The sequence below is a fragment of the Lytechinus pictus genome, chromosome 5, assembly GCF_037042905.1.
Source record: "Lytechinus pictus isolate F3 Inbred chromosome 5, Lp3.0, whole genome shotgun sequence".
In the NCBI taxonomy this organism is placed as follows: Eukaryota; Metazoa; Echinodermata; class Echinoidea; order Temnopleuroida; family Toxopneustidae; genus Lytechinus; species Lytechinus pictus.
In genome coordinates, this window is record NC_087249.1 from 44,750,227 (window position 1) to 44,856,333 (window position 106,107).

The following is a 106,107-nucleotide window of genomic DNA, read 5'->3' on the forward strand; positions in this document are numbered from 1 at the left end:
ACTCTTCAGTACTGAAGCATTATTACCCTGGCTTTATGTACATGTATCAGGCATGATATTCCCCTCTGAAAAAAAATCTGAAAAATAGCCAAGGGTCGCTAAGTCACCGACGAAGTCCGAGGCGCCCAAGTCGGGGTTACCAGCTCTTGCGTAGTAAAGAAATCGAAAGTCATTTTTCATGGTGAGTTTGCATGATAGTTTTAACATTTGACTTTAAAAAGCAGTAAAAAACAGCATGAGAATGTTCTTGGGCAAAGGATTTCATGTAAAAAAAAAAAGTTAAAGAATTTTCATTACAATTCAAATATTTTTTTAATTGTATAAAAAATCAGAATTCTTATTTTAGTCAGGAGAATATCATGCCTGATGTACATGTATGCACTGTAAAGTTGTGGCTTTGCAAACGAATGAAATTTCAAGCCAAAAGACTTCCTGATGTTTTATGGTTCAAAACTGATTCTTTATAAACATCACATTCAATGAATGATGACATTTAATAAATCTGTTATTCTTCCATGGATTTTGGCCAAATATTCACTCCTTTCTTCTTTCATCAAACCAATGTGATGTCAAGTTACAGTGATGGGTGTGAACTATTAAAATAAGGAACATAAACACAAATATTGGGGATAAAACAGTATGTGAACACATATCCACATTATCAAAAAGTAAAAAGTGAATTATAGATCCACCCTATTCATATTGCATCAGGAGGGTCTGAAGAAGGGGGAGGGACTACTGGCTAACCCCCCCCCCCCCCCAAAAAAAAGGGATTGGTATAAATTACATGTGTCTGTCACTGTTCTAGTTCATTAAATGCATACTAATGCCTGAAACTTTTTAATGGTGTGGATGGTATGAAATAAAACATTTTTAAAAATTTATTTAGGGGAGGGCTGTATGTTGACTGGGTGCCGAATCAAAACAAAAATACCTGCATAATTTTTCCTTAGATATCAAGCCACTCAGGTTACTTGGTACATTACAAACACAAATAGCTTTCTGATAATAATAAGGTATATTTACCCAGGGTATAGCCACTTCAGTTCCGAAAACTGTTCTCTTAGCGGGCCCTGCTATTATTACCCAGCTAAGCTAGGCTACCTATTCGGTGCACACAGCTCTTTTGAGGAATCACTTTCTGCCGGTACCCGTTTACCTCACCTGGGTCGAGTGCAGCACACTGTGGATGAATTCCTTGCTGAAGGAAATTACGCCATGGCTGGGATTTGAACCCACGACGCTCTGTTTCAAAGTCCGGAGACTAATCCACTGGGCCACAACGCTCCATTCAATATCAAATATTCTTATATCAAACAAATTTAATTTGTAAGATACAGTATAAGTATAAAGGGTGCAAAAGCTCCTTTTTCATTTAAAAAAAAAACAGAACTGAGAGGGCACTACTGTCTACTGTATAAAACATGTAGATACATGTACATGTATCTACTCCTATCAACGAATTCAAAATTCAAATGAATCAATGGCTGATAAAAAAGGGCTATTAAAGTCTACACCTCTACGTGTACTACTGTATTTAATTGAAATGTTAGGGTGTGTTTATGCTTTCATTGCGTAGACAGAATCAGCGTTTTCGAATGTCGTTTCAGAACGCCGATCGCAAACGTCGATCTGGAGGTGCTGTGTTTGCTATTTTTCAGAGGCGAAATCGCGATCTGCAACTGGCTTCGCATCGTAATTTTTGTTGAGCCGCAATCACACATGCAAATTTATGTTGGTCATTATTTAGAACCAGGGAGTTGAGAGATAATTCTGTGAAGGTAACTCCCAGTTAGAACCATGCGACTGTATTTCCCCACAGATTTTCACCTCACTAGAAGCATGTACCCAAGGCTCGACAATACCGGTGGCCCGGGGCCACCAGAAATTCACCTCGGGCAACCATTATTGAAAAAATGACAAGTTTTGGTGGCCCGAATCGGGCAACCAATAATTTTTAAAGTAGCGCAATTTTTCTCCCGATTTTGCACGCATTTATCAACTTTCTACAGTTCAAATTGCAAGCCAATTCGTCATGCGCCCTTTTTGTTAATCTACACACAAAGATTGCATACTGTAGTCATGACAGTATGTAGGCCTACCGCTATAGCATACAGTAACTATTATCCAGCCGGCCGAGCTGGCCGTCTGGCATGAGCTTTGCATGCCTGAAACCACTGCAGCTAGCTGTGCGCTAGCAGACTATTCAGACTTAGGGAGCTGCGATACGAAATGTTGCTGCTAAGAAATCTTCCACAGAACTTAGAAAATCTACATGTACGTCAAAGTCACATTTTACACCAATGAAATGCCCTTCTACAGTCCACATTACTCAAATCTGGTGTAACCTGTTTATTTGCAAGCATTAAAAAGAAGAATTATGACCTCTCTTTTGACTCAAAAAGACCGATTTCCAAATGCATTATTACACATATAACACATACCGGTAGGTGAGTACATCACAGTCCCACGTGTGCATTTGTATGTATGTTGATACTTGGTTTCTTTCGAAGCCGTGTCTTTTCTAGCCAAAAATAAACGGACAGTTTCTTTCTTTCTTGTTTATAAATGACTTCTTAAACCACTCTTGAGGAAGTAAATACTTTGGGAAGGCATTTCATTGATATGAAATGTGAATTTTTCCAGCATTTTGGCAAATATAGGGAAGGACTTTTCTCACACTGTTTTTTCCAGATATAACTTTTGCCGTTTTCTGATTTTTTTTTTCATTTTTGTTATAGTGGTTAAACCATTTATACCCTTCCCATTGAATATGCCTGATTAAAGAATATATTTTTACTGAAAATAATAGTAATAATAATTTTCTCAATTTTTATTAATTTTGTTTTATTCATTTTTCTTTCATTTCTTTTGTTTGTTTTTTTCTCTAAATTTTTTTTTTCCCCTGTTCTTTGTTTTTTCTTTCTCCATTTCCTTTCTTTTGTTTTATTTCACTTATTAGGTGATCTGTCAATCGACAGATCAACTATTAATTTCGTACGAATTTTCTTTTTTATTTATTTATTATTTATTTTTATTTTCCACCCTTTTCTTGTTAGCACAAAATCTCCAAATCTACATCATCAATTATCTTCAGAATATCATCAGATATGGGGACTTATCATGTGATGTGTATAAGACAAGTTCAAGGTCAAAAGGTCATCATGACGTCATCTAGACGCCATTTTGTAAAATCACATTATAAATCATATCTTCATTATCAATTATCAAAAATTAACAATATTTACATCACATTGATTTCAGGTCAAGGGTCAACTGTCCATGTCATCAAAGGTCATGTAAAGGTCACGACGTGCGCGTACGCGCGCGTCAAAATTTTAAAATGCTCAAAATCACTTTTTGACCAAAGTAGAGTACGAATCAGGTCATTTTAAGCATTTCAAAAATTTGCGCGCGCGCACGGTTACGCGCGCGTTCTCGCGCGTAACGGCACTATACAACATAGTATCGGCATTTTTTAAAATATCAATGCATTGATTATATAATTCTGAGTAATTTGATACCTTGATCAACCTTCTACGACAAGTAATAACGGAATTAGCCTCCATCAAAGTTTACAGCACGCACGCGCGCGCGCACTTACCATAGACAATATATGTGCAAAAACATGCCTATACAAAACTCATTATAGCTCTTCAGGTAGTCCGTTGACCCCCAATTTTTTTTTCATATTCGAATAGAGTATGGACGGGAGATATGATTTGATGTCACATTTGACCCTTAATTTTATCATGACGTCATCAAAGTGGCGTCGAAATTACCACTTTGCTACCTATGAAGTCATCATAGTTATGCAAATTTGACACTAACTCCTCAAATATTGGCCAATTTTCGCTCAGTTTTCAATATATTGTAGCCGAGGACATACTCTTTTTAATTTGATGGCTATATTTTCTTTTAAAGGAATGAATCATCCTAAAAAATGGCAAGTTATAGAGGCATGTCATTTTCGTTCATTTTGTGTGCAATCTCTATGGGAAATGACTTTTTCTCAAAACTGGATTTTACATTCTTCTATTTCGCGAGCCATATCTCCATTTCTTTTTGTCGGTTTTCTCTGAGCTTGGAGTATGTTGTAGCTGAGATTGTAAGCTATCGCAAGTGTGGTCTCCATTTTCCAATCAGATGCCGAGATCATGCCCGTATTTCACTTGCAAAATTGGATTTGAGATCCTCTCAATTTGCTATGTGTAAAGTCTATGGGAAAAAGTGCTTATGTGTAAAAGTCTATGGGAAATAGTGTAGCTCAGTTGATAAGGCATCAACCTTACAATCCTAAGGTCGTGGGTTGGAACCTCGGGGTGAACATTTTTTTTTTTTTCTTTTTTTTTTCTTTTCAACATTTCACAAATGGTCCTTCATGACCATTACAAGGTATATAAGTTAAAACATTGCACAATAAAATAGTTTTAAAAATCCTTTTAATATAACATGTACATGTACCATGTGTATCATTTACACCTATTTTCCAAAGTTTCTCATTTCTTTCTTTTCAAGAGTATTCAACACGTTCTTTTCGTAAGAGAAGTTCAGTTTTCATCATGATGATCATATTGATCTCAATAAACATGCTGATTGTCTTCCTGATCATGAAATCAGAGACAGATCACCTAATTCGTCCTCATGACGAATTAAAATTCTAGTTTATTTTATTATTTTTGTTTTCTTTTTTAATGTTTGTTTCCCGCTTTTATGCATTGATCTAATTTTGCAGCATATTTTTCTGTGATTTTCTCCTGCTATAATATGCTGGAAAAGAGAAAATAAACTTGATTCGGGGCCTGCATAATCTACATGTAGGTTTTAGGATTAAAAAAAGAAGGGAAAAATCATTGTTTTGTACATCTACGTGTATCTGAGTTTGCTATTTGTTTACTTAACTATTATGAGTGTGTGTCTATATGGAGATTTTTAAAAAGTCCACACAACCTGGGAACAAAATAATTCATTTTTTCTCTTTCAATCATTTCATATTTACAATGATAGAACAATTTATATATTACCACAAATCAATTAGCAAAGTAAAATAACAGCAAACAAGATTTACATGAGATCATATACAAGATGTACAAAGTGAAAGTAATTTAGTGGTAGTGGCTGCAGAATTAATATTTCAGAAGTTTGTTTATTCATTTTTAATTAATATTTTTCTTTATATTTTTCGGCCACCAAAAAAAATTATTTGAATTCGGGCCACCACCAAAAAAAGTTAATGTGGAGTCTTGATGTACCAATGACGTCATTTAAACACGTTTACGATCGTGGTCCTGTTTCTTAAATTATACATCCCCAGAAAACCCTGATTCTGGTCAAATGACGTTTTGAAACACACCTTTTTGTAAGTTTACAATCAGCCTTCTGAAACTTCGTTTAAATGAAAAAAGAATGGATGCATCCGTGTTTTGGACTAATCACGTACAGTACTAAATGCTGATTCTGGCATGAAAAGTGGAAGAATAAACATGCCCTTTAATTAGATGATCATGGAGTAGGCTATAATATTTTTTGACCCTTTACCAAAGTCAATGCAGACAGATTTTCAAAACCAGTCAAGTGGAACACCTCTGGCAGTCTCGCCTGCATTACGCAATTCAATATAGCAGCAGTGCTGCCTCTGAAAACAGCTAATGAATAATTATTCATAAAATAAACACTAATATGATAATAAAATATGTCCATTCACCAAAAATGACATTTGACCTTAATCATGTGACCTAAGACGTGCAAAACAATAATTCATACTTGATTACCCTTATGTCGATGTTCCATGAGCTAGATCCATAAACTTTCTAAGTTATGATGCTAATTCAACATGAACTCCCAACACGGCCAGAGATCATTAACCTTTAAAAGACCTTTGATCTTGGCCATGTTCTTGAAATGCGCAAAGGGTATTCAGGGATACATTGCTGCTCTTATGTCCAAGTTTCATGAACTAGATCGATAAACTTTTAAAGTTATGATGACAATTCCTCAAATACCCCTAACATGGCTAAAGTTTGTTGACCCTTAGTGACCTTTGACCTTGGTCATGTGACCTGAAACTCGCACATGATATTTAGGGATACTTGATTGCTCTTATGTCCAAGTTTCATGAACAAAATCCATAAAATTTCAAAGTTATGATGACAATTCCTCAAATACCCCTCACATGGCTAAAGTTCGTTGAACCTAAGTGACCTTTGACCTTGGTCATGTGACCTGAAACTCGCATATGATATTCAGGGATACATGGTTGCTCTTATGTCCAATTTTCATAAACTAGATCTATAAACTAAGTTATGATGACAATTCATCAAAAAACCAACATGGCCAAAGTTCATTGACCCTAAGTGACCTTTGACCTTAATGATGTGACCTGAAACTCAGGCAGGATCTTCAGTGATACACAATTACCCTTATGTGTAAGTTTTATGAACTAGGTCCATATACTTTCGAAGTTATGACAACATTTCAAAAACTTAACCTTGGTTAAAATTTCGATATTGATTTCCCCCAACATGGTCGTTCATTGACCCTAAATGACCTTTGACCTTGGTCATGTGACCTGAAACTCAGACAGGTTGTTCAGTAATACTTGATTACCCTTATTATGTCCAAGTTTCATGAACTAGGTCCATATACTTTCTAAGTTATGATGACATTTCAAAAACTTAACCTTGGTTAAGAATTCAATATTGACGACGCCGCCGTCGCCTCAGCCGCCGCCGTCGGAAAAGCAGCGCCTGTAGTCTCGCTCTGCTATGCAGGCGAGACAAAAACAGCACAAGTTATGTACTTAATAGAAACAGGGAAGTTCCTTTAGTTTCATGTGTACATACCATGTACTGTACAGTACATTCTCTTCAAAGGGGAAGTGAAAGGCTGATGGTTTGAGGAAAATCCTTTAAAGATCAAGAAAGTTATAAGAATTTTTATTTTTGATTTGTAACGTCATACGAGGAGCTGCCCAAAAATGTTATGTGCATGTAATATAAAATGCACAAATTTCAATTCTTTTACTGTTTATGTTAACTACAAGTTTCTTCTTTCAGGAGTGGGTGTGAAATAATTGGTCTGTTGATTTTCTGAAGGTACGAAAAAACTCATTTTCAATTTTTTGAGTAAATGTCATTTCATTCATTTTTTTAAATTCATGCTAAATGGGAACATCACAAAAAAATCAAATTGATAAGTTTGTTAAAATCTTTGATGGATTTTCCTCAAACCTACAGTACACCAGTTCTTTTTAAGATTTTTCTGCCATTTTTTACAATCAACTTGTTGTCAAGGTGAACTTCCCCTTTAATTGCTTGATGTTATAAATAGAAAGAAATCAAACACATGTAAAACATAACCTTTAATTCCTCTTTATGCTGGCACCAGGATGAATTGAATAACACTTTGATATCATGTAGCCACATGTATACAGGCCTACATTTATACATACAGTGTACATGTACATGTAATGTACTGTACGTGCATACGTAGTTTGTTTATTTGCTTTCTGACATTGGGTCAGATGCATAAAGTACCAATTGCTTTTGCTAGGCATTTGCTTTATTCCGTATGCATAAAAATGAGCGTGCAAATGCTTAGGCTAGTACGGTCAAGCAATCACTATAAACCGTCTGCTAACTATTTGCTTGACAATTAAGCTGTTGTTAAAAAGCATATGCATAAAATGAACATTTCGCTTTATAAATTATGCGTTTTTAAAGCATTTGCTTGGGTTTTAACAAGCTTCTTCAAAGCAGCTTGAGCTTTTACTTGATCAGGGCATTTGCGTTAATATGGTCTGAGAGAAAACACCAAGGTGTACAGTAGTACAGTACCCTACATGTACATGTACATGTTTTCTTCATAGTACAAACCGAATGCCAACTATATGTAATTATAAACAAAAATTACCCTAAGGAAAAGATGTTACATCGGGAGAAGCAGTATTTTGCACAGCTTGCATTCGAGTCCCGCCTTTGCTCTGCGAGTCGTGCTCGCACCAGCTTGACATCGCTATTGTTCAAACTGCTAGCTATTGCTTTCTGAGAAAAGAATAGTGTTTTTAGCACAAGCAATGCATACGAAATAAAGCAATTGCTATTAAGGCATGATCATTTGCTTTGCTAGCAATTGCTTGTGCTTGAAGCAATTGCTAGCAAGCAATTCTTACTTTTATGCATCTAAAACAATTTCTAAAGATTACATGATCCGTCTTCTTAAAAATTAATACAATGGGATTTCACCTTCTTCTACACATGTATTGTAGACCTCCATGCATGTCCAAGTAAATAGCAATCCAGGTGCCCTGCTCGAACTTCACAACAGAGGGAGCTGGATATACATGTAAAGCCCGCCCCAGGCACTTTATGGAGCATTTAATAGAGACACCCACAGCAACAAGAAGATGAACAGCTCCCAGCTTCTGAACCACCATCAAGGATCAATCAACTTCAGGGTCAAAGTAGAAAGTTCCAAAGCTCACCAAACAAACCAAATCTCAGACAACAAGCACTGTGGTTTGCAGATTTGCAATGTTTACTGTGCTGGACAGTATTGTAGTTCAACAGCTTGGAGATCCTGGACTTTCTTTGAAAAATATGCCTACTTTCTACCTCGTGATCAGAGCTACATGTAATTCCAGAAGTGTTAGCTGGTAGGGGTTGTACACTGTATCACGATCATCACGATTCAAGAATATCAATTTGCTGGGATCAAAGCAGGATCTTGTAATAATAATAATACTGGCAAATAAAAAAGGTAAAGACTGCAACAAAGGAAGGAATATAATGAAAACCATCTTCCTGTTTGCTATTTTATTTAATGAAAAAGAAAATGGATTCAAGCAAATTCAGTAGAGCCTGTACACATTAGTATTACGTGCATCAATAATTTAAAACTACCTGTATTTCCAGGCCAACACAGTTCATCTCCACAAGATGAATTCAAAATAATTGCAGCTCACTTTAGTTTCTGTTTAATTTGTCTTCAATATTTGTTATGAAATATCATTGAATTGTCTGTGTTATTTTGAATATGTATTGTTTCTTTGATTGTATTTTGTTTTACTTCGTTGAACAGAAATTTAAGAAAAAAATCTAATCTAGCCTACTTCCTGTACAATGAACAGCATACACTGTATGCATAGAACACCCCAAAAGCAGAAAAAATGATAGTCAGATTTTCATTTTATTCAGCATAGACACATTTAAATATATAATACAATTTCATCATTGTAAAATTCTTTTTTTTTTGGGGGGGGTCTACACTCTACAGTATGGTTCATAAACAGTACCTTCAATAACATGAAGATTTTGAAGTTTCAATGTCAAAATCAAGTTTCTAAAAAAATGGCTGATTGATACAAAAGACATTGCAAATTGGCTAAGTAGAAGTGTCCAGGCACGACAAAAGCATGAGGGCTGGAAGTGAAAGGCAGTAACCCCCCCCCCCTGCAATAAAAGTGAGTGGACAATACATATTTTAGTCTCCCCCCCAAAAAAAAAACCCCAATAATAATAAATAATAACAATAATATTAATATTAAATAAATAAATAAAAAGGAAAGGCCGTAAGTTAAGCGCCCTTTTTGCCTATGGCCTAGATCCCCTGCGCTGTATTCAGTCGTGTGTCCCATTATTGATGACTGTTCTTTTAACAGCCTCCAATGCCCCCTAAAGTGAGCACTGCCTTCCATTTAAAGTCCCCTTTTTAATAACAAGTGGAGCGGCTATGGCAGCTCACCTGCATTACACATACTATAAAATAATTATTCAAAAAAACATTCATATAATGATACAAGTATGTTCATTGACCCTATTACAATTATATTTGACCTTGATCATGTGACCCAAAGACTTGTCAGTGATAATCCAGGTTTCATGAATTACATGTAGGTCTAGTTATGATGACATTTCAAAAACTTAACCTTAGTTTAAGATTTCAATATTGGCTCCCCCAACATGGTCTACATGTAAGTTCATTGACCCTAAATGACCTTTCATCTTGGTCACATGACCTGTAACTCAGGCAAGATGTTCAGTAATACTGGACTATTAACCTTATGTATAAGTTTCATGAACTAGGTCCATATACTTTCTAAGTTCTACTGTCATTTCAAAAACTTAACCTTCGGTTTAGATTTGATGTTGCGGCGCCTATACATGTAGGACTCACTCTGCTACATGTATGCTGGTGAGACAAAAATAGCCTTGCATATTGAATTCTTAATTAGAGCCCTGCAAATGCACAAGAGCATTAAACAGCAGGGTGCTACATAAGCACTTGCCCCATGCCCGGTGCAAGTAAAAGTTAGAGTCAGGATTTTGAAGTGTTTTGAAGTGAAGACCAAAACTACTTGCCCGAATTGGGAAAGCAAAATTCTTACCTGTAGTAGAATGACCAAAATTAGGGTCGATACGATTATGATATAATATTGACCCTAATTTTGGTCATGGCAGGCAAGATAACATCACTTTGGAAAAAGAAATGCAATAACAAGGTACAGTAGATTAGTTCATGTCAAAAGAGAGAAAAAGGTCAATGGTTTATAAAACAGCAAAACTTTATTTTGAAGAGGTAAAACTTTGTTTTCAAGGATTTTTTCGGGCAAGTGAAATAAGTTTTTGGGCAAGTATATTCCAACTATTTAAAAACTTACTTGCCCGACCGGGCAAACGCTTCTTAAAAGTTATGTAGCACCCTGAACAGTACTGTACATGTAGCTTTTATTCTGAGGGCTATCAAGGAAATACATACATGTAGCTCCATGCATGTAGTATGTAAAAAGGCAATCAAGCTCTTTATGTACAGCATACAGCTTCTGCAAGTACAGTACAGTGTACGTTTAGAAGGGGCAGTTGCCCCACAAATGTGTATAAAGAAAATACATATTTCATCTGTTTCATTTGTACCTCCTTAATGCACATACATGTACAGGTAGCAATACAATTACATGTACATGCAGAAAGCAGCAGAATGTAATTTATGTTTGTCAATCAGGAGCAGATCCAAGATTCTCTAATGTAGGGGGCAATTTTGGTGACTTATGTCATGTTATGTCAGGAAAAATTTGACAAGCCCCCCCCCCCCCCCCACCCCCCAAAAAAGGCCATCAGGTCCATATGCACGACATATTCCCCTAAGTTAGGGCCTAACAAATATTTATTTTGCCTCTCAAGGGGGGGGGGGGCATGGACAAGATGTGCCCATGCCTGGATTCGCCACTGATGTCAATTGTGGGCATACATGTACATGTATGTAGAAGTAAACAGCAAAGAATACACAATTGGCCAAGGTCTACATGTGTGTAGGCCTACATTTAAAGGAGAATGAAACTCTTGGAGCAAGTTAGCTTTTGTGAAAGCAGAAAAATCAAAGAATAAGATCAACAAAAGTTTGAGTAAAATAGGACTAGCAATAGAAGAGTTATGATCATTTGAATGTCTAGATCACTAATGCTATGGAGAACCTCCCATTGGCAATGCGACCAAGATCTATGATGTCACAGATGAACAACTCTCCCCTTTTGGACACTGAAAATATACCCCAAAACATCTCTTTTTGCTCATTCTAATCATATGACAAACGATTCATCAATGATATAATGTTGTGAAACCTCTGTACTTGTCCTCTCATAAAGAGAACACCTCATCTTGTGATAGACTCTATAAAAGTGAGAATATAAGTGAAATAAGTACTAAAGTAATGAGGGAGTTGTACGTGTGTGACATCACAGATCTTGGTCGCATTGCCAATTGGAGGATCTACATGGCATTAGTGATCTCAATATTCAAATGCTCATAACTTTCTTATTATTCATTCAATCTTCCTCAAACTTTCAACAATATGTTTCTTTGATTTTTCTCTTTGATATGGAGTCAGCTGGTTTCTAGGGTTTCATTCTCCTTTAATGATGTTCAGTGCCATACAGTACTACTTGTGCAGTACTTCACAGGTTATCAGGTGAATGCTTGGCAAATAATGCGGTAGGCCATTCATGGTGTACATGTTTACCTGGATTCGCAGTAGAATTTTAGTAACCCTTTTTATTCTTTGCTTCTACATGTACATGTGATTTGTGTGTGATGTGGTACATGTACATACAAGCATGTACATGTACAGTATGTGTACCTTCAATCAAAAAAATACAAACATTAACAATATGATAAAATATCAAAATATGCATTAAAACATGATGTACATGTACTGTACACCATATGGAATAAAATTCAATGAGCCTATTTCTACGACTTGAAGCAAATTGGGTTAGTCTCCAGACTTTTCTACGGAGGAGAGGGACGTGGGTTCAAAACTCAACCATGGCATAATATTCTTCAGCAAGAAATTGATCCACTGGGCTGCACTCAACCCAGGTGATGTAACATAAATGGGGACCTGACAGGATTGATTCTTTAGAATGATTGAGCGGCAATGTGCGCTGTTAAAGGCTTGCCAGGTTATAACATTTCAAGTAGGTGGTTACAAACCGCCTCAATCACAAAACCCTAGTTAAATTATGAGAACTTTTGCAAGCTCCAAAATATCTGACTTCTATTCCCACAATCACACCCCCCCCAAAAAAAAATAATAATAATAATGAAAATACCCTTCGGGATAAGTTCCCGAAGTTACGAGCATGCGCAGTATGGTCTGATAAGAAGCAAGGCATGAGATTCAAAATCATTACCTGGTATTTTCTGATCAGGGTAGATCAGGCCATCAGGGCAAATTTCCTGATCAGAAAATACCTGGAAATAATTACAAACTTTGAGGCAGTCTGAACCACCTAATAGGAAAAAAAGTTGGAATTGGAAGCACAGAGGGACGTTACAGAGCTGTCCATCACTATTATCATTAAATTATTTACTTAAAGCTACATGTACACTGTTTTAAAGTTTGAGTTCTGGTATAGAAATCAAATTTTGAACAATAGCTGGAATCAATTCTGAAGTGTTTATCATGCAAGAATTCATATAAAACAACAACAAAGTTCAACAACATGGCTTAAACAAAATAGTCATTTCATTACCACATGCTTTTCCTGGTGTAGCTACTGTGTAACACAGGAAACAACATGTTGGACCACACCATAAACAGGTCACAGGCATTTGTCCATAATGCTCATTATTCTATGAAATACATTTTCCTGAAAATTTGTCTGGCAAAGAATGACAGATATCATTTATTTCATTTATAGTTTTTATAATTCTCTGTAAAGTTTGTTCATTTCTATGATCATATTATTCTCTGCTTTACCAGTTCTAGAGTTAATCTTTAATGGCCTCTCTCAGTCTCTTGACCATTAACCCTAAATGTGTAATTGTACCTTGCGGTAATACAGGCTGGGATGGTAAATTGTCAATTCGTCTACTGCCAACTCGTCCACTCACCACATGGTCTACTTTCATTTCGTCTTTATGCCATTCTGTTCATCAACATTTTATCTAACAACCATTTGGTCCAATCATCACTTCGTCTAATCACCATTTTGTCTCTGACCATTTCGTCTCATAACCAGATGGTCTAATATCCATTTCATTTTCATTCATTTAGCACAATTTAACACTTGGTCCAATTAGACCAAATGGACAAAAATGGTATATTGACTAAATGGCCATTGGACCAACTGGTAATGATACAGAATGGCATTAGACTAAATGAAAGTAGACCATGTGGTGAGTGGACGAACTGATGGTAGACCAAATGATAGTAGATCATGAGTTGGCAATTGGACGAATTGGCAAGAAATAAACCGCTGGGATACCCTAACTGTATTGTGTATGTTCCCTTGACCCAAAATGTTGATCTGAGAAGAGAGGAATAAATAGGAAATGGTAGCAGGGTATAATGACAATGGCATGTAGTGACTAACTTAAGGACACTTCCCCACTTTCAGATGACTATTCATACCAAGCTACATGCACATTTTGTTGGTTTGGTTTTGGTTTTAGTTTAAGGAGTTTGTTAAGGAGGAATCATGAGGGGGATTTATGATGATTATCTAATCAGAATTATTCATTAACGTATCACAAATCAAAAACATGGCTGGAACAAACACCATAATGGATGCCTGTCCAGGCTGGAGTGATAATTTTAAGCAACAACAGAAAGGAATAGCAAAATGAATAAAATGTTGCTTGGAAGCACCCCCACACACGCACACAAACACACACACAATTCTACATGACTTGCATTGTAAACATACATGTATAGAAGCTCCATACTAAAAAAATCAGACAAAACAAAAATTGGGCAAAGTACAAAATACAGACTGGGAGACAACATAAAAAGTTCCAGCATTGTTGCTAGTGCAAAATATAATCTACATATTATTCATTGATCCCAAAAGTAAAGTATGAAACTATTGAAATGTCATTTTGATACAGACTTTATGATTTTTTTATTTTAAAAAAAGTACAGCTGTATACCAGGGGGCCGTTTCATAAAGCTGTTCATAAGTTAAGAGCGACTTTAAGAACGACTGGTATCCTTTATTGTGGTAAATGGTATATATCAATGACGATGGTTACGCGCGTAAGAAAGGTTCACCAGTCGTTCTTAAAGTCGCTCTTAACTTACGAGCAGCTTTATGAAACACCTTCTTCTCTATTAAGTACAGGCCACCGTCTGGCGTACTGATTGTACCCACCTGATTGTTGTTAGTTCCAGACAAGACAGCAATAAATATCAGAAACTTTGCAATCAATATTTCAGTAATCAATTGAAATTATAAGCCAATAACAAAGCATCAAAAATAAATCACATTTATTGTTATAAAATGCACACATTTTTAGAAAATCCAGAGCAAAAGATTAAATATCAAAACACAAATACACATTCCATTAAACTGGCAAACTATAAAATAGAAAATGAAATTATAAAAAAAAACAAATACTGATGATACTTACTGCACGATTAATCTTGTGTTCAGGAGGCGATTTGGTGAGATAGCCTTGATATAGTACTACTTGTGACGTCATGATGTACTGCTAAATTTCAAGGAGTTAACTTAAAGTTTAATCAAAATCCTCTTAAAATCAAAGATTAGTACTTTTGCAATTCAGTACTGTGTAAAGAGCAAAAAGTTGCCAAAATTATTCACATAATTGGGTGTAGAGCTGCATCATATGTCAATCAATGTCATGCGAACCAGTCCAGACTACATGGACTATCACTTTCTTTTTATGGCAATGCCCGGCCGTGGCATCACTCAGAAACTTGATCTTGAATGAAATATGTAAAAGTTATAGCCCCCAAAATACAGTTCTAATACTAATGCAGCAGTTGATCTATGGTATATTTCCTAGCATGTCGTAGGCCAATTTGGAGTCCGTGTTCTAATCCAATGGTAAACATGGCATTTTTATTACCGACAAGGTCTGATTATTAATCCACTGTGCACAACACATGCATCACGTTTGTATTGCAAGCTCGACCATGATAAAACACAACACCGGATCGTTCTCCGTCCACACCGCCTGAGCGCTGGGGATGCTGATGGCACGCTGTCATAACCTGCGAGGCGAAATCTCATAACAGGGCGTGAACTATGAATAAAAACAAACGCATTTTCTTTTCCTCGAATGAACCAATCCAGCTTTCCAGATGCCTCGTTATTTGCTTCAAAACAACATAACCCAAGGTAAAATCCGTTTTTATTTTTTAGGTATTAAGTCAGGAACAAACAGGTTCAAAATCTTCGACAAATTAGACGCGGGGGCATATCCCTCTCCGTGTGGCAGCCATACCAAGAAGATAAATATAACTGCAACGCCAGCTAGCTAGCGCGCGCGCTTAGTGGTATCATTTTTTTATTCTAGATATCAATGGAAGACAAATTATAAAAAAGGGGTCATCTTCATTCTGTTAAATTTTAGGACATTGAAACTTGATGTTAGCGTTTTGAAATATATATCATTTGAATAACACATGGACTACCCTATATGGAGCACTGCTGGTGTTCCAGGAGTGGCTAAAGTCTTGTTAAATGGCTTCATCCAGAACCGGGATCCAGAATTTATACCAATGTGTTATATACCAAAGAAGTTATACCCGGATGCCGCCATAATAATGTCAAGCAAAAGCGGAAGTAAACAAACCAATAATATTATTATAGTGTTGGTGTTTCATGCTGATCGATATTAAGTCAAAAAAATGTCAGAGCTTTTACACTAAAAACTGAAGACTCAGCATGCAAAATTTAAAAGTTAAAAACGAACTAAAAGTTGAGTAAAATTTAGAATAATAAGACTTCAAAGTTACATCTGACTCATATGATTAAATCTTATAGGCCTACATTGTACACCTATACCTGAGCAACATAAAGCAAGGAGCCTTGCGAAAAAAAGGAACAAAAATCCCGACAAAAATTGACAGGTAGGGGGGGTAGACAGGAATAACCGTCGTTTCTGGGGATTGAATTCAACAATTTCTGACATTTTACTGTAATCCCCATTCATATGTATTGGTGAGTGAGCCAACGCAGTTCAGCGGAACAACCAAAATACAGAGACTGAAGCTTTTTGTCTAGTATGGGGGTACAATACCAGGGTATGTTCAGGTAGGTGTTCTGGAGGGGATTTTTTTTAATCGATAAAAATCTCAGAGCAACATTGTAAAATTGCACAAGATATTTTTCAAGGGCCTTCTTCCTTCTTATTTTTTCACAGGGACCTGTCCACGGAGGATTATTCTATTGTTACTGGGGGTGCTGAGCATTGTCACAGCACCCCTAGTAACAATATCCTCCGTGGCCGGGCCGTGGCCAGGTCCATGTTTTTTTCAGTTTTTTTTTATTTTCTTCACGTTCTGTTTTATATTGCTTAATTGGAACAGAATACTAGTATTGTATATTTTGACTGTGTTTGCGGAGTTCAGTTCCGGGATTCAGTTATCACTTCAATTATCCAGTTGCAGCTTTGGTCACGCTTGTTCATTTGACTTTCAACCTATATCTCTCTTCCTTTCCTTTCCTATTTTGGCGACGGTCTTCATTATTCTCTTGTTCCGATCTATGTTATTCATCTCCATCCACTTATCTCTTGTTGGCAATTTCTATAGCCAACATGTCATCAAGTAAACTGAGCTGAAAATTTCATCAAAAGGCAAATAACGAAAGTTTTTTTTTAATTTAAAAGTTGAGCAATATGTTGTGAAATAAAGTTATATGCACATCGTCATGTATAGGTGGGCTGATGTCATATACACACTTTCCCTTTTTCTTATGTTATTACATGAAATCATAATTATTTTTTATTTCCTTATATATGTGTATGATATGTCTCCATTATATATAAAATCAAATTGCAAAAATGAATATATGCACTGTAGATCAGTTGTCAATTCGATCTTTTTAATATTCTTGGATAACAAAATTTGAATAAGAAATAAAATACAAAATAACTGGGTGGCCTATATCATATATGACATCATCAATTTGCTCACTGAAAATTCATGAATGCATGCAGATAAGATAAGATAAGATTGATTTTATTCAAAAGCCCCAAAAGTTACAAAACTGATTTGCATTGTTTCATTGAAATACAGCAAAAAATTTGTAAAATGTCGTATTTGCCATTCTCAATGATTCGATTGAATTTTCAGTGATTTTATCCATTTTATGCTCAGCCTGGAGTAGGCCTATCCTATATATTACCAAGACTCTCTGACTTTAAGTTGGCTTCTCCATGTTTTTTATTTTTATTGGTCGATATTCCTTAATTTGAATAGCATGATCACTTATCGTTTTTAAAGGACAAGTCCACCCCAACAAAAAGTTTGTTTGAATAAAAAGAGAAAACTCCAACAAGCCTTACACTGAAAATTTCATCAAAATCGGAAGTAAAATAAGAAAGTTATGACTTTTCAAAGTTTCACTTAATGTCACAAAACAGTTATATGCACATCCTGGTCAAGTATGCAAATGAGGAGACTGATGACGTCATCCACTCACTATTTCTTTTGTATTTTATTATATGAAATGTGAAATATTCTAATTTTCTCCCCATTGTCGAGTAAAACAAGGATTAATTCATCCCAGAACATGTGGAATTATTATTGTTTAGTACTATATGGTTCAGTCAAGTTGGTCCTCATTGTCAAATCTGTAAAAAATGAAATATTGTATAATTCAAACTATAAAAATCAAAAGAAATAGTGAGTGATGGACATCATCGACTGACTCATTCGCATGTCACTGAGTTGTGCATATCACTGTTTTGTGAAAAATAAGCGAAACTTTAGAATGCCATAACTTTTTTATTTCATATCCGATTTTGATGAAATATTCAGCGTTATGCTAGTTTGATTTTTCTATATTCATTCAAGTCAACATTTTTCTGGGGTGGACTTGACCTTTAATAAAGCAGTGCACTACAGGTTTTTTTTTATTTGTTCCTTTTATTACCGATTAGCGTGTATTTGAGCTTGTTCCTGCCCTCCGTTCAGAACATACGGTAACTGATGATGAAGACCTATGTGCTTCTGATTGTTATGAGTATTAATCTTTGGATCATGTTTTGTGTGTAGTTTTTCCCCGAATCACTTAATTATGTTTTTATATAAAAGGAATTCACTTTGCCGCTCCTTTTTTTTAGGGGGGGGGGGTGTTATATGTTAATTTTCTCTTTTTTATGTATATTTTCTGTTTGTGTGATTTGCAATCATTTAATAATCCTTTGTAACTTTTGTAATTGACTTCAATATGGTATAATAAATATAAAATTAATTTTCCTTTCATTTTACCTATTTTGATGTAACACGTTTCACTTCCTATATTATACGAGTGTGTCATTTTTTTAATTCCTTCAGGGGCGGCGATCCTGGGGGCGGGTGAGGGGCACTATGCCCCAAATTTTTGAAGCACTGAAAAACTGCCCTTTTCACGCAAGAAAAATGCCCCCCCTCACGAAAATGTACGGGGCCCTTTTATCGGAAAAGGACCCGTTTTATAGGTGTTACTAAATGCCCTTTCTCGTTTGTGTCATTTCCCCCCCGATAAATGCCCCCCTCACGGACGTGTTCTGTGCCCCTTTCACCTGAGAAGGATCCGTTTTATGCCTGAGTAAGTGCTCCCTTACCTTCTTGTAAGTGCCCTTTCTCGAATCAGTGCCCCTTTTTACCCAAGAAAAGTGCCACTTACGAACATGTCCTGCATGTGCCCCTTTCACCTGAGAAGGATCTGTTTTATGCCGTTAGCAAGTACCCTTTTGCCATCTTATAGGTGCCCTTTTTCGTATCAGTGCCCCTTTTTACCCAAGAAAAGTGCCCCTTTCACCTGAGAAGGATCCACTTTATGCCGTTAGAAAGTGCCCCTTTGCCTTTTTATAGGTGCCTTTTCTCGTATCAGTGCCCCTTTCACCTAAGAAAAGTGCCCCCATGAACGTGCTCTGTGCCCCTTTCACCTGAGAAGGACCCGTTTTATGTGTAAACGAGCTAGTGTCCTTTTCCTTCTCATAGGTGCCTGTTCTTCATGTCAGATAAAAGTTTTCGTGCCCGATGAGCACCCGGTTTCTTTATTTAGCGCCGTTCTGCTTCCTTCTGCAAGTGCATAATGAATGAAAAAACTTGTAAAAATAATCCTAAGTGCCTTAAGTTTCGTGAGTCATGTAAGTGGGGGTATAAAGATGAGTCATTTTTTCCCTGGTTTTGAGATCATGGCCGTACGCAGCGGATAGGGGGGCGGTTGCCCCCTCCTATATTTTGAAAAAAAAAAAAAAATTACTGCAGATTCTCACAAAATTTACCAAAAGTATGCACATAATCCATCAATTTCACTTTAAAAAATGCAAAAACACCTCAATGATAAGCTCGGTCGCTTCGCTCCCTCACTTTGGAGTTTTTTCCCCCAAAAGTTACGCGTGCTCCCCCCAGTGAAAAATGTCTGAATACGGCCATGTTTAAGATAGTGCTCTTTTCGAAAGAAAAGTTGCCCTTTTTTCCATGTGCCCCCCCCCCCACTTTCAACTTAGCTCCGCCACCCCTGAATTCCTTAACAGGGGCCACGGAACGTTTTCAAAGTGACCATGCAAAAAATCACAGTCATATGGTCATTTTTACGTTTTTGTACACTGTATGACTTTTTTGGAAAAAAGTGGGGGGGGGGGGGGCTGTAGCCCCCCCCCCCCGCTTCCGCGGCCCCTGCTTATAAGTGCTAATAGAAATAGGCCCAGATCCCTATTTGAACTGATGTACAGAGCATACAGAGGGTCGGCTATCCAAAGGTTCGCTTTCCACTATAGATGAAGTGGGGCCACGGAACGGTTTTGAAAGTGGGGGGAGAAGTGACCATGCAAAAATTTACAATCAGATGGTCATTTTTACATGTTTTTTTTGTACACAGGTTTGGAAAAAAGTGGGGGCTGAAGCCCACCCTGCCCCCCGTTTCCACGGCCCCTGATATACACCCCGTGCACAATGGGGTACGTGAAACAGGGGGGTGGGTGGGAGTTGGGGGCTTAATTTAACCCGTATCATTTTTCAACAACGATTAACGTGAAATTACAATCTAATTGTGATTTTTTTTCAATTATCAATCAATCAATCAATCAATCCATCCACCCATCCATCCATCATCCATCCATCATCAATTAATCAATCAATCAATCAATCAATCAATCAATCATGAATCAATCAATCAATGAATCACTCTTGATCAATACCATTCCGGGGGGCCCCTGAAGCAACCTCTAATTCCCGGCTCTAATTTACTGAAAATTTGCTTTTTCGCTTTGCTACCTTGCAATTTAACACTACCGTACCGTTAAATGCGAAGTTCGACACCGTCATCGTCGTCTTCTTCGTCTAGTTTGGACCCGGGATCGAGAAAGACACCAGTGTCAACACCTTGAATGGAAACACACAGTACAGGCTTCATGCAACCAATCAAAATACTGTGGATATTTTTCGTGTGAAATCCGAAAGAAAAGGTAAACTGTTTTTCCCTTCTAAAAATTGCGATGATGACCTGGCTGGCGTTGCTTGGTGCATGATCTGGATATAGCCAGGCCGGTGGGGACGGCTCATTTCGCTGCAGAGAGAGCGTTGAATTCGCTAGCGCGCGGAAGACGAAGTCCCTGCAAAGGAAACTAGGATTGATCATTAATTTTCTATTTTTCTGAGCATAAGCTAATGATGATGTGTTTCTAACTTCATTCTTACTTCATTTATGCCTTTCTACTGTATTTTATTATCAAATTTATGGCTTTATGCCACCCGCAGGTATGGCAGTGTATCCTATTGCCGGACACCTGGCTTTATTTCAGTGCTTTAAAAATGACAACTAGAGGAAATACAATCAAGAAAAATTCGCACTTGCTATTCCAAATATTATGAAAATTATGAATATGGTAAAATTATTTTATATTTACCAACCATTTTCTTTGCATCGCACTTGCCGCATACCCCTCCACGAAAAACAGTTATTTTCGTGCGTGACAAATTACATCATGATTCCGGACGCGCGCCGGACGGGTAAAGATATTCTTGATTATAATGATGTAAGAACAAATTTGTGTGATTTTTTCTTCTCATATCATACCATGAGTAAATTCTAAGTTTTTGTTTGCTGTTTTTATATCGATTCTGAGCAGATGTTGGTAATAAATTCGTGTTTGATAACTTATTTTATTTTTTCTTGTTAGCTGCATGTTTCATGGAACTTTCCAATATTATGCTCGTTCGTATTGTAACGCTCATCAAGTTCTATCGATGCGCTGCCGATCGTCGACGGCTCTATACTCACGGTAAACCTCGTGCACGGGTACCTTGAGAACTAGCCGTCGACGATCACCCACAACACCACACCTCATCATTCGATCGAAGGAGTGGACGAAATTGAAATTCGGCAGATCAGACCCATATTTCCGTTAGAAAATATATCAATTGTTAATGCAAAACTATGTTATTTGATATTTTAAGCATTTTCTGTCATTTTAGAGATAAATAAGGTAAAAGTTGGATTTTTTTGCCTTGTTTTTGCAATCCTGTTTCTATGTATTGCTCTGTGAAATTGAATTGCGGAAGGCTTACGGTACAAAATTGTTTTCGAACGCAGTAATATGCGCGTCCGGAATCATAATAGTGTCCGGTAATACAATACGTGACGCCGCGCACAGGATAACCACTGGCACGGCACTTGCAATAAGTTAATTCGTCTTTTCTAAAAATTAGAAATAGATACCTATTTAAAATGATATAAGCTTTGGATATGAATCTTACCAAACGATATGAAGCCAATTTCATTTCCTCTCTGTCTTTCTTGTACTTTATATCGATGATTTTTCTTGATGTCGAACTCGAAGCAGGCATGGAGCTAATTCGCTGGTTTTCTCTATTTGCACAGAGAGGGCGCACGATATTATTTAATAAACTTGCTTGTTTACGTCGTTTACGTCAGATCAGCTGTACTGCTGGTTGCGTTCTAGGTGCTCCACATTTTTTTTCGCTGTTCAGCGTTATTTTATGATGTAGCGCCATCAGCGAATATACGTGAGATGCAACCTGTTGATTTTTTTGGTACAATTTCCTATAATGCGCAGACGACTTGAATCTAGACTGTTCGATAGGAAAAATTCGCATTTCGATTGTTTGCGTGATTTCCACCGCAGTATTAAGGATCGGACGGAGTATCTTGGCTGAGATTTGGAGGTTAGCGTTTAAAATCACTTTTTATAAATAAGTTTGAGCACATTTTTTAAATTAAATTAGATAATAAGATTTAGATTAATAAATTTAGTATATTTTGAAGATTTTGGCGTGTTTCATTCTCTCACATTCGTGTAATGAATGAAAACGTCAAAATTCATTATGAAATGACATGCGTTGTGCGAGGTTAGTACAGCTAACCTCGCATGCTTGTGTGAGTGGCTTTATGCAAGTACAGTAAAAAACTGCTTAAAAGTACTAAGTACTAGATCTAGAGATTTGAATAGAAAGAAAAATGAGCAAAAAAAAATTGAGGGGCGCATCCCGGGGGAAAGGGGGCACAAAATTATTTTTGATGGGGGATGTGCCTCACGAAACCCTGAAATGGGGGTCTAACTCTACGGAATTGACCACGGCACAAGGGTAAAATACGGGGTCTCGGGGAACTAGATCTAAATTCTAAAATAGTATATAGTCTTTTTTTTTTATAGACTCCTACTAGTCCTAGACAGGAATAACCGTCGTTTCTGGGGATTTATTAAACAATTTCTGACATTTTACTATCATCCCCATTCACCGACAGTAGTGTCTTAGTGCGAGCCCACTCACACTAATACGAGGTTAGTATAATATATACTAACCTCGTACAAGGGACCGTGTTTGACCCTGGATTTCGAAGTAGTTGGCAAACATCGCTTCATTGCTGAAGTAATATTTGCCGAAACTCCTTCTCGCTACGCACCGGGGCTCTTTCCGGTAAGTAGCAATACATCAAAAAATTATACATATGATTTGAAGTAATTTCATTACAAAAAGAGCAAATTTCGCTTACCTCGGCCTAGCAAGTGACTTCGTTTGTCTCTTCTACGGAAATACAAGGAAGCCCGTTGGTGGCGCTAATAAATTTCACAACCTTGATTCAGCTCCTCTGTAATTTTATAACTGTGTCTAAATTCTTTGAATGCGCAATTCTTATGATTAATTTACTAATTATGGGCACCAATAAATGAAATACCTTCAAAAACATAATTCAAGATTACTATTGGCGATGATAACACTTTTTTGCAATTAATTTAAAACGATGACTAATAAAAAAAAATGAAAAAATACACATGCCTGGAAGGAAACCAGCAGTACAAGCTTTAACGAACGTCAAATAATACGGCACTATACCAAAGTCTATACAATGAAAAGATTGGACACTTCACGGACTTCGCGTAATGCCTTGCGTCGATTTGCGTGTAAAATAGTGTAGGTGCCTAGTCTTTCCCTTGTCGTGTCTTTGATATGAATATAAATCGCGCGCCCTCTTCAGGCGAATATTGATATCCACGCTGACCAATTTTTATCTCCGTGAAATCTTCACTAAAGATCAAGAAAATATACATATTTTTTAAAAGAAACTTCAACGAGAAGTCACGGAAGGATCTAAATGATTCGGTAAGTGTCATAGCAGAATGTGAAATACCAGATTATGCGTGATATTTTATGTGGGAAAAAGCCCAGTATATTTTGGATGTGTCGTGTGTGTCGCTTGCATATGACTGATATTCCTTCGCACGCGAGACGATATGAACCCATGGGTGGTGCGAGTCTGCATGTGTTATCATTTCTTTCAATTTGGGCGACCGGGTTTTGTCTAGATTTTTTTTTTTTTATTCTAAATGACATAATTTATATTATCTTGAACGAAAGCCCACTATTTTCGTTAGACTCTAATCTTTCTTTTGATACTATACATATTGCAAGAAAATATAAAAAATACACGTTACCAATGGTTTATTCCTTATATCATTTCTTTCAATTTGGGCGACCGGGTTTTGTCTAGATTTTTTTATTTTTATTCTAAATGACATAATTTATATTATCTTGAACGAAAGCCCACTATTTTCGTTAGACTCTAATCTTTCTTTTGATACTATACATATTGCAAGAAAATATAAAAAATACACGTTACCAATGGTTTATTCCTTATTTTTTAAATTTTTCTGCCGAAGAGGAACAAATGGCAGCCGTGTGTTGCTGCCCTCTTACGTTCAACGAGTTCATACCTGCCAACTACTACGATTTTGGCGTAATTATTACGATTTTTTGTTTTAACGATTTTATGTCACAAAATTACGATTTTCTGATATTCTGACTATTATAAATAAAATGTCTACAACGAATGGACTTCAAGTCTAACAGCGCAGCCGAATCGTAATTCCAACGTTTGCCCTCTACGTTCAACTAGTTTTGCATTTATCTAGGCTTTCCGATTAAAATTTTCGATATCCCGAAGGCACGCACATCTACAAGCGCAAAGCAGCGGCACAAATCGCGATATATAGCGACTGGTAAATACATCTGTAAGGATGATGGCGTCATCCAAGATGGCAACTTACTTTGACCAACGAAAAGATCGAAGATGACTTTAGCGGTAACTGCGGTCTAAGGTACGATATTTCTGAATTTTATATATTTTTCCGTAAATTTGGATGTAATTTCTTTTTTATAATGTGACATTTTATGTACAAAAAAACAATCCGAAAATCAGGTTTCCGCCGAATGTTAGATCTAACGTTACTGCTAATACGTTGTCTGTACGTACCGGCCTCCAAGCTCTTCAGTCTATGTATTGGTGAGTGGAGCCAACGCAGTTCAGCGGAACAACCAAAATACAGAGACTGAAGCTTTTGGTCTAATAGACTCCCTGACACTCTGAACGGAACTTTTGTTATTCGTAGTATCTAGAGAACTGAAAACTAATACTGAAAATGGGGGCCATCAAAGCGGCACATCCCCATACCACCAATATATTTGAGTGCCCCCCAGGACTGGAGTAGATGATGCAGGGGGCTCGCGTTAGAGAGTAGAAATCATTCACTAACGTGTGCTTACTCTCCATGGTCTGGAGCCAGGAATTGTGCCCCATTCATGTGCGTATACCGCTTAGCCTTGGGGACTCTGTGATGATATTTTAAAATATTTTTACATATACTTTTACATCACAGAGCCTTGACATGGTCCCCATACGTGCCTAAGCGAGACAGGTAAACACGGATGGAATTCCCTAGGAAATCGATCTTTAGACCTAGAAATCGCGTAAATTTGTTGTATTTTATTTATCTATACACCTTCATATGCCTAATGCATATGAAGGTGTGAAGAATATGATATGATGATGAAAAAGTTTCTTACCAGACCGATCTCGTGTAGATCCCTTGATCCACTTGTAAACACCACAAATACAATAGGCTTGATCCTTGAGCCGCTTTGATATGACGTAGCTTCGATGAGCTATGTTACGAAGTGTCGTTTTGAAGAACAATTCATAGAATAAAATTATTATCTATCAAATAATAGAATTTGAATATTGATTTTAAATATTTTATTCTTCCTGTGTTCTGCTTTTTTTTTCTTGGTTGTGGAACTTTTTTGGGGGGGGCATGGCCCCAAAGAAACCCCTCCTTTTGAACAATCAAAATATTGATTAGATCTTATCTGATCTTCTCTCATCTGAATTAACATTAAGTGTCAAATCAAAGGAGAGATCTTACTCTTAATTGTTGTTGGCAATTTTCTGAAAACTTCCTTTTTTCTTGGATGCTCTCACATACTTCTAGACTTTAGCTAAACAAGTTTATATTAATTCACATCTAAAAAAGCAACAGACTAAATCGACTATTCTGTTTTCAATAAAACTGATATGATTATGGCATTGCAAGAAATGTAAAAAATGTAAAATCATATCTATTTCAAATTGACTATATAAGCCTCACATCATTTGTATATTGATGGACAGGTCTAGTAATTGCAATTTGCAAAGTCACAATTTGTATACAAATCATGACAGTGATGACATCACTTAGTTGGGACGGATCTGAGTATTTATGAATTTGGTGGAGAAAATGTTGTTATGTTTCTCTTTAAAAACAAAGACAAATCAAACACTCCAATCAATCAGACTATGAAAAAAGAAAAAACTTAACAAGAACAAGCACGGCGACTCAACATCCCAACTTTTTAGCTACGTGATCATTCAAGAAAAATAAGCACTTGTAAACAAAATCATTAAGTTCGATGACTTCAATTTATAATTAAAATGATTCAAATGCTTTCTTTGACAAATTTACAGAGTGTTTACAACTCAAAGAAATGCCTGTATGATTTATCCAATAAATTGAAGACAGTAAATAAAGTTATGTCGAATATTCAAAGAAATAGGAGCCTATCAGTTTATAACAGAGTAGTTGATTAAGTAATAAAATAGGATATAAACTTCAAAATTCTGTGTGAAAACTCGCAGTTGAGCAGAAGCGTTGAAAAGTTGACTTGTCTGCAAAAGTTCGATCTACTAGGTGAATTGAGTTGTTCGACCTGAACTTGGAATGATGTAATAATAATAATATTCCGCATTTATATAGCGCTTAACACATCGGAACGACGTCTCTAAGCGCTTTACAGATATATTATTACCCCGGTCATCGGATCCTTGCATGCCGGCATACAATGTATGCACCTTCTCCACTCCCTGGGGAGCATTCCAACAAGAGTTCCAAGACTCAATTGCTAGGCATACTACATAGGCTTTCGCATCCTACCGGGTACCCATTTAACACCTGGGTGGAGAGTGGCAAATTGTGGATTGACGCCTTGCCAAAGGACGCTAGGCCATGGTGGGATTCGAACACACGACCCTCTGATTACAAGGCGAGAGTCAGAACCGCTACACCACGGCGCTTGCCGTGGTGTAGGCCTGCCGTGAAAACTCGCAGTTCAGCAGAAGCATTGAAAAGTTGACTTGTCTGCAAAAGTTCGATCTACTAGGTGAATTGAGTTGTTTGACCTGAACTTGGAATGATGAAATAGGCCTGCCGTGTACATCAAAGAGTGGAAACGAAGAGATGAATCGTCGATATCAGGACCAAAAACTCATCAATGTTGAGGGTCTCAGTGGAGCCTGACAATTATCAAAATAAAACAAACAGTGTCCTAATACACTTATCGTCATCGAACAAAGATAAACGACCCCAAAACGTGTAAAGATATAATTTATCATCTCATAATAATGATAATGAGAATTGTCTATTAAGCAGCATTTTAAAACAAAAAATACAAGTACATCATGTACAACCAGGCTATATGCCTTTAAGAAATTCGACGAGATTGACGCCTTGCCAAAGGACGCTAGGCCATGGTGGGATTCGAACACACGACCCTCTGATTACAAGGCGAGAGTCAGAACCGCTACACCACGGCGCTTGCCGTGGTGTAGGCCTGCCGTGAAAACTCGCAGTTCAGCAGAAGCGTTGAAAAGTTGACTTGTCTGCAAAAGTTCGATCTACTAGGTGAATTGAGTTGTTCGACCTGAACTTGGAATGATGAAATAGGCCTGCCGTGTACATCAAAGAGTGGAAACGAAGAGATGAATCGTCGATATCAGGACCAAAAACTCATAAATGTTGAGGGTCTCAGTGGAGCCTGACAATTATCAAAATGAAACAAACAGTGTCCTAATACACTTATCGTCATCGAACAAAGATAAACGACCCCAAAACGTGTAAAGATATAATTTATCATCTCATAATAATGATAATGAGAATTGTCTATTAAGCAGCATTTTAAAACAAAAAATACAAGTACATCATGTACAACCAGGCTATATGCCTTTAAGAAATTCGACGAGAATGACTTTCATAATGTCAAGGTCAAATAACAAGGTTCACTATCAAGTATAGCATACATCGGAAAACTCTCCATAATACCGACAAGTGAAGTTCGCTTAAATACTAAGCTGTCTACAATGACATATAAATCAACGTAAATAATTTCGAAGATGTATTTTTTTGCTTATAATATTCGACATTTCATGCAAATGACACTTTATGCAAAAAGAAATAAAATCGTCTACAAATGTACTCAGCATAATTTCTTCAGTACAAATACTTTAAGAAATTAGTTATATCAAATCTCTTTTCTTTTTTTTTACTAAGAACGTTATTATAAATATTAAAGTACATACCCGATAGATTTCAGGAAAATGAAGTAAGTAAAAAGTCAGCTAAAACAGGAGTCCATTTCTCCTCTACAAAAAGAAGGCCCAGACAGCATCAGTGAGGTATACGCTGTTGGAGGCTAAGCCGACGATCTCGGGGAGATATTGGTTCAAATCCCCATAGAAAAAGATGCAACCAAAATCTAACACAGACGACTCTGCTGAAGTATCAGCAACCAGGTTTTTTTTAAGAGTCGAGTATCGTTAATTTTGAATGCACGAAACCGCCCTTACAGGGCGAGATCTAATTGGTCATTTTGCGTAAGCGAGAAAAACATTATTTACATATTATTACTAAGTCCGTGTCTCTTAGGGTTCAACACGTATTGGAAATGCTTTCTTTTGAAATTCATCTGCTGTTCGGGAAATACTGTCTTTATTAATAACAGGTGGAAATTTCTTTGCGTCCAACTAAAAAATCCAAATTGCTTTTGATTCTTTTTTTTTACAGTATCACAAATGTATTTCAGGCTTCTTTGATATCCTAAAAATAAACTCAGAAATTGTCACTACAACCTATTTTATACAATACATTTCACTGGTAGATATAATCTTTTTTATTCCTTATACAGTAATGCAAGATGGAAGAACCTAGCAGCCCAAGATCACAAGAACCGGACAGTCGTTGGACTTGTAAAATATGTACCCTGATCAATTCCGGTCAGGTCCACTCCTGTCAAGTCTGTGAAGCACTTCGTCCTGAGGATGAACCGGTCGTGGTGGATCTGACAAAACAGGACGGTGATCCTGGCCTTGGGCAACCATCGCCTGCAAGGGATGTACCTGCAATGTTCAGAGCTGCAAAGAACTATATTTCAGACCAGATAATTCCCGGAATAATCAATTCTTTCAGCCCACCATCGAGCCCTCGTTCTCCGTCAGAGTTGGGGAAATCCCGTGACACGTTGCCTATATCTCCAAGAAAAGGCAAAGGGATCAAGGTGGAGCTGAAGACTTCAACAGCATCTTCAACTAAGGACTGGCATTGTCAACGCTGTACATTTACAAATGAAGAAACAGCTGTATTTTGTGGCATGTGTGGTAGCAGGCGCTTGCCATTTGTTCCGACTGAGATACCTGACCATCTTGTTTCTCCCGCCCCTATCGCTGCCACTGCATTTCCTTTCCCTGAACAACCTTCTGAGCTCGAAAAGAAACCCATCCCTGGTTTGAATCATCAGAGTGACATCCGGGGAGCATCGGGAGGGGCTTCACCAGAATCACCCTTCTATGCTTCATCATCATCCTCATCTCCTGTGTGCACTCCGGAGGGATTGGATGAAAATATCATTGACTTGACTGAAGATGACATGGAACCATCGTCCCCGGGGACTGTTGCAGGCGATGACACCAAGAAGTACCAGCACAGGACGGCAGTTCGACGGAAAGGTTGGTCGTGTCAGCAGTGTACCTTGAACAACGAAGAAAACTGCAAGGAGTGCAAAGCATGTGGATGCAGAAAGTCCATTCAGGAGGAAGTCAATGGCAGCATGTTTCAGCCAAAGGAAAACGAGTGGGCGTGTCATGTCTGTACTTACATCAACTTGGACGAGATGGTTCAGTGTTGCATGTGTGAAACCCAGCGGCCTTCTGTCAGTGGGGCCGTAGGAGGTGCCGTGTGGAGTTGTTCTGTCTGTAAGTCCATGAACCCTGATGATGCAGCGAGTTGTCAGAAATGCAGCAATGAACCCTTCGTGGATGGGGAGACCACTGTTCAGCGTAGAGCCTTTAAGAGACAGAAGAGTGTCATGACGGAATCGAAGAGGAAGCAAGATGTGGCAGCAGCTCTGGAGAGGCTTAATACCATCAGACAGTCCTGTAAAATGGTAAGGGTACACACTAATGAGTCTACTGTTTATAGACATCAAGTAACATAAACAGTGAAATCATTAATGAAACACAGTGTTAGTAACAAGCTCCGGTTTTGGTGTGCTTTTATTTTGTAAGCATACATTTATTATTGGATGCTTGTTCTTACCCACTGAAGTAAGCGTAATCAAGTCATGAAGTCTGCATAAACCATGGTTTGAAACCGCATATTCAAAACCACCTTTGTGAATTTGAGCAATAGTGTAGCATAAATTATTTTCCTTGAGTAGCCTTTAGACAAGCCCTATCTACTGTGTGTATAGAAACAGAGGGTCTGAATGCAGACTTTTTTCAAAGCTTGGGCAGACACGAGATGGAACATTTCACGTCACCGTCATATCTCCATCGTTGCTTTGTCTCCTCTCAGTCTCTGCGTGGCATGGAATATATCATATCTGGAATCAAAGGTCCTAGTCTAAAGGCTAGTCCTTGAGGATTTTGTGTTGAAATGAAACAGCAACATCTTCAGATGTTTAAATTAGCAGACTGAAAAATAAGTTTCATAGCATACTTGATTTTAATTTTGCAGACCACTAGAAATGTTTAAGTTTGTAATTTTATTGGCCTGTATTTAGAACATTGGTTTAATTTAAACTCTGGTTTAAAGTTGTGGTGTAAATACGGGCAGTCAAATGTGACACAAAATTATATCAACAGTAGAGACTAGATTTATCAGTATTTTTCACACAGTAGTTGCTTTTATTGTGCATCCCTCATGGCTATCAATTTTAAAGCGCCCTTCCATAGACAAATCATGGGGAAATTGAATCAATACAAAATTTGCAAAAGGCCAATTGACTTGCATGATATAATCCGTCCGTCATGAGTGCCCGTCGGACTAATGCGATAAAAGTTAGGACAGCACGAATTTGACCGAACTCGTGATGGTTATTTACTTCGGGTTGTCGCAATTCTAGTTTCCAACAATTTCAAGTCCTATACTCTTAGCAGGTCTCTTGATTGCTAAACCAAAATAAATAACCTCTGTGAAGTTACATGATTCAAAGTGAAAACACGCAATTTACTTCTGGTTGGTTAGTCTACTAACGTATTGCTCTCTTATATTAGACCTCCCAGACATGCCGGCATCTATTACATAACACCCCCAGGCATGCAGCCGAGTGAAAGACTTGAATCCCATCTCTGTTCTGAGATTAGCCTTGATTTCCCCATGATTTGTCAATGAAAGGTCGCTTCAAATTCTCATATGATTAGTGATGATATCTTCATAACAACTTTTGAAATTTCATACACTTTTTCATTGTTTATCTGATTTTGTGCAAAATGTCCCCTAACTGCTTCTTTACTTCTTTTTGTTTTTACAAATCATTTTTGTTAGATTCTCCTTCACTGAAAGACTCCACTAACCCTCGCTTTCCATTAATCTTGTTTAAATCTGCAGCTTAAAACAGAGTTTATTGATGACAGTTTTCCACCCAATGTAGACTCCTTGTTTTTCAAGTCGTCTCCTTCCGGGAAGCAGCCCAAAGATTTTCTGTGGCTACGTCCCTCTGCGGTTCAACTCAAAGCTAGAGATGATAGCCCTCTTTCCTGGGAGGTGTTTAGGAATCCTAAACCGAGTGACATATCGCAGGGATTGCTCGGAAATTGCTGGTAATTTTTCTGAAGTCAATCAATAAGATATATTTTATAATTTTAATAAGAGATTCTAGGGCTGAGTCAAAATGTTTAAACGCCATTTTTTTCATACTGATTTCTATTGTTCATTTTTATGTGTTTCTTACAGTATTTCTTTGAAAATACTGACTTACTCACCAAAATACTGATTTTCAGCTTTTTCAAATATTGAAATTCTCTCGTTCAGGTTGGCAACTCTGATGAAGGGGAATGTACATGTAGATGTAAGTGATTACTTTGGTCAGCTTAAATTTTTGGGGAATGCCCAGTGACTCCTATGCTACAATTACTCCTGGTTTTTGTCACATGTTGCAGGTTCCTAAGTGCCCTATCTGTTCTTGCGGAGCGAGCAGATCTACTGAAGCGTATCATGATAACCCATGAGGTGAACCAAGAAGGGGCTTACCAAGTTCGGTTGTGCCGAGATGGCATCTGGGACATGGTCCTTGTAGATGATCTCTTGCCTTGTCAGGAACAAGGTTTCTTGGTGTACTCTAAGGTAAACTGGTGCTCTTCAACTGGAAACGCAACAGTTGCTTTTAAGTAAATAGGCATGCCCATCACCAATGACATAATCTACAAAATGTAATTGATTGTTCCAAAATTTGTCTTATTTCTTTGTAGTTAATTGATTATGCATGAAATTAGAATTGGTTATGAATCTTTAGATAAAGCCCCTAAACCACTAAGTTCATGTGAGACACATTCTTTAGGGGTCCTATTGGATGTATATGTATATTTTTAAAATGGTGGGATCAGAAGATTTTCTTATGCATTTTGTTTTCAAAATTTATTGTGTATCTTTTTGTTGTTGACTTGTTTCTTGGGATGAAACCATCCTTTGGTTTAACTAAGATTTGAGTTAATTGCGGCTTACATAAACAGTTCTTTTTATGATAACATTGTGGTAATTATTATGAAATAGAAATATCATGAAATTTCAGCTTATGTAATGTGATTATTTTGACTTGTCTTTTTTGTTCAGGCAAAGAGGAAGCAGCTATGGGTGCCATTGATAGAGAAAGCCTTGGCCAAGATGAGTGGTTGTTACGAAGCATTGACTGCGGGAAGATGCATCGAGGGCCTGGCTACTCTGACAGGTGCACCATGTGAGAGTGTGCAGTTACACCCAACTGGTAAGTGTGCACCATGTGAGAGTGTGTGTGCGGTTACACCTAACTGGTAATAGTGTGCACCGTGTGAGAGTGCAGTTACACCCAACTGGTAAGTGTGCTCCATATCAGAGTGTGCACTCCCACCCAACTGGTAAGTGTGCAACACATGAGAGTGTGAGAGTATGCAGTTACACCACCCAACTGGTAAGTGTGCACCATGTGAGAGTGTGCAGCTACACCCAACTTGTTAAGTGTGCACCATGTGAGAATGTGCAGTTACACCAAACTGTTGAGTGTGCACCATGTGAGAGTGTGCAGTTACATCCACCCAACTGGTGAGTGTGCACTACAGTGAGAGTGCAGTTTCACCCAAGTGGTACGTGTTGCACTCAACTGATGAAAGTGCACCATGTGAGAGTGTGCAGTTACATCCAACCAGTGAGTATGCAACATATGAATGTGAAGTTACACCTCACTGGTGAGAGAGCAGTTACACCCAAGTGGTAAGTGTTACACTCAACTGATGAAAGTGCACCATGTGAGAGTGTGCAGTTACATCCAACTAGTGAGTATACAACATATGAGTGTATAGTTTCTCCTAGTTGGTAAGTGTGCACCATGGTGAGAGAGTGCAGTTACATCCAACTGATGAGTATGTAATATATGAGAGTTTGCAGTTGTACCCAGTTGGTCATTATGCACCATGTGGGTTTTTTTTAAAGTAAGTTTTCTCCTGATATCTCCCTTTTATCTGTCTCAATTCACTTCAGGGAAAGGTCGGAAGCCAGCAGATCCTAACCTGGTATGGGCGAAGCTGTTGAGTGCCAAAGAAGCTGGGTAAGTAGTATGGAATATATAATAATGATGATGATGATAATGATGATAATTATAATAATAATAATTAATGATAATAATAATAATATAATATTAATACAATAGTAACAATAATAATGATGATAATGATAATAATAACAACAGCAACAACAATGATGACAATATTAATAATACATTTCAATATAAAATATTGTATTGAAAATTGTAATATGGTATTTGAATATTAGGCCTGGGACGAATGTCATTTTTACCATTCGATTATTTCCTGAAAAAACAATTGAATGATTCGATTGTTCGTCGGAATCACGTCTTTTAAGTCACTATAGTTGACCTACTTTGTGGTGACCTCCTGAATGAAGAAATCTCCATCAAAGTCACATGTTTATCATAAATGAAAGTAGACCCTTTTCCCCTTCTCCATGATTTTTATATCAAAAGAAACTACATGAAATGAGATTAAATCTTTCAGTTTATTGTTCCAATAAAAATCTTTCCTAAATCAATGCTGGTACCCTGGTATTATGCATGCATCCCTCCAAGTGCCACACTCCTGCATATTTATGAATGAATCAGCCAAGTCCAAAGCCCAAAGACGTCTTAGTAAACAACTCATTCATGAAGTATTCTTTGAGACTGACACGCAGGTGGTGCAATTCACTTCCTGTAAAATGTCATCCCTTGCCCACACCATGTCCCCACCCCCACCTGTGGCACTGCCCACGATGCTACACATGTATTTCAAAAAAATATTTTGCAAAATATTTTTCATTTGAAATACCTTTCAAAATTACAAATTTTTATCATTTGAACCTACATGTATAACTGGGTCTATTTTGGGAGACTAGTCGAGAAAGTAGGTGACGGCTAGTCTGCAGGCACAGACCCTGATTGGAACTTCGATCAACATGTGTGCCTCCACGCAAAGACTAGCACATACAAAACTTTCACAAGGCATGAGTAGGCTTCAAATTCAGACCCTTCCCTTCACCTAGTCTGCCCAGCAGACTAGGTGACGGCGGCGCGTGTTGGAATGTTGTTTTGATTGTGTGAGGGGGATATAAATAGGGTTGCATTGTTTTGAAACATTAAAGCAATTCCCCGGCTCCCACCCCCTATCTTTCTCTCTCTCTCCCTCACACACAGACAGATGGGGAGGGGTCAATTTATTTCTGAAGTCATGACCTTTCCTGATAAGGGAACGCACGTGGCTTCTTCTTTGTTTCCCCAAAAGTTTCATTGGCTATCGAAGGTCCAATCAGCTCAAGTGAGCTGGTTGTGAGTTTACTGTCTGTTTTGAGCATGCAGACAATGACTTATATTGTGTATCGAGGGCAAGGCCGGATACGTGGGATTAACATTTTCGGAGCCCTTTCAGGTCGGTGTTTAACTGTGAATGTGATACAATCATTGATCATTTTTGACAAATTACCTCGGTAACATCATTTTAAAACCTGTATCAAGTATTCCAAAACTGTTGTCATCATTGTTATCCTGTCATTTTGTTATTTTTACTTGGGTATTCGAGTTATCCCAACGTCATAATCGGGATTTGCCAAAACATTGGCGATCGGCGGCAAGCCATTCGAACCATTCGATCAATCGATGTTTACTCCCAGGCCTATTGAATATTATAATCTTTGATGATAATTTTTAATTAGACCATGCAATACAAGATGGTATTGCACAGCTTATATTGTACAGGGGCCATTGAGAGGAATATATTAGAACTCTGCACATATTGCAATTTTTTCTGGATACTGCTCAGGCACAAGATATGCACTTTTAAAGCACCACTATAATAGTTTATAATATGGTATCTTCAAATCTAGAGCATGCACATTACAATATGTACATGTGTGTATGAAATATGATTAATATGATCAATATTTGTGCAAACCTCCTATGGTAAGAATGATTATTTGGGCAAAACCTCCTACAGTAAAAAAAAAAAAAAAGTATTTGTGCAAACCTCCAACAGTAAGAAACATGAATATTCATGCAACCCTCCTACAGTTAAAATATAATTTGAATACTTGTGCGATCCTCCTACAGTTAGAAAAATATAATATAAGTATTTATGCAACCTCTTACAGTTACCTAATGGGAGCATCTTGTGGTAGTGGTAATATGAAGATTAACCCACAACTTTACCAAGATGTGGGACTAAGACCAAGACACTCATACTCTGTGCTCGATATCCAGGACATTTGTAACAACAGGTAATGATGATGATGGTCTTGATGAACAGCATTTATCACTGAAAAATATTTAAATGTGCCAACTTCCACAATTTGTCACATATTATTCATTTCATTTTTTTGTACATTTTCACCTCACAAGGTTGGTTGGAAAGATCTTTGATGATGTTGTTGATGATGACTTGATGATGCATGTTATGATGGTGGTGATGAGATGATGATGATGATTATGATGATGATAGTAATAATGATGAAGATGATGATGATGATGATGATATTGATGATGTTGCTGCTGCTGATGATGATGATGATGATGATGAGGATGATGGTGATAATAATTATGATGATGATGTTGATGATGATGATGATGATGATGATGATGCTGCTGATGCTGCTGCTGCTGTTGATGATGATGATGATGATGAGGATGATGATGATGGTGATAATGATGATGGTGATGATAAAGATGATGATAATGAGGATGATGATGATTATGATGGTGATGATGATAGAGATAATAATGAAGATGATGACGATAGTGGTGATGGTGGTTATGATCATGTTTTTACATCTGCCCCCACCCCCTTATTTTGAAATTCTGGATACGCCCCAGGTTAGCCTAAGCAGCAATTTCATTCAAAAACTAATACTGGTACCTATTCTCCTAATATATCATGGACCTAAATCCTTCCTCAGATTGATTCAGCTGCGGAATCCATGGGGTCATTTCTCCTGGAATGGGGCTTGGTCAGATGGCTCTGCTTTGTGGACTGACGTCATGAAGGAGGCCCTCATGGTCCATGGTGCGAGTGAGGGAATCTTCTGGATGTCGCTTGATGACATGATAAAGTAAGGGTATGAAATGGCTGAATGAAGGACAAACACATGGTTCAAGTTACTACTTTGTGATTGATGAAATGATATTTTAGCTGATTAGGTGAAGTGAATGAAAACAAGATTGAGTGAATATTCATGTTCATGTTGGTTTGCTTTGGAAATCTTTCTATGCAACACTTTGTATTAATTTAATAATGATAATAAAATTTAGCATTTATGAGGTGCCGATTATCTAGTTGCCAATTGAATTGCGCAATATATATATTACCCCAGCTTTGGCTCCAGCTGCTAAAGGCGCTTGGTGCATTCAAGGAATTAATACTGACGGGTACCTTTTTACCTCATCTGGGTTTGAAACTGAGAGTTTAAAAAAAATTGCTTTCATCATTATCTTTCTGAAAGAAATTACGTCATGGATGGGATTGAAACCCACAACTCTCAGTTTCAAAGTCCGGAGACTTAGCCACTCGGCCACAACGCTCCACATGTTTCTTTGCTTCAGTTTATTGTTTTGATAATTGCTCTGAATTTGACTTATAACTTTAACAAACATACATCAGCGTGCTTATACTGTAAAGCTATTCATTTCAATTAGTGTCCGATATAAATATAAATATTAAAACAATCCTTTCATTATTTTCTATGAAGGTACTTCGACTGCATCGACATCTGTAAAGTTCGACCAGAGTGGTCTGAAAACAGACTAGAAGGGACTTTCCCTCCCTCCTCAGCCATGCCTATGAAGGTCACCATACTCAAGGTCACCGAAGCCACGGAAGTAGATTTCACTATCTACCAGACATGGAGGTAGGCAAATGATCGTAAAGTCAAGTTCAAATTCTGGTAAAGAAATCTGATTTGATGGGAAATCGTTGGAAGCAATCTTTAAGTGTTTATTTGACGCCAGAATGCTTATTGAGATCAACATTGTTAGAGCTAATGCGGGAAGCAATATGTGGGACCACACTATTTACCAACGGGCATTTTCAGTATATTTTTGTCTTCATTTGCTTTTTTTTTTGGGGGGGGGGGGGAGAAAGCGAGGATAGCATCTGTCTGTATTTAGGTTTAACTACTCTCATCTTTCGAATGGAGTGAATTTTCTTATATGATCAGAACTCTGATATGTAACTTCGAAAAATTTTATTGCTATGATTCAAATTCAGAATTGTATTTTACATTTACATTGTATTTTGTAGTGAATTTTTGGAGGTGGTTTAACAAGTGCGATTTTGTTTTTAATCATTTCTAGGAGGCTGGAGAAAGCATCTAGAAACCCACTTGACCTGACCTTGATAGTCATGCGTTCCATGGGCATGACGACCAGAAATATGTCAAAGGTCATGACCTTCTGTAAGCGTCAACTGAGAGCGTTTGTAGGTTGCAGTGCTTTTTTGGACCCGGGGATCTATGTGATTGTACCTCTTGCTTTCAACCATTGGAAAACGGGACAGCCAACCGGAGGTAGGTATTTTCCAGGGGCCCGTCTTACAAAGAGTTGTGATTGATCCGATCAATCGCAAGTATGCGCAACTATAGAAAGCCAGCAAAGTCATATAAAATGCATGTTAGTTCAAAAAGTTTTCTAGATATGAATGTATATCCATAAATTCATTGATTTCTTGACAATTTGGTGTGTTCTCCTTTGTTTACAAAGGACATTTTGCAAATTTCCTGTAGAAAAAATTATGACACTGATGGATTTCCATAGAGTTATGATTGATTGGAGCAATTGTAGCTCTTTGTAAGACGGGGCCCAGGGCTCTTTGAGCATCTTGGTGGCAAAATCGCCCCAAGCTTTGGTGTAATTTTTTTTACCAAACATAGAGGCTTATAGTGTCTGAAAGTCTAAATTATTCATTGTCATCTCTTTGCATTGGCATTGATTGTGGCATTTAATACACTTACATGTATCAATTCTTTGTAGAATAAAAACACACAGATGAGTTATTACCCCGGTCATCAGATTCAATTGGCTATTCCCACACACACAATGTATGCATATCCTCCACTCCCTGGGGATTCCAGTCAGTCGCCAAACAGTACTGGACAAGCTACAATGACTTTCACATCCTACTGGGTACCCATTTTTAGCACCTGGGTCGAGAGTGACAAAGTGTGGATTGACGACTTGCCAAAAGATGCTAATGATTTAACACATGACCCACTGATTACAAGGCGAGAGTCAGAATCACTACAATACAGCTCTTCCACTCTTTACTTTCACTCATTCCATTCCATGAAGTTATTTTACAAACATGTATCCGAGCTGCCAAGTAGTACTGGTTTTCAGTATTTAGTACTGAAAAATGAGAACACTGATGATTTCATGCAAAATACTGATTTCTCAAGTTTCAGTTTTATGTGTTTCCCGATGGTATTTCCTTGAAAATACTGATTTCCTCACCAACATACTGATTTTCAGCTTTTAAAATACTGAAATGTTCTCGTTCAGGTTAACAGCTCTGATTTACTTTCATGATTTACTTTCACTCATCTTATGATGTTAGTTCACAAACTTGTACTACCCTGTTCACATGATTTACCAGGTCCATCTAAACCAGCGGTCAACAACGGCAATGCACACAACTACACGCTAGCGATACACAGTGCAAAGCCCATAGAAGCAAGGCAGATGACGGGTTCTAGTAGCTGTTTGGCTGATTCTGTGATACAACTCGCAATTCAGAAAGGCAAGAGACACGAGGTGAGACTCGGGCCTTATCTAACAAAGAGTTACGATTGATCCAATCAATCGCAGCTGCATGGAAATCCATTCACACCATAATTTTTTTCTATAGGAAATTTGCATCTCCTTAGTAAACAGAGAATCACACTGAATCTTCAAGAGAATGATGAATGTATGAATAGACATATCCAGAAATTATTTTTAACAAATGTGCATTTTAGATGCTGGGGTTGCTGGCCATTCATAGTTGCGAGTGATCGGGTCAATCGCAACTATTTGTAATATGCCCCTGGGCCCTGTCTTACAAAGAGTTGCGATTGATCCGATCACGCACAACTATATGGATATCCACCAATGTCTAAATATTTTCCTACATGACATTTGGACAGAGTCCTTTTGTAAACATAGAGTAGCAAGCTAAATTGTCATAATAATGATGAATGTGTGTATATTTATGAATATAGAAAAAAAATAATGAAAAAGCATGCATTTTAAATGTTGGTGTTGCGGGCTTTTCATAGTTTTGGTTTATTGGGTTTGTCGGATCAATCGTAACTCTTTGTATTTGACACCATCATCCACTAAATGTAGTCACCAGAAAGGCAATTTCTGAAACAGTCAACATTTTTTATATGCCAGACACTACGGCAGTGTCGTCAACAATTTAATTCTTAAATGAATAAAGTTTTTCCAAGTCAAAGTCAAAGGTCATTTGAGGTCAGTCAGTCACAACCTTTGCCCTATTGCGGCCTTGGATTATTTAATTAAAGAAAAAATATTTTTTATTTCAATGTTACAAAGTCAATAATCTTGCTATATTGCATTGCATTATGTACACAAGACTGCCAGAGTGTTCCACTTGCTGTATTATGAAAAGTTATAATTCTCTCAAATTTATCACGGCTTGAGCAGTTCATGAATGGAAGTGAAAATGGAAAAAAATGGGGATTGGACTTGTCAAAAGGTTGATGATTTTAATGGAATTGCCCAAAACATAATGTCATAGATGCTGTAGGTTTAAGCCAGAAGATATAATTTGAGCATGTGCAGATAAAGGTCATTTTTACCAAAGCCCACTGATGGTTCATTCTATTTTGCAGGTGGAGGTATCCACTTTTCTAAAGGAGATTAAAAACTATTAATAACAATAGCGGTATATTTACACAGGGTAGCCACTTCAGTTCCGAAAACTGTTCTCCCAGCGGGCCCTGCTATTATTACCCGGCTTTAGTTGGGCTGCCTAGGCGCTCAAGCATTCAAGGAATTAATCCTGCCGGGTACCCTTTCACCTCACCTGGGTCGAGTGCAGCACAATGTGGATAAATTTCTTGCTGAAGGAAAACATTCTTATGACACCTCAGTTACATGTACTTTGTGAGTGGCTGCTATAGGTGTACAAAGACTTCTCCATGTTTAAAAGTATCTGTGGTTATTAAAGGTCATTTTTTAAATGGACTGACTCCACACTAGTCCTTTATATGTTTATGATAAGGCATGCATTATTTATACTATATTGGATGGCTCAGAATGGAATACCAGAAATATTCTAAGAGATTGGGAAAATATTCCACGGATCGCAGATGAGTGGAATATTGGCCCTAACGAGTGGAATATTTCTGATATTTCATGATATAAAGCCATCCAATATAATTATTATCATCTATCCCACCCCCCCCCAAAAAAAAAAGAGGGAGCAATTTGATGAACAAGTCATAGATCACTTATCACATTATGCTATCATCACTTCATAGGATCAATTTTTGGTCGTCGACATAGCTCATTATGACGTCATCAAGCGTAATTGTGCTCTATGCTGCGCATCTCATTGCTTTAATTGTTGTACGCCTTGTATATTTCATAGAACACTCTATATGGATGATAATCTTCCTTATCTCTTTATGATTTAAAGCACTTTGAGAAATATTAATCAAAATAGCATTTTTATCTAATTATTACTCATCCGTTGATGGCAGGGTCGAGAAGGGGTAACATGTTACTACCTAGACCATGGCTGGGCGGGGATATTCATCGTGATTGAGAATCGTCGGCCCGACTCAAACCTCCACATCAAATGCGACTGCAATGGAAGCTTCAATGTGACCTCGACAAGAGGGGATCTGGTCACAGTGGACTGCGTACCAAAACTGCACAGGTAAGATTTCACGTTTTAGGAATTTTATCAGGGAAGCATTCCATGACAAGGTTTTATCAGTGATTTTCTCCAACTTATCTCCTTTCAGCCAATCAGGTGCAAGGATTTCAGTAGCTTATAACAAATAGTTAAAAAAATCACCCACCATTTGTTTCATGAAATGCTATTCATCTGTGTGACCCATTAAGGATTCTGGACGTCGGGGGATGTCAAAATATTGCAAAAATTAAAAGAAATACGTTTATATCTTAGTTCGTCACTGCTTGTATCACTTTAAAAAATGCAAATTGTGCTAATATTTAGTGCTGTTATCGGTAAGAAATTTCTCTGTCAATATGTTGCTAAAAATATCTTAGCGATATCGATAAGTATCGACAAAAGAACATATTCAATACGCATTTTTTATGCATTGATTAAATATTAACGATGTCACAATACTCCTGTTGGTCAAAATTTGTATCTGCCACTGTACCAAGAACACTTTAAAATCCGCGTTCATCGTGTGTAAACGATTACATAACATCTTTTAACAAACATATTTAGCATAAATACATCCTCACCTTTCTCGTTATTAGCATTATTTTAGGGTTGGACGAAGTTTTATCGATAATTTAGGGGCTTTTTGGACATCGTTCTGAGCAGTCAACAACTTTCATCTATCCGCCATTTTGATATCGTGCTGTACATCTTCGAACGTAGAGGGCAGCAACACACGGCCGTGTGCTGCCTTCTATGTTAGTTGGTACTTGTTTTTGGTTTCTAAAATTGAGCTTGCGCTTGTGAATTTTTTTCAATATGTCACAAGGTTTTGATTGTCATAATTATAGCGAAGTGAGATCGTGCTTTGTGGCTAGTAAGTATTTGTATTTTGTTGAGATTTTGGAGTAATTTCTGTTGCTGTTCTGTACATTTTAAGAAAAAATATGTTTTCTGTGTTTTTCCATTTGAAAAGCCACTTCCAAAATGCCATTTCTGTGAATTCCGTCCGATTGCGGGAAATCACTGTCATGTCCCTACATAATAACGGGTATTATCGACAACGAGAGAAAGGTTATCGATATCGCTAAGTGGCAAAAAACATGCAATTATCGACAAGACTAATGATAAAGAGGTTATCGACAACAGCACTACTAATATTCATAAATTTTTATATTTGACCAAGTTTTGGAAACAGTTATTACATTCGGAGTAGAAAGATGGTTGCCAAAGAGATGATAATGTGTGATTTATGATTTAATTTCTCCAATATTCACAATAAAGCTTAATAAAGAATGTGTATGAATATAACAGAAGAAAGAGAATGTTGTATTAGTAATGAATTTAACCCCCTGATAAACGCATAGCATCTATTTAAATATAAGTGGATGCAATTGTCAAGAAACTTTGTGTAAATTTGCTTTGTCAAAAATATATATCATGTAAAAAATATATGTATTTTGTATAATTGTATATTATAATGTGTATATCTAGACAAAATGGTTCAGTAAAAAAATTGTTGAGCGTCTTGAATACAAGGTTGAGGTGGACGTGACAAAGTTTAGTTGCATTTGAATTGTCAAGCTCCAAAAAAGTACATTATCATCAAATCAATTTAACTACTAAATCTCATTCTTCTCTGCAGGCAAGTGTTAACGGTTTTAACTCAAGTAGTTGATTCAACTTACACGATATGTCATCACATCACCCATCGTCTCTCGGCTAGCAAAGACCTCCATCCCTGGGCGCCGTCTGGGCTCGTCAACTCGCCAATCCTGACTAATGACATCTCTGGTTTGCACAGTCCTAGACCAATATGAACTTGCATGTCTGTCTCAATTCGTGGCTCTGTCACATCGTTCCGCGCAACTCATCTGCAACAAGGTCTTGAGCATTTTCAAAGCTTTTCTGCATGCAAATCAGTCTTGCGTGCACTTCTGCAGGCAACTGCGTGTGGGATACGTGCGAGATACTGTCAATGCGGGCGGCCTGTTGGCGACTTGCGGGTAGCAAAATGGTTACCAGCAAGCCACATGGAAGGCTTGCATGGAACGATGTGACAGGGCCTATTATAGTCTTTATGCTTTTGGCATTGTCCAGCCGTCAAAACATATCTCTGTAGAGATTACAGACTACTACTACTATGTGAAGACTGCTTCTACTTAGTTTAGTTTATTTCACAAATGAGAATGTCCTGTATAACCTTGATTTTCTAGTCGTCGAAAATCTAGGATGACATGCGCTTAGTAACCATTTGATTATTGAATTCTGCATTGTCAATAGGGGAGATAATGGGATCGTCTCTGTATGTTCCCAGTAGAAAACGGATTAACGCATTTGATGGCATCTTGCGCCGACTTTCTGAGGACATACGTGCTGACAGCAGTGTGCAGATTGCCGTCTGCATTCAACAGGGTAACACATCATGCTGCAGTATTCGATATTAGATCTAGCATTTTGCTAAGAGGGGAGTTGGACCAGTTGGTCTGACCCAATGACCATGAGCTGCGGTGTACTGCTTTCTACCCCAGTTCCCTTCTGTAGATCCGCCACTGAATATGCCTGCGCGACCTTCATAAGCAGGTAAGGGGGTAATGGAGTTTGATCCCCCCTCTTTTCTCTTAATAGGTTTGTTTTGTTTTTAGAAAGCCAAAGGTTCAAGGGGTTCAAACCTCTAAATCCCCCTCTAGATCTGCCATTGTGTGAGATCAACGACCGCCAGTCTTGACCACTCATTCTAGTAAATAAAAAATCCTGATATCAACGAGTGTCGTGTCTGCTACATGCCATGGATACATCAGCTGTTTCACTGTCAAATATTGGAAAAAATACAATATAGTCAAACGTGTGTTAGTGGCCACATTTCTATAGCAGCCACCTGCCTATAGTGACCACTAAAATCTGATTTCCATGGAGGCAGGTTTGTGTGTATAAGAGCCTGTCTATAGCAGCCACCTGCCTATAGTGACAACTAAAACCGATTACCATGGAGGCAGATTGTGTGTATAAGAGCCTGTCTATAGCAGCCACCTGCCTATAGTGACAACTAAAACTAATTCCCAAGGAGGCAGTTTGTGTGTATAAGAACCTGTCTAGAGCAGCCACCTGTATATAAAGGACACATGCTGCGTTTCCCTTCGAGGTGGTCACTGTAGACAGGTTTCTTTGTGTGTAGTTGGGCATTTCAATAACGTAACCCGTTTGGCCGACTGGTTGATCAACCCCCACTTTTCTCCTTCACATGCTGCTCAAGCCATAATGATCTGATAGCTTTAGAATTTTTCATATGAACTGAAACAAAATACCCAAATCATTTCCAAAAGGTCCTACATGTATAGACGGTCGGGTGTGCATACTTCATGGAATGATCCAGTTTATCCAGAAGTAGATTAAGTTGCAATAGAACGACCAGTGCCTCCATGAGTATTGATTAGCAAAAGCAATACACTATGCATAATAATAATAATCTGCTTTTATATAGCTCTTAAATGCATCGGCACGACGTGTCTAAGCGCTTTACAGATATATTATTACCCCGGACATCGGATTCAATCAGTCATTCCCACACACAATGTGTGCACATCCTCCACTCCCTGGGGAGTATTCCAGTCAGTCGCCGGTGAGGCGCACACAGTACTGGACAAGCTACAATGACTTTCACATCCTACCGGGTACCCATTTAGCTCCTGGGTGGAGAGTTGCAAAGTGTGGATTAACGCCTTGCCAAAGGACGCCAGACCGCGGTGGGATTCGAACACACGACCCTCTGTTTACAAGGCGAGAGTCAGAACCACTACACCACGGCTCCTCCACATGATATAGTTTAGCATGAAGTTTACACATGATCTTGTAAAAAAATGTGTATTCAAAACAATGGTGTACATTTTCATTTGATTCTACATGTACATATTGGAAAGTAAAGAGAATCAGGTAAATATATATTTATATACCGGTAGATGTTTCGATGTTTTTGGAAAATGAACAGGTACATGTATGTATTTTCCAGGTTTATCTAAACTTTCTACCCAATTTCACGCATTTACATTTATGTACTGTACATAAATCCCAATATATACTGTATATGATGTTTTTACACATACCAGTCTGTGTATTCATATTTATAATAGATAAATATTTTGAGAGATTCTGTCTCTAAAATGTTTAGAGCTTGCAAGAATATATTGTACAATTGGAATATCTTATAAGGGGATGTATACATATATTTGAGTCGGAGGTTATATAGTAGGAATTTATTTGTAAAACTCCTTTGAGTACTGGTATACAATATTCAGATATAGGTGCAATCGAGTGTAACTAGAAAATCTTTTTAGGTAAAAAAACACAACTCTGTCTTGACTTTCAACATTTTTTATTGCATATTTCTAAATCATATCTTTTGTCACAGTTTTTTTTAAATCTCAATTTTTCCTGTGAATGTGCAGTATATCCAGTACTAGTTATATGCATTCATTTGCTGATTGTCACAACTCGCGGCAAGTCTATTCATTTATTACCATTTTTTATAGTAGAAGTAGATCATTATAGTGACTGAAAAATGAATATATTCTATATATGTATGAGAAATGCATTGTGTGATTGACTGATTGTTGTGAGGAAAGTGATGGCTTGACCCTGTCTATATACCAAAATTCATCAGAAAGGAAAGATGTATATACTGAGTCGAATGGCCCTGGATTTAAATCAGTTAACTTTAACTTTGGTATGTGGAAGCCAGCAAAGCTTTAGTTCTCGGATATTTTATCTCGCCATGTCAACGTAACAACCTTATTGTGTCGAGATGGTGAGATATGTTGTCATGCCAAGTTGACTTATGGCCCTGGATTTAAATGGATTTGAATCAGTTAACTTTAACTTTGGTATGTGGAAGCCAGCAAAGCTTTAGTTCTCGGATATTTTATCTCGCCATGTCAACGTAACAACCTTATTGTGTCGAGATGGTGAGATATGTTGTCATGCCAAGTTGACTTATGAACAGTTACACTGGTACATTGTCAGGGCAAGGTCATAGCTCACCATGATGATATAACTTATAAATGGACTTGGCAAGATCATCATCTCGTCTTCTCATCAAGTAGTATGCCCTTGCAATTTATGTAAGAAGGGGCCAATAATTTGCAAAACAGAAATATTACATATTTTTAATAAATAGCTAGTATGTTTAATTTTGTACATGCAGGTGCTTCATGAGCTTTCAGCTTGATTGTGTGATGTGAGCGGAATGTAGTAGCAGTATTATTTTTGTTACAGTAGTAAGTAATAGTTTGTAATATTTGTTCGGTTGCCCAGTTATGTTACATCTCGGCCCGTTAGCTCGTATAAAGTAATTGTATATGATTGTTCTATGCATATGGTTCAAATGATTGTTCATTTTTTTTTGCATTTGTTCATGGTCATCTAGGCTTATGTTTTATTATGTTTATACAGTTGGTGGGATAGTTATACAGTGCTTTCCAGAAAAAAAGAAACCAGGATTTCCATGTCTTTTTTTCTCCAAAGGAAAATGAATTATGATATGTCATTTACATCATACAATTCAATTATTTCTCTATATTTTGATACCTAATATGATATGAACACTTCTTGCATTAGTAAGCAAGACTAGTTTGAAATTATATTGTCAAAATCAGGTTGCAAAGAAAAATTTGACAAGATTGGTTCGTGATACGATGACCATGCTTATTTAACGATTGGCTCATTAGCATTTATTTTGTATTCTTAAGTTTTTCTCAGTGATCCCTAAAATGATAGTGGATTCATATTCTCACGTGAGTTTCTGCGCAAATCATTTCTGATATAATGCCTCAGTATTTATTGATCGTAATCTGTGCCATGCGTGAAGGATTTGCTTAGCTGTTGGTCTCAAATTATAGACGAGATTCCACTCTTACCATAAGTATCAAATTTATAGTAAACACATATTTAGTCATTGTGAACTCTATCTCTGAAAACCGGTTTCCTTTTTTTTTTGATGCACTGTACAAGGTATGTCTTAGATTTCAATTTTTGTTGACCCATACATGTATGTGTGCTCCTTGTATACACCAAGCTAAGAAAAAATTGTATTTTTTTCCATGTAGGTTTTTTATGCCACCATCTTATGTACATCTGCCCTGAAACCTATGCAAATAATGCAATTGGTATTTAGTTGCCAATAAATTGGAGAAAGGTTTTACAATTCAATAGTTATAAAAAATCAGTGCGAGCTTTCATGTTTGATACACTAAGGAAAACAAATATGGCATGTAAATATTTATTCAGTTTGGGGATTTTACATTGAAATTTGAAATGTCACGTAAATAACGAACAAGTTCAGAACAATCTTCATTGTTTATACTCAGTAAAAATGTCAGAATTATGATCATATTTGCTTCATAGTGCTGTATATCTTGGCTATTTAAGTTGATAGCTATTTCATGTTATATACAGTGGTGCCAGAAAGTTAGTGAACCCCGTCACAATATGCACTCATTCACGCTGAGTGTGAAATGTAGACAACAAACAACACTACAATGTCGGACGAGCCTTTCTTGAATGGAATATTTTATCACCCGACTTCACGTTTAAAAATCTATAACATGGCAGAACTGATGGGGTTCACTTACTTTTTAGCACCACGTTACAGGTACATGTATTCAAAACTACTTTGGAGTGTAGCTCAGAACAGTGGTATTATTATTGACAAGAAAAACAACTTCCGTCTTTTTATCTATAACATTATGAAAGTGCAAGACAGGCCACAGTTCTTTTAAAGTTAGTTTTCAATGTCAGACGGCTGCATTGTGATGGAACAGTCTATGTACTTACATGCAAATACTTTTTTTTTATTACAAGCAGTGAAGGTCATTCATCTTTGCTCACTACTCGTCCTGAAGCTCGGTTTTATGTTTTTGTGTGCTTGCTTGAACATGTCATGTGCAAGAACTCTGTAACAGATCAAACACATTCACACTGCATTCATAGGAATTAAAATAATAATGGTGATAAAAACCTCAAGTTCTCAGAGATGCATCATACCATATAATCATTATGTCTTTGGGAGAAGTGAGTTCTTATACGACAGCAAATATTTTAATATCTATAAAGGTATATGTTTAAAGTAGATTTATATGTGCAATTTATCTGCTTTCTCGCGGCTCGTCGATGTCATTTATTTTCGTACCAAAGAATTCCCTCCGACTGTACATGTAGATATTGCATATTTTTGTATGATTTGATAGCAAATGGTGGTATGGTCCTTCACTTTTTGTACTCAGAAAGAATAAATATGTTGTTGGCAATGAAACTTATTTCTTTATTCCAAGTTGCATTTTGTACAGAATATGGAAAATATTTTGACCATAGTATGTATGTCAGTAATTCTGAAAGGACTTAATCTCCTCTTTAAACTCCACCCCCTTCCCCCTTTACAGGCCTGTCTTTTTCATTCTCTATCTCACCCCTCTCTTTATTTTATTTTTTATTCATTTATATTTATTTATTTATTTTTTTTTTTTTTTCTTTTTTTTTGTGAGGGGGGGGGGGTGAATAATTACAACCAAGTAGGGCTACATGATGTTGCATTTTTGGGTATTCAGTGATTGCCAGCTGTAAAACCACATGGCAATTCTATTCTCTTCCCCCCATGCATGACTAATTGAAAATGTCAAGCAATGTTTACTTTATACCATTTTTTGCACCTAAGTTAGGAAAAAAATAAACAGATGTGGAGATTTTTTTTTCTGTTTCTTTGGGGGGGGGGGAGGGATCTTGGTTAGAGAAGACATTTTTACAACCCTTTCCCATGAGCCCTGATGAATCGGATTGGAGCGATAGGGATAGAGCCTTGGGTGTGTCCACTTTCATCGGGAAAGGATAATTATTTGCTGATCCCAGGCATCGTGAAAAGCACTGGAAATGCCTGTAACAGGGACATCTTTGAGGAACAGCGAACTTCAGCATTATGTTGGGCAAACTGTCAGGCCAGGATAAAGTGAGATGACTTTACCATGAGGTACTAGTAATTCGGGGGGGGGGGGTATATAATTTCTGCTGGTCATAAACCTTGTTTTATCCAAGACAAAAGTGTGTAATGTAATATCCTCTTGTAATAGGAAACATTCAATAAAGAAGAACAGCTAAAATCAATTTAAAACATCAACATCAATTTTTTTTTTCGCAGAAAGTGGATTTATTTATATTATTTAGGAAATAATCATAAATTTCAAATGAAAAGTGAATGAAATTTACATCTCAATGTACACTTCCAAATCAAAATACTGAATTGAAACAAGCACAGTAATTCATAATATACATGTTACAAATAGAGCAAGATGGCTAATTCATATGTATAGAAAACTGTAACATACATGTTTATGTATTTGGCAAAATTTCTGCATATAACATTAAGAATCTATTACATTGTTCACTAATCATAATTTTTCATAGAAGTTTAACACTGGACTTGTTCTTCAAAAAAAATATATATCCTCAGATGGAATAGACACATTATGAATGAAAATCATCATGATTAACTTCACAGTACTATGGTCAGGCAAAAAAATGAAATGGAGAAAGAATATATTTACCGTGGACCAAATTAAAACATAACAAGAATCGCTACGTATACTTCAAGCACATTTACTGTTCTAAATTCCAGAGAAAGGCAAAGAGAGAGAAAAGAGCTGGAAACAAGAAATGAAATGATTTTTTATGAATTCCATATGCCTACTGAGGAGAAATGTGATATAACTTTCTGGTTCGATGTTAGTTTGAACGGAAGAATACAGGAGAAATTCGCCCCTTTACGTGAAAATGCGTTTAACAGGAAAGCAAAATGAAACAACTTTCATAAGCGATTGTGATTGAAAAAATACCTGAAGAGCTCAGAAAATAAATAGTGTGAAGCGGCACGAAAAAAGTATATGTTTAATTTGCCGAGATATTTTCATTCAGTGAAAATTTTGCAATATTCTGGCAATGATGTTACCATGGTTACAAACCACAATATCATAAAGATAAAGTGAAGATTTTATTGGACTGATAAGAGTTCAGGTGCTAGAACAGATTTATTTTGGACAAATTTTATCAGCATTAAATGGCGAAGAGGAATGCAAGGAATAAAACGAGAAAAGAAAATCTTTGTAACACTGTTCCATGTGAATTTATTGTCCAATTACAAGGGTGGCCAAACTTTAAATACACCATAGTAATTACAATACTTGGGTTTTACATTCCACCATCGTTCTAGAAATAATCTATTTTGAGGCAAACTTTATTATCACCCCAGCTTCAGCTCGAGCTGCCATTCCCAGTGCTGGACTTTCAAGGAATCAATCCCGTTAGATACCAATTCACCTCACCTGGGTTGAGTGCAGCACGATGTGGATAAATTTCTTGCTGAAGGAAATTACACCATGGCTCCATATGTCCAGTTCCCACTGCACATATTGATAATGTCACAATAAGTGACCTGCAGTTCATACTGTATGGAATGCAATCACTTTCATCAAATTTATCATTAACACAAAGTCACACATCTTGATTTATTACATATCCTAACTTACTTGTATTATAAGCCATAGCATATACTCTGGTCTAGCAAAATATTCTGCTACTTATTGGATGGACACAGAATTCTTTTTTTTTCACTTCCTATGAAGTGCAGGGAAAGACATTCTCTCTCATCCAGCTGAAACATTTATGCTATAGAGGTACACAGCTTTATAAGGTATAGATTTATCTGTTTTCAACCCACAAATTGGCAACAATAATTAATTTTCTATTAATTTTCATGCTTTGAAAAAAAAATGGATATGGATATAAATAATATCTGTAAAACTGAACGATTACAGAAAAATTTTACCCCCTGGAAAATGTCAATTTGATTTTTTACAAAGAAATTATATTGTGTTTCAACATGTTGTCAATTTAACTTAAAGCCAATCTAAAGCTTTGTGAAAGGATCGGTAATTTGACCCAGACTCTGGTTTCAGAGTGTACCATACAGTAATTACCCAATGTAGGGCCTTAAATAAATGATTTCAGAACAAAATTGATAAGAATTCGATCTAATCGCTTCTCTTTTGATGTTGCAGAATGCCTGTGCAATATTTTGGACACATCTGCTGTCAAAATGTCAATGTTATGGTGTGTTGCAATTAGGGCCAAGAATTGACCCCAGTGTGAAGAAATTAAACCCAATGCAAACTTGTCACTCCTTCGGCAATGCCTTCATCATCATCATCACAGGTACACAGCAACAGAACAAAAGTTCCATGACGCTGTGGTCGGGTGCAGATGCGACATTGATTAGTTTAGAGCAGCCTTAAATTTGTCAAGGGATTGCATTGACGTAGTGGTTAAGGGAAGGTCGTTCCAGTCTTACTTTGTGCCGTTATCCTCTCAAGATCTGTAACATCCAGTATTTCTGGATTTGTTTGTACCTCATTTTTGTAGAATCTGTATTTGTTTAGTGTGTTTGTTTCCAAAAATCAACAAATGGATCTACTCTCTCTGGTACAGGACCTCACAAATCTTGGTCACATTGCCATGGCATTTCATAGCGTGTAGTGATCTTGACATTAAACTGCTCATTCCTTTCTTATTGCTTGTCCAAACTTTCTCAAACTTTCATTGATCTTATTCTTTGATTTACATATTTTCATGCAAGCTAACTTGTTCCAAGGCTTTCATTCTCCCATAAAAACTAATTTAAGATTACAATACTTCTTCAATATAAAGAGCTTGTGACACATGTTGCTATAATAGTTCACTTTAAATACAAATGATGCAATGAATATATACTGGCTCCAAATATTGCAATTAAATGGACAATACATACTGAATGTGAATTTAAAGAGCTCTCACAAAATAAAAAGAAAACAATGCAATAGTACTCTTATTAATGAGATGTAAGTTGGAGAAACAGACTTATCAAATAGCAACAGGTATTTTGAAATTGCGTACCAGAAAAATCACAACAGACATCGGCATGCCACTTGCCAGATGACTGATGAAATTTCAAAGATTGGAAAATGAATATTCCCGAAATATTGCAATTTCTTTGCCATATGAATTTAAAGATATCATCACATTATTTTCTCTACACGTAAATAACTTATCATCACATTTGTTTACTTATTACAAAAATTGTGGAGTCAAAACAATATCCTACTTGGTTTTTGGAGCTATCAATTCTGATTAAGTTGGAGAGTGACCCTTTCTATCAATCGTAAGTTGCAAAAAATATGTTGAATTCAATCATTGACTTTGAAAAGCAGGAATAACCACACATTCATGCACTGAAGCTGAAAATATGTCGTGAAAAATCAAGGAACACAAATCGTGCTTTTGACAAATTCAGCTGGCATACAGGTACAATTTTTTTTCTCTTGGAAACCGAGTATACAGGTCTCAATGAATGTACAAGACTTGAAAAGAAAATGTAAAAACATAGTGAGATAGCACTAGCACTAACAGAGCACTAACAGTAGGCCTGATCACATCTTTCGGATAGTGAGGTCAAATGTTGATCCCAGATGTAAATAATACGTTGCTGTGACAATAGGCATCGCTGTGACAACTACAGGATGTAACGGGGCCTCCGTTTATAGCAAATTGTTAGCATTAAAAACATTTGTGTGTGGCTGGTACAGATGAATCATGAAAGTTGACAAGAAGATATTTTAAAGTGCATAAACTAAAACATTTCTTCTATTTCTTCTCGCAATGATTGCAACCTTAGCCGAGTAACCCCCCACAAACGCTGCCCCTCTGTGCTCACTTGTTCCCGGTAATGCTGTGCAGTTACACAGGCCGGTAATGACTGGTTGCTTTCACAGAAGTAGTATGATCCCACTGCCACGGCTACCACTAACACAAGAAGAGACATGAAGATCAGAAGACAAGACGAACCACCTGCAAAAGGTTTTAAAAATATGACAAATTTGATACTTTGTGAGGGACTCGTTATTATTGGATACCACCTTAAAGCTAATCTCGGTTAACCATAGCAATAAAATATTTCATGTGATAGTCTTTGAAACCAAGGTTACGTGTTACCATATCATAGATCTATATCTAGCAAGGTTATGTCAACTAAACATCGTGATGGTGAAATCTATGAACTGAATACCGAGCACGCAGAGAACTGCAAAAAAAGAAATACCCAAACATAGGGAAAAATTGTTATTACTTTTTTTAAATTATTTTTTGGAGGGGGTCTAATATTGAGCTCACCAACCCAAATTTGCTCTATTGTATTAAAGCTTACATTGCACCATATGGGAATTTCAGACGCCTTTTTAAAAAGTCTTGGCGGAGTCTTTGGGGGTGAATACACCTTGAGCCCCTGTGTATAGAGCGTTCTGGCCCAGTGGACGAGTCTCCGGACTACATTTTCAGCCATAGTGCAGTTTCCTTCAGCAAGAAATTGATACACAATGTGCTGCACTCAACCCAGGTGAGGTAAATGGGTACCTGGCAGGAATTTATTCCTTGAAGGCAGCATGCATAACAGCTGCTCTGCTAAAGCCAGGGTAATTATGCTGCATTACTGTAGCGCACTTAGAAACTTTTGATAAAGTAACTGTTAAGAGCTCTATAAGCAAGTATTTTTTTATATTTTTTTTTGTATGGGACAATGTAGCATTATTGTATGGAGAAAGAATTATTTTTCAGCAGGAATATCACACTCATTTTTGCTAATCGTTTGTTAATTACACATTTTTTACCAGTATTAATCAGCACAGTTATACATACATGTAGAGACACTTGCATGGGTGGTCATTTGATTATTTTCTGTTCATATTTCATGTTACCCAAGTTGAATAATTCAAAGTAGATCTAAAAACACTCATTTCTTCATGATAATTAAACTCAACAATTTTGGACACCTGGGATATGTCTTTGAACTGATTCAGATCAATTATGACTTTAAAATTGATTTTATTAAAAATGAATAACATTTGGGATCAACAAAAAATTTAAAGGACAAGTCCACCCCAACAAAAAGTTGATTTGAATAAAAAGAGAAAAATCCAACAAACACAACACTGAAAATTTCATCAAAATCGCATGTATAATAAGAAAGTTATGACATTTTTAAGTTTCGCTTAATTTCACAAAACAGTAACATGCACATCCCGGTTGGTATGCAAATGAGGGAACTGATGACATCACTCACTCACTATTTCTTTTGTATTTTATTGTATGAAATATTCTAATTTTCTCCTCATTGTCCTTTAGAACAAAGTTTTATTTCCCCTGAACATGTGGAACTACCATTGTTAAACATTTATGGTTCAGTCAAGTTGGTCCTTATTTTCAAATCCGTAAAAATTGAAATATTGTGTAATTCAAACAATAAAAAACAAAAGAAATAGTGAGTGAAGGACATCATTGATTCTCTCATTTGCATGTGACTGAATTGTGCATATAACTATGTTGTGAAAATAAGCGAAACTTCAAAATATCATAACGTTCTTATTTTACATCCCATTTTGATGAAATTTTCAGCATTATGCTTGTCTTGATTTTTCTCTATTGATTTAAATGAACATTTTTCTTAAGTGGACTTGACCATTAATTACAATATTTCAAAAGAAAATGCCTTGTTTTTTTTTAAATCTGAATATCAAACATATAAATTATAATCTAAAAAAAAAACAAGAGTGAAAAATAAAAACAAACCTGTTTTCTCCTTCTCCTCATAACCTCCTGCATCACCATTTGCTTTGGAATGTTCTAACAAAAGAAAATAATTCAAATTCAAGTTAATTTCCCATTATCTCACAATACATAGTATAATAAAACATCACAAAATATTAAAGAGACCTGGGTCTTCACCATAACAAGATAAATATTGAAAAAAAATCCAAGCATGTCTTATTTGTAAAGCTTCACTAATGTAAATAAATTATATCATTCTCACTTATAAATCTTACAATAAGAGGGATGAGAATAAGATACAATCCTTATAAAGATTGATTTTTTTTGGAAAATTATCAAATTGATATTAATAGTGCCAAAGAATCAGGGAAAATCAAACGAATACAACTTCAAAAGAAGTGACTACCGGTAGTGTGAGACTTAGAGATTGGTGAATTGATATAAAAGTCCTTCACGATTCCAAAGTGCTAATTACACCTAAAGGGGAAATTCACCCTGAAGATAAGTTGATTTTAACAAAAGCAGATAATCAGAGAAAAATATTAACAAACGTTTGATGAGAATCTGTCAAACTATAAGGGAGTAACAAATTTACAAAATGTCAATTTTGTGATATAAATTCCATAACATTTTATTTCCTCAAAAAATTAAAAGTAATTTTGTTTGTGGGTGGATATATCCATCAGACTCACAATTCCATACCCCTTTGTAGGAAAACAAAATTATTTGTATTCTTCATGCTTCAGTAAATTTTTTGAATTAATACATTTTTAGATGATATATGGGGGAGCTACTCGCATGACATCACAAATTAAAAACTTCGGGAGCCGGTTTCATAAAACTTGTAATAACAAATTTAGAATTATAGTAATAAGCTACTGAAATCCTTCATTTTGGTTGGCTGATAGTAAATTTGTTATCAGTAATTGTGCATTTGTTATTATAAGAAGTCTTTATGAGAAACGGGATCCAGAACTCTCCGTTCTTTGATGGATTTTCATCAAAGCTTTACCAATATTGTACTCCATTTTTTTTTAAATTTTACTAAAGCCTCATATCGCAGGGTAAACTTTGCCTAAAGGGATGCTCCAGGCTGAAGATAATTATATTTCAATAAATAGATTAAAATTCACAGAGCAAAATGCTGAAAATTTGATCAAAATCGGATAACAATTACTAAAGTTATTGAATTTTTAAGATTTGCATTATTCCGGTGAAACAGTTCTAGGCATGTCTTCGTGAATATTCATTAGGTGGGCTGATGATGTCATATCCCCACTTGTTCTTTTGTATTTTATTACATGAAATTAGGCTTATTCAAAATTGTTCTACCAAGAACTAAAACAATTGGATTGACAACTGATTAAGTGCATTACTTATTTATTGCAGCAACTTACATGTATTTAATCATAATTGCGACACATCATTTACACATGTACGAAAAAATGAAACAATTAATGATTTCATGTAATAACATAAGAAAAGGGAATGTGGGGATGTGACATCATCAGCCCACCTAATATTCATGACGATGTGCATATAACTGTTTTCACAAAATATTGCTAAACTTTAAAATTAAATATTTTTGTTATTTGTTATCCGAATTTGATGAAATTCTTAAAGCATTTTGCTCATTGAATTTTACTCCATTTATTCACAGATAAATATTTTCAGCCCAGAGCATCCATCTAAAGTAAGAAACCTTCTTCTCATCTCCCCCTTCTACATGAGACAATGGTTACCTTCTGAGTCGTTTCTCTCCTCCTCTTCCTCCTGCCTTTTCTTTTCTGCTTCTTGCGTTGCTTCATACGCCTGTCTTCTCCTTTCCTTCTCCTCTAGTTTTTCTTTCCTCTTTCTTTCCTTTTCCTCCTCTTCTTTCTTCTTTCTTGCAGCTTCTCGGTGACTCTCTCTCACTATAGAAAAGATGCACATTGGGATACAAAATATCCAAACAGGAAGTAACCTTGCTAACCAAAATACATAGGCCCATATTCTGAAGTCAGGTTTAACCTAGACCATGGTCTAACTCTGTGCTAAAATTATGGGGAGCCAAAATTTCAAAAATTATGTTTATATTGTATATTTCTTATGTTTACTATTTTTTTTCCCTTTTGCATTCATAATGAAGAAAAATACTTCAGTTATCATTCCCAGACAATTATGAACAATTTGAGTGTCCAATAAGTTAATAAATTGGATGTGTACTGTTAGTGATTTGTGCCCCATTTGGCTCTCCATACTTAAACCACAACTTTAAACCAGGTGGGTGTTTCATAAAGCTGTTCGTAAGTTAAGAGCGACTTTAAGAACGACTGGTGATCCTTTCTTGTGGTAAATGGTATATTCATTGGCGATGGTTTCGCGTGTAAGAAAGGTTCACCAGTCGTTCTTAAAGTAGAACTATATTGAAAATCGTAAAAATGGAGAATCATATATCAAATTAAAGGAGAAAATAAGGAGAACACGATGGTGTAAATCATTTATCATGGAGACCGATGGAACTCGGTTAATTGATAGTTTAAAGTTCTCTCTCTGAATGCTTCAAACACGCAGAATTACGTTCGCGAAATTGGGGATTTTTTATGACGTCACTTTCTGTACGAGAGGCGTGATTGGCTCTCCAACGTGAAGCTCCACTTGCATGCAAAACCTGTTGCGAGGGTACGTTTTCTCCACATTGTCACTGAATACTTCGATCCCGAAATAAAAGAAAACCAAGAATTTTATCTAGATTTGGATTTTCAAATTGATGATTATGAAGATGAAGAGAATGATGATGAAGTTTCTAGCTCTAGAAAAACAAAGTGACGTGGATAGAGGTATACATTAGGGGAATTACGCCGGTGATTATGAGTCGGACAATTCAACTTGCATGCCGATTCGCTACCAACACATGCAGCTGATAGCTTCTCCGCGGGTCAAATCCATGAAAATGAATTCCATCACGACCACATCCAGACAGAGTCTCTTTCTTCTATCAACAACATAATGAGAATGAAAATAATGATATAACTGTACTTACAAACAAGTGAATATATCCGAACCTAGGCTGAAGGTAAATCAACTCAAGGAATAACAGCAGACAATATGCACCGACGATGAATTTCACGTGGCTGGGAGATTGTCACTCGTTCTGTTAGATAAAATTTCTATCTCATTATTTTGACTAAATTACGAAACTCGGAGGATTAGTATTCTACATAAAAATTAAGTAACACCTGGTACTATTTCTTGAATAACGATAAAACCTTTTTGAAGCAAAGAAAATGAGGTAAATTAAAATTAGATATAAAAGATCATCCGCCTAGCTCGCATTCAATTGTAAACAATCAGCAAGGCGAGCACATAGAGTTGGATAAAGCTACGCTCCAACTCTATGGGCGAGCAAGCCACTGAACTGAAAATACGTATTTTCAGTTCAGTGGAGCAAGCTGGCCATGTGCTTTTGATTGTTTGTTTACAATCGCATGCGGCTAAGTGGATGATCCTTTATATCTTATTTTAATTTACCTCAATTTCTTTGCTTCAAAAATATTTTATCGTAATTTAAAAAATAGTACCAGGTGTTACTTAATTTTTATGTAGAATACTAATTATCCGAGTTTCGTAATTTAGTCAAAATAATGAGATATAAATTTTATCTAACAGAACGAGTGACAATCTATTCCAGCCACGTGAAATTCATCGTCGGTGCATATCGTCTGCTGCTATTCCTTGAGTTGATTTACCTTCAGCCTAGGTTCGGATATATTCACTTATTTGTAAGTACAGTTATTTTATTATTTTCCTTCTCATTATGTTGTTGATAGAGGAAAGAGACTCTGTCTGGATGTGGTCATGCTGCATGGAATTCATTTTCATGGATTTGACCCGCGGTGCAGCTAGCAGCTGCATGCGTTGGTAGCGAAACGGCTTGCAAGTTGAATTGTCTTACTCATCATCACCGGCGTAATTCCCTTAATTTACCACCATCCACGTCACTTTGTTTTTCTAGAGTTAGAAACTTTATCATCATTCTCTTCATCTTCATAATCATCAATTTGAAAATCCAAATCTAGATAAATTTCTGGGTTTTCTTTCATTTCATGATCGAAGTATTCAGTGTCAGTGTGGAGAAAACGTACCCTCGCAACAGGTTTTGCATGCAAGTGGAGCTTGACGTGGGAGAGCCAATCACGCCTCTCGTACAGACAGTGACGTCATCAAATTCGAGTCAATTCAGAGACCGATGCGAGGCATATTTCGGAGAGGTATTTTAGCGCTTTTTAATCGGCGATTTCCACCTTATGTATTATTTTCGTTATTTTTGAATGACCTAATGGTAATCCTCACATCATTACCTTTCCACTGATATATAATAAGGCCATATTCATAATCAATATATTTCTCCTTTAAAGTTGCTCTTAACTTACGAACAGCTTTATGAAACGGCCCCCTGGGTTTAAGTTAAACCCGAGTTTAGAATATGGGCCATAGGGTGGTATTCTGAAAGCCATGGTTTAGTTAAGCCTGGGTGAACTTAGACCACACTTTTACGCAGTGACAGTTGTCAACTCAATTAAAAAATATTCTTTTCCTGCTGCAAAATGTTGTCAAAAAGTTAATTTGAGTCATGGAAATGGAAGAATAAGTACATACAAAGATATTATGAAGTTTATCTTTATTTGCTTCTCCCCACCCAGGTGTAGTAAATGAGAACCCGGTAGAAAGAAATTTCTTGCATGCTTGAGCACCTGATCAGAGGAGCCATGCTGAAGCTGGGGTAATAGTATGCAGCACTTAGAAACGTTGTACTAAGCGCAATATAAATGTTGCATATTATTGTTATCATATACTCATTTTATTTTTTGGGGGGGTATTTGTGCAATTCTGAAACCCAGAAAACTGTTTAAATCGGTTGAAATTCTTACTTCTTTCTTTCGCTTCTTGCTTCTGTCTCTCTGCCTCCATATGTGCTTGGATAGACTGCATGTGTGCCACTACCTGGACATTCAAGAAAATACATGTCAGGATTAAAAAAAGAATCATTAATGGTCAAGTCCACCTCAGAGAAATGTTGATTTGAATCAATAGAGAAAAATCAGACAAGCATAATGCCGAAAATTTCATCAAAATCGGATGTAAAATAAGAAAGTTATGACATTTTCATAAAGTTTCGCTTGTTTTTGATAAAGTATGCACAATTTAGTCACATGCAAATGAGAGAATCGATGATGTCCCTCACTCACTATTTTTGTGTTTTATTGTTTGAATTAGACAATATTTCAATTTTTACAGATTTGACAGTAAGGATCAACTTGACTGACCATAAAATGTTAAACAATGGTAATTCTATATGTTCAGGGAGAAATAAAACTTTGTTTCACAGGACAATGAGAAAATAAGAATATTTCATATTTCATACAATAAAATACAAAAGAAATAGTGAGTGAGTGATGTCATTAGTTCCCTTTTTTGCATACCGACTGGGATGTGCGTATAACTATTTTGTGAAATTAAGCGAAACTTACAAATGTCATAACTTTCTTATTTTACATCCGATTTTAATGAAATTTTCAGTGTTATGCTTGTTTGATTTTTCTCATTTTATTCTAATCAACTTTTTTTGGGGTGAACTTGTCCTTTAAACACGGTCAGAAAATAAGATACCTGTATACACATCTTGCATAAGTGTTGATAGTAATAAATACCAATTCCACTTGCTTGTAGTTATACAGCAGTTAGGGGGCTTGTCAAAAATCTGCGCCGCTTCATTTGGCAGGAACTCCGCAATAAATAAGATGCTATGCATCATTTCATTCCAGCTTTCCTGCAGTCCCCGTTGTTTTATCTATGGTGACTGTTATTATTGATAATGAAAAGCTCCTTGCAAGATTCCTACTGGAGAGACATGGCTGTGACATTTGAGAGGGTTTCAATAAAGCATTTACTTTATCTGAAGTCCCTATCAAGCACTCGACAACAAAGCAGTAAAATTACTGTCTTTGACATAATAATAATAGCTGGATTTATAAAGCGCTTTTTGCCTGAGGATACAAAGCGTTGCTATTATTACCCCGGCTTTAGCTCGAGCTACCATCACCAGCGCTCAGTGCATTCAAGGAATGAATCCTGCAGGGTACCCATTCACCTAACCTGGGTCGAGTGCAGCAGTGTGGATAAATTTCTTGCTGAAGGAAAACGTGCCATGGCTAGGATTCGAACCCACGACCCTCTGTTTGAAAGGCGAGAGTCAGAACCACTAGACCACGACGTGCCCACATGGAAGCTGCTATGCCCTCTGCATTTCAAGATATGGATGTAAGACTCCGATTTACTTTCTTTTGGTTGATAGATACAGGACGTGTTCAACCTATCAATCATCAATGAGAGCTGACCGAATTCATAGAAATTACTTCTTGACAATCATCATTTTCTTCAACCACTTTTCTTCAACTGAATTGTTTCAGTAGAATATTGATTAAATAATCATCTTCTTGTCTTGTATAATAAGACATACTATCACTTCTTCAGCAACGACAAAATATAAGGTATCTTTCATTGGCTTTGCATTAGAAAGACAGCTATATTCAAGATTTCTAAGTATTTTGCTTAAATCTATAAAGTCATCCGCCTACCAGGCTTAAGTCTGGCTTCGAGCAGTTTAGATATGCGTAGTCATACGTTCTTTGCCCAGATGGATACATACATTGTGCTCAAACTTCATGATGTAACAATGGTTATTAGTAAGTAATTTGCTTGAATTTGACTTGATAAAGGAAAATACTTAGATGCGATTTTGCTTAGCCAAGTAAAAGTAAAATACTTACAAAATCAATACTTCCAATTGAATACCAGCCCTGCACTAACAAAAATTCATTGTTTAGTTCAAAGTACCCACCTTCTGAGCACACGTTTTACACTGTTTATCATCCAAGCAGTCTCCTACTATCTTGGCCAGACTTGGATCCAGAGGGTTCTCTTTGACGTCCAGCCAACGCAATGACCGGAGGTCGCCGAAGCTGACCGGTAGATTGGTCAGCTTGTTGCCAAGGAGATCAAGGCGCTGGAGGGCCGCCATGAGCCCAAAGTTTTGGGGGAGGGACTCCAGGAGGTTCTTGCTGAGGTCCAATTTGGTTAGGTGTGAAAGATGAACACTGAGGTTATCCTGGAAAAGAAATACATAAATGTGAACCTCTGGGACTAGTCAAATCTTGCCATGTTATAAGACAAATGAATATACATTTTATATTTAGGTACATGTACTTACACATGCTTTATTGGCAGTCTTATGTACCATTTTAGAAAGGGAAATGAAAATATATTGTAGTTTTTGGCCATTTGATTTAATCATAACACATCGTTTTTGGTTCCTTGGCAAAAAAAAATGAATGTAGAACTTATGAAGAAATAAATGTATAAAGGTATTTTTAAACATGTTAAGGACAATAATTTGTAAAATTGTAGTAGGCAAATTGGATCATTGCATTCTGGTGAAGAAAGTGACAAAGATGTGAAGCAACTATTCTAAGTGGGTAGCAGGCTATACAGTGCGTCCCAGAAAAAGGAAACATTTTATTTCTTCAAATGCAAATTAATCATATTTCATTTACATCATCGTACAATTCAATTATTCCTCTATATTTTAATACCTTATATGTGACAAACACTTCACACATTATCGAGCAAGACAAGTTTGAAATTTTAATGTCAAAATCATGTTGCGCAGAAAAATTAGACAAGATTAGTTCGTGATACGACAACAGTGCTTATTTGACGATTGACTCTGTATGCTCATTTTTTTTGTATTCTTTTTTTAAGTTTCTCTCAATGATCCCTGAAATGAGAGTCGATTCAGATTCTTCCGTGAGTTTCTGCGCAAATCGTTTCCGATAGGCCTCAATATTTATTGTTTGTAACCTGCCATGCATGAATGATTTGCCAAGCTGTTGGTCTCAAATTAAAGATGAGTTTCCACTCTTACCAACAGTATGATAGTAAAAACATGTTTGATAATTGTGAAATTTATCTCTGAAAACAGGTTTCCTTTTTTTGTGGGACGCACTATATAGGGCACTGATTATTAGCCATGGGAAATATTTCTTTTCAATTGCTGCAGTTTAATACGATGTTGGTATTAAGGAAATAAACAATAATACTAAATAACCAAACAATGAAGAAATAATGTTTAGCATAACATTTGGTACAAGCACAACAAAATTATAAAAAAAGAATGTGTTGCTAATATTGGAGGTGGATTATCGAAGGGTAAACGAGGGTCATATTTCAGAACCAAGTTTCATCTTGTTGGAAAAGGATTGTTGTTGTGCTAATCAATGTGACACAATTTTTAAAGAAATTGGGTTGGAAAATGTAACAAAAGTGGACCGGAAAACTGAATGGCAATTTAAGATGATTAATACCTCAGTCACGTTTGCTCTACGGCGAGTCAAAAACAGCCATTTTATTCATTTTTATTCAAACCACCTATATGTAGCTGGTACAATAGATGTTAAAACTCCCGTTTTTGACTCACCGTATGGCCGCCGTAGAGCACATATGACCAAGGTATACGGATTAGTATTTTTTATATATATATATATGGATAATCTTGCCTAGAAAAAACAAACTATGGACACTTTTATAAGTAATACAATGTTGACTTCCCATTTTAAAGCTAATGATCTGTTGATTATTGTGATAAGAATGTCATTAAATTTGTTACAGAGGGAGGGGGATACCACCCCCATTGCCTCCTAGATACACACACCTGCTCTAGAGACTACTTAAAAAATTCCTTCAAATTTGTGATCTGTCAATACAGACAATTTTTCAAACAAACAAAAAATTGAGATAATTCTGTTGAGATTTTTTAAAGATCATACTTACTGGTAAACTGACCAACTGGTTGCATGATAAGTCAACACATTTTATCTTTGAAATAGAAGCCTGTGAATAAAACAGAAACGGAGAAAGAAAAATGATGATTTCACGATGTTCTGCAATGGTGGCGATTCTTCAAATCCACACTATTCATGCCTCTATAACCCAGACCTAAATTTCTATCTAACAATTGGACTCCTATGCACCTGTATGTGATTTTACGTGTAATCCCCTATGGACAGCTGACTACTGTTGATCTCCGCCACCTATCGGAGCAAGAAGAACAAGACGAAGAAGGTAAACAAATGTACAATTCATATATGACTCTCAAGCTTTCCCAAGGCTTCAGAGTGCGCATGAATGGTGTTTAACTCCTTTATTATCCATCAGTGAGGCTGTTCACACCGCAAGGGGGGACCGTGGGCGGACCGTGGATCGCGCTATCGTAGCGCGATCCACGGTCCGCCCATTGGCATTCGCCGGATTCACACCGCAGTGAGATAGCGCGGTCTATCATAGCACCCCCTTTTTTGAGAGGTCCTGTTGCCATGGCGTGCTATCGTAGCTCGGGTTCACACCGGCAGAGATAGCGCGATCTAGCGCGCGCTAGACCGCGCTATCTCTCGTGGACCACCCCCAAGAGGTGCTCCAGTGGCACGCCGTTTTGGCTCGCCGTGGCTCGCTGTTGGGCGGACCAAAACGACGTTGTACCTTCCACACCGCAGAGATAGCGCGATCTAGCGCCCGCTAGATCGCGCTATCTCTGCCGGTCTGAACAGGCTCAGTGTGACATATTTCCATGGCTCCTCCAGGAAGAGAACACAGTCCCAGGGCAGCAGAAACAGAGTTTTTGGCAACGGCACAAGCCTAATGAGTGTACAGTGAGGTACCATTTCTTCAATGTATTTTTGGGCACATAAACATGATCCATTTTGCTCCTTTTTCAGAAAATGTATCAAATTTCTGTAACTTTTAAGTAATTTTCATTATGTTTTAGAACTTGAAGATTATTTTTATGTGTTTTTTATGACAAATTAAGAGCTTTCTAAATTTTGTGGTCCTATCCTTGCCTGCTGCTTTTTTAAACTCAGCTGGACAATCAAGCCACCCAGGGTTTCCATTCTCTGGCTTGCGATCAGCCAAATGAAATGATTGTAAAATCCTTTTCCATGACAAAGCACACATTAAATATTGGCTCCCTATTTCCACCCATCAAAGTGAGTGACGCATACAAAATACAATTAATGAGATCTAACTTTAGAGATCCCCGGGTGGTTCCCAAAATTCAAAACCACGATTTGGCCATTATTAAATAACATGATAAGGCATTAGCCTAGGGCCTATTTGTTTCAATTTTCAAATTCAAAAGTGACAATTGTGGGGTTACACATGCACATGTTATTGCACAGATAGACAGATTTAACTAGTTATTACACAAACTGAGAGTCGGTCAGTGACTAACGTGAGATCTAAAACTTTTAACTTTAGGCCTAGCCGCACCCATGGGTTCAATTCATCTCACGTGCGAAGGAATATCATATGCACCTGGTGCACGCGAATCTTTCATACCCTTTTTGCTCAAATAATGTATCATTACATTATAGCTAAGATATCAAAATGTGCTATGACACTTATCGAACCATATGGATCGTTTGTTGACTTCTCTTTGCTGTTTTTTTTTAAATAAAAAATTGAATTTTTCTTGATCTTCACGTAGATGCCTCTTGATCAGCGTTGATATCAATTTTTGCCTAAAGAGGGCGCGCGATATTATTCATCAAGGCCCTATATAAATGTTTATATAGGGCCTTGTTATTCATAAGCCAGTTTGTTTACTGTTCTGCAGCTTGTACTGCTAGCTGCATTCTAGGCGCTCAGCATTATTTTCTTGCTCGTTCGATCACTTTCATCATCATCTTGTCAAAAGATGGCGTACTTTACCTATAACTATACATGAGATGCAACCTGTTGATTTTTTGTACAATTTCCTATTATGCGCCGACGACTTGAATCGAGACTGTTTGATAGGAAAAATTCGCATTTCGATTGTCGTTTGCGTAATTTCCACCGCAGTATTAAGGATCTACGGACGGAGTATCCTGGCCAAGATTTGGAGGTAAGCGTTAAAAATCATTTTTATAAATAATTTCAATTATATCCCTTACTTAAGATTGTTGTATTGAGAGTGTACACAAGGAGAAAAAGAATAGTTTTACTTCGAAAAACGTTTGCCATGAAATAGTTCATTTTCCTTGCTGACGTCACGCATAGTCCATTTTTTCCCTAGGTAAGGCATGCGAGCAGAGCGCTGCTCAGCCCAACGGTACTCTCTACTGCATGCCACGGGAAACTTTCGGCGAGCTGCACTAACCAGGTGCGCTCGCTGAACAGACGATCAATACGGCAAGGCATATTGTTTTCTCAACTTCTCAACGATTGTTCCATCATCGACTTATTAAAAATCGTTTTGCTGTAAAAGTCGGGTATCAACGAAGAATATCGTATGAAGAATATATATGAGTGGAAGGGATATAAAACAAATATACAATGACCCATTCTCGGAACTGGCTAAAACTATTTGCACTCAGGAACATCACATAGTACTATTCTCCCTCGGGCCGATGGCCCTCGGGAGAATAGTACTATATGATGTTCCTTCGATGCGAATAGTTTTAGCCAGATCCTCGAGTGTCATTGTATATTTGTATACTATATCTTTAAAATGAAGTTATTTAAGATTGACATTTACAATTACATACAGTAGTGAAGAAATATTGAAAGTTTTGGCGTGTTTTATTCCCTCACATTCGTGTGATGAATGAAAACGTCAAAATGTATGGCAGTGTATCCTATTGCCGGACACCTTTATTTCAGTGCTTTAAAAATGACAACTAGAGGAAATACAATCAAGAAAAATTCACACTTGCTATTCCAAATATTATGAAAATTATGAATATGATAAAATTATTTTATATTTACCAACCATTTTCTTTGCATCGCAGTTGCCGCATACCCCTCCACGAAAAACACGTGACAAATTACATCATGATTCCGGACGCGCGCTGGACGGGTAAAGATATCCTTGATTATAATGATGTAAGAGCAAATTTGTGTGATTTTTTTCTTCTTATATCATATCATGAGTAAATTCTAAGTATTATTTGTTTTTTTAATAGCGAATCTGAGCAGATGTTGGTAATAAATTTGTGTTTGATAACTTATTTTATTTTGTCTTGTTAGCTGCATGTTCCATGGCACTTTCCAATAATAATATGCTCGCGTTCGTATCGTGACGCTCATCAAGTTCTATCGATGCGCTGCCGATCGACGGCTCTACTCACGGTAAACCTCGCGCACGGTTACCTTGAGAACTAGCCATCGACGATCACCCACTATACACCACACCTCATCATTCGATCGAAGGAGTGGACGAGATTGAAATTCGGCAGATCAGGCCCATATTTCCGTTAGAAAATATATCAATTGTTAATACAAAAACTATGTTATATGATATTTTAAGCATTTTCTGTCATTTTTAGAGATAATTAGGCCTAGGTAAAAGTTGGATTTTTTGCCTTGTTTTTGCAATCTTGTTCTATGTATTGCTCTGTGAAATTGAATTGCGGAAGTCTTTCGGTACGAATTTGTTTTAGAACGCAGTAACTGCAGGAACAACTGTATTTTTCCAGTAGATGCGGTATAAAGCCTAGTAAAGGTATAAATATGCGCGTCCGGAATCATAATCAGTAGAGGCGCACGGCCAATATTGGAGACTGTCTCCAATGTGGGAGATTATCTCCAATATCAGAGACTTTTGTAAAGAATTTGGGTATCCAATTTCAGAGACAGTCTCCAGTTTTGGAGATCAATTTCCTTTGTTTACATTTGCTGCAAAAGGATTACCTTGGCGGCAAATAAAAATGTGATAAGCAGATTCCTCATGAAAAATTAGGCCTACCCCTTTTCACCGTCTACTTTAAAAATTCATTGTCTACTTTTGTTTTGATAAGGATTTTTGTTGTCAATCACACACAAAACAAATGGGCTTCTGACCTCAGTGAGACAAAATTTTGGGTGGAAAAAAATCATGATTTTGTTGGTGTCGTTTCTTTTGTCCTTTTGCAAAGCAAGTCTCCAATGTGGGAGATTGTCTCCCCTATTGAGTATTGGAGAGAGTCTCCCATATTGGCCGTGCGCCTCTACTGATAATAGTGTCCGGTAATACAATACGTGACTATACTTATATACTACGAAATCACATGCGTTGTGCGAGGTTATACTAACCTCGCATGCTTGTGTAAGTGGGCCTAGGCCCTAGCCGCGCCGCCTGGCCTGGCTTGACAGTTAAATTGTTGCAGACTTGACTGCAATAATACTAGACCTAGGCCTATACACTCTAGGCGACACCCCAATACCTACCCGTGCTAATAAACTGGGACTCCACTCACGCGCATTTGGGCCGCCCTAGCTTAGAACTAAGCAATATTATCTAGAAATTGTTACATTGTAGTCATTAAATATGTTCTATTAAATAAATTGATAATGTTTAATCGGTACTCACCGGTTCTTTTGTTGCATTTTCAGACCATTTCTCACAATTCTTCGTAAATATTTGCGGCAAATTTTGTCGCCATAGACAGCTTAGCATCCATCTTTATTGATAAATGGAGCGCCCTTTACGATAGTTGTTAATGCCGCGGAGAAATCGTTAGGCATTTTGGCCTGTGTTCAACTTAGGCGTTCTTTCTGTTTTATTTTTTATATTGAAGATTGTGCATTTGTTGAATAGCGCCGTCTACGTCAGGTATGAGATCGAGTGTATAAATACACTCTTCCAAAATAATTATGATTCCGACCTGGCGCTGTTTAACTTCAATCTCTTTCACCTAAATTAGCGATGAATGCTAGCATTATAAAATATATATTATTAACGTCTGACGAAAAGAATAACCAACCGATCAGCTGACGAGAACGCGAATCACGTGATCTTCATATCAGCTTCGATCGCGAGTCAGAAGAGAAGAGCAGCTGCCCAGAAAATCAGGAAAAAGCCGTGAAAATGTAAGTTCCCCTTCATTTCTTTCATTTTTTTTTGTTGCTAACGATGCATTTACAATTTTACACTATAAAATTATAATTTAAATAAGAGAAAGGAATATAGCTTGTACTTGTGATATAATATATAAATATCCTGTTCTCAGAGATTTCTAACCAAAAATACTACTGATGTCGCCTATGACTGAGGTCCATACATGTAATGTTGGACCTCATTGGTACTACTACTAGGAGTGGGCCTATAGGCTATACGGTAATGCACGCCCACATACCGAAAATGATGTTATAAAAATACTCACAATCTCTTTCACGGGTATTTTTGTAAGACCAGAGAGGCTTAGATCCAGTTCATTTCCCTCAATCTTGTCCTTTAAAGACTCCTTTGTAATTTTACTTTTGTTTGACATTTTGAAACACCAGTCAAACACGAAAGAGAGCTGAAAAATGACTCTTGTGACGGCTGTTTCACTTTCAGTGTTTGAGTCGAGTTGTGCCAGTTAGACGTTTTCGTTTTGCAAACGTGTAATTTTATGTAGCTTTCGTTTAAGTCTAGTAGAAGAATTATGAGAAAATAATATTTTTTTTATCCTTTTGAATTCACAGTTAAATCATTACATTTAACATTTGGGCTTACTTTTCAATAATTTAATCTTTACTCCCAAAGTATGAAATTACATTAGAGCTGCTTTATATTTTTTTAATTCAGAAAAAAAATTATATTGCGTAGAATTAATATATGTAAGATATAATGAAATGAGCCCAAATGAGCCTATACTATACTTGCAGGGAGCTTTTCTTTAATTCCTTCCTTTCAGATCTCTCTCTCTTTCTTTCTTTCCTTCCTTCCTAGCTTTCTTCCTTTCTTTCTCTCTAATATTCTTTGTTTCTTTCATTTATTTATTTCTCTCTTTCCTTCCTTCCTTTTTTCTTTCTTTCCTTCCTTCCTTTTTTTCCTTCCTTCCTTCCTTCCTAGCTATCTTTCTTTCTTTCATTTCTTTCGTTCAGTAATTCTTTCTTTCTCTCTTTCATTCCTTCTTTTTTTTCTTTCTTCCTTCCTTCGTCCTTCCTTTCTTTCGTTCAAAAATCAAGGTAAAAAGAAAATAGGAAAATGAGATCGGCGAAAATGAATTTTAAAAACTAAAGAAAACAAAGTGAAATAAACGAAACTTATATAGAGAAAAAAAACTAAAAAGAAAACAGGAAATGAAAAAACAAAGCAAAAATTCAAAGGGAAAAGAAAAAAGGAAGAAATAAATAAAATGAAAAGAAAAGAAAAGAAAAGGAAAAAAGAAATGAAAAGAAAAGAAAAGAATAAAAGAAAAGAAAAGAAAAAAAGGAAGAAATGATGCAAAGAAAATATAATCAAAAGAACACAAACAAACAAAATGAAAAGGAAATACGAAAAGAGAGAGAAGAAGAGAAAGATGGAAATCGAGAAAAGTTGAAGATAAACAGAAGAAAGGAAGGCGAATTAAGAAAAAATAAAGCGAACAAAGTATTAGATATTGAAAAGGACAAGAAAAAAATGACAGACAAGATATAAAGAAAAGAAAAGGAATAAGAAGAATTTTAACCCTAATTTCTCCGCAACCCCCCTCTCTTCCTTCTCTCTTGTTGATAACCCTCAAAAAATGAAAGATCGACAGATGCAATCCACATCTATCAGTAAGATAAACAAAGATTGACAAAAGTTTGCGAGATTAAATATAATCCCTCATTTAACAAACACCAAATTTTATTTCAGTAAACTTCTCAGTCTCAACTCCATTGAATTTAGAATCTCACATTAGTGAAATTCGGCTACTAGTATTATTTTCTTTTTTTATCATCAACGATTGACAACGCTAATTTTGATTATGAATATATGTATTTCCGATACATAAAAATTCATTAGGTAACATTTACAAAAAGGTGCTTAGAATGACAAGTTTTCAGGTCGGAATATAAAAAGGTTTCTCTTCGCACTTGCATTATTTGATAGGTGAGTTATGCATCCTCTTCATTGGTCACTGCAACTGATGCTGAGAGGTCACTTTTCAGGTCAGTGTATTAAAAGTTTCAGCTCTCGCTTAATCGCGCTACTATATCGACTGACTACATTGGACTAGTTAGATGCTGTTCATGGTCCGATCAGGATAGCCGTGCTAAGTCGGCGTAATAGTATCGATGCAGCTCTATATGCGCTATATTAATGTCGCAGAATATTATCATGGTTTGAATACATGAAATAAAAACTTGAGCTCGCGCTTCGCGCTAGGCTCGATCGCATTATCAAAGGCGCAATGAGATATTTGTAAGAGTAAAGTTAAATGTATTTAAAACTTCAGTCTTTAGTTAGGACCCCCCGCCAAAAAAAAAAATCAAAAGTCAGCTTTCAGCGCCCGGTCGGGAAAATGTGGCCTTTTTTGCTTATGGGGCAAAATTGATATATAAAAAAAGAACTGCAAATAAGTAAAGCGAGCGAGCCCACAATTTACATTTTTAATACAAAAATATATTGTTTTGATAGATTTTGACTTAATAGGCCTATTCAGAATATAATATCATACTTAACACTTTTTCGTTTCATTTTCTTTATTTTTCTCCTATTGATCTTAATTGTTTATTTTTTCGGGGGTGGGGCAGTGGCGTACCTAGGATTTTCCACAGGGGGGGCAAAATCGGCCGCCAAAAAAAAAGGTCTTCAAGCTCGTCAGGGGGGGCATAAAAGGTATTTCATGCTCGTCAGGGGGGGCAGTGATATGTATTTTGTATGGGTTGTGGCTCGTCAGCGGGGGCAGAGTGCCCCCCTGCCCCCCCCCCCGTAGGTACGCTAGTGGGGTGGGGGGTCCATGGCCCCTGAGCCTCACATCTGTAGGCAAGTGATTATATTAATTTTTTTTTTATAGGGGGCAACACTATAATATGGTTTATTGAACTACAATGCATAAGGTAACACCAACCAACGTATATGTTCATTCTAAATAATATTCATTGATTGTTAGATTATGGTATATTTTTTCATTCCAGTCAGGACACCATTAATTCATAAAAGTTATGAACACAAACGCTTAATATTATTTCCAAGACAAGTTTACCATTATAGCCAATTTAAAGGATTTCAGTAGCTTTCAACTGTTATTGCAAATTTGTTATTACAACAAGTTGTATGAAACGGAGTCCTTTTATTTCATTATGATCCTTGATGATCAAGAAATAAAGTATTGTCAGATTGTGCTCCATCACGTAGGCCATCGCAATCATCGATGGAAGCATAGACTACCATGGGCACACCGCCATAACGGGTCGGACCAATGATCTGGTGGTGAAGTGCGTCATTATAAGGTGGCGGAGCCGTGTCAGACGACCTCGACGATGATGAAGATGGAGATGTTGATCGATGCGGCGAGGAAGATGATGACATTGAAGGACGTGTCGAAGAAGTTTGTTCTTCGCCGCAGTGATTAGTTCGTCCCTCTATATCCATGATATCGACGACGCTTTGCTCTTCCGAGAGAGAATCCTGAATACACCTGTCTCTCAGTCTTTGCAAACCACATCGACGTTCCATACTACTTTCTACCTCGAGCATTCCATGCTCGTCTAGGTGACCCTGACCCTGACATTCACTTTGGCTTTGAGGACCACTCAACGATGTTTCCTGTCGCCCGCTTCCGTTGCCCAGTACCTCCGAATGTGAATTTTCATCCACGGACGAGTATGGTGGTGGCATAAAGGGATAGAATGCAACGTATTTGTCGTCTTCGTCGCTGTCCCGTCGGGTTTCGTCCTGACGTCTTGTGGGAGTCCGCAAGGATCGTAGGAACTGTAAGGTGCTAAACGAAGAACGAACATTACCGTTGGTAGGATGTCGGCGCCGCCAGCAGACAATGAAGATTCGAACGACGATACCGATAAGACAAACGCATCCGATCGTGATTCCACAAATGTCGATGACCGATGGATGGAAGCCGTCTGTTGAAAGGGGAAAGAGTAATGTTCATGATAAGAAAAAAGTATCTTTATGTATCAACAACGCCTAAATGTACAAGAAGTATATGAGACACGCACCTAGAGTAACGTCTTTCCAAGCTTCCGTCCAGAAATGGAAACTCCCTATATTATGAAATGTATGAATGAATAGGTTAATTGCATTTCTATTTGAAAACAATATTTTATCTTTTTAGAGAGTTTTGTGTGATATAAGCCAAAGATCGTTCAAGCCGTGCACCAATACAAAGGTACATCACTTACCGTTACTGAGACATACTACGCCAGCATCATTATCGTGAGTACAGTCATCGTCAACAGGCCAATGGGTGCACTGTAGCAACGACCCTTCCCTCCCTTTGCAGAACAACCGATTCAGGTTGATAGGTCCAGATCCTCTACCGTAGAAGGCACCCCCAGGAGCTCGGTCGGCACCAGGGTAGCCAAGAAACTGGCAGACCACATTGGCATCACTGATATCCCAGTGGTGATCGCAGACGGTGCCCCAAGAACCTTCCAAGTAGACTTCAACTCGTCCTTCCTTTGGGTAGACCCCGTCGACGAGTCGGATGGCCCCTGCCAGACAAAATAATGAGAAAGTAACTTAACCCATTGGCTCCCGGAACCGGATGTACATCCCTATACAAAGTCCATAGGAATTAGAGAATCCAGTAGCCAATGGGTTACTTGGGGGTTTTCATCCTTATGATTCTTTTCGTATGTATTGTTGGTTAGATGGGTCGGTGGTTTAAATTCTCGTCAACCTTATTAAGCACAACATGTTCATTCATTGTTTGGTGAAAGCCTTAGGCCTACATATCATATTTTCGCAATTATTATTCCTCATTTCGACATTCTGCATTTACTTGAAACATATATTTTAAATAACACATACACAACATAATATTCTCGTCGTATTTGGGCTAGACGAGAAGATTCGCCGGCAATCCGCTCGAATTAAGATGTCGTCGACGAAGTTTTTCATTATCATCATTGCCCGGCGACAGATTCCGGTAACAACAGGGTGCCTGCGTGAGGTCTTTCAAGATTCTGACTCCAGAGGACAATTTCGTGCTCTAACTGATATCAACAGTTTCGAAGCTTGAATTGCAAAATGAAAATGTCATCATAAAAGCCACCGTAAAATTTGGTGGAAAGCGGAAAAGGGGGGAACAAGGGAAGAAAGAATCATGAAGAAAAGTATAAAAATAAGGAAATTGCGTGCTACAACCCTACAATACACCTATAATCATAATAATTTATTACATTGATAAAAAGATGACGCCACACTTACAGGGACCTGAGAAGCGGGGGTGCTGGGGGTGCTGAAGCACCCCCATAAATTTTCCTGGGGGTGCTGCGTGTATTATTTTCCATAGGCAGCACCCCCACGAAATCAGGTTCCCTTTGTATTTTTTTTATATATGTTATAATGTACATAAATATCACATCCGACAATCGCAAATCATTTATAGTCTTTCACATATTCCAATAATATAACACGACTCAATCAAGCTCCGGCACTCCGATATTACAGACGTGGTCGCTCGCGATACGTGATAACCATAGTTTACTCGATATAGCAGGGAGGGACGTGGGTGTGGTTGGACTTGAAACTTCCAGGTTTTATGTCGAATCAAGACATTGTGCGCGCGCCCGAATTACAATTAAGTCTGACAATAGAAATCAAATTTCACAGTCTTTTTCGCCCTGCCCCATGGCCCTGGGAAGCGGGAGTGCTGGGGGTGAAGCACGTACCCCCAAAATTTGGGGGTGCTGCATGTATTATTTTCCATAGGCAGCACCTCCTGAAAATCTAGTGGTAAGTTGATAAATGACAGAAATGTAATGAAAATGAACGACGTTTTGTAGACCCCCCCTCCACTTCAGAATTTTCCGACGCAGTACTTAAAATAGTGTTTAAATCCACCCTTTTTCAGATCGGAATATCAAATATTTTCTGCTCGCGCTTCGCGGTCGCATTATTGATTTTATAAACGCGGCTTGTTTGGGGCTACTCCGGGCTGAAAATATTTATATCAAATAAAATTTTATGAAAATCTTATCACAAATAGTTAAGTTATTTAATTCTAAAGTTTAGCAATATTTTATGAAAATGGTGATATGCATGTCGTCATGAATAGGTGGGTTGACATGTGCGGAAATCTGTCCCCAAAGGGGACCAGGGCCTGGAATATCTGACAAGCAAAAAAAAAAAAAAAAAAAAGGTTTTTCACCCAAAATGTAAGCTCATTTAGTCTAAAAGGTATCATTTCGATTGTGAAGTGATGTATTTTTCTCAATGAAAGACCAACAATGGTAGGGGGACATTTGATATTGTGTCCCCCTACTATTTTTGGTAGGGGGGACACGTCCCCCTGTCCCCTCTGGGATATCCACCCATGTGGGTTGAAGATGTCACATCCCCACTATCCTATTTCTTGTGTTATTACATGGAATCAAAATTGTTTCATTTTTTCATACCAGTGTGAATGATATGTCTCCCTAATAATGAAATAAGTTGCAGCAAAGAATATCTAATAGACTAAATCAGTTGTCAATTCAACTGTTTTTGGGTCTTGAAGGGAAAATATTAAATAAACCTAATTTTATATAATAAGATACAAAAGAACAAGTGGGGATATGACATCAGTTTACTCATTGAATATTAATGAAGACATGCTTAAAACTGTTTCACCGGAATAATGTTAATCTTTAAAATGCAATAACTTTGATATTCCTTGTCGGATTTTGATCAAACTTTATTCTTATGTTCGTCTGATTTCTCTTTATCTGTTCAAACCATACTACATTCAGTGTGGAGTTTCAGATCAGAATATCAAAAATTTTCTGCTCGCGCTTCGCGCTCACATTATTAACGTAAGAATATATCCAATTACCCATTTTTCTTGATTTACAAAACATGAATAGAATGTCCCTATTATAGGTCTGAAATCTCAATTTTGTTTCCACTCGCGCTTTGCGCTCGCGTCAATTGTATAGTTATATACCTATCCTGTTCATGATTAGAAAAGTGCTTAAGATGTCCTGTTTTAAAGTCTGAAATCTCATTTTTATTTCCGCTCGCATCAATTGTTAATTATATACCTATCCTGTTCATGATTAGAAAAGTGCTTACTAGATGTCCTGTTTTTAGGTCTGAAATCTCATTTTTATTTCCGCTCGCGCTTCGCGCTCGCATCAATTGTATAGTTATATACCTATCCTGTTCATGATTGCAAAAAGTGCTTAGATTGTCCAGTATTTAGGTTGGAATGTCAAATTTTTCAGCTCGCGCTTCGCGCTCGCATTATTTGATTGTTGATATATGTATGGTCGTAATGGGTAACTGCAAACAGTCCTTATAACACTTCCCTTTCGATCAGACCGGAGCGTGTATAAAAGATATCTGCTCGCACTGATCACGTTCGCAGTTATTATTTGCTACATACGCATCTTGTTCAGGACCACAAAAAAATTGCTCAAAATGTTCAATTTTTCAGGACAAAATACATGAAATTTCCCTCCCCCCAAAAAAAATAGCTCGCGCTTCGCGCTCGAGTTATCTAATTATATATCTATGTTCTTTTATAAGAAGAAAGCTAAGAAGTGACTGTCATATATATGTATATATATATATATATATGTGTGTGTGGGTGGTGGTGGGTGTGTGTGTGGTGCCCTTAGAGGTGTGTGTGTGTGTGTTTGTGTGTAATTATGGAAAACTCAAGTGCGTCCCCTCCTCCTCCCCCCACCTTTGAGAGATTTCAGCACCCCCACTGAAAAAATCGTTCCCAGGTCCCTGCACACTTATTACATCTTGCCCTCTATCAAAATATCCTGGCACCGCATCCGCCATATTGTGTAACGTTGTTATAGAACTAGATTCTACTATGGGTTATAGACAGCACATGCTATTACATTGTATTGCATCCTTCATGAACACACCTTCTAAAGAGTGGCAAATGACGCCCGCGTCCTCTCCGTGCAAACAGTTATGCTCATTCCACGGCGCGTGCGAGCAATTCAACAATTCCTTTTCCGTTCCCTCACACATGACGTCATCCAGATGTATTCTGCTGTTTCCCATGCCAAACACACCCCCTCTCATGGGTTCGGAGGCCCCGCTGAATCCGAGTTGACGGCAGACGACGTCGGCCTCCTTCATGTCCCAGAAATCGTCACAGACTGTCCCCCAGATGCCGCTGTGGTAGATCTCGACTCTCCCTTCTCCTGGGCGACGACCACCGACTAAACGAACCATGCCCTCACTTCCATCCACTGAAAATATCGGATAAAACCCAGGATATAAAATCGAATGATATAATGAAAGTAGATAATAATTATCATCAATAATATTCTTACATGGCAAGCATTTCTTGCACGCTAAGTGTGAAATTGAGCAAAATTTAACGTTGCAAAAAATCTGGTTTTAGTTTGGTAATTACAAAAATTGTAAATGATTACGTATCACTGTTCAAATCTCCCTTTAACCACATTATGTCACTCAAACAGATATGCCCAATATTTTTTACCCTTTCCATTCTCGCTGCTGGCACCCCCTATTTCCAATTTCTGGATCTGCCACTGTACGTGTATGTGCCCCCCCCCCCCTCCCCTCCGCAAACTCTGGCTACCGTCCTGTATACCGAACGCTTTCTAGAACATAGAAAATTCATTGTAAAATTCTCTTGATGACAATAAGCGACCAAGAAGTTTTTGTCGAAATTGATGGATCCCAACAGCAGTTTGTCCCGGATTCTGGACGAACGGCATATTCACAATCTTTCGTCAATACCAAAACTTAAGACGAAACTGCTGTTCCGGTTCCCTAATGTTCAATAAAGGCAAGGAGCTTCAAACAGATCATTGATAAAGGCCTCCAAGCTGTTCGTTGTGATCTGACTAGCATTTGCAATGCATTTACTGTGCCGGATTGCCGTGCACGGTCGCCGTGCCGGATGCAGTGTAAACGGCCTTTATGTATTTCGTTTTGCATCGCGGTTGCGTAAACTCGCTGTCTTACCACCATCATCATTGCAGACCACACCAGCATCAATCCTATGCCGTTTATCCGATACACCACCATGCGGTGACGATTTAAATCCGCAGCGTAACAGGTGGCCCTCTGACCCGTCACAGTCAACAGACCTCATTGGGATTCCACCGGTCCCCTGACCGAACCGGTTGTCGACCACCGCCTCGAGAGCCCTTTCATAACCCAGCTGTCTACACACGACGTCAGCATCGACGAGGTCCCACTGATCGGCGAGAACCGTGCCCCATAGACCGGCTCGGTAGACTTCGACTCGGCCTTCGCTAGGCCTTGAACCATCGAGGAGACGAACTTCTCCTTCGTTGCCTACAAAGGGAATCAAAGGGTTATCTTACTTAGATGTGAAACTATACCAATTATTGAAGTAATCCAGCAAATTTCAAAATTTCTTTCATATGCGACTATATGCTTATATTTCTTTATTTCTTTTTATTCGTAATCAAGTGTCAACGGCTTATACAAAAATTCTAATGCCCTTTCTGTTTAAAAATTGTTTGGTTAAAACCATATTCAAATATTGTTCTAGGTCGATCTGTAGAAAAATATTTGTTTTAACCCAATAATTGCCCTTTCCTTTTCCATATGATGATCTAGCCTCTCAATCTCTTTATCGATTTTATCTCTGTATACATTATGTCTGTTTCTCTCCCCCCCCCCTTCTCACATTTCCTTTTTATTATATCTCCTCTTTCTCTCCCTTCTCCTCTTTCTCTGTTGTCTCTCTCACTCTTTCTTTTTCTCCTCATTTTCGTAAACTCGTGGTAAAATACTATAATGACGTACCACCATCATAATCGCATATGAGAAAAACGTCTTGCTCATGTGTGCAGTCTGTTTCCTGCCAGACACTGTGGTGGCAGTCAGCCAATGGGATGCCTTGATTACAGGTCACGTGAGACAGATGTATAGGTGCGTCATCATATATGACTGCGTGCGAAGATTGGTCGGGTTCGGTTTTACCCGAGTAGTGGTAACCGAGCTGGTTACAAACCTGGCGTTACAAGTAAAAATGAAATGTAACTATAAAAAATTATTCTTCGAATAAATCTTATAATAATAGGATCTTATACCAACGACACCAAATTTAGGACCCCGTCTTAGTATTATTTGCTATTGATCCTCGCAATCTCATCTTTGTAAAGCCAGATGCTTCATGATCTCGTCTTTTAAAGAAAATTGGCATTTGCGAACATTCGTTCATGCTCATTATTTTGATCAATCAACGGGTGCTTTGTTTACAAGGAGAAATTAGCTACGACATCGATGGTTGGGACTTGTCATGGAGATGCAAGAAATCAATTCACGAGGGTCGTAAAATCCAATCGAGCTTTAAAACAGAGGGTTGTACTTTCGAGTCCCTGGCATGGCGTGATTTCCTTCAGCAAGAAATTGATCAACAATATGCCGCATTCAACCCAGGTGAGGTAAATGGGCACTGACAAGAAGTAATTCCTAAAAAAGCTGTGAGCTCTCAAATCGGTAGATTAGCTTAGCCGGGGTATTATAGGAGCGCCTTGAGCACCTATATAAGGTGGATATTTTATGCGCTATACAAATACCTATATTATTATTTTTATTTCATTACCCAAAAAAAAATTTGATTTTATGAATTACAAAATGTGTAGACAAAATTGACTAATAGAATGCTTGAATAGATATACCTGTTCTGAATCCATGTTATTCCAACCTTGATTACAAACCGTTCCCCATTCATTGATGAAGAATACCTCAAGACGGCCTGTGTATGGGTAAAGTCCTCCAGATAGCCGAATAGATCCAACTGCTACATGTGGTTGGAAAATAAAAGAAGATTAGACCTACTTGTACGTATATTATGTATACTTACTTGAAATTGAGTTAAGTATCAATTGTTGATTTACAAGGAAGGAGCTGCGGAACGTTTTTTTAAACTTGAGACTGAGCCAAAAGAGCCATGATGGGGATGCGAGGGGGGGGTGACCATGTAGAAAATCACGCTGTAATGGTATATTTTATGTTTTTGTACGCATTGATTGAAAAGCGGGTCGTGTGGTCCAGTGGTCAGAGCATTGAACGCGTAATCGCAAGGTTGTGAGTTCGAATCCCCACTCTGCCATTGTCTTCACTTTGAAAAAAGGCCCAAGAGAATATCTGTCGTCTATCATGTCTATTATCAGGTAATCTTTACTTTGAGAAAAGGCCCAAGAGTAATATTTGTCGCCTATTATAAGGTCATCCACTATGACTGATTAACCTAGACGTAAAATGTTTCCTAGGTCCTGCAGAGTTCCCTCGGGAGTTACCAGAAAAAGAAACAGAGACAGAAAAGGTGGGGTGGGGGCTTCCCCGGTTCCGTGACTCCTCAAAATGCACCAAGTGTGGTATTGGTGCCACCAATACCACACTGTAGCAAATAACTTTGTATTTTATTATGTCGCAAGAAATTAGACCAGTTGCAAATGGAAAATCTGATTTGGGGTTCTGCAATCGATGGCTCGATGATATTGCGATCCCTTGTAGCAGATTAAAATTCAAAATTCAGGGGTTTTTTTGGGTAAAACAGTCAAAATTGCGTCTAAATGAGCAAAAAAGGTAAAGAAGTATAGACAAACAGCGTTTGGCATACTTCCGAAAGGAAAATTGCTTGGCTGTAAAATGTTGTTTCTCGCCCTTTTCTATTTCGTCCTCTGCATCCCCTGTTCGTTCGTCCCATTTTCTTATCATTCCATATACTTTTCAATCTTGAAGGCTTGAACATTTACAGGCCCCATTTAACTTATTTTTCTATCACCTAAAATACATTTGAGAATTCAAGATAAAATGAAGACGTATCTTTTTTTAGCTCCCCAAAGACCAAATTTCACAATTTTAGTATCGGCAACAGTTGCAACAATTCTATGATTCATTTTTCTTTATAAAGGTCAACGAAACACAAATCAATTTCTTACCAGTTGTGTGATCCGTAGCGCACACAACGCCTGCCTCCTCTACGTGATCACTATCATGAACACCCCATGCCGTGTGCTCGCATTCGTGCAAGCAGTTCTCGTCACCACGACACACCACGACGTCAAGTACGATGTCCAAGCCAAGGACACGACCAAAATCAACGTCGTACCTCGACGACATCGCTCGAGGATACCCTAGTTGTTTGCACACCACATGAGCATCGGCGAGGGACCAGCCAGAGTCACATACCGACCCCCAAACGTCGGCGTAGTACACGAGGACCGTGCCCTCGTTCGGACTGGATCCACCAACTAAACGAACTGGAAGAATAAATAAATGTTCTACATAACAATGATTTAAGTTCATTATTATCCTTTTTTTTATTTTCATATTCAGCCGGAGTACAGTCACGTCTTGCCTTTCCCATCCCTACCCCTCAGGATGCACCTCCTTACACATTATAATAAGGGCGGGGGCGGGTGAGCCAAAAGTGGGGGGGGGGGCTGACCACGCCTTCAACAATATACCTCTTTCTACAGCCATGACAGGCGAGTGAATTGAGCCTCCGAAAGCAAAATGTTTAATGATTTTATTACTTATTTTATATGCATTTAAAATGAAATTAGCACGTTTTCATAGTTCAATATTGCAGTAAAGTCTACTTACCCCCTTCCGTTGAGCAAGTCACGTGTGCGATGGAGAGCCCATCGTCATCGCAAGTCACTCCCGATGCCTTCCGATGTGAACACATAGATAACGTCTCTTCGTCCCCACGGCAATTTACGTTCGTCAGCATACATTTCTTACACGAAGAAGGAGGGTATTCCCCTACGCCTGCCCGAACAGCCGAAGTAAATCCGAGCTGCCGACAGACCACTTCGGCAGCTTGGATGTCCCACTCGGTGTCACACACGCAACCTCGGTAGCCGTCGTAGACGATCTCGACCCGTCCTTCGTGAGGGGCTGGACCGTCGGCGAGGAAAACATCAGTCCCCAAAACTGCACAATAGATACGAAAATATGCATACATTGAATAGCTTGTCAAGTATAGTTTAAGAGCTATTATTTTGTTTGGCGTCACCTGTGCCTGGGAGGCGAAAAGCGAACTGAATCACTATGACCCGCAGGTCTCTCCTTATATTGTTATATGATACATCATAATGAAACCATGCCACGCTCTTTAAGCATTTTTTAAAGGTATTCTTTTATTGCTTCTTCCAGTGAATACAAACATAAACTGAACTTTCCTAATAAATGTCATATCTTCATAACTTCATAAATTATACCTCAAGGTACCAGTAAAATAAGTAATTCATAAATACTAAAATAAATCAATTCAATTGATCCTTTCATTTTTCCAATTCAATGAAAGAACTTAAATGGGAATGGTGCCCGATTTATAATTATAGTGCCCCCCCCCCCGGTCGTGAACTCGGATAAGGAGGGGGAGGGGGTGAGTACAAGTTAAAACTCCCAAGAGTATTTTAGAGGGATAACAAACCATGTACCATAGTAAAAGTAGACTTAAAGGTCAAGTCCATCCCAGAAAAATATTGATTTGAATAAATAGAGAAAAATGAAACAAGCATTATGCATGTTATGCTGAAAATTTCATCAAAATCGGACGTAAAACAAGAAAGATATGACATTCTAAAATTTTGTTAATTTTTCACAAAAGAGTAATATGCACAACTCAGTGACATGCAAATGAGATAGTCGATGGCAGTGGCGTACCTGGGATTTTTCACAGGGGGGGGGGGGGGGGGGGCAAAACCGTCCGCCAAAAAATTTGACAAGCCAAAAAAAAAAAAAGTCTTCAATCACAAATGAAGGATTTCGTATCAGAAAAAAATTTGACAAGCAAAAAAAAAAAAAAAAAAGTCTTCAATCACAAATGAAGGATTTCGTACCAGAAAAAAAATTTGACAAGCAAAAAAAAAAAAAAAAAAAAAAAAAAAAAAAAGGGTCTTCAAGCTCGCCAGGGGGGGGGGGCAGACTGCCCCCTCTGCCCCCCCCCGTAGGTACGCTAGTGGTCGATGGTGTCCCTCACTCACTATTTCTTTTGTTTTTTATTGTTTGAATAATACAATATTTCATTTTTTACAGATTTGACAATAAGGACCAACTTGATTGAACCATATAATATTAAGCAATCCTAATTGCACATGTTCAGGGAGGAATTAATCGTTGTTTCACACGACAACGGGGAGAAAATTTGAATATTTCATATTTCACATAATAGAATACAAAAGAAATAGTGAGTGAGTGATGTCATCAGTCTCCTCATTTGCATACCGACAAGGATGTAAATATAACTGTTTTGTGAAATTAGGCGAGACTTTAAATGTCATAACTTTCTTATTTTACATCCGATTTTGATGAAATTTTCAGTGTTATGCTTGTTGGATTTTTCTCTTTTTATTTGAATCAACTTATTGTTGGGGTGGACTTGTTCTTTAAGAACACATAAGGGAATTTCTAGTGACTAGCTCCCGACAAAGAAGCAGAAATCTATTGATCTTAATAGATTTTACAAAACAGATCAATTTTTTTTCGCATGCTCCGAATGAGTGTGCATTTCCCAAGATCGTCATGCGTGTAACCGGTTTGCAACACCCTAATCAGATTAACACGCATTATGATCGGTAGATCCTCATGGTCTTGCACTTTCGTAGTGATGATCTTTAGTTTTTTTTTGTTTTTTTTTTGGGGGGGGACAATTACGGCATTTTCTTATCAATGGGGACCTTTCTGCCGATTTCACTTTTTATGCTAAAGCTACACACTAAGAAATAAGGGTTCAAATTTATTGAACCCTATACATGCTATAGGGGTCGTTGGTTCAATGGCAGCACCCAATACAAGTGAAATTATGTCTTTTGTGCACCTTTAAGGGTGCATGCATTTAGCTATATTGAGCATCTTAGCACAGAGATGAACTCTGTAATAATGATGCAAATCTGAAACCCTTTTAATGTCAAGTAATATGCACCTTAATAAAGAGTTGCACTTTTAAGGGTGCATGCGAGCATTTATTGGACAGGTGCAAATAGTAATAAAAATGTGAATTTTGCAGCACCCTTTTCCACTTATAGTGCAAGACTCCACCCCAAAATGTTGGTATATACAGTGTACGTACTGACCCCACTCCCCCCCCCCCCCCTTATTGGAATCCTGGATTTGTGACTGCCCATACACATGCATGTGTGTCTACTGATTAGATTTGTTTTGTACATTTTTGTTTTGCTTCGTTTCGGGGGGGGGGGGGGGTTACCGTGACGTTTGCCTTTACGTACATATCATATCTAGAAAATGTATTATTGACTTCAGAAACTAAGGTGCATCTTTACATTTACACAGATTCGTGCCCGTTTTACTCGTTGTTAAATCAAAGTTGTGAACTTCTCTCCTCTGACGTGTATCCGATACTAACGCTGTAACGGTGAAATTCAAGACACCACTTGTGTTCAAATAAAGAAATCGCTTAAATCCGTACTTCAAATAAAATCGTCTAACTATAATCCGTTTTTGTAAGGCTTCCTCGATGGGTTTTCACTTATTCCGGTTTAATTCTTTTCTTTCTTTTCTACGCTATAAGATCCCTTAGAAGTTCGCATTCTCCAAGTTTACAAAACTTTCGCGTGTATCCATTAACCACTGATCTGTATGCTAACAAATCAGTGGTTTCAACTACGTATTGTGTGGGTTCAAGCTTTACATAAGATCCGAGGTGTGTGCATATAAATAGACTAATTTTTTTTAGTCTATCATGTTATAAGGCAAATTGAAATTTAGAAACTGTGAACAAACAAGAAAATTACTACTACTATAGTATTTTTCTTTTAAAAATGTAAATATATTTTGATATTATTTCTGGTGTGGTGGAATCCCGGAGTGGAAAGGTACATGTTAGACTGCCCCCCCCCCTTGCCCCGCCTGTTACGCCCAAATTATATATATACAGTATATATATATATATATATATCCATGTAATGTCTTCTACAACTGAACCTGGTTACAATTATTTATTATAGACAATATCAAATAACAATAAATTAAACGCACATTTTCCAGAAGTCCAATAAAATAGAACATTTTTTTATTTTAATTTAGTGGACCAATTGTTTGCGTGGCCGGGGCGTATGTTGGTGGCATAGAAACTGAACGTATGAATAGAACCATTGACGTTATGATCACATGCATTCATCAAATCTCTGATATGACGAGAAAAGTCGAATAAACAATTTGTATGGCAAATTATGCTTGGTTTATTTATGAACATAAATCTAATGTATTGAACAAGGGATCTTTTAATCTTCAATCTTTTAATGTATGCGTATATACAACATCTATGGTGGCCAGAGGCATCGATTCGGGGGCAGGGGGCGATCACCCCCATGGAAACATTAGGGGCAACATATCGCTTTGCCCCCCCCCCCCCCCAAAAAAAAAAAATAATAATAATAATAATAATAAATAGATAAATTTGACAACAATGTGAAATAAAAATATATCATAAATATAGTCTTCAGTTGTAGGTCTAATAAAACATATCAAGATAGTAAATATCAAGATAGTAGAGAAAACAGATGAATATATACATTTCAGACTTTTTTTATTGCAATAGGCCGGCCTAGATTTTTTGAAGAAAGTAAATATACTCACCGGGGAGAAAACTAGTCAAGAAAATATCCAAGATCATAATGCAATGACGAAAAGTGAGGATAAAACGAGAATATTTACAAGCCATAATTTCTCGCATATTTATTCAGTTTTCGGCGCGCAGAAAGGCATCCAAGCTACCGGTGAATATGACAGTCCGATCGTGAATGACCTCAGCCCATCTCTCTCCCTAAACCCAGAGGGAAAATAGTAAAAACTATCCACTCATCCAACTCGAGCTCGATTGTTTCCCCGAAGTTCAAAAAGGCAACCCTGTGAATAGCAGCAAACTAGGGCAAAAGTGCAACAGTTATAACTTTTGAGGAGGTATTAGCCCCTTTGTGTTCCCTCCAGTCGTCATGCATGCTTTGCCATCTGGAGAGAGCTAGGAAGACGCACTAACAATGGATTAGAGGTTTAAAAAATCGAATAATAGAATGGATGTTTTGACTTTTGGTATTTGTCTCTTATTGTCAGATATCAAGGTTGTGTTAGTCCGATTTCAAAGTGAAATATGTTATGCTATTTGATAATTGCCATGATAAATGATATTGATATCGTATCATTTGTAGACTTGTTAACTGCAACACAAGGGGTGAACGTTGCATATTTTAGTACAAATGTGCCTCTTGGCATGTATATTCCTTGAACCCATTGGAAAATTTTTATCCAAAGAGACACTCTGTATCTATGCAAATTAACCCTAATTAGCATAAATTATGTAAATTAGCCTCTAAAATGAGTAATTTACTAAAAACACTTGTAAAAATGTAAATCTACTTCATAGAAATGCCAAATTTGATGCAAAGCGTTTGTAGAAGTAGCAAAAGAAAAAGAATGAAAAAAAAATGTGGTAACCATACATATCATTAACTAATTTGCATAAATTGTACACATTTTCAATAAAAAGTGCCTCTTTTTCAAATGGTTCTGGATAATCTAAATTGAATACAAGTATCAATAAATGCGGCATGTAAATAATAAATGGTAGAAATGTGTCTAAGGGTTTGGGATAGACATTGGAAAAACAAACTTTTCGAAATATGCAAAAAATCCCTAATTATCATAATTTATGCATAAAACTGCAAAATGCTCTAAACATTAGAAAAAACGCTTTAATAGTAAAACATGTCTTACTCGGGACAATCTAATGATGATGAAAGGAAAATAAACTATACATGAGAAAACTACATCTTCGTAATATTCAATTTGCGTTAAATTAATTTGTTTGTGATATTCAGTGCATAATATTAGTACTATATTCAGCTTTTGTGTAATTTTGAATGATATAAACTTAATAAATAATGATATATGTGTTAAAAAGGGTTATTAGAAAGTATTCGGGCACAAGGAATTAACTACATCTATGCAAATGGCCACTTATTACCATAAATACATATTAATGAGTTTAGCTTTACTAATTCCATGAATAGTGTAAAAAAAATTCAATCACCAAAATTAGGCATTTTACACGGTACTAATGTTCTATGGATGGAGGAAAAGAAAACATTCATCAATCCATATTATCATCTAATTTGCATAAATTATGTATGAATTATGCATAAATTATCATACATTATGCACATTCGAACATATAATGGCTAATATTCGCAGTTTATACCTGATTGATTCCCAATTAAAATTGTGGCACAATTAAAACTAACGTTCATTATGACATGAAGAGAAAAGTAAATACATATTGAACAGTTTGTTTGGTGTAGAACTACACAACTTTTCATATTATGCTCATTACAATAGGTATAATTAGTTCCAGACAGTATTATTTAATTGCTTGTATCAACTAAATTGATTCTCTTCGAACATATATACATGGGGTTATATTTACAAAAGTTGGTCCCACAGTTAAAGAAACTTTTAGAGTCTTTAGAGTTGGTTGGTGTTGGAGTTAAGTTGGCGCTCTTCAATCTGATAGATTATCTGCGCCAAGTCGTTTCCGAGTTAGTTGCTTAATTCCAGCTTTAATGTCCTCGGCGTTAGACTAGTCTGACCTGTCATAGTGAGGTGCAATATAATTATGATTAGTTACCTCCACCATTAAATTGTGCGTTTTTGTACTTCATAGTATGCAAACTTATATAAGAAGCTAGGTCGAAGCTCAATTTTAGTAGTCTAAGAATCATCACTAATCATCAGAACAAAAGGAAGAGAGAGAGAAAGAGATGGAGAGAGATCAGTGGAATATTCTTATTCGAATCTCTTTGTTTTTTTCACATAATTCAGGATGACTTTATAATCTGCATTTTCCCCCAATAATGTTGCTAGATCTGATATTGGCTTGTTTAATTTCAGGCTTCTTTGATAATTCTTCTTTCTCTTTCATATTTCTTACATTTGAGTAAAAAATGTTCTATTGTCTCAGGAACTTGACAATGGGAACATAGACCATTTTCATGTTGATTACATTTATACAGATAATAATTCAATTTACATTTTCCTGTCATAGTCTCTTCAAACCGAATGAGACCTTGATAACTAATTGTATCTGCCACGTTGGGTTGGATGCTAAATAAATGTCTTCCTTTAGATGAGGATACCCATTGAGCCTGCCAGATTTCTTTATAAATCAAAGACATGTGGGTTTTCCATTCCTCTTTAAAGTTCACAGTCTGAAACTTTTTAGAGTTTCTTAAACGCTGTGATGCTACAGTTAGCAAAACAACTTTTATATTTATAAAACCTCCTCTGCTCTTGGTAAAATTAGAGAAAGACGGAAAAGGGCATTATTGTAGTTTTAGTATTTAATTTTTGTCTTTAGTTTTAAATTTTTGTTCTGGTTTCTGTGAATGCGTATTTTGAGCCATGATTTAGTCAAATGAATTACTTATATACGATGTTATTTAAGGAACTCTGCACTTCAAACATCATCTTGTTTTTATGCTTAGTTCCTACTCTGTATTATATTATGTAACATTATATTCTGTCAATTTAATTTCTTGTTATGCATGGAGAAAAATAAACATTGCTATGCATTTTACATGCAATGACGTTCTGGTAACGAAAGCCCAACCCCATTGGGAGCCTGTCGAGGGTACTCCCCACTTCTTTCTCAATTTATCAAGAGTCATATAATTTTTATTCGAAATTATCGCTATTATTTCTACTGATCTTTTGAGAAAAAAAAAGACAGAGGATACATTGTTCTAAACGTTGCATTAAAATACGTCCTGGTACATTAAAGCCTAATTAGCCTATACCCTTTACTATTTTACGTTGTTTGTCAAAGTATAGCCCCATTACTTTCATTTGACTATATTAAAATATCATTTTAATAACGCCCCTTCTGTAAAAGGGGCGCTTTTGCTGAATATTACATCAGCTTCTATTTTTTATTAACGTCCTAAGATAAAGGAGGCATAAAGATTGAATGAAGAGGAATCCTGACAAATTAAAGCCTATCCCCATCGAAACCTATAAGAAGTTACACGACTAATTATCTTATTAATTACATTCCTGCAAATTCTGCTACACTGTAAAAACCACTTCAATACTTATTGTTCTATTGGATAAGAATAATAGAAGACCCTACTCTACTATACATTAGCATTCGGAACATCAAAGCCTTTCCCAATGGGACCCCCATGGCATTTCTCGTACACGAGCACACATCAAAATATATTATTGTTCGTAACAGACATGTATTCTTTCACTTAGATGGGATATTGGTACAGTTTCCACTATCTTCTTGTAATGTAATACTAAATATGAAGAGGTTCCATTGGAAAAGGTGCCTTTACTATGATTAGCTAGCCATGGTAATTTATTAAAAAGTAAGAGGAATGCTTTTTGCCCCAAAGGGGGTTTAAAAAGTGAAGTATGGAAAGAAGTAAACTCTGTACCATGAATGTTATAAATGCAATTTGTGAAATTTATCAAATCCTATATTATCTAATATGTAATATAATATGTTGGATATGCTTCAATGTGCCGGATTTTCTCTACCTGTTACTTGCAGACAGGCAGAGTGTCCCCTCTATGTTTTTTTTAAAGAAATCAATAAAAAAAATGGAAGTGACTTTTCCATGTAGAAAAATATGACGTTTTGTCCCAATTGAGAGTTCCAAAAGGACGCTAGTTCAAACAGAGTCAATGCGGAATGAGATGTGATACTTTCGACAGGCAGGCTCCTTTGTGGAATGGGATCTAATGAACTTATAACGTAAAATCGACAGAGCAACGTCTCCTCTGTCTATTAAACAAAGGGTTCCATAAAACTTAAATGTGCTTCACAAGGTGTTAAAGACGCCTTTTTGCCACAGTGGGGGCTACAAAAACATGAAATATTTCAATATAGTCAAAATATGGAAAGGGATGGGGAACTAGCTCCCTTAGTAGGCTTTAATTTGTCAGAATTTCCTATTTATATAACCTGTGCACTAGAACAATGCCTCCTCGTGGGCACTTCGAACGATTTTTACAGGGGGGGTACTGATGTATATTTTGAAAAGCAAAAAAGGTTCAATATAAAATGAAGGTCATTTTGGTAACGTTTTATTTTTTTTCGTTTTGTCACATCTGCCGGAATTCCAGGGGGTGCTGTCTATGGAATAATACACGCAGCACCCCACCCCCCAAAAAAAATCTTGCGGGTGCTTCAGCCCCCGCTTTCCAGTGCCAGGACCTCCTCTTTATAATGCAGATGCTGCTTTAAGTGCCCTTTTCCAGATTCAATTCAATTCATTTATTTTCTCTTTCAATCTTTTTACATTTACAATGATAGTTCAATATACATATTTACAAAATATAACATTGAAATATTTTTTTTATAATACAATAATACCATGAAATCGAAAGGGAAGGAGACCAACTAAAAAGCAGAGCTTGTATGGTGAAGGCCCCCTTTTATAAGTAAATTTTATGAATGAAAAATAAGATAAAATAAATAAATGAACAATATATATATATATATATATATATATATATATATATATAATGGATAAAAAATAAACAAATTAAAATAAAAATAAATAAATAATGATAAAAATAAATGATTCAGTATACACTGTATACAGAAATCATAAAACGATTAAACATATATACAAAGAGAAATTAATAAACATATTTACATATTAAGTTCTGAATTACATTACTTCGGGAAAAAACGATAATCTAATATGAATTCAGAAGATATTTTTTAAGTTTTCCTTTGAAATTTTGTATTGAATTACATTGTATAATATCCTTTGAAAAAGAATTCCATAATTTTGGACCAGTAAAAACAAATGTCTTCTGTGCAAACGATGTTCTATTCAGAGGTAAATGAAAGGAACTCGCCTGGCGAGTGAAGTGCTTATGAATTGTATTATTTTTTACAAACATATTATTAAAAGGTAACGGTAATTGTTTATTGATAAACTTGTACATTAACTGTCCAAGTTGAAAAGAATATAAATCTTTAACTTTCAAGACTTTATTTCTCAAAAACAGAATATTTGTATATGCCCTGAATTCTGCATGACTAATAATACGAATCACTCTTTTTTTGTAAAATAAAAAGTCTATTAATTTGAGAATTCGCTGCATTACCCCACGCAACAACTCCGTAATTCAAGTAAGGTAAAATTAACGTTGAATACAATGATAACAAAATAGAATGGGGTAAGAAGTGACTTAATTTTTTAATGACACCAATGTTGCGAGCAATGATTTTACAAATACATGTATTATCAATATGTGCTTTCCAAGAAAGTTTTTCGTCAATGATCAGTCCCAAAAATTTAGTAGATCGCACTCTTTGAATGACAGTATCATTTAAAATTACATCTTTTGGTACAGTCGTAATCTTGTTGCTAAATAGCATGAAGCTAGTTTTTTCTAGGTTAAGAGAGAAACGGCTAAATGACGGCTTCATTTAGACGATATTCTCAATATATATTGTCAAAACAAAATAAAGGGTAGGACAACTTTGACAGGCCCCCATCATGTACACGGGTCATGCGATATAAAACGGTTACACTTCGTAATTCCGAAGGTTCGTAATTCCGAAACACGTACATTGCCTATACCTCGATGTTCGTTAATCCGAAAACGAAAAAGGGTTCGTTAATCCGAACATTTGTGGCGTTATTCCGACGGTTCGTTATTCCGAAGGTTCGATAATCCGAAAACGAAATAAGGTTCGTTGTTCCGAAGGTTCGATAATCCGAAAACGAAATAAGGTTCGTTGTTCCGAAGGTTCGTTAATCCGAAAACGAAATAAGGTTCGTTGTTCCGAAGGTTCGTTAATCCGAAAACGAAATAAGGTTCGTTTTTCCGAAGGTTCGTTAATCCGAAAACGAAATAAGGTTCGTTAATCCGAAAACAAAATAAGATTCGTTTTTCCGAAGGTTCGTTAATCCGAAAACGAAATAAGGTTCGTTGTTCCGAAGGTTCGTTAATCCGAAAACGAAATAAGGTTCGTTAATCCGAAAACAAAATAAGGTTCGTTAATCCGAAAAATGAAAACTGGGAAAGCAGAGGCAGAGGCAGAGGCAAGGGGGTGGGCGGGGGACACTGTTGCCGTTCAATTGTTATGAGGATGGGAAGGCAAGGGCGGCCGAACGAATTTTCGTTCGGGGGGTAAAGCCAAAAAATGAAACTCATACGTCAAAATGGAGACTTTGGTGATATTTTCACCTTAAGATTATCATCTGCTTGAAGTCATTGTGTGTTTGATAGTGATTAAGTAGAGAAAAACTTTTTTGAAGTGACTTCTTATTATGGCAAAATGTATATTTAGGCTTTATTTTTCGGGAGAGAGTATAATGAGCGAGCGGCTTGGTAAAAAAAAAAATTAAGGTGAAGTTGTAAAACTCGTTTAGGGGTCAATTATTCTTAAAATGGCATTATTGCGAGGTGTTGCGAGCGTAAATCACAAGCTAAAACTTAAGGGTATTTCAATAAAAAAATATAATAAGTTTTTAAAAATCCGAGCAGATTTCTGCTGTCATTAAAAAGATGTGCATCTAACTAAATAATTAACACGAGCGCAAAACGCGAGCTTAAACATACTGACCAGAAAAGGAACCTGTTAAAGAAAGCATTTAGTGACCTCTTTAGGATACATATTTCTCCAATCGAATTATTGAGAGTGCGAAGCGCAAGCTGAAATTTTGCAATATTCCAGCCTGAAAACTTAACTTGTATACTTTAAAAAGGGTATTTTATTTCGAAAAACATGAAAAACGGCACATTTATTTTTGAAAAAGGAACTTTCCCATTTTGGAAAAATATGCATTTCCCTGTTTTTTATTTCATTTTTGGGGTGCAAGTGCCCCCTGCCTCCCTCCCAGCGGATCCAACTTTTGTCAAATAGGGGGGGGGGTAAATTTTTTTTTCAGCCAAATTTTCCTCGATCGGCAGCTTAAAGTTGATTTTTGTTTGTTTCTTTGAAAGGGTAGTCCTAACAGTCAATAATTAGCTTTATACTTATAAAATAAAGTAAATATGTAATAACATGATAAACCCTTTTTAAATAATGCGAGCGCGAGCTATATTTTTTTTTAATATGATGGGCAATATGTTTGTGATCTTCAAAACGAGATGCCTATGTAACTAAATAATAACTGCTAGCAAGAAGCGCGAACAGAAATTTTAAATATAAGCTCTGACCTGATCTAAAGGGGACATTTTAAGAACTTTTTGCAGTTAGCCATGAAGACGATGCGTGTTTTTAAACCAGTGGCGGCCGAACGTATTTTCCTTTTTTTGGGGGGGGGGGGGCATAGCCAAAAAACGGGCCAATAGGGGCATTTTGGTGCAAACGGATATTTTCGCCATAAGATTATCATCTGTGTAAAGAGGTTGTGTGTTTTGTAGTAATTAAGTTGAGCAAATTTTTTAAAGTGATCTCTGATTGATAAGTTATATATTTACGTTTCATATCTGCGAGCGTAGCGAGCAAGCGGTTTGGGGGAAAAAAATCAAATCTGAAGATGTAAAATTCACCTTTTTGGTCAATTACTGTTAAAAGGGCATCCTTGTGAGATGTTGCGAGCGGATCACGTGCCCAAACTTTTGGAAATTTCATGTAGGCCTAAAATGATAATAATGGTATGGATATCCAGGGAAGCCACTTCAGTTCTGAAAACTGTTCTCCCAGCTATTATTATTATCCCGGCTTTAGCTGGGCTGCCTAGGCGCCCAAAGGAAGGCATTAACGAATTTCTACCGGGTACCCATTCACCTCACCTGGGTTGAGCGCAGCACAGTGTGAATAAATTTCTTGCTGATGGTAATAATTCCATGACTTGGATTCGAACCTACGACCCTCTGCCTTAAAGTCAGAAGACTTATCCACTGGGCCAAAACGCCCCACATAAAAAGTAAACGTTCCGATTTTATTTCGTAATCATGAAAAAAGGATGTGAGTTTAACTAAAGAATCAAACGCGAGCGCGAAGCGCGAGCTGAAATTTTTCATATACTGACCAGGAGAGGAACCTTTTGCATTTGGTGACTCATGAATGGGATATGTGCTAGGCCTACATATCTCACCAATCGATTAATGCAAGCGCGAAGCTCGAGCTGAAAATTTGTGATATTCTATCCATGAAACTGGACATTCTAGGAATTTTATTTCACCAGGATCAGAAGGACTACCTTAATGAGCAATAATTAGTGCGAGCGCAAAACGCGAACCAAAAATGTGTGATATTCCTACCTTAAAAGTGGACATTCTATGCATGTTTTGTTACCAAGAACTGGACGAATACCTTATACCAAATAAAAAACTGATGAGGAGCGAGCTTCTTTTTTCTTTTTTTTTTTGAAATTTCATGATGGCAATTTTCTAGTCAATTTAAACAGATTATTGTGCTCACGATTCGATTTTTTGTAGCTTTCAGCGAGATACGCGATTACGCATTGTTTTCATGATTACAAAACTACTGAATATGGAAAAAATGTTTAGCTTGCGCTACGAGCTCCCATCATTTGATTAGAGAGATTTATATCCCATTCCTGAACTCCAAGTAATAATCTTTGAAATATCCACTTTTCTTGTCAGTCGGCCACTCTGCCTATCTGCCTATATGAATTCGCATTAATTGTTTTGTTTAGATGCTCACCCTATTCATGATTACAAAAGGAGTTTAAGTTGCTAGAGCTAAATCGCCCATGCTCCAAAATCTTGCTCGCTTCACTTAGGGGTGGCGGAACCGGGGACAGGGGGGGGGGTGGATACTTGCCCCCAAAAAATCCCGTCGGAAAAAAAGTGACCTTTTTCAAAATGGGATACCCTTTTGGGCTCGCGCTTATTAGCACTTGCATCAATTATTTTCTTTTACAAGAATGCTTAGAATGTCCAGTTTTCAGGTTGGAAAATCGGAACAATTTGGCTCACGTTTCTCGCTCGCATCAAGTATTGTTTATTGAGGAACTCATTCTATTCCTGGTTACAAAAAAAAAATGTATAAAATGTCCAGTTTTCAGGTTGGAATATCACAAATTTTAAGCTTGCGGTTCGCGCTCTCATTATTTAGTTCGTGAGATATACTATTCATGAGTCACTAAATGCAGTCCTTAAAAGGTTACTTTCTAAAGCCTGTTGAATAAAACTTTTTACCAGAGAAAACTCTGGTAAAAACTGAAAACTAAATAAATTGAAATTGAAAAAAATTGAATTGGGCAACCTTTAATTGTCTACCACCACGTTTTATCATAAAAAAATGCCGAATGCAATAGTAATGCAACTTGGCATATAACCAAAAGCGTAGAGGGCGCTGTACGTAAAATCCCAGTCAATCACATCGACCGCTTTTCAAAAGGGACGATATTCCAAAGGAATGAAGCTAACTTTTACAGATATTTTTAGGTCAATAATTAAATGATAGCAAATTTTCTCCAAATAAATGCCCTTTGTTAAAACCATACTGACCATTGCATACTATGGATGTCACCAGGAGTGTAACTACCGCGGGGGGGGGGGGGGCAGTGGCGGATCTACGGAGGGGGTAGGGGTTTAAACCCCTTCCCCTTGGACTGCAAGTAAAAAAAAATAATAATTACCTACATTTTGGAGCCAATCCCAAATAACCTTCATTTTATGGTGAACCCCCCTTTTTTAATATCCTTGTCAAACTTCTCGGTGCCATAATGACCTTTGTTGTAGTAAAACTTTATTTTTTGTGCATGTCAAATTTCTCGGTCAAACCCCCTTTTTGGAAAAAAGCTAGATCCGCCCCATCGGCTGGCAAAAAACAAAACAAAACCAACCCCCACCAAAAAAAAAAAAAAAAAAAAAAACGGAGGGGGGGGGGGGGGGAGAAAGTTGGGAAAAGAATATATATGTGAGAAATATATATTTCTCATATCATTACTGGCGGTCGTTATTGTCTGTTTAATGAGATATATAATTCCGTTCAAGACGATTTAATGGCGCTAAAAACACATACACCAAATATTTTTCCTCGCGATTCGATCTTTTGTTATTGAGTGACATACACATCCTTTTCATGATTACTGATATAAAGTGATTGCCACCCATTAAAGCCTGATTTATAAAAAAAAAAGCAGTCCGCGCTTTGCGTTCGCATGAATGTATTGATGAAATATGTATGCTCTTCAAGAATTTATCCAAAAAAAAACAAAAAAAAAACCAGCAGTAAAAAAATAACTTAGCCTACGCTATACGCTTTCCCAATATTTAATTGTTGAAACATGTATGCTCTTCATGAATTCTTTCAAACAGTCTTTGAAATGTCCCCTTTCCAAGTCTGGCAAAAATTTTAGCTGGCAGTATTTGATTACTGTGATAGGTTTCATGAACATGATTACTAAAAGTGCCTAAAATTCTCCGTGTTTAGGTCTTATTCTAAATAAAAAATCAACTCCCGCTTTTGCGCTCGCATTAGTTGGCCATGGTAAGACGCTCTTCATGAATTCCTAAAAAGAATCCGTAAAATAAAGTTGGGGGTAAATCAATACAAAAAGTTTAGCTCGCTCTTTGCTCTCCAATATTATTTTCTTATAAATAGCTTACTTTAAAAAATACTTATGATTATAAAATATAAATATATAAAAAAATTCAGCTCGCACTTCACACTCACATTATTTGATTAGTGAGAAAGACATTCTTTTAATGAATTCCTACACCAACAGTCCTCAAAATGTCTCTGCTCAGTTCGCTTTAAAGGTCAATCCCAATAAAAAAAAGTGTATTTGAATAAAAAGAAAAAATCCAACAACATAACGCTGAAAATTTCATCAAAATCGGATGTAAAATAAGAAAGTTTCAAAACAGTTATATGCACACTGGCATCTCGGTCGATATGCAAAAGAGGAAACTGATGACATCACTCACTCACTACTTTTGAACTTTTTATTAGATGAAATATTCTTATTTTCTTTCCATCGTCCTGTGAAACAAACTTTTATTTCTCCCTTAACATGTTGAATTTATTCAAGTTGGTCTAGCTTATTATTTGTAAATATTGTATAATTTAAACAATAAAAAAAGAAAAGAAATAGTGAGTGAGGGACATCATCGATTCTCCCATGTGACTAAATTGTGCATATAACAATTTTGTGAAAAATAAGCGAAACTTAAAATGTCATAACTTTCTTATTTTACATCCAAATTTGATGAAAATTTTCAGCATTATGCTTGTTTGATTTCTCCGAGTCTATTATTGATTTAAATCAATATTTTCTGAGGTGGACTTGGCAGCGCGATTCGAGTTTCATACTTTTTTTAGCGAGATATGCACCCTGTTCATAATTACAACAACGTGCTGAATACATATCAAACAATTAGCTTGCATTATTTCATTTGCGAAGTATATATGTATTCCATTGCTGAATTCCGATAAACAATCTTTGATCTGTCCCCTTTTCTGGTCAGCTCGTAGGTATACACACCGTGTATCAAATGTTTTCAGCTCTTTGCATATTGTTTAGTTAATTACTCATCTTGTTCATATTTTAGAAGGTGCTTAGAATGGCCAGTTTTTAGGTTACCCCCCCCCCCATTCAACTTGAAGCTTGCGCTTCGCGCCTGCATGACTACCCGAGGCCTACAATGTTCAAGAAAAATCACATTGCAAACTGATACCAATTTGACGTCACATGTGGGCTCGATCGATCCATATCGTTCGGGCCGCGCATGCGCGTACATCAAGGTACCCTCTTTTCGTAGAATGGCGACATGTGCACGGTTTTGAGTGCGATACGAACGGAATTTATGAAATTGCCGTAATAAATATTGCAGATCGGAGACAACAGCCCCTTACTCCCGTGGATATAAATGAAACGAAAGTTTTCAGATAAACTGATCGTTTATTGCACTATCTTTGAGGAGAATATCGGAGCTGAAAAGTGCCATTAGGCCGAAAAGGAGAACGGTAAGGACACGTACAAATCTTACGTTACCTGTCGAGTGTCGTGGCTTGCGAGCCAGAAAAAAAAAGAATGGTCATGTTAATTTTATCGAGTTTGTTCTTAATTTTTCAATTTCATGACATCATATCGATAAATATTGGTAATGGACTGTTTAAATATTCATTTTCAATCATTACCCATGTGCATATCTATAAAAATAGTAGTGAAATAAAGATTTTCTAACTGCATATTTCACATTGTCATCGCCCAATGACTGTCCCTCGTGTGTGTGTGTGTAGTGTGTTGTATACGCATTTGGTCGGTGTATGCATGCAGACTGCATTGCAATTGTGCAGTGTGCATGCATGTGCGCGACATCGAACATGAATCATATGGTTGATAACGAGGTTTTCGTAGTGAATGGCCGTGGCATGGCATGATGTTGTTTTGTCAATGTCATGCTCATGTTGAAAAGTGGAGCTAGCAGGGAGTGAGCTGCAAGCTTTTTGTGAAATGGTAATGGTAACATGATGTATGTTCATGTTCGAGTCTCGAGTGAAGACAAGTTCAAGTGAAGTCTGATTCCTGGCTATTTGTAAATTGTAGTGCTAGATTATTATTAGATAGGCCTAGCTGGCAGCTGTCTGTTTCGAGGAGTTTTTAAACATTTTTAATTTTTATTTTATTTCTCCTCGTACACAGACGGCTCGCTATCGTGCAGCCATCATTAGGGGGTTAACAATGCAAAATCTCCCTGACGGGGCTCATTGATTTTTGTCTTTATTTTATTAAAAAAATATAAAAAAAACTGTACCAAAATAATGATTATTCCTTATTGGCCTGAAATGCACCAAAACGGGGAAAAATAAACTTAAAAAGGGAAAAAACAGTGACTTATACATCATTGTATCCATAAAACATCATAGTTTCTCATGGGGGGGGGGGGCACTCGACCAAAAAAGTAGTAGGTATGTGCCGCGGGCGAGAAAAAAAACGGGGGCCTCGGAGCGGGCTTATTGTAAAAAGGAGGGTCATCGGCTTCGGAACTACAAATGTTTGTGAAAACGGGGGTCCTTGGAATAACGGGTCGCCTGTGTGTGAGTGCGTATGCATCCCTATGGAACGTGCATGCAGCTAGCCCGGCGGCACGACTGCCGGGCGCGCTAGCGCAGAGGCGATGGTCAGACAGCACTCTGCGGCCGCTTTTCACCAAAATTGCGACCGGAACGGCGTAATGGAAAATATGCGAAGCTTTGGAGCGGATTTCTTTCTTCTTTTTTCTCGATAAGAAGAAAATGGTATGCTTTGGAGCGGCTTTCTTTGTTCTTTTTCTCAATAAGACAAAAATGCTATGCCTTGGAACGGAAATTTGAGTGTAAAAATGGGGGTCCCTTCCGCGGCACATACCCACTTAACCCAGGGAGCCCAGGGGATTACAGTGTATTTTACCATACTCACAGGACTAGGGTGATTTATGGTCTAAATATTTCTCCAAATGAATTGTGAAAACAGAAATTATGCACTTACCATGATTATATTGATGAAGGTTTAACGAGTGGCAGTTTCCTGACATCTGGGCACAAACTGGAACCTCAAAAAAACGAAAAGTTCTCTCCTTCTACCCCAGTCTCGATCGTCCTAATATCAATATGTTGATTTTGGAAACATTACTTAAATTAAAGGTCAAGTCCACACTAGAAAAATGTTGATTTGAATAAATGGAGAAAAATCAAACTAGCATAATGCTGAAAATTTCATATAAATCCAATGTAAAATAAGAAAGTTATGACATTTTTAAATTTCGCTTATTTTTCACAAAACATAACGATATGCACAACTCGGTGACATGCAAGTGAGACATTCAATGATGTCCCTCACTAGATCTACTTATTTTGTTTTTTATTGTTTGAATTACATACAATATTTCATTTTTTACAAATTGACAATGAGGACAAACTTGACTTAACCATCTTAAACAATGCTAATTCCACATGTTCAGGGAGGAATGAATCGTTTCACTTGACAATGAGGAGAAAATTGTAATATTTCATACAATAAAATACAATCAGTCTCCTCATTTGCATCTCGACCAGGATGTGCATATAACTGCTTTGTGAAATTAAGCAAATCATTAAAATGTCGTAATTTTCTTATCTTACATTGTACATCTGATTTTGAGAAATTTTTCAGTGTTATGCTTGTTTGATTTTTCTCTTTTTATTCAAATCAACTATTTGTTGAGGTGGACTTGTCCTTTAATCATAACCAAGATAACTGCGGACTGCCACACATGAGTGCAGGATTATTTAATTTATTTGTGAAATAATTTGTTCACATTTTTATTATCAATTGAATAACAACAGGTTTATTCCACCTACATTAATATCTTTTAAAGGTCAAGTCCACCTCAGAAAAATGTTGATTTAATCAATAAAGAAAAATCAGACAAGCGTACATGTAGTCGTAGTCTTAACTCTAATGCTGAAAATTTCATCATGCACAATTTAGTCACATGCAAATGAGAGAATCAATGATATCCCTCAGTCACTATATTCTTATGTTTTTATTGTTTGAATTGTCCTTTAAACACATCTTCACTATTCTTCCCCTTTCTGCAGATTCTACAGTTGTACTGCCATCTGTTCCAAGAAGATATTGCAACCTTGAGGCAGTTTGTGAGACAGTTTGACAGGATAAGATGGCTTTTCAACAAGCATGAAGAAACCCACTTTATCAGAGTAGACACAATTGCTTTAAAAAATTGAAAAAAAGTATCTTAACGCTATAAGGATTCCAGAGAATTTCAGAGTGGTACAACACAGTGTTAGGCATGGCTGCTGAAGTGGCTAAACAGCCGAGCTACAGCAGCGCTGTGTTGGGACCACCAGAGAAAGTTGCACAGGACATGCTCCCGAATGAGAACCATCAAGTCTCTGAGCAGCAGGACTCTTCAGAATCGAAAGAGAATGTGAACCCTTCTGCTCCAGCCTCGCAAGATGGAAATGACGAGGATAAAGGTGAAGGGAAGAATTCTGAAAAGAATGAAGAGAAGAAGAAATTTGTGCCAGCACCGCCTCCAAAGGTGAATGCCTGGCATAGGAACAAGCAAGCACCACCCCCTCCTGCTGTAGTGCCAAACAATGTAACATCACCCACCCCCGCAGCAGCCGCGGCAACACTTGCTGCTTCAAAGCAACCACAAAACCCCTCTCAAAGACAAGCATCCCACAACACTAAATCTCACCAGGCTTCAAAGCCAGGGGGAGGTAGGACTAACTCAAGACAGTTTAATGGGCCACGTGAGAAAAGTGCAAAGAGTCCAAAGGCAGAGAAGACTTCCACGAAAGATTCCAAGGATTTGGAAGAGAACAAGAAGGAGGCAGCCAAGAAACGCGTGGTTGAAACCACTCCTGCTCCACCCCCTAAAGTAAATGCTTGGACCAAAGCGCCAATAAACTCAGTTGTACCCCCAGTGGTGCCTCCGATGGCTAATGGTAATGAAACAGAAGATGCTGCGGATCCTGTCCCGTCAGCCGTCAGCGCTGCAGGTAAGTTCTGTGTAAAAATAATTTTTTCCAAGGGTGATCTGACGAGACAAGAAATCAGAGGGATGGTCCATTGTTTAAATACCAACAATGTCTTGCCTCACAGAGCTCTTGTTTGGTCAGAAGGATACAGATGCATATGTTTAGAATGTTGAAGATTATTCATGTTCTGCAAATTTGAAGGGCATTGATTACATTTTCATGTCATTTTTGTCTCACCTGCATAGCAGAGTGAGACTATAGGCGCCGCTTTTCCGACGGCGACGGCGGCGGCGGCGGCGGCGGCGGCGGCGGCGACGGCGGCGTCAACACCAAATCTTAACCTGAGGTTAAGTTTTTGAAATGACAGCATAACTTAGAAAGTATATGGACCTAGTTCATGAAACTTGGCCATAAGGTTAATCAAGTATTACTGAACATCCTGCCTGAGTTTCATGTCACATGACCAAGGTCAAAGGTCATTTAGGGTCAATGAACTTAGACCATGTTGGGGGAATCAACATCAAAATCTTAACCTAAGGTTAAGTTTTTGAAATGTCATCATAACTTAGAAAATATATGGACCTAGTTCATGAAACTTATACATAAGGTTAATCAAGTATCACTGAACATCCTGCATGAGTTTCACATCACATGACCAAGGTCAAAGGTCATTTAGGGTCAATGAACTTTGGCCGAATTGGGGGTATCTGTTGAATTACCATCATAACTTTGAAAGTTTATGGATCTGATTCATGAAACTTGGACATAATAGTAATCAAGTATTACTGAACATCCTGTGCAAGTTTCAGGTCATATGATCAAGGTCAAAGGTCATTTAGGGTCAATGAACTTTGGCCAAATTGGGGTATTTGTTGAATTACAGCCATAAATTTGAAAGTGTGTTGGTCTAGTTCATAAAACTTGGACATAATAGTAATCAAGTATCACTGAACATCCTGTGCGAGTTTCAGGTCACATGATCAAGGTCAAAGGTCATGTAAGGTCAAAGAACTTTGGCCACGTTGGGGGTATTTGTTGAATTGCCATCATATCTCTATAAGTGTATTGGTCTAGTTCATAAAACGTGGAAATAAGAGTAACCAAGTATCACTGAACATCTTGTGCGAGTTATAGTAGTTTTCAAAATCAGCACTGCTGCTATATTGAATCGCGTGATGCAGGTGAGACGGCCAGAGGCATTCCACTTGTTAATCTTTTCAAAGAAGAAAAAAATAGACTTTCTGGTCACTGAAAAAGACCAAGAGATTAAAAATGTCCTCCTCCTGCCAGAGGAGATGAGAGAATGCTATAACTTTCTCAATTTACATAGATGTATCATCACTCATCAGTAATGTACTGATTTTTCTTACTTTGTTCAAATCAATATTCAATATAATATTGTTTGGATGGACTTGGTTAAAAATTTACCTTGTCATTTGAAAGCTAAAAATATCACTACCATGATACAAGTATGAGCTCATTTCCTTGTAAGTATTTTGAGGGATAGAGTTACTTTTTTAAAGCTAAATATATGTTCTAGTCATCAGATCGCAGTTTAGAAGAAACTGTCACAGTGATTGGAGGAATTAATGCTGGGAGTCGGGCCGGGCTGGAACTCGGAACCTGGCGAGTTGGGGGGATTTCTGCCGGGTTGAGAGCTAAAACAGCAGAGATCGAAAGCTGTAATAAGTCTTGGAAAAATAACAAATAGCGAGGTAATGTAACTATTTACCTCCACGCCTAAACTGAGCTCATATTTACTCCCAAATAATCTAACTTAATTAATCGATCCTTAACATTTTAACCCCATTGAGCATCGGAAATGACCTTATTTTAGCTTCATTCACGTGTTTGAATTCTTAGTCAAATTTTCACCAAAGAGGGCAGCAACACTGTTGACTTCGTGTTTGCCAGTTATAATCGCTGATTTCAGCACATATCCAAAAGAATATACGGCGGAGTGAGACCCTAAATCTGAGATTTTGAACAAGGAAATCAAGATCGAAGCCGAAATAAAGCTGTTCCTGATGCTCAATGAAAGGTTGAAACTACGGTTAAGATCGTTATTTGTGAATTGATTCGGACAAAAATTTAGGTGAAATCAGTTCGCTGACATCGCTGGTAGGAAATTGCACTCAGGCCTAGCGTGCACCTAGCGAGGCCAGGCTTTTATAGGGGCTGCAGTGGTAGTGTTGTGTGGTGGCTCCGAGTTCTGGGCCGATCCAGGACCCGGAATTTTTTTTATAAACCTTCTGGTCCGGGTTCAAGCCGGGTTTTCCTTCCGGGCCCCAACATTACTTAGAATCTTGCTAGTAGTACATGATGCACATTAACGTTGGACTCTGGCCCGTATTCTGAAGTCAGGTTTAAAGTTGTGGTTTAAGTATGGATAGCCAATTGTTACATAAATCACTAACGGTAGAGATATCATATTTCAGCTCATTTGGCTCTCAAATCATTTATAATTGTCTAGGAAGTATAAATAGATGATTGTCTTCACCATCGATGAATCAGGAAAGAGCACAGTAAACATAAGAAACATCCAACTTTAATAATAAAAATTTTGACACTTTTGGATTCCCATAATTTTAGCACAGAGACCATGGTGTAAGTTAAACCAGACTTCAGAATACGGGCCTTGAGGTCTTTCTCCAGACGTCAAGTGGTGTGTGTGGCTTGTGTCTCACATTGGTTTTGGATGATTCTGGGCACAAGTGTCTCAGTCAGGCCCAGTCTCTGTCTAGGATATCATTCTCTTGGTCTTCTCTGTCGTGCACCCAATATCGTTTCCATTGTAGGCCTACATTGTAAGATTTTTAAATTACTTTGATCAGAAATTAAATGTGTTACGATGTGAATCACATGCATTCTACATGGAAATACAGGTTTGGTTTATTTTCAATTGGTCTACTGCCAATTCGTCCAAGTGCCTACTCGTCTACTATCATTTGGTCTATCATCAGTTCGTCCACCATCCACATGGTCTAATTTCCATTTTGTCCACTCACCATTTCATCCCATAACCAGTTGGTCCAATAACCAGTCAGTCCGTATGCCATTTGGTCTAATTGGACAAAGTGTTAATTGGGCGAAATGAATGAAAATGAAATGGATATTAGACCAACTGGTTAAAGTTGTACGAGACCAAATGGTCAGAGATGAACCGGTAATTATACAAAGTGATGATGGACTAAATGGTTATTGGACCAAATGGCTGTTAGACAAAGTGTTGATGGACGGAATGGCATTAGAGATTAGACTATTTGAAGGTAGACCATGTGGGGAGTGGACGTGTTGGCAGTAGAGGAATTGGCAATTTACAAATTTTCAGTCTCAACAATGTGTCATAATGTATTTCAAATTTTCAGGTAGGATAGGAGTATCGTAATCATCTTTAAAGCAGAGACCATTTCCTGAAAAAAACATGACAAATTCCCACAATACAAGTAGGAGTTTCTCCTTGAAATTTCAAATTCAGACCGTGATTGGAATTCAGATAAATATGTGATTTCACACAGAAGGGGGACAAGTTCAAAATTCATAGACATATCGTTTGGGTTGAAAATGAAAATAAAAGCCAAGGAGTAGCAAGTAACATGAACAAGGTTATATTATTGTAAACAGGTCATTGAATGACTTACGGTACATTCAGGGAATAATTTTGCTTTCCAAATTTGAATAGCATTTTTGGTCATGAGAGAAAAGCTCTCAACTATTAAAGTAATGTCAGTCCTATGTAAAAATATGCTATGCAAAAGATTTTATATGCATAGCAGTCTTTCAAAAATATGGAGCAAATTGCGATGCGATACCAGGAAAATTATTTCCTGACATTCCTTTGTGTGACTGACTGCACATAATACGCATGATTTTCAACTATTAATGCTTGCCCAGATTTTTTTATAGTTGTCCTGGTTCAGCGGGCAAGCAGGTTTGTTGCGCCTGTTTTAGGCCTGCAGGGCAATTCTGTCGCATCAGATTAAATTGCAAAGACATACATGTACTATATCTTCATTGGCACGTTCGCCTCATTGTAGAAAGTTAAAATGAATTGTACTTGAGGAGGCATGATGTCACTGT

At 37.2% G+C, this 106,107-nt stretch overlaps 4 protein-coding genes across 4 annotated transcripts in view; 2 read left to right on the forward strand and 2 right to left on the reverse strand.

Annotated features, from left to right (window-relative positions):
• The first annotated feature begins 20,746 nt into the window (after window positions 1–20,746).
• LOC129261519 (calpain-15-like) lies at window positions 20,747–49,293 on the forward strand. The gene is made up of 13 exons (XM_054899578.2): window positions 20,747–20,924; window positions 29,251–30,504; window positions 31,950–32,161; window positions 32,501–32,684; window positions 33,171–33,321; window positions 34,071–34,137; window positions 36,228–36,353; window positions 37,029–37,181; window positions 37,818–37,976; window positions 38,422–38,633; window positions 39,719–39,876; window positions 41,832–42,010; window positions 43,632–49,293. Exons 2-13 carry the CDS (start codon window positions 29,260–29,262, stop codon window positions 43,804–43,806), a joined length of 3,021 nt encoding a protein of 1,006 aa, XP_054755553.2. The 5' UTR covers window positions 20,747–20,924; window positions 29,251–29,259; the 3' UTR covers window positions 43,807–49,293.
• A 1,830-nt stretch (window positions 49,294–51,123) lies between these two features.
• LOC129261373 (leucine-rich repeat-containing protein 59-like) lies at window positions 51,124–70,105 on the reverse strand. Its single transcript, XM_064099072.1, has 7 exons — window positions 69,871–70,105; window positions 64,523–64,582; window positions 62,535–62,801; window positions 60,565–60,637; window positions 57,397–57,567; window positions 55,676–55,729; window positions 51,124–53,902 (listed from the first exon to the last, which is right to left on the reverse strand). Exons 1-7 carry the CDS (start codon window positions 69,976–69,978, stop codon window positions 53,685–53,687), a joined length of 951 nt encoding a protein of 316 aa, XP_063955142.1. The 5' UTR covers window positions 69,979–70,105; the 3' UTR covers window positions 51,124–53,684.
• A 1,160-nt stretch (window positions 70,106–71,265) lies between these two features.
• Window positions 71,266–86,437, reverse strand: LOC129261370 (deleted in malignant brain tumors 1 protein-like). Its single transcript, XM_064099424.1, has 9 exons — window positions 86,190–86,437; window positions 82,191–82,523; window positions 81,524–81,844; window positions 80,258–80,379; window positions 79,380–79,587; window positions 78,567–78,902; window positions 77,489–77,821; window positions 73,805–74,116; window positions 71,266–73,525 (listed from the first exon to the last, which is right to left on the reverse strand). The coding sequence occupies exons 1-9, from the start codon at window positions 86,284–86,286 to the stop codon at window positions 72,744–72,746; spliced, it is 2,844 nt and encodes a 947-aa protein (XP_063955494.1). The 5' UTR covers window positions 86,287–86,437; the 3' UTR covers window positions 71,266–72,743.
• An 11,854-nt stretch (window positions 86,438–98,291) lies between these two features.
• Window positions 98,292–106,107, forward strand: part of LOC129261369 (la-related protein 1-like) — an 8,277-nt gene continuing 461 nt past the window's right edge. The window contains exons 1-2 of the mRNA XM_064099073.1: window positions 98,292–98,523; window positions 101,119–106,107. The exon at window positions 101,119–106,107 is cut by the window's right edge and continues 461 nt beyond it. Of these exons, the coding sequence (XP_063955143.1) occupies window positions 101,331–102,200 (870 nt within the window). The 5' untranslated portion in view covers window positions 98,292–98,523; window positions 101,119–101,330 and the 3' untranslated portion in view covers window positions 102,201–106,107. The remainder of the gene's footprint in view (window positions 98,524–101,118) is intronic.

Excerpts from the sequence above, each read along its gene's own strand:
- LOC129261519 (XM_054899578.2), top strand. The coding sequence starts at position 29,260 with ATGGAAGAACCTAGCAGCCCAAGATCACAAGAACCGGACAGTCGTTGG. Across the intron at positions 30,505-31,949 it reads TCAGACAGTCCTGTAAAATG|CTTAAAACAGAGTTTATTGA; the intron begins GTAAGGGTACAC and ends TTAAATCTGCAG. Across the intron at positions 32,162-32,500 it reads GGATTGCTCGGAAATTGCTG|GTTCCTAAGTGCCCTATCTG; the intron begins GTAATTTTTCTG and ends CACATGTTGCAG.
- LOC129261373 (XM_064099072.1), bottom strand. The coding sequence starts at position 69,978 with ATGTCAAACAAAAGTAAAATTACAAAGGAGTCTTTAAAGGACAAGATT. Across the intron at positions 57,568-60,564 it reads GCAAGAAGCGAAAGAAAGAA|TGAGAGAGAGTCACCGAGAA; the intron begins GTAAGAATTTCA and ends TCTTTTCTATAG. Across the intron at positions 55,730-57,396 it reads GGAGAGAAACGACTCAGAAG|AACATTCCAAAGCAAATGGT; the intron begins GTAACCATTGTC and ends TTCTTTTGTTAG.
- LOC129261370 (XM_064099424.1), bottom strand. The coding sequence starts at position 86,286 with ATGCGAGAAATTATGGCTTGTAAATATTCTCGTTTTATCCTCACTTTT. Across the intron at positions 82,524-86,189 it reads CTTGACTAGTTTTCTCCCCG|TTTTGGGGACTGATGTTTTC; the intron begins GTGAGTATATTT and ends TCTATTGTGCAG. Across the intron at positions 78,903-79,379 it reads CATATGCGATTATGATGGTG|GCAACGAAGGAGAAGTTCGT; the intron begins GTACGTCATTAT and ends TTCCCTTTGTAG.